This window comes from Hydra vulgaris, chromosome 07, assembly GCF_038396675.1.
Source record: "Hydra vulgaris chromosome 07, alternate assembly HydraT2T_AEP".
Classification (NCBI taxonomy): domain Eukaryota; kingdom Metazoa; phylum Cnidaria; class Hydrozoa; order Anthoathecata; family Hydridae; genus Hydra; species Hydra vulgaris.
In genome coordinates, this window is record NC_088926.1 from 23,748,093 (window position 1) to 23,892,271 (window position 144,179).

General features: G+C 27.6%; 2 protein-coding genes across 21 annotated transcripts; one reads left to right on the top strand and one right to left on the bottom strand.

Annotated features, from left to right (window-relative positions):
* Positions 1-19,756: 19,756 nt before the first annotated feature.
* Positions 19,757-115,182, bottom strand: LOC100208413 (microtubule-associated serine/threonine-protein kinase 3). 20 transcript variants are annotated; one of them, XM_065801395.1, is made up of 30 exons: positions 114,991-115,182; positions 110,141-110,210; positions 97,241-97,472; positions 74,790-75,005; positions 71,743-71,771; positions 69,755-69,840; positions 69,440-69,509; positions 66,712-66,787; positions 66,562-66,597; positions 66,336-66,370; positions 65,671-65,757; positions 63,230-63,293; positions 61,794-61,823; positions 59,581-59,658; positions 59,252-59,362; positions 53,249-53,506; positions 53,067-53,137; positions 49,732-49,819; positions 43,312-43,398; positions 38,087-38,259; positions 37,925-37,995; positions 29,217-29,321; positions 28,479-28,589; positions 26,146-26,370; positions 24,221-24,391; positions 23,816-24,134; positions 23,161-23,441; positions 21,694-21,938; positions 20,718-21,174; positions 19,757-20,349 (listed from the first exon to the last, which is right to left on the bottom strand). In XM_065801395.1, exons 3-30 carry the CDS (start codon positions 97,469-97,471, stop codon positions 19,970-19,972), a joined length of 4,191 nt encoding a protein of 1,396 aa, XP_065657467.1. In that variant the 5' UTR covers position 97,472; positions 110,141-110,210; positions 114,991-115,182; the 3' UTR covers positions 19,757-19,969. The 20 variants fall into 20 exon arrangements, with proteins under 20 accessions (XP_065657467.1, XP_065657465.1, XP_065657469.1 ...); XM_065801393.1 differs by having other exon boundaries at positions 65,671-65,775; positions 114,991-115,159; XM_065801397.1 differs by having other exon boundaries at positions 65,671-65,739; positions 114,991-115,144.
* Positions 115,183-130,027: 14,845 nt separating this feature from the next.
* Positions 130,028-131,466, top strand: LOC136082643 (uncharacterized). Its single transcript, XM_065802057.1, has 4 exons — positions 130,028-130,202; positions 130,543-130,616; positions 130,772-130,911; positions 131,013-131,466. Exons 1-4 carry the CDS (start codon positions 130,028-130,030, stop codon positions 131,464-131,466), a joined length of 843 nt encoding a protein of 280 aa, XP_065658129.1.
* Positions 131,467-144,179: the final 12,713 nt, after the last annotated feature.

Sequence of the window (144,179 nt, forward strand, 5' to 3'; positions counted from 1 at the left end):
ATTTTATGAAACCACTACACAATCCATATAAAAAAAAACCTTCTGCTTAAACCCTTTTAAGTATATGCTAATATAAAAATTTTGGTTTAAAATTATTTTTCATACAAAAACTCATATATTCTGATAATTCTAAAGCAGCTTTAGCTTTTAGCATCTTGGCGCAAACTAAAATAAGTTAAAAAGTATGGTTCAAATAAAAAAGATGCAACTAATGGCGCCAATCTTCTTTTCTTTGTTTTATTCCTTGAATTATCAAAATTCACCAGAGGTCTGCCAGACATTACGGTTGAATAAGAGCAGAGTTATCTTTAACAATGGGGGCAGTTAGAAGAATATTCTTATTATCAATTACAAGTTGAATCGATATCATTTCATTTTGTAGTCATTGTTTGTTATTCTCTTCGAAACGAATTTTAGAGCTTTTGCATGTTCCACCATTGTCAAAGATGTTTTATGAAATTAGACAAGTTATAATGTGCAGTTCGCGCCATTTACAACTGCATTCATCATATTATGATCAGCTAACTTCAAGTTTTCTTGTATTTTATATGAATAAATATCTATATTTTTTATGTTTTAAGTATATAAAAACATGAATTAAACTTACAAATCTTATGATATTTTAAAATGTATTAATATTAAAACAAGTTTGTTACACTTAATCTAGACTCACTGAAACCCAATTATTACATATCATGTTTTCGCCACATAAAATCAGATACACCAGTTAACTTGTAAAAATCAATAATATCGACCAGGCGGACATCTGCGGATTATAAACCAAATTTATATTGATAATATACATATTGAACAATGTATTTCAAGTCTAAAATTACTGGACCACCTCGGACCGTAAAAGTATTCGATTATATAAGTGAAATTTTAACTGAAAAAAGTACTTCAAATACGCTGTCAACTGAAACCATTTTATTTGACATAACTTACGAGCAAAATAGTGTTGCAATAGCTCGTTTGAAAGATAATACTTGATTTTATTAAATTATGCAATAAAAAGAGAGGTTTTAAAATTAACAAATATTTTATGCTTATTAGTAACACAAAAAACTTTTTCAAATTCAAAAAAAATATTCGAAATTTTTTTTTTTATTAAAAAAAGCTTTTTATTCTACAGCCTGAAAGTATAAGGTATGATATTTATAAGGTATGATATTTATAAGGTATGATATTTATAAGGTATGATATTTATAAGGTATGATATTTATAAGGTATGATATTTATAAGGTATGATATTTATAAGGTATGATATTTATAAGGTATGATATTTATAAGGTATGATATTTATAAGGTATGATATTTATAAGGTATGATATTTATACAAAAATATTTATATTTTATAAAAGCTGAATGTTTAAGCATTAAAATGGTACATAATAATGAAATTTTTGAGAATGTACTTTTTTTGCTTTTGTCCACCACCTGGCCCACTGTGCGCGTATGGCAAATAATAAAAGAAATCACAGAAAAAATAAAAAATAATGTTACCTCGCTGCCACCTACATTGAAAATTGGTAAAACTATATTAAGTGAATCAAATGATATTGCAATTGAATTGAACAAATATTTTTCAACTATTTGAACAAAATTATCTAATAGCATTCCATACATAAAAAATAAACATGTAAATGATGTACAAATTCTAAGTAATTCAAAAATAAATTTTACTGAATTGACAAATGACGAGTTTGATAGTGCTTTTAAATTATTAAAACAAAATCACAGGATCTGATGGCATTAATGGTAATACTATAATTGACTCTTACGATGCTATCAAAAAAAATTCTTTATTAAGAATTTAAAGCATCTATCATTCAAGAATCTTTTTTACATCATCTAAAAATAGCAAAGATAATTTCTGTTTTTAAGATCGGTGATCATACTAATATAAATAACTATCTTTAACTTATCAAACACAATCTTTGCAGATGACACAAACTTGTTTTTATCTCATGAAAATACAAATACAATTTTTATTAACATGACAAGCGAGCTTAAAAAAGTTTCTAATTGGTTCAAAATAATTAAGTTGTCTCTAAACATTGAAAAAACTAAATGGTCACTTTATCATCTACGCTCAAAAAAACAAAGATTTTAAACTCTGTTACCTGACCTTTTTATTGACAATATAATTATTAAAAGAGAAAAAGTTGTAAAATTTTTTGGAGTGTATATTGATAAAAATCTATCCTGAAAAAAACGCATTTACAGTACATCCTCAAAGGTTGCGAAATCTATTGGTATTATATAAAGAGCAAGAAACATATTAAACAAACAACAATTAACACAGTTATACTATTTCTTTGTTAATTGCCACATCAATTATACAAATACCGTATGGGGTAGCAATAATAAAACAAAACTTAAATCTCTTTATAACCATCAGAAACGCGCAATAAATTTTAAAAACTGTACACACTCTAAGCTTCTGAAAGAAATAAAAGTTTGAAATATTTACCAACTAAACGTATATAACATTTTATGCTTTGTGTTTAAATGTAAAAAAAATTATCTCCTTGGTTATTCCAAAATCTTAGTGTATTAAAACCCAAAAGTAAATATATTTATTAAATAAATTTACCTACTGATAATTATGCTCAATGCAAGCCGGCATTTGGTCTTAAAAAGACGCGATAATGTAATACAAAATCTTAATTGTGTAAAACCTAAGAGCAAATATAATCTTTGAATTAATAACAATTTTATTGCCCCTTTTTGCCATAAAAGCAAAGACCAGTTTTTTGTTTCTTACCGAGGTCCTTATCTCTGGAACAAAATAGTCTTACCAATGCACAGTGGGCCAGTAGGTGGACAAAATGGGAAAAATTTTAGTTGTCTAATCTTGAAAACCTATTTAATTTTAGTATCTACATATATTAGGAGAAATCTATTGATAATTTATTTATATTAAATCCCTTAGTTACCAAGACTCTAAGCATTTGAATATTGAGATAAAATAAAAAAATAAAAAAATTATAAATAAGTAATTAACGGTGACATCAACGTTGTGTTATATTTCAATTACATCTACGTTTTTGAAACAAAAAATTAGTACATGTTATTCTAGAGTATTTAGAGATAAGAAAAACCAATGTGTGAAATAAATTTGTCATAGCATGTTATCTCAGTTATACTTTGAAAATCACAGATTAAAAAAAAAAATTCTTAAGAAACTTATTTTTTGCCGCACAATAACTAATAATTACCACAATTTGCCATGTGTTGTCTTATATTTATTTGAGCTATATGATGCTTCAATCGAGTTTTAATTGATTGCTCGTCCCCTTAAATCCCCGTTCAGATTTTATGTATGTTTTAACTTGGTTGCTATGGTACTAAATTTTGCATAGCAACAACTCATTTTTACATTAACGTTGTTTTAACAGTATTTTACTTGCGCTAAATACACAATATTGGGGGTATGTATTAAAATGAGATTCAGAATTCTTATGAGGTTAACTTTTTTTGGTTACTATGGATACCTTACTTTGCATAACATAGCAACAACATATTTTCGGTAGTTGTTAGTAATTTAATTACTAACACTGACAGTAATTTAATTACTTTTAATTTTAATTACTAACACTTGTAGTAACTTAATTACTAACAAGTATTAGTAGTCCAGGCGGCATATATATTATAACATTTTACTTTTAAATACAAAATACTTGTTACAATAATTATTTAGATATGGTTTTGTTAAACTTAGACATTCGTAATTTTCTCCAAAAAAACAATCTTAGTATTTCAAAACAAAATATTACTGAAGATATATTAAAATTTATTCAGCCAAAATTTGCTGATTTTAAAGACGTTGATTTTAGACATGCTGTTCAACGATTTGTTTACTTGTATAAAAAAAAGTGGAAATCTGCAAACTATACTGTGAAAAATTTTGAAAAGAAGTTTGTGAACTGGCTTAATGAATATTTAATTGTCAGAAAAAAAGACAATGAACCAACTGCAAGTAGACGTGGTCGAAAACCAGTTGCATTTGATAATAGTTCTAATAAAACTAAAAAACGGCGTGTATCTTGTTTAATTAAATCTCATTCATCCAATGAATTATTTTTTGCTGCTAATAAAAAATTTAGAGATGAATCTGTTGTTATTGCTGCCAAGAATGTTTTAAATATATCAAATACAGATAAAGCAACTAAATATTCAGCAGACGAAGCACTGGCTTTAATAATTGATGCAAGTCTGACAAAAGCTTCCTATCAATTGATTAGAAGCGGAGCCTTGGAGAAAGAATATAACATCTACCCCGCTTACAATGATGTCAGAGATGCAAAATTGAAATGTTATCCTGCAAACATAACAGTGGAGGACTATTCAGCTTCAGTTCCTTTAAAAGATTTAATGACTCATACTTTGCAAAGAATCTGTGCAGTTCAGGAACCTGTGCTAAGGCACTTGATATTGAACGACAAAGCAATAAAAACAATGACACTAACGTGTAAGACTGGTTTTGATGGTGCTACTGGCCAAAGCATTTATAAACAAGTTTTATCAGAACCCGACATTAACAGAGATTTAAAGCGTGAAGAATCATTATTTATTACTTGTCTTGTCCCATTGGATTTGACTGGATTTAACAACAACAACGAAAAGGTGCCTATTTGGAGAAATCAAAAGTCGTCCTCCACAGCCTATTGTAGACCCATAAGATTTGCATACAAAATGGAATCCAAGGAATCTGTGATTGAAGAAGATCAGTACATTAAAAGTGAGATAGAATGCTTGGGTATGATTTTATTAGAGGTTTGCGGAACTTCTATTGAAGTGAATTGTATTATTGAACTTACAATGATTGATGCGAAGGTTCAAACAATATTATCTGAAAAAAATAACTCATACCAATGCTGTTCAGTGTGTGGTGTCTCTCCAAAAACTATGAATAGTCTTGATATCCTTAATATAGATTATACTAACAGAGAGTTCAAATATGGTCTTTCCAGTCTTCATGCATGGATTCGATTTTTTGAGATGTTATTGCACATTGCATATAAAAAAGAAACAAGAAAGTGGCAAGCAAGATCTAAAGAACACAAAGAAAAGGCATCTGTAGCTAAACAAAAGATTCAGACTGATTTTATGAACAAAATGGGACTTGTTGTTGATTTCCCTAAAAATGGTGGTTCTGGAACAAGTAATGATGGCAATACCTCAAGGCGTGCTTTTGCAGCATATGAACAAACAGCTGAAATTCTGGGTATTGACCAAAACCTTATATTCAGATTTTACATTATCTTGGTAACGCTCTCTTCAGGATATGAAATAGACTGCTTAAAGTTCAAGGATTATTGTTTTGACACTTTTAGACTATATGTGTCCCTTTATCCATGGTATTACATGGCTCAATCAGTTCACAAAGTATTGATACATGGACATGACATAGTTAAAAGCCTTACATTACCCATCGGACTTATGTCAGAGGAAGCTCAAGAGGCTAGAAATAAAGACTTTAAATCTTATCGCGAAAATTTCAGCCGAAAAACATCCAGATAAGCAACAAATACTGATCTTATCAATAGACTCCTAGTTTCCAGTGATCCTGTTATTTCATCATTGCGTAAATCAACATCACACCAAACAAATCATAAATCATTTCCTTCAGATGTTTTACAATTACTTAAACAATCTTCAAACGATATTATTGTTTTATAATTTTTTGATGTAATTTAAAATTGATAACGTTTTCTTGCACTATTTTTTGCTTTTATTATTCCTAAAACATTATTTACCTAAATACTCAATTTTTATTCAATATAGGTGGGTCAAAAATCCGATAAGATATTCAAATATCAATTTACCACTTTGTAACTAAGGAAAGTATCCGGTAACTAAGCAATATAAGTATCCATAACAACTAAATTTAAAAAATTATCACTTTTGTAAGAAGTGTGATCTCATATTGGTACTCATGCCAAATTTAGTGAATATAGCACTTATAAAATATCTGCAGATAACAAAAGTAGGTTGTTGCTAAGCAAAATAAAGGTATCCATAGCAACGAAATAAAAAAATATTACCTACATAAAAAGCGCAGACATCATATTAGTACTCATACTAATTTTAGTGAATATAGCTCTAATATTAAATTAGTTATGAATTTTGTCCAGTAAAAGTGCATTCTGGCCCACTGTGCAATGTTTGATTTTTCCACCCAACTGACTTTTGCTTCATTTAAACATAATCTTAAAAAAATAATATTTTTAATTGAAAATATCTTGATTTATTTTTAATTTTTTTTTTTCTTGTTTGTTTTTGTTTTGCATATTATTTGGTTTAACATTTTATCTTGGCTTCTTAACTTTTTATCTTGGTTTTTAAATAATTTTTATTTTTTTTAAGTCTATGCACTAAATTTTTAATTGTTAATAACAACATCAAAGTGGATTCCCAATGAACTGCTAAGAAATATAGAACAATCATTTAACTTAATGAGCCGTAAACCGCATGGGTAGATCATCCATTTTGTTTTCGCTCCATATTTACTGAAACAGCTCTAAAAAGTTCTATGGACTCCCTGAAAATTCATTAATGCCCATGTGGCCAGATAATTACATTCGCCTCATCAGAAATATCATTAACATTACGCACAGATTTAATTATATGGCGTTATTCTTCTTTACACCAAATAACTTCTCTCTATAAAAAAAATAAAAAATTTTATTCATTTATAATATCGATTTTGAAAAAGGCTTTAACTTAATATTATTTTCCAAACTTAAAATTTATTTATAGAAATTAAGTATAAAACTAGTTGTACAAAATTTTAAAACAATTGAAAAATTGGAAACATAATATAAACAAAAGTAGCGTAATTTAGGTCTATATGGATTTGTTCTAAAGGTATGTACAATCTGTATAATATCTTACATAAAAGTTAAGGGGAGAATTACCTTAATTGGAACAGCGCCTTAATTGAAACAATTGCATTTATTTATATAACAAAAATTAATTATGGCTATATTTTGCATTTTTATAGTAAAACGTCTTATTCTATACGTTTAAACAGGTTGTGAGAAAAAAGGTTCTCAAAAATTGCACGTACACCATTGATTAAAAGTTTAATTGCGTCATTTTTTTTCGGCGATCTAATTTTGTGTTCCCATTATATTGATTGCGCTGGGTAAACTATACTACTATAGATTATACGGTTTTTTGTATTTAATTTCTATTTGAAAGGCATAATTGGCGTAAATGTTAGTTCTTTTTTACAAAATTTTTGCGTAAATCTTTTTATTACATAAAAAACTAAGAAGGGAAAGCTATAACGCCAAGCCCCGGAAATTTAGGAGTGGCAGAGTTTTATGAGGATGCTTTTTTTTTGTATGGTTTTTTTGCCGCTTTGATACAAAAAATGCTGATTTACTTAAGAATTTCTCCAAACCCAAAAAGTCTCAATCTGGAACTGCTCAAAATAACTACGGTATTTTACTCAAAACAACTACAATATTCTAAACAACTACGGTATTTTACATGAGCATGAAAAATTTAGAACTATTTATGCAACCATCTTTATCTGCGTGTAGTATCAGTGGCCTTACTACCAAAAGGCTAGTCTAAGCAAAACATGTGGTCCCTCAAACAACTGTGCCCAGGGCCGCGAGGTTTAAAAGCCCTAATATATATTTAAAGAGTTATTTTTAAAAAAGTTAATATTCCAGAGAAACAGAAATTGGGCAACTTAGCAACGTATGCCTACTGGTCAAAAATATTTTGCTATGCCACTGTATAACATACGTATAACCCGAGCTGTAGCGTAGTACTAGTTTGTGGTTGGATAGGTCAGTTGATTAGAGCGCCAATCGAATTGTTTAAACCCAGACTGTTGTGCAACAACAAGTTCAAATCCTGTCACCGCCAACTTAGTGCTTGAGTAGTACTTTGGTACGCATAAATGTTTGTCAACAACGGATGCTATTTTGGATTAGCCTTAATGACTATTAGTGGCTGTTCCAGTACATATTTTTTGCCAACTAGAGACACCAAAAAGAAAAAGAAAAAAAAAAAAAATCCTTGGTGTTTGACATTTACCATCTATACTTCAAAAATTGCCAATTCAAATGCTAAATATCTCAACTCAAATGCATATATAACACCTCTAAGAGGGTGGGACACCCCCGACAAGGGACGGCCCTGACTGCATTTAAGAATATCTTTAATGAATAAAAAAATAATAATAATCAATGACTAAATTAATTTTGAAAAAAAAAAAAATTTGAAAACATCGTTTGAAAAATACAAATGATTTTATGGACTAAAATTACTTATAAAAACTTGAAAAATAATTTTTTTTCGTTATTTTTAGATAAATTTTAACGATGTCCGCGTCATTACTTATTCGCGAAAAAGTTTTAGATTAACTTTTGCTCCGAACATTCGAATAAGGAACAGAATTTGATTGTCAGACAAACTTATAATTTAATTAAAGATTTTTTAAATCCCATAAATAATGGGGAGGTTGTCCAAAATTTACATGGTCATAATTTTTGCACGCCAAGAGATTTTTGCATGACATTAGAGACCTATCAATGAACTTAAATTTAGTTTAAGGTGGTAAAAACAGGGAAAAAATTAAAATGTGAAATTTTGTATAAAATGCTTTTCTTTAATAAAAATTTGTTTCAACATAATATAAGTATTTTCATTTGAAAAGATATATTTAAAAACTTATTAAAAATCCATCATGGCGGAGAAAAGAACAAAAAAGCTGTATTTCAAAACATGATATCTTGATCTTGTAAAGATTTATGGATTGAAATTTTACACACTGATAAAACACCTTTTTATGCTCCGATTAACGCATGCATTTTTAAAATTTTTGAAAATTACTTATTTTATAACATATTTACTTAAAAAATTGAAAATTTTACATTTCTTTAGAAGATTTATAGCAATAACTTATTATAACCATAGGTTGCCCTAAGCATCAGTTGTAAACAAACATCTCCTGAAAATTTCAGGTAATAAACTTGAATTTTACTCAAGTCATCGTGTATTGAATTTGAAAAACGTTAAAAAATCAATTATGCAAATAAAATAAAAAAGAATAGATCATTTCGAAGTGTTAAAACTGCTAAAAGCCATGTTGAGTAAATAAGAAAAACCCATTCTGTGACTTCTGTGAACAATAACACTGACAGACTGCTTTTGAAATCAAAATTAAGTAATATAGAAAGGAATGTTAGAAATTAAAGCAAAACAATTATCAATCAGTTTATTATGACTATTTTTAACATTATAGATGACTTGCAAATGTTTACATTCTCGTTTTCAAAAAAACATGCGCGCGCATACTTGTAGGCAGAAAAAACAAATAATCGGAAATTTTCCAGCAAAAAACATTAAGATGTTTGTACGTTATTTACTAGTTGATTTTTTAACAAGAATTAAATTATTTCAACCAATTATTGTGTCATTAGTTACTCAAAAAGATGTGAAAACTAATGTGGATTTAAGATTATTAAGTTTCTTTTGGAAAATCAGCTTTTAAAAGAAGAAGGCGTAACAATTAAAGCAATCCATAACATTTCATAACATTGAAGTTGCTCTAGTTTGAAGAGAAAAGTATGATAAAGTATATAAACGAGGATCTATATCAATATTATCATCTACAATATAGAGCTTGATAACTAAACTGAGAAAATGAATTATGACACCAGACCACCTTATAATAAGTCTACTATTTCTAAATATCTTCAACACAAAATTCACAAAGCAGAATTTTAAACTTTTTACTTTCAATTAATACAATACTAAACTTAATTAAAGTATTAAATTTGAAGAATAAGCTTGACTTAAACAAAGTAAACATATTTCATACCAAAATCTAACATCAAATGAACTAAACAATTTTTTTCAGGCTTACTGTTTAAACTTACTTTACTCACGCTTGATGTTGGATGACCATCTTTATTTTATGCTTATAAAGCACAATATAATAAAAAATTTTAACTTCACGATAGCAAACTTGGTTTAGTTATAAACATTTACCATTATTAATTATCTAATTATCTATTAATAATCTAATTAATAATAAAAACTAGCTAGGGCAACTAGTTTTTTATCTTTTGACTGGGTGATTGTGCGTCAGACAGATTACGATATCAGAATAAACTTCCATCAGAAATTTGCTGACAGAGCGCTGATTCTTATCCCTTACTGCTGTTATTCGATAACTATTTTGTTTTTCTATGTAAAAAAATATGACTGAATCTTTAGGTTATATATTTATTAATAAATAAATAAAACTGAATAAAACTTGAGATCAGCTTGAGATTTAATTAACTATTATTAATTCATTGCACCGGCGCTCGATATTCACTACACCGGCGCTCGATATTCACTACACCGGCACTCGATATTAAAAATGCTATTGGAGCAATATTAAAACTCATAGCTTTTACAAGACTACAATTATCTGGACGCAAAATCTAGACAGCTTTCTAATTTTTCTACACATAATGTTCATGAATAGAGCGATTTGATGTATAAAATATTACTTATATGACTGCGAGAATCACTCAATTTGTTAGATAATACCATGTTGAATATGAATGTCTTTGATCATTTTAATATGAGTGTAATTCGTCGCCTTAGAGGGCAGAGGTTCTATCTCCATGTTGTGCTCAAATTCAACTATGACTTTAGGGACATCTATTTTAAGTGCTAGAATCAGATTAGGCAGCGGGTCTATCTCCACATAGTAGGAGAAGAGCAATAAATTTGTGCGAGTTTTGAGCTATCTACATTTGTGCGGAATCCCAAAAGGGCAAAGGTGTTATCTCCTTTGCCATCTGACTATACCGGAGATATCTTCTTTGCCCTATGACGTAATTCTTGAAAATGACAGACGATAACAAACGAAATATAATGAATAAACAACCTTTTATTAAAACAGAGGTAATTTTAAATAGTTTTTTTCGTAATTCTAAGAATTCACCATGAAATTAAACAATGGTTCAAAAAAGCGAACTTTCACTGAACCAAAAATTGGACGCAAACAAGGCATAAGACCAAATCTTTGGAAACGATTTGTTGAAAAAGACAAAAGAGAGAAAGGAATGGCATACAAGACACGAAAATGTAAAGCAGTACCGCCCAAAACACCTAGAACGGTGAACTGTTTAAAGTGCAAATTCAAGTGTGGAGAACATTTTGAGGAAACCAAACGACTAGAAATAAATAAACACTACTACCAACTAGAGGGTGAAAATAGAAAAAAGGATTTCATATGCCATTTAGTGAAAAGTAGCAATGTTTCACGTCGTCGTGACAATTCAGGAATAAGACCAAAAACAATATCCTGTGCATATCATCTGCCAGTGGAAGCGAATGAAAACAATGTCATTAGAGTGTGCCAAAAAATTTTTTGCATGACTATGGACATAAGCAAGAAAACTGTTCAGTTTGTTGTAAAAAATAAAAATGAGATTGGTCTTTTCATACCACCAAATTCAAAAAAAGGAAAAACTCCAGCCAATAAGACTTCAGAAATGCGAACCAATGCAGTTTGAGAGCACATCCTAAACTTTCCTCAGGTCGAATCTCACTACTGTCGGGCTTCATCAAAGGCAAAATACCTTAGTCCTGAACTAAGTATTGAGAAACTTTATAGACTATACAAAGATGATTATTGCACAACGAAAAATATCACAGATCCAGTTTCTATCGGTGTATATCGAAGAATATTTGTTACTGATTTTAATATAAAATTTTTTATTCCCAAAAAAGACCAATGCTCGATTTGCAATGCTTTTCAAAATGCCAGTGGTGATGATAAAGAAACGCTAGGACCAAATTATGACAGTCATAAATTTCGTGAAAAGGAAGCTATGGACGAAAAAAATTCTGGTAAGACTGCATCTGCTGCTGACAAGTCCATTCGTTCTATAACTTATGACCTCGAAGCAGTGTTACCACTTCCATTTGCAGGTGATGCACAAATTTTCTATATGCGGAAACTTGCAGTTTATAATTTTACTATTTATGAAACGTCGACCAAAAAAGGAATTTGTTACCTATGGGACGAAAGTAAAGGTAAACGAGGAGCCAATAAAAAAAATACAGCTCTGTTAGATTATATAAAGTCTCTTCCAGTTTCTGTGAAGAGGGTGACTTCTTTTAGTGATACGTGCTCTGGACATAATAGAAACCAATTTATTGTTGCGACAATGATGTACATTGTTCAAACAACTCACCTGGAATGCATCGGTATGAAGTATATGGAGTCGGGTCATTCTTATTAAGAAGTTGACTTTATGCACAATACTATTGAACGCAGTAAGAGCCATCAAAAAATTTACACTACACGAGAATACGAAGTTCTGATTGCTGCAGCGCGCAAGAATACGTGTCCATATCTTGTCAAACCACTGCAACACACCGATTTTTTTTGACTCAAAACAACTTTGCGGTAAAATTGTGAAAAATCGTACAAAAAATATTATAGGTGAAACCGTCAACTGGTTAAATATTAAGTGGGCAAGGTTTGAAAAGTCAGGACCGTTCATTATGCAGTACAAATATAGCATTACGTTGCCTACCTTTATGGAAATAAACGTACAGTCTGGAAGAGGAAGACGATCCAACATCGAAGGATTAGAGCCTCAGCCATTGTATCCTACTCGCCTGCCTATTTCGGATGCGAAAAAAAAGATCTCATGCGCATGGTGAAATCGCGTGTTATTCCACCAGATTATGCCCAACGGTGTAGCAACCTACCGTCTGCAGTAGCCATGAGAGACAGTTTACCAGAACCAACTGCTGATGAGTCAGAAATTGATGAATCCGACTATGAAGACAACTAGAATTAAGACTTAGTTTTCTGTCAGTAATTTTTTTCAGTATTACTATTATTATTCTGTTATATAATTTTGCTATTAAAACAACTTTTGTTCTTAACTCGGACTATGAAGATAACTAGAACTAAGACTTTGTTTTTTGTCAGTCATTTTTTTCAGTATTACTATAATAATTATTCTGTTATATAATTTTGCTATTATAACAATTTTCTGATTTTTCTGCTAATTAAGATTAAGGTTTCACTTAGAATTTAATAATATTGATTACAAAAACATTGTTTATAAATTTTTAAATTCTTTTCAATTCACAGTTAATTTGAGTAAAGGTTCTATCTCCATGGTAATTGTAAAATTTGTCCCAAAATGTTACTAATTTTAAAAAGTTTGAACCATGATTGTCATTATCTGATAGTTTACACAATCATAAAAAGCATTTTGTATTAATTAAAAAAGAATTTTAATTGGATTCATTATGTTTATAAATTTCAAAAATTCCATTCAACTCGCAATTAATTAAGGCAAAGGTTCTATCTCCATGATGACTTTTATAATTTGTGCCATACTCTCTTCAATGTTAATAATTTCAAAAAAGTTGAATTATTCCTATCATGTTTGATAGTTCTAATTGATCAAAAAACATTAACACTTACAAAAAATGAAATTGGTGATTTATGCTTAATGCTCAAACTTTGTTTTTGTTCTCCTGCAAAACTACCCAAAATGGAGATAGAACCTCTGCCCTCTAAGGCGACGAATTGATTAATGTAAATGCGTATAATCAGAACAGAAAATTTTCATATTCATTTTCGATAACTTTTCTCTAAAACTTCAACATACAAAGCAACAAAAAATTTTACATAGCCCTTTATTTTTACCCAAAAACATAAATTTACTTTTAAAGTGCTCTCTCATTGACTTTTAAATAATGATGTTATTATGAGACTTTAAAAATACATTTTTTGCAATCTTATTTTGATTGTCAATTCAAATAATAGCTTATAGTTTGCAACTAAATCAATCAAAATTCCCTGAGTTTTGCATAATTTACTTTATTTCCATAATTTTGCATAGTTTATTTAGTTTCCTGACTTTAGCAGGATGTCCAAGTTGTTGGCCACCCCTGATTATTTGTAAATAATTTATGTATATTTATAGAAAAGCGTTGTATTATCATTTACAGAAAAAAAAATCGAAATATATTCTAAAGGAGGTTATTAGTTTTAATTTGACTATTGTATGGTTTAAAAATCTTTTCTTCACGATTTTGTACTGTACTGAACTTGTTTTGTTCCAACACAAGTATAAAGTTTTTCAAATTACCTAATTTTTTTGCAATGCTATAACTTTTCTAAAACTAGGTCTTTATCACTTTCCTACCATTTTCAGCTAATTTGTTATTACTTCTTGTTACAATTGCAATATTAGGTGTCTCTAACAACTGCACCTCCAATGCTAAATTATAACTTCTTAAAAATGTTCAATGTTGTTATTTATTAAATTTTAAAAGATGTTTAAAAGCAATATGAATTGAAAAAGCTTATAAGCATTTATTTTTTGTTTTACGAGATCAATCTGATTACAAAATTTGCAGAAGAACATAAAATATATACATAAAACTTTTATTTTTACCATATAAAAACAAAATGTAACTAATTATTTATGTAATTAGTTATATTTTTTATGTAACTAATTATTATTATTATTATTATTGTTATTGTTATTATTATTATTTAGGTGCCACAAGAAGTCCTTACGGTTTTATCACAGAGCACCGCGGATAAGCATTTAATTTTCACGCCTTCTTCCTAACCGATGTTCGAACCAAAGTTCACGCCTTCTTACTAACCGATGTCGCAAAACTTGCCCAGAGGTGGGATTAGAACACGGATCCTTTTATTCTGAGGCAAGCGCGCCACCACTGCGCAGCGGCTGCTCATATATATTTCAATCATTTTTCAAAAAGGAAACTTATTTAAATGTAACTATTTATTTCAATTATTTAAAAAAAAAAAAGACAAAATTTTATTTAAAGATATAAAAGATATGCAAAAAAAACTTATGAAGTGTATTTACATTAAAAAATTACGAATGAATACAAATAAAGTGTCAATGTTTTCTGCCTACAAGTATGCATGCGCATGCTGTTTTCAAAAAGATGTGACGTTGCACGGAAAGTCATTTATTGACAGTAACTAGTTTCTTAGCACTGGAACCACCTGAGCAACTGATAAAGATAGAGAAGTTAATGGTTGAACAGAAAACAATTTTTATTTAAACGGCCTCTATTCAATTATTTTTTTTTTAATTGACTTAAAAAACAACGAAAAAAAGCAAAATTAAAAGAATAAACTCATAGGTTTTTCAAAAAAACCAGCTTAAATGATCAATCTTTTATAAAATTAAAATAATCAAAAATAACTTTTTTTATGTATAAAAAATAAAATACATTTCAATGTTAATTTTTTACATAACTATAAGCAAAGTTCCTTTTTAAAGTAAATTACTTTACACGACTTACCATTGCGCATGTAAATTACATTTGCAAGTAAAAGTAAACAGTATTTTAATGCAAATTAGTTTTACTTGTAAAAATAAATTACTTTTTTAAATAAGAGTTACACATTTAAAAAATAAACTTAAGTAATTAAGTTTTAGATGTTAGGGGAGAGTGACCTAAAACGGCGCCCTTTTTAAAAAAATGATAGAATCAACTAGCTGTAACCAACCAAAAATTACAAAGTTTTTTTAGTAATTTAGTTTCTGAATAAACCTGATCATTAATAAAAAACTGGCTATAACTGATTTGTAGATGAAACATATTCTTCTCTTCATTATTCACATTTAAAATTGACATTTTGAGTAAAGAAAAATTGACAATAACTTCAATTAGGTCAAACTATAGTCAAACTAAAAAAAACTTTAGCTAGTAGTATTTTCAAATATTCTTTTTGCCATAATTAACAATATATAATTTTATTCCCCCCCCCCCCTCACCTGTTTTTATGATTGATTATGATAGAATACATTATACTGATTCAGTATCAAATAAAAACATAGGTCTGAAAACTCGAGAAAAATACTCTGATTTGATGTTAAAGTATGAAAAACCACATTAAAAACGCTAATACTCGCCATATTTTTCATACTCGGTTATGATTAAATTCCTTTTCAATAATAATTGTAAAAAAGCCTGATTTCTTTCGACACTTTGAAGCAAAACTGTTTGAAAATGCAAAACGCATTTCTGATTGATCTCTGACTCTGACCCTAAACCCTGACCCAAACCATGGACGTTTAATTGCGCCAATCCCTATTTGTCAGTCGATGTATGTACATCTTAAAATGTGAATTAAGGTTAAGTAGATGGTGTAAAGGCCAAGTGGACTAACCCTTCAATTTTCGGCTTTTATTATTATTTTGTTTCTGCATTAATAAGACTATTTATAACCAAATGGAATAACCCATCAAAAACATAGATTTTTGTTATAAAAATTTTATTTTATTGTTTTTTTTTTTAATTTAATATAGTTTATATATCATTAAAAAACTGTCTCCTGAACAATTTTGAAAATTGAGGTTAGTTCACTTTGCATTAACACCATCCAAATATTTTTTTAAATTTTACGACAATAATTAAACCGTGTTGCGTAGTTGAAAAAATAATTAAAAAAAAGTGTTTAAACGTTTTTAAAAAAGATTGTGGAATATTAGGGTTTTTAGTGTAATTTTTTAATCTTTAACATCAAATTAAAAAAAAAAGTACTTTCAGGTTTTCAGACCTATGTTTTTATATGATTCTGAATAAGTATAATGTATTCTATCATCATCAATTATAAAAACAAGGGAGGGGAGAGAAAGGTGAGTAGCGCTAAAAATTGAATTACCTTTCCCGGTGGGAAATCGGCTAGCAAATAACTAGCTATATAATCGTAACAATAAAGCCAGCAATTTGGTCACGAGGATCGCTAGCTTTTTTAAGTTAGCGAAAAGCTATCGATATTTGTAAAGATACAGACATTTTCTTGAAACCAAATCAACGATTTGGCTTCGAGAACAGCTAGCATAATAAGCAAATTAACGGCTATTGTAGCTAGCGTCATATTGTAATAAAATCGCTGTCTAAAAAATTTCGATATGTAGCTATCAACCAGCTATAGATTTGTAGATATTTTGTAGTTAGCTACAAAGCTGCGATATGTAACTAGCGACACATTGCTACAAAATCGCAATGTTTAAAGTTCAATTATTTTCATAATTATAATAGACTTAACACTAAAAACCGAATTTTTAAAGATATTAAAGACATTAGGAAAAAATATGGTTCCTGTGATGTAATTTACGCTTAAAAGTAATTCGCGTTTTTACATCAAAATAATTAAAAGATCCATCCCTAGTATAGAATATGTATCATACTAGTTTAGTGCACAACTTAGTTATACAAATTTTCATAAAAGTTCATTTTTTTAATGTTTATTTAACATTTAATGAGGAGTTTCTCTATTTCCAACCTAAACGCCAACGTTTATGTGTTGGAGAAGGTTTTAAACTCGGAGCCCCTATAACTACCGTGCTACGGCTGCTAAAATGGCTGCATTATTATGTAAAACACAATACACAAATACATAAAAATGCATGTATTTATCCCAAATCACGCTAGTATAAAAAGCTATAGCTATATAAACTGCTCACCTTAACGCCAGGTTTACCCAGATGATACAACTCATCTTCAATTACAAAGAACTTTGTTTTTCTTCAAAAGTTTGATTTATCACCTTTACTAATAGCTGTCTTTGGATATATACAATTTTTTTTAAAATAATAAACGCCGTCAAATTCAGTATGCATCGTTAACTTTTTACCAATATATTTGCGACTGAATTAAAAGGTTCGCTTTTTTATTGCTTTTCAAGAAACCGCAGTAATTAAAACTTTTAAAAGTATTGACAAAATACAACGCGGTTTGGTTGCAAAAATTCGTTTTGCCGCAAAATATTTTATGAGAGTAAAAATCTAATAATGGAAGTAAAAATTTAATATGAGATTTTTATTGGAGAGTAAAAATTTGATAAACGATTTTAACTGAAAAATAAAAATTTAATGTGAGATTTTTACTGGGGTGTAAAAAAAACGCAGGAGTTATAGTCTCATACTACAATAAAAAAATATTTACAGGCATCGAGTTTACACTTTAGTTTGCGTAATTTGAATTTTTGACCTCGAGTGTAAATATAGTTGTTTATTAAAACTTGATATATTTAGACAAACTTGATTTAACTTTTAAAATTTTTTTTCTGGATAACTTTTATTCCAACTTTTTAAATGTGCTGGGTACCTGGACTCGGACCCGGTATTTTTTTCCGGGTACCCGTGCTCAGCATAAACCGGTTCCAGCATATTTCTACTCTTCAATCATGTAAAATGGCTATGGATGTTATGAGTGGCTATGATTCGGACTTGAACCTTGCGGAAGGTGCATTGGAGTTTTTGTAAGAGGAACTGTGAATGAAAGAAAGTTTTATTTGTGGTCGTTTGATTGAAGAAATTAAAATAGAGATTCTTAAAAAATGTTCTCCCATCTTTCTCCCATCAACTGATGATTTAAAATACAAAACCTTTTTTCTGTTTATTCCAAAAAGTAGAACCACCATAAAAACTTTCAAAAATATTTAGGTTATAAAATGACCCTAATATTTGAATCGAGTTATCTCTAAAAGTAAATATCTATTTGGTACTATTGTACCAAAATTATGTTTTAGAGATTTTTATTTTTAGAGATAACTCGATTCAAAATTAGGGTCATTTTATAATCTAAATATTTTTGAAAGTACTTAGTGTTTTTTTAATTTAAAAACAAAATCAATTAAAGCATTATATTAAACCAATTAAAGAATTAATAATGTATATGATTTGATTATATATCATAAGCGTTGACAGGACAAAAAATATGTCTCCCACCAAAAAGTTAACTTTTAAGAAAATTTTTTTTTTCTCTTTTAGCAATCGCCAATATTCCTATCAATTTTCAAGACGGAAATTTAATTTTTAAAATAAGTTTATTTTTTTGTAAAACCTTTTATGCATTACCATTAAATAAAATATTTTTTAAAAAGTGCTGTCACAGATATATTATGCCAAAGGTGGGTCATTAAAATTCCAAGAACTATAACTTTTTTAATTTATTAATTTCTTAGTTTTGAATAATAACGGTTTTGTTTATTGTTACTTTTTGTAAAAAAACGGACGTGATGGAGACGTTGATGCGATTCTTAAAAACGTTATAAGTCATTCAAAAAAAAAAAATCATAAATTTTGCGGTTTAAAAGTTGCTAAAGTTTTCAACTAATAATAATATGACGATAAGTTTTTTCAACTTTAATATTTAGCTTTAACTTATAGTATTTATTTTGTCTTTATTTTAAATTCAAAAAAAATGTTGAACTGCCTATCCAAGATCCTAATGATTTGATTGCTGAAGAATTCAACAGCTACTTTACGACTGGATTCAAATCAGATTGATCAAGTTATGCAAATTAGAACATGCATTGAAACTAATCAAGACAACATCGATTCGATGTGAGAAAATTTTTTTTACATTTTGTAAAAGAGGTACAAAACGACAGTTATCTTTTAGTATCGTGTTAAATCGAAATTCCGAGATGATACGAGAAATTTACTAATAAATTTTGAAAAACGGTTGCTTAATTTTTTCTTTTTTGATGACTACCGTAATATTTTATTTGAATATAGAATTTCCTTACAATTTAACTGTTTTAACATAAAATATACCAGTATATTTACATCACTACATATTAGACCATGTTTAGTTTAAATAAAGATATAATCTGAGCGTTACGTTAGATTTTGGAAAGTTCAGTTCAAAGTGAGAATTCGGACAATATAAATATATTTAAAAAAAATAAAAAAAATAAAATTGAAATTCAAATATATTCACACAAAAAAAATATTCTATATATTTACAAGAGTTAAATATAAATACAAATTAATATTAGTTTTCGAAGATTTGCACTTAAAAAAAATTTTTATTTTCAAATTTTATTAAAAAATTGTATCATTAAAATGCAACTTAATGTAACGAAATTATCGAAAATCAACTTGGTCATCCATCGTTAACCCCTCGGTCAATCTTTGAGTAAATAACCTTTTCTAACTTTTGATTCTTTCATTGATTGAGTGCGAGTAACTCGACGATCATCGTTGTCTACGTTTAAGTATGCTTGATTCAAAGCATCCTCAAGTTTTGTCGGAGCAAGAGAATCAGGAGATCGTGCTCGCCGCAGCACTGGCGAACTTAATCTAAGTGTAATTTTATTATGACCTGAGAAAGAATTTGTTGGAGAAATGAGAGTATGACTTGACATAGTTGTCAGAGGCGATGGACTGCGACCTGAAGATTGAGGTGCACGAGCCAGTGGTGAAACAGGTATACCAGATACAGAACGACGACGAGGAGAATGCATTACGGACCGAGCAAGTTTAGGAAATACACAATGGAGAAAAGCTAAAAAAAAGCGATCATTACTGTAAGGCAGAAAAACAACAACCATTTTAAATCCAGATACTAAATGTCACAAAGAAAGAGCGTCTTAAATGCACGTTACTAAGTAATGTTATAGAGAAAAAGCGTAAAAGTTATAAAGCATAATAAATTAGAAAAAAAAATTATAATAATAATATTATACTTAATTATAATCTTACAATTTTAGATAATATTTAATAACACATTTTAATATTGACGGAATATTTAGGCTTAAACAATATATTTAAAATTTTTTTAATGAAAAAATAAAAGGGAGACAATACTATTAATTATTAAGTAAATGACAACTTAATAGTTTGTTAAAAAATAGACATCTTAAAATTCATTACCTGGTCTGGAAGTCATTGAATTAGGAGATATACTTGAAGGCGTAGAGCTTGACGCTGAGTCGTTTTCTGATGTTTGGGCATTAACTCTAAATGAACCTTTTTTGTTAACTCGTTTTATAGAAGAGGTTTTACGAACAGGGTTTCGTCGAATACGTCGAAACAAAGGCGACCTTTTACTTGTTAAACGGTTAGTTTCATCTGTAAGATTTATGCGACTTCTCGATTGCGATCTAGGTCGCGTTATTACTCTATTACCGATAGATTTTCTTTTTCTTCCTGTGCGTATAGAAGTTTTGTCAAGTTCAGTAACACTTAAGCTAATAGTTTCACCGCCCTGAAGGATCAATCTGACAACTTCAACATGTTGCAACCCTTGAATGGATTCATTGTTAATATGTGTGACAAGATCATTGACTCTTAAACCTGCCTCGTATGCAGGACTGCCTTCTTCAACACTCTACAAAATTTAATAGATATCAATCATAAAATCTCACAAGAACTGTAACGCATATATGATTCACAACGTTGGAAATAATCAAATTGATAAGCAGTTTTAACTCATTAGATTTTTAGCTTCAACTTAGCTGCGCAAATATTTCAAAATGCAACATAAAATGTATACAAGTCAGAAGCAAACACGGATCCATCGGGGAGACGATGGGGACGATCGCCCTTAGACATTTTGGAAAGAATTTTTTTTGGATATTTATATATTTAACAGATCATGTTGTTTGAAAACGGAAGTAAATTATGGAGGTTGTTTAAAAGCGATAAGAAATTTTAATAAAAGCTTAATATCGCCCCGCCCCCTTACTAGATGGCGTGGATCCGCCCCTGATCAAAAGGCAACATAAAACCAAGAACAAAAATCATAAAATAGCTTCAAAGTTATAATGACTATTGTATGTTAAAAATTTTTATTGACCGTTGTATGTTAAAAAAAATACTTGAAAATGGTTGTAAAATATATTTTTACCTCTACTAAATGATGCATAGTATAGTTAGATGTGTTACCGATGTATACTCTTATAGCTTTAAGTGAAAAACCAAGAGCAAGGTTGCCTCGCTCAATTACAATTGATGGTCGAATAGAAGTAGGACTAACAATATTAAGTGATTCTGTTGGATTTTCTGGAGGTGGTGAACAAGCTTCAGATCTAAGTTTTTGAAAACTACCACGAGCGTTTCTTCTACGTGTTCTTTTCTTAATTAACTCTCTTTCTAAAAAAAAAGTAGAAACTGCTTAAAGATAAATTTGAAATTATATTCTTGTTAAGAACTTAGATTATTTATTTTTTGGCTTCTTAATAATAGAATTCTTATTTTAAAATACAAACTTACTAATAAAAGGAAAGAAAAAAAAAAAAACAGAAGGAAGGAGATGAAAAAGAAGCAAGTGAACAAAAATACATTTCAAAGTCTATAATTCGTGAAAAAATTAAAATTATCTGCAAACATTTCAAGGCATTGGTAAACATGGTTATACTTTGACTTAAAAACAAAAATTACCACATAATATAACCAATCAACAAAAACTTATTTTATTAAATGATGAGTAAACATTGTTTATTACTGTAATAAAAACAATAAAAACAACCAATATGAGTCCTGGATAGAGTTTACAATAAATTTAAAGTATAAAAAATAAAAATATTATTTGTTTACTTCTATTACTAGCATATTTTTGCACACTTAAATTTTACTTTCAGAAAATAACAGAAAGATTTTTATTTCAAATGTGTTTTAAGTGATTTTTGCACAGTAAAATAGTTTTTAGAATTACAAACCTTAATTCCATTAAAACATTTAAAAAGTAATAAAAAAGTTCAGTTTTTATTTTTTTCTATTTTGTAATGATCAACAAAAATACATTTAAATATATATATATATATATATATATATATATATATATATATATATATATACATATATATATGTATATATATATATATATATATATATATATATATATATATATATATATATATATATATACATATATATATATATATATATATATATATTTATATATATATATATATACATATATATATATATATATATACATATATATATATATATATATATATATATATATATATATATATATATATATATATATATATATATATATATATATATATATATATATATATATATAAAGCATGCGCTCTAACCACTGCACCATGACTGCTATAAAAAGTTGAGAGATAAAAACCTAGATTTTTTTATTTGTATGATTAAAAGAATAACAACAGTATTAAAATAATTTTTCATAATAATGTTTTGTATTTTGTTCTATCATTTAAAAAAACTGTAAACACCTTAACCACTAAGTTTTTATAGTTACATCTTTTTGACTTTTTTTTTAAGCCTTACACTAGCACTAAAAACAAATAACTTGTGGGTAAAAAGATTTGCAAATAAAAAAAATATTTCTCACCAGCCAGATCTAATTCAGGAACAGCACGGCTAAAATCAAGCATTGGTGGTGTTGATTTAGTACGATGAAGTTTGTTGTGACATACTAATTTTGAGGATTTACCTAAAGGAGTATTTGGCTCAGATAAAACTGAAGAAGTACCCTGCAATGTCAAATCATCTTCACGAGACGTATCAATTACTAAAGGAGACGGTTGTTTTGGACTAGGAACACGCTGCATTGTAAAAGTTGCAGTTGAAAGAAAGCGCCGTGGTGAAAGATCGCAACTACTGTTACTACCACTTAAAAGAAAAAATTTAGAGCAATGAGAAAATGCAAAACACAAAGTGTTGCTACAAAACACAACAAATTTTTAAAATTTTTAAAAGATTTAAAAAAAACGCTTTGGTATTTAATTTTTTATTTGAACTATAAATTTTATAAAATGTGTATAAAAAATTCTGCAATGTACAATACACATGTGATGTCACGATTCTGTGATGTGCAATACAATACCAACATTGATAAATCTTGATTTATTAAGATTTATCAATGCTATATGAAAATAGTGAAATAAATTTACATTCTTATATAACTGCTTGCATTTAAAAGCAAATAAAAATGATAACAAATACTTCTAAAGGTTTTAAATCTTTAAACACAAAAACAAACATACTCTGTTTCTCTATCAGAATCATCCAATCTTTTTTTTGTATCAAGAGATATTTGTCTCATAAAATTGCCACTACTTGTGCTATCAAGAGAACTGCTTGTCATTGCACCATTATCTGTCATTGCACCACTATCTGTTTCACTTTTATCTTTGTAGGGTGAAGAGACATTTCTTTGAAATTGTAGAAGTTTCATGTTGTGATCATTACCATCTTCTTCATCAGTTATCAAACATGTCTTTTCAGAAATGTTGATTGAACTTTGATGAGCTATTTTGTCAGTCTCTTCTGAGATTTCATCAAAATGTTCTTTTATGCTGTTTACTAGATAAAAAAGACATTAGTTCCGCAAAACTCAAACTCAAAAAATTTTTTTTTTGGTAAATTAAAAAATAAAATAAAAAGTACACCTTCTTTAGTAGATTGTTGCAAATCTCGAACTTCTCTACTCAATTCATTATCAACAGAACTTAGTATTCTAGAAAATCGCGGAGAACACGAGGAAAAGTTGCCAAGCTCAATATCACCTTCATCATTTTCTTCTTCATCACTGATAAAATGATTATAGCGATCTTCTCGTGCTAAAATAATATAAAATTAGCATTAAAAAAGTTTTGCTAATTTGATAATGGAACAATTTATTTATAATAATTATTTTTAAAATATATTCTCATGTATTTTTTTAAATTATATATAATAGTGCAATTTTTTCATGGTATATGCATTCTAGATGGTTGCCAAAGAAAAAAAAATTAAAAAAAGCATAAAAAAGCATAAAATCACAACAAGTAGCCCTCATAACATATAAAAGTAAAAATCACAACAATGAGCCATCATAAAAATCATACCATCACCATACCATCATAAAAATCACAACAAAGAGCCATCATACAATTTAAAAGTAAAAATTTAATAATAAGTACTGATTTTTTATTGCTAGTAAATCAGTTTTTGGAAAGAAAAATCATTCAAATGCATAAATGATGTGGAAAAATCTCACAGTTCATTTTATCAATTCTGATTGATTAAAACATAAATCTAAGAAAAGAAAAAGTAAACTTAGATGTAATTTGAACCCTGCGAACTATAAATTGAAATTTCTAGCTTTAGCAATAACGATACAATGCGATTCTACAATGGTACATCATATGATGCTTAAAAAAAAAAGTTACATCATATATTGATGCTTAAAAAGTAATTTACATGATATATGATGGTGATAAAAAAAAAAAAAGGTAAATCATATGATGATCGTTAAAAAAACAAGTTACATCATATGATGATGCCTAAAAAAAATAAAAGTTACATAAGATGATAAAAAAAAATGGTACATCACGATGATGCTTAAAAATAAAAGGTACATCACGATGATGCTTAAAAAAAAAGATACATCACGATGATGCTTAAAAAAAAAAGGTACATCATATGATGATGATGAAAACAAATTGAAAACTACCAATAAGTTTAACAAGAAAGAAAAAAACAACAGAAAAATCAACAGGTGTTTTATAACTATATATGTTTTATATTTCCTCAATGAGACTGTAGCTAGTTTGAATGATTAATAAGATGGTTGTGGAAATTTTGATAGTTAACAACTTTTAGGTTTCACTGTATAAATATGTTTAGCTTTAGTTACATTTAATTAAATATGCAAAATGCTTTTTATTTTTCTCCATTGGCCGCTAGGATTATTAAAAACTGGCAATTCATCATTGTCTTATAAGTTCACGTTGAATTCGTTATAGAAATCTTAAACTCGGAGAAAAGAAATATTCCTACAAACTTGCAAACCTCTGCATCATCAAAATGCTTCTATAGTAACATCAAAATGCTTCTATAGTAACATCAAACAAATTACTCAACTTGTTTATCTAAAAATGGCCATTATTAAACAACAAAGATTTCCTTGCATGACTAACCAACATCTTGTGTTCTACACTTTTAGTCTGATGCTGTTCCATAAAACATTTGAATACATTTGCCTAAGCTCTGATCTATTTTTGATGTCGTTTAGTTGTTTAAGTTTCATTTTTTAGAGATTTTTTTTTTCTTGATGCAAAAGACATAGCTGATAATTGCCATCAGTCATGAAACTTTAAGTTCTAACAAGAAACAGTATTATTTTATTCAACGTTATTAAATATTCAAAATATTACATATATAAATATATATATATATATATATATATATATATATATATATATATATATATACATATACATATGCACACACACACATATATACACACAAACACACAGACATATATACACACATATCTAAAATTAATATAATAATAATATTATATTAGCAATTAGCACAAAAAGATATATACTATCAAAATAACTTGTGTCTTCTTCATCTCCTAATACAGGTACAAACTCTGCTTTCACACGCAACAAATGATTCCAGTTCATATTTATAAAAAATTTATGTTCTTTTACTTCAAATGCTCCTCCTGTCCCAAGCCTGTCCATTGGATTATTTACTAAAAGCGCTTTTATTAGTTCGACAGCTTCAATGGGTAAAGCTTCTTCTCCTTCTGGCCATTCAATTTCACCTATTAAAAAGATATAATACAATTAGCTTTAAACTCATTTTGAAATTACTTATATGGTCCTTATATAATTTTTTTTTTAAGCGATATAACATTTTTGAGATTTTTTGAAAAAATTGTCATTTTTGAGTAAAAATATTGAGCTTGATTAAATTATAAATAAAACAATGTCTACAGATAAAGTTGAAACAATGAGGAAAAAAATGTCAAAAGTAAATTCAGAACAAAAAATCACAAATGAAAATTTCTAAAAAAAATGTGTACAAAAGTACATTACAAATGTACTTTTGTACGTTTGTAATGTACTTTTGTAATGTATGTTTTATGTAAAGTTTTTATATTACTTTATGTACTTTATAAACATAATTAATTCATATAAATGTTTCATAATTTTTAACAATACTATTAATCAATTAACAATAGTTTCAAAAGTATTCAACAGTATATTTAACAGACTAAGATAATTTAAGTTTTTAAAACAATTAAAACAAGGTTTATAAAAACAATAAAAGCGAGGCTTATAAAAACAAGGTTTCTAAATAGCATCATAGTGAAAAAAAATATATATATTAATTAAAAAATAGTATTAGGATCAAATTTTTTCTACTCATAACTTTCTCATAAAATGGTGAAACTCATTTCTTCTAATAAGTCTTTTTCCAGAACAAAAAGATTTTCTGAAAGTGTATAATTAAATGAAACTTTAAATATTTAAATTTATTTGTCTTGGCTCATATGCTCCTATATGATAACTATATTATTTTACTGTTTTCTTTTATCTTGAATACTCATTTGATTAATGCCACATTCTTTTATCTCATATAAAAAATTATTCATAGATTAAACAAAAATAAAAACAAAGAAAAGAAAAAAAGTAAAAAAATAATGTATTTAAAAACAAAAATACAAAAACTTAACAACAATTAAAAAAAAAAAATTAAATATAAATTTATCTATTTTTAGCATTTCATCGCATTGGTTTGACAAGGTTCTAACTTTTTTTTTATATTAGGAGAATAGAAAGTAAATCATTTTTTCTTTTTTTTTTATTGTCTAAATAAAAATATTTATATAATAGTTTTTATTTATTTATGTATTTTCATATATCAACCAAAAAAAGAGTACATAAACAAATAAAAATAAACAAATAATATAAATAATTTTAATTGAACATTAAAAAAAAGTTTAAAGATTTTTTCTAAATTCTCCTAATATAAAAAGATTTCAGTTAGAACCTTGTCATACCAACGCGACAACTTGTGTAGATATCTATTCTTGCTTTTTTTTAGTACTTAGAGATTAGAACCAAAATAATTAGTACTAAAATAACTAGAGCAAAAAGTCATTTACCAAAAGTCACTTACTAAAAGTCACTTACCAAAAGTCACTTTCTAAAAGTCACTTACTAAAACTTCGAGCAGTAACTCTTTTTATGAGTTCTTATTTGTTATTGTTTTCAACTAAAAGTTTTCAACGCCGCATTGAGAAGTAAAAAAAGTTTTAAAGTTTAATGTTATCAAAAGCAACTTTTCATGAACAAATATACATCAATTTGTACTTGAATGCTTTAAAAATTTCTTGGCATATATTAGAATTTAAAACAAAAAATCTCAAAAGGTAAAACATCTTTCATTCATGTTTTAAATAGCAAGCTGACAAAGTCCTGAAATAACCAGGTGTTTAGAGAAATAACTGGATATTACTGGATAGTTCTGCAAACCTTAAAACCATAACACTAATTATATACTAACCATAAAAATAACTTGAAGTAAATTGAAAAAAGAAATTGAAAAAATAATATATTTTACTTATAAAGATATAAATTTTATTTGTAAAATTTATGCAAGATAAACTAAATCAAACAATGAATTAAACATACAAGATTAAATTTATTATTACTATTTGAGTTTCTCATAACTTTAAATTTTTATGACAGTCTTTAGACTGCACGCCATTCAACTTGTAAACAGATAAATAAACAGAATATTAAAAAAAACTTTTTTTTTTAAACTTCTGCTATGTTTCATATTTTCAGTGAAAACAATTAATTTTTAAACAAATGTTTTAAAATTTTTTTGTAAATTTAAGTTCTCAATAAAAAATAAACCTACCAACAAGTACTGAGTCAAACACATCCTCAACAGTTTCACCATAAAATGGAGTAATGCCAACTAAAAACTCATACAAGATTACACCCAAAGACCAGTAATCAACTGGTTTGCCTGAAAAAAAAACTTGAAAAATTAGGAAAGTTGAATTTGTCAAAGATCTTTAATAAGGTTCATTAAAATAACAAATTAAATAATATTTGGCCACCAACAAGTTAAAGCAGCTAATACAAATAATTGTTAAAACTAGTTTCGAAAAAAATCTTTAAAAATTCAAGGTTGCACAATTAAGTTTTTATTTTTTATTTTTACGGTATTTATTTTCCAAAGGCCGAAAGATCACTACAGTTGACAGTTGAGGAGGTTACATTTTTTTAAAATTATTGTTACACTTTAAATTTAACACAAGCCTTGACAAACAAAGCTGCTGCACTGAGTAACAATAGGGATCAAACTTGGAGCCTCTAACTAACAAAGCACAGACCATTACACCATTACTACATTATTCCCTTTTCGGCAAAACTGAAAATATTTTACCCCACTACAATTCTAGTAGTACCACACTAAGCTTGTTCCTAAAGATTATTGAAGCTGCTTTGGAGTTATAGAATTGTAACATCAACATAAAGAAAATTACCCTCCTTGACTGTTGTGACCCCCTCAACCTTGAGGAGATAAAGTAAAAGCTAAAAAATAAAACAGTAATTAAACCACTGATATATCAATAAACTAACTACTTACCATATCCCTTTCTTAAAATGACTTCAGGAGCAATATAGTCTGGTGTACCAAACACAGTGAAATCATTAAACTGGTTTGTTGTCTGTTCACAAATGTTTGTTGTCACTGAAAAGGACAGATAAAGGTACATAAATGTTGCTTAAAATATAACGCTCAACCTTAAAAATAAAATGCTTGAGATCTGTTTACTATTAGTAGTACTGTAATCAAATAGTGTTGCATTAGCCTGTATAACCCTGTATGTGCATGTGCACATACAGGGTTATACAGGCTAATGCATATATATATATATATATATATATATATATATATATATATATATAAATTATGTTAGTGTATTCTACATATATATATATATATATATATATATATATATATATATATATATATATATATATATATATATATATATAAATTATGTTAGTGTATTCTACATATATATATATATATATATATATATACATATATATATATATATATATATATATATATATATATATATATATATATATATATATATATAATATATATATATATATATATATAAATTATGTTAGTGTATTCTACATATATATATATATATATATATATATATATATATATATATATATATATATATATATATATATATATATATCACACTTGAAATTAATTCACAAGATAAAAAATTATGGCTTCTCAAAAAAAATAGTTAAATAGCTTCACAGTTTCTTATGTAATAGAAGATAAAGAGTTATTTTGGGTCAGCATAAATCCGAGTGGAGAGGAGTCTTAAGCGGTGTCCCTCAAGGATCAGTTTTGGGGCCTATTCTATTTGTTATATATATTAATGACTTACAGGACACAAATTTCCATTAAAACTATATGCCAATGATAGTAAACTGATTGCTTCAATAAACAACGATTCTGAAAGATCAAAGCTTCAAGATGATATTATACCTATGCAACAATGGGCAGACCTATGGTGTATGTGTTTTAATGAAAAAAAATGTAAAGTTATCCACTTTAGAAAAAAAAAAAAAAAAAATTCGAATATTTCGTGATAAATATGACTAATAATAATGAACATTTAGTATTACAAGAAACCGAAATAGAAAGTGATCTGAGCATTATTATTACAAATAAACTAAAATGGTGCCATCAAGTCATAAAAGCAGCAAATAATGCAAACAAAATTTTGGGAATGGTTAATGGAGCTTTTAGAAATTTGGATATCTGCACCATGAAACTATTATACACATCACTTGTAAGATCACATTTAGACTATGCTATCTCAGTTAGGAATCCTCACCAAAAACAAGATATAGACCATTTGGAAAAAGTTCAAAAAAGAGTGACAAAAATGGTCCCATCTTTAAAAAAAATGAAATATGAAAATAGACTTCAAGTTTTTAACCTGGAACTGTTAGAGAAAAGAAGAACTCACGGAGACCTTATACAAATGTATAGAATAGGATATACAAAGTTAAAAGTAAATTTCAACTGTTATAAAGTAATCTCTTATGTGATTACTTTCCATGTAATTTATACACTTCGGTTTTCAATTTAATAATAATAATAATCAGGGGCTAGTCTAAACCGCTTTTGACAGCATCGAACATATTTGGGCTCCAAAATATATATTAGGGGATACTCTAAACCAATTTTGACAGCATCTACTGTATTTGGGCACCACCCAAATTAAAAATTGAGGACATTTTTTACGGCAAATATTGGTTTTTACACACACAAAAAAAGCTGATATTTGGCTAAAGGGAGGAAGGGGGGAGTGGGAGGAAGGGGTCGGTGGCTGTGGGTTACTGCTGCCCATATATTTTTCCTCAAATAGCCCCTGTATATATATATATATATATATATATATATATATATATATATATATATATATATATATATATATATATATATACATAATATGTAAGATAAATATGCATATAATACATGTACAGGGACGAACCCAGGCATGTTTTGACACTGTTATATGTATATATATATATATATATATATATATATATATATATATATATATATATATATATATATATATATATATATATATATATATACACATATATATAACTGTAGCTAACTTTAATTGTATTTCGATTAAAAATTTTATGTAATTTATTAGAGGGAGGGAAATACTTATTGACCAACTTTAAAAACACTTTTCCTATGTTAATTGAAATAGGGATTTGTTTTAGAATTTGGGGTGGATGATTTGAGTTAATATTAATATACAATAATTCATCGTTTGGTTTTTTGAAAGGCTTATATGAATTTTCAGAGAGGTTAAATGTGACGTCAAGAAAGTTCATAATTTTAAAATTTATGTTTATTTCGATTTGAAAGCCAATATTTGAAAAAAAATTTTATAATATCTTTTCTAATTTTATCTAGCTGTGGACCAGATTTTTTACGTATTAATATTAAACCATAGTCACGATAAAGGCCTAAATCATTTATATTAACTATTTTACTTAACAAATCTAAAATGTATAGTCCAACAAATTTAAAAATCTCTGCTCCATCATAACTGCCCATTATTACATCAAAGCAGTCATGTATATTTTTCTTTTTCTAAGTTTCCTTATTAAAATAAAGTAAGAGTTTTCTACAATGTTTTATTATACGGATTGTTTCTTCAGGAATAACTGTGTGGCTTTTGCAAATTCAATTGTGTGGCAATTTGCAAATTCAAAAATCTAAAATATCTGCAGTTATTGAAGGGTAAAAATCATTAATATCAAATTGAATAAATGTACAGTCATTTTTATTTTCAATTATAGAGAACCAATTTATAACATCAGTGGTATTTTTCCGATGTTCCATATTTAATTTATTTCAAAGAATATTATTAATTTTGTCCAATTTAATTTTGCTTACATGTCCAATCTCACTTTTTAAGGGAACCAATAACCTACAAGGAAGTTTGTTTTGAAAGTTTGGTTTATGGTCTTTTAGTGTTACGAAGGCTTGGGCAGGGGCAGTTGATTTGATTCTGTTATCAAGGTTTATTTTTTTAGCAATACTTTGTGCTTCTAAATTAATTGCATTTTCCAAATTTTTAGGGGCTTTCTCATAAGAACTAGTAATATTGTCATGTAAAATTTTTTCATAGTTTTCTGTTGTGAGTTGGTAAATATTATTTGTTTTATCAGCAAAAACCAAAATATTAGGGTTTGATTTAATTTTTTTATAATCTTACTTTAATTCTGTTTGAAATTCGTTTTTTATAGGGCGAAACTTTATTGTTTTAATTAAATGTAACAGGTCATTTTCAAAAATTTCCAAATCTGGCATAAAAGGTAGGGTATTTTTTGTTTTAAATCCATAATTATCATTATCTTGGTTATTATTAAATACATCATCTGTGTTTGTATATGGTTTTAAGAAAAAATGGGCTTTCCAACGAATTCTTTTAATAAAATGCTCAATTTTTTCAATCAAAGAAATAGTATAACTTTTTTCATCTAGTATATGTATATTTTTCAACGAGTAAGTGAAATTATTAGTTTCCATATTTACACAGAATGTTAAAATACAATTAAGAGTGCTCAACAAATGTTAATAAGGAGCCTAATATATATTTAAACAATTTTAAAATGTATTCTACAAAATAGAGTGCTTAATGTTATATATATATATAAATATATATATATATATATATATATATATATACATACATACATACATACATACATACATACATACATACATACATACATACATACATATATATATAGATGTTTTTTAAAACAATCTGAATATTTTTAACAATGTAAACAATGTTTTTATTTTTATTTTTTTTATTAAAATGTTTTTATTTTTGTTTTTTTTGCTGTTAATCATGCACGGAGTGCTGCTACATCGACTATCTTATAACCTGACTCGCTAAGGAGTGCTGCTATATCAACTGACAAATAGCCTGACTCGCAACGGAGTGCTGCTACATCTACTATCTTTTAGCCTGACTCGCAAGGGAGTGCTGCTACATCGACTGAGGGTTTGGTTGGGGCAGGCAGTCTATCAATTAATAAAAAAAAAATCCGGTCTTGCAGTTTAACTTTTACTTTTTGTCAACAAAATAAAAAGAAGAAAACTTTCAGACAACATATAAGTGTATATATATATATATATATATATATATATATATATATATATATATATATATGTATATATATATATATATATATATATATATATATATATATATATATATATATATATATATATATATTTATATAAAATGAATAAAAACAACTTTTGATGGTTTTTATTCATTTTATATAAATAAATAAATATTGCTCTATTATATAATAATATTGAGCACTCTTAAACGGACAAGAGTATTTGTATTATTATAATTATACCATAATAATACATTATCTATTTTGTGTGTATATATATATATATATATATATATATATATATATAATATATATATATATAAATATATATATATATATATATATATATATATATATATATATATATATATATATATATATATATATATATATATATATATATATATATATATATATAGATCTATAGTTTGTTGGCTTTAGGAAGAGCGGAAGGAAAAATGTGATTCTTACGCCAACACATATGTCACTTTTAATTACTTTTGACTTTCGTCCAACATTTCGGTGTTGGACGAAAGTCAAAACCATTAATTTAATTACAAATTAATCGTTATATAAAAAAACCACAAAAACGCAAATTTAATTGACCAGAATGTTTTTAAAAACATTCTGAATGTTTTTAAAACATTCTGAATGTTTTTAAAAATATAAACAATGTTTTTATTTTTATTTTTTTTAATAAAATGTTTTTATTTTTATTTTTTTTAATAAAAGGTTTTTATTTTTATTTTTTTTACTGTAAATCATGCGCGGAGTGTTGCTACATCGACTATCTTATAGCCTGACTCGCAAGGGAGTGTTGCTACATCGACTATCTTATAGCCTGACTCGCAAGGGAGTGCTGCTACATCGACTGACAAATAGCCTGACTCGCAAGGGAGTGCTGCTACATCGACTGACAAATAGCCTGACCCGCAAGGGAGTGCTGCTACATCGACTGAGGGTTTGGTTGGGGCAGGCAGTCTATCATTATTAAAAAAAAAAAATTCCGGTCTTGCATTTTAATTTTTACTTTTTGTCAACAAAATATGGAAAAAACTTTCGGACAACATCTAAGGGTTCTATATATATATATATATATATATATATATATATATATATATATATATATATATATATATATATATATATATATATATATATATATATATATATATATATATATATATATATATATATATATATATATATATATATATATATAATGTTAGCGCATTCTACAAATAGAGTGCTCTATCTTAAATCTAATTCTTAAAGAACAAAGCAATAATAATTTAGTAAAAACAGCAATCTAATTTTTGTATTCAACAAATTGTTCTACTATCAGTAGGTTCATCAGGAAGCTTCCTGATATATATATTAGGGTGATGACTTTTTAACTTTTATTCTTAAAATTAATTTCCTGTAGCACGAATGGATGAACTTTTGCCTATTAATGACTAAAATGAACATTATTTCAATGAAATATTAAAAAAGGTCATGCACAAACCAAATTGAAATGTAATGTAGGGCATTGTTGTTAGGTGCAATGGACGCCCCTTTTTGTACCAAGTGGTCTTTGCTTCATGCAAATTTTGTTATAAAAATCATGCAAAATATTTATTTTTTACTCTAAACTTATTCGTTTTACAAAAACAAACCCCCTAAAACATTTCAAGGTACTGCCCTGAGAGAATTGTTTGGAAGTTTCAACAATATCGTAGAATGTTATGCGTTCGAGAAGCTTGTGTAGAGTTTTTTTTAACAGTTTTGCAATGTGGTATAAACTGATATATAAGTGAAGTGTTCAAAGCAGATAGTTAAGTTTAAATTACCTTAATTTTGTTTCAACACTATTATTGCCTAATTAAAAGAGACCTTTTATTATTTAGTGAGCTACATTGATATTTGTGCTTTATATAGAAACATATAACTGGGATATAATATTTCATTCGTGTCTTTTGAATTGCTTGTTTTTAAATAAAATGTACGAAAACTTAGTAACAGTTCCTTTAATTTGTTACGTGTTTAATTTTTACATTTAGGCTTTTTCAATTTAAGTTGCTGAGTAAGATATAACATGTCTTTTAAAAAGAGCACTTTTAACACAGAGAAGAACAAGGGAATTTCGACAAAGAACTTAATCCAGTTTCAAGCCCCATCAAGAAAGTAGCAATTTACGAAACACCAATGACTGAAAGGAGTCGCATACCCCAGAAAAATCAAGGCATTGGACGCTTCAAATTTCTTAAATCCACCACCAAAGAACAGAGAGAGAATCAGTGTAATTGTTGTTGAGCTTTTTTTTATTTTTATTTACCTCCACAAGGTGGCTGAGAAGGCCACTACAGTCGAGGAGGCTATTTTTGTGGTTACAAACCTCTCTCAACTCTATAACTCTGAAACACGAACCTCAACGAACAAGACCGCTGCACGGAGAAACAAGTGAGCACGGTCCTACCAGGGACATGGTGGGGATCGAACTCGCAACTTCTTGCTTGTGAGGCGAGCGCTCTACCACTACACCACTACTGCATTTTAAGAGCATAAAGCCCTATGGAGCAAAACATTGAACTTTCTAACTGTATCTGATCAATTGATTGTATCTGATCAAATGCATTGAATGAACTGTTTAACATTACCAAGGTTAAAGACAAATGGTTGGGCAAAGAAGATGAGAACCTGTATAAAAGCAAATTGAGAGCAAAAGTCACATTGGTGGTTTCCACTGACAAACCTGCTTGTGCCAAGACTACCTATGCATTTTTCGCGTTGTCATAGATGATAAGTTCAATGGATTAACTAAATCAACAAACATTGTGAAGGATTCGGTGAGCAATTATGATAAATTGAGCAGCCGTCAGCAATGGTACAAATGAGATTAAGGAAACAGGCGGCTGGAGAGACAACAAAGTTTCTTTACCAGCTAACTCGTGTCTTTCAAAACAAGTCAAAAGCTGCGTAAAATCTGTTAATTTGTTTCCTCCTCATGGGCCAACCATTGGTTTAGCAGTCAATTGTCCTGCATGAAGATTTTGATAAACTATCTGCTGTGCTAAATGACAATCCTAAAGGTTTCAGATGCTTGCAAAAACACTAGAAAACATACAAATCAACATTGCCGAAAGTTTTGCAATCAAAGTTTGCAAGACCTGAATGACTTCTGCCTCAGCAAGGACAACCTCCACAAGATTCATCCTGTCATTATCGATGACATTATTGTAAATAATTGGCTTCTTTGTGTGTTTGATGACTCTATAAAATGTTGCATATACAGGACTCTGAAACTTGTGTTCAATTTTGTAACTGCTCAAAGGCACTTCAAAAATTAGGCAAAATGCTTATAAATAAAAAATTTTAAATCTTTTTGTGTGTGACATTTTTTTATCAAATCACCTTGAAAGAAAAATTTTATCTAATCTTTAAAGAAAGTTCATCAAAGAATGATACAGGGAAACGAGGTTGTAAAAAAGTCATCACTCTAATATATATATATATATAATATATATATATATATATATATATATATATATATATATATTTAGTTCTATAGATTGTTGCATTTGGGAGTACGGAAGGAAAAAAATGATTCTTATGCCAACAAATACGCCACTTTTAACTACTTTTGACATTCGTCCAACATTTGTGTGTTGTCAGAAAGTTAAAACCATTAATTTAATTACAAATTAATCGCTTTTTAAAAAAACCGCAAAAACGCAAATTTAATTGACCAAAATGTTTTTAAAAACATTCTGAATGTTTTTAAAACATCCTGAATGTTTTTAATAATACAAACAATATTTTAATTTTTTTTACTGTAAATCATGCACGGAGTGTTGCTACATCGACTATCTTATAGCCTGACTCGCAATGGAGTGCTGCTACATCGACTGACAAATAGCTTGACTCGCAACGGAGTGTTGCTACATCGACTATCTTATAGCCTGACTCGCAAGGGAGTGCTGCTACATCGACTGAGGGTTTGGTTAGGGCAGGCAGTCTATCAAGTAACAAAAAAAAAATTCGGGTCTTGCATTTTAATTTTTCTTTTTTGTTAACAAAACTTTCTGTCAACCAGTTAGGAGTTATATATATATATATATATATATATATATATATATATATATATATATATATATATATATATATATATATATATATATATATATATATATATATATATATATATATATGCCATGACTAGTGGATTAGAGGCCCCTTCAAAAAGCATGTCATTAGGGCCCAAAAATCTTAAACTAGGTATTACTAAAAATTTATTTTGCAAAAAGACCCCTAAATTTGCTGCCTCTCTCTCCTCCCCCCCCCCCCATGGGTTGTGAATAGCCTAGTCAAGGCCCTGATATATACATGGGCCTTTACATCTAGCATATATGGTAAAATTCTGTATATATAAGCCTTTTCAATAAAATCCCGCATGGACTTTTTAGACCACGCCCCTGGGTACTACTTGTAATTTGAGGTACCATTAAAAGTTCTGTGTACTGTTTATACTTCTGTGTACTGTTAATACTTCTGTGTAAATTTGTATACTTTCAAAAATATCTATTTAAAAAAATTATTTACCATTCATGAGTCCTATCTTGGAAAGGCCAAAATCTGTTAATTTTATATGCCCCAAAGCAGTGATGAGCAAACTATAAAAAAATAAAAAATAAAAAACTCCTTAAAAAAAAAACATCTTGATTATATCAACCTATTTTAAAAACAATAATTGTCATATCATACTTATCTGGTTTCAGATCTCTATGAATAATGCCATACTCATGAATATATTCCACTGCTAGAACAGTTTCCGCAAAATATTGTCTCGCAAGATCTATAGTCATAACTCCAATATTTTTTAACAGTGATGCACAATCGCCTCCTTCAACATATTCCATGACCATGCACAAACTTTTCTAAAATATTTTTTGTTCAAATTCATTATCTATAACTAAAATAAAACAAAAATCCTGAAAAAAAAAACACAACTAAAAATCGAAAATCATTAATAAAATTAGAATAAAATCAAAAACAAAAGCAAGAACCAAACAGAAAATCACATCAAATCAAAACAAAAAACTAAATTCTAACAGAAAACTTATTTTATATTTTGAAATAGTGCTGAATAGCTTCTGAGTGGTTAATCAATTTTTAATTAAAATATAATTAACTATAAATCAGGTATGAATTGAAATCAACTGAGTCAAAAAATGATCTGGTCTCAAAAGAATTACAGTAAATGTTGTAAGTAAGTTATAAAAATAACAAACAATTATAATAAAAACTTCCACGGCTATCTAAAACACAAGCCTATTAATTGTGCAAATCATAAAAATAACTGGAGGCCGATTAACTCAGAAAAATTTGCTGAAAGTTAATATAGTTGCTTAAAATTAGAAGAAAAAATATTTCTTGAGACTTATTATGCCTTTAAAGTGTTGTGTTGCAAAATGCTTTACTAATTATTTAACAGATAAAAAAAAAATTGCTGTTTACAGATTACCAAAAGATCCAGAAGAATGTAGGAAGGGGCTTTCAGCTATTCCAAGAAGCAACATTCCTGATAGCAAATACACTGTTGTATGTTCTGAACACTGGCCTATAAATTTTTCAAAAATTATTGTTTATGGTAAGAAAAGACCCTCTTCTCCGCCTTCTACTTTTCAATGTGTTAAGTCCAGCCTTGTACCATCTGCACCTCCAAAATCAAGGGTTACAACTTCATCAATTGGTGCAAGAAATGTACAAGCTGATCAATTTGAGACTTTCAAAGCCATGGACTCTTTGAATTTTAATGATTTGATTATTCATTACAAAAAAAAAAAAACAACCTTAAGATTTATTAAAGCTAGTTGTCTACAAATAAAACCTAGTTGTCTACAAATGTAATGAAAAGATTTGTTTTTAATCTGAATTTTACTGTGGTTTACCTAAGTAAGATAAGCTTTCTTTAAATTGTTAGGTATATAAAAAAAATTAATTGCTACAGATTTTTGTTATCTGAATATTATAGGCTCATACTAAATCTTTTATCTAATTTAAAATATGAGACATACCATTGTGGATGCTTATGCTATGTAACAAGTTTGTCTAAAAATCATGTTTTTTTATTTTTTTATTTTAGACAAATGGTCAAACTTGGCTGAAGCTATAAGATATTTGACTAATATTGAGTTATAGATAAAAAAACAAGTTGTTATAGAAAGTTTATCTTCTATGAAAATTTTAAGTATTGGTGATACACTATATTTTTCAAACACTATTGTTCGAAGCTTTTTAATATTTTTCTGTTTCAAGAGCACTTTATAAGCGAATTCGAAATGATTATCAACTTCTCAGTGTTCCTACTCAACAAAAATTGACATCATAAGCTTCAAAATTAAACAATGATGAGTTTATTTTGCATGTTTTTTGCAAACTTACTAACCGACAACGACAATGCATCTTAATAGTTGATGAAGTATATGTTAAAGCTTCATTAACTTATCACGGTGGGGAACCTTTTGGGAAATCTGTTTATCAACCAGACAAATTAACAAAAACAATATTAGCTGTTATGATTAAATGTATTTTTGTTGGACCCACTTTTATATTATGCATGATTCCAGTATGTTGTCTTGATTCAGATTTTCAGTATGAAGTAGTTGATTTTATACTTGGATCAATTTCAAACACAAATGAAAGCTGTGTGACGATTATAAGTGACAATAGTAAAGTGACAATAGTAAAGTCAATGTAAAGTTTTTCTCACTTTTTGAAACCTTTGAAGACTAAAATGGTCATGGCTGACTAAAATAACAATTTTTTAGTTTACGATTATGTTCATATATGGAAAAACATAAGAAATAATTGGATTAGTGAAAAAACTCAAGAAATTCAGTTCAAGGACAATGATGATAATTTAATTGCAAGGTGGGATGATCTTAAGAACCTTTACAACTTAGAAAGTAAGAACTTGTGACTCTTTCACATTTAAATACAGCTTCAATCTTTTCAAAACCTGTTGAGCAAAAAAATGTTTCTTTATGTTTGTGAGTGTTTTGTGATGAAACACTTTCTGATTTATCAACACATCCTAAAATAGACCAAACCATTCTTAAAGGAACTGTTGTATTTCTAAAAATGTTTATAGATGCATGGAAAATTGTTCACAAACTGGGTGATGATAAAAGGTTAAGAGACCTATTGCGCTCTGTCATTGAATCACCAGATGATCTTTGTCTGCAACAGATACTTTCATTATCACAAATCTGTGAATATATGGATGTGAAGATATGGATGTGAAGATATGGATGTGAAGATATGGATGTAAAGATATGGATGTGAGGATATGGATGTGAAGATATGGATGTGAAGATATGGATGTGAAGATATGGATGTGAGGATATGGATGTAAAGATATGGATGTGAGGATATGGATGTGAGGATATGGATGTGAGGATACGGATGTGAAGATATGGATGTAAGGATATGGATGTGAAGATATGGATGTGTGGATATGGATTGCCATAATGGAAAAAAAAGAATTAAAATACTGACTATTGCATCTAAAGCAATAGTTCATACCTTAAAAGGAATAGTTGAGTTAACAAAATATTTGTTAAAAACATCTCACAAATTTGTAAAACTTGGGGACTTTACATCTTACCCTATTGAAAAAGCATTTAGTAAGTTGCGCCAAGGTGTTGGTGGTGATTATTTTATTTCGGTTCAACAAGTTTTAGAAAAAACAAAAATTGAGCACTCAAAACTACTTTTACAATATGATTCAGACTTTAGTGAGCTTTATGTTGGTCATACTTGCATGAACTGTCAGAGGCAACTAACAAAAAAAGGAAAGTGAAATATTTGATTCTTTGAAAAATATTAGAGTTTAGTTTAACTTCTAGTTTAACTGATGCTGTTAAAATGGCTTTAGTATACATTGCTGATTACCTTCAATTTAAGATTGGTTATGAAGATCTTGACACTGATACATATTCATATTGTAACGAGTATGATGCTTATCTCAAAGATAATCACCATACTCAAGCCACCTCTATCTTTAGATAGAGGTGGCTTGACAAAGCCAACTGACATTTTAAGTTAATTTACTTTCTTTTGTTATGTACTTTTTATTGCCCTGGATCTGACTTTGCCAGTTTGTTTGCATTCCTTATCTTACTACTTTGAATCAATTGATAATTTATATTTTTTGGGTTATTTTAAGAATAATATATGTATGAGAAGTTTTAAAATTTTGTCAAACATTTTATTTAAACAACTATTCAAAGCTAAACACTCCACGCTTTTACAGCCAGCTCAAAAAATTTTAAAACTGAGTGATTAAATTAAAACTTTTGTTATTTATGTTGTTTGACTTATATAAAAATCTTTTAAATGAATTATGTTTCATTGAAATTTTGTAATATTTTCTCTTCAATAAATATAAAACAAGTATGCCTTTAGTTAGCAAGTTAGATAACAATTATGCTTTGTTTAAATATTTTTATAAATCAAAATTAAGCCTAAATTAAATTTTTACTAATCGGCCTCCAGTTTTCAATTTTAACTATTTAAATTCTTGTTAAAGAATGATACAAACTAAATTTGTAACATTTTTTTGATTATCAATCAAAAATAATAATCATACAAATTTTAGTTAGTATCATTTTTTTTTTAATTTTTATTATAAAAATTAGATTGATTTTTATAATAGATAATTTAAAAAATAATAATAACAAAAAAAAGAATATATAAGAACTTCTTTTTAACTTTTTTATTAGAGGTAAATAAAAACTTGCAATCAAAGCAGCAGAGAAACAGGTTGGTGTTATTTTATAACCCTAAACTCCAATAAATAAACCAGTTTTGTTTAAATTGTTAAAAACTGGTTTGGATTGACAGAGTTGAGGATTGAGATCGAGTTAAAATAATAAAAATGACTCCATGACTGTAGTGACCTTCCGGAGTCTTGGAGAGGTGAACTACATTAAAAAAAGTCAGAACTAATAACAATATTTCAACTTTACACAGCTTTGCATAAAACATCATTAATAACATCATATTAAAATAGATATCAGAGAGGGCTTCAGTGCATACATTGAGGGTTTGGGCAAGTGAGATTTAGTGTTTGGGTAAGTACAACATAATATAAAAGACTTTAGTTATGATTAAAAAAACTGTTTTTTTCATTATTCATGATTTATAATGTTAATATGTTAGTATTATGACTTATTTCGGTCAGGGTTTTAGTTATGACTAAAGTCATAAAACTATCCATGGTTGTGCAAGTAGACTGCAGAAGAACTTATATTATCAGTTAATTTAACAGATCTTGAGAAAATTCAACATTAAAATTCTAACAAGTTCTTTGAATTCAAACATGACTAACATTAAAGTAAGAAAACTAAACCATCAATACTCATGATTTAACAAAAGTAAGTGTATTCAAACAAGTTTGCAAATTGCACAACAAAGTCATTTTTGTATAAATTTTGGCTAAGCCACATTCAGCGGCTGATCATGGTTAAGTGGCTGAGAATTGCCTTTTTTTATTTTATTGGATATAGCAGGGTCAGGGTTAAATACATATTTGTATTTTGTAAAATTAGGCTAATTTGGTGTATTTGTATTTTTATTTGATTGAAATGTATTTGTAATTACATAAACTAGGTTAACCAGAATTTTTTTGGAAAATACCAAGAAGTTCCTTGATTTTTTGATTGTAGACCATTATATTGGTCTTGTCTTGAATAAATCTTTATATTTTTTCTTAACCTGAAGAACAAATATGTGTATTTGTATTTGGAAAATGTTGACTGCATATATTTGTATATGAATTTGTTATTCAAATCTAGAATTAATGTATTTGTATTTGTATTTTTATTCAATAAAATATATTTGACTCCAATCCTGATATGAGGCATATTTAAACAACTTATCAGAGAAGACAGGAATCTCTTTAGATAATAAATAATCTTTATTACCTTTGTTTCAAATGTGCACACCAGGGTGACTACAAATGGATTTTGTGCAAATGTCATTATATCTCTTTCATTGAAAATTTGTTGAACCTATAATTGTAAACTTATTATTAAAAAATATTCCATAATACAATAAAAAGTATATTTAAAAAAACTTTAATAAAAATTAGATAAATGTTTTTATTATTGCTGTTTTTTAAGAACATTGAGCACTCTATTTGTAGAATACACAAGCATAATATATATATATATATATATATATATATATATATATATATATATATTTTAATTCTTAACTATTTTTCTTGTATTAATAGTTGTATTAATACCTTAAAAGTTTGAATATAGCTTCATCTTAAAAAACAATTGCGTCCGATTCCCACAAAGGAATTTTAAAATACTTTCCATCGCCTACTAAATTATAAAAACAAATCTCTGCCTGTAGGCTGATTTTGCAGGATTTTGTGATTGTCTTATGTGTGATACTTAGATCAAGCCTTCTCAGGAAGCATGTGTGGCTGTACGCCTTATTTGCCCACGTTTAAAGTAGTTTTTTTAGACAAACTAACCATGGCAGTTCGCATCTTTTAACTTATAAAACATTTTAATAGTTTGCGGCAAAAGGCTTAACAAAGAAAACTACTAAAAAAAAAAAAAAAACCTAATAAAAGGAAACAAAATTGTAACGCAATAAAAAGTTTAACTAAATATAATAGAAAATTTAATAATTAAAAAAATTATTAATATTTTTTTTTTAAATAAAACTTTTATGCAACTTTTGTATTATTTTTTTTAGAGTCGTTGTTTAAAAAAAAAATATTTTATAACGTTTAACAACATTTGAAAGTTTTGATATGCAATTTATTCATGATTTTTATCAGCCCATATAATACAGATACTAATTTGCTATGTACGCAAGAACTATAAGGAATTTTGTTAATTTTTTTTTCTTACGTTTATTCGTTTATAATGTTTATTCGTTCTTACATCTTTTCGCTTTTTAAAATATACTTTTGCTATATATTAGACGTTTTTTCTCATTACTTATATAATAGGAAAATAAGAAAATAAATTGCTATTTATTTGTAAAAAATATTATTTGATTAATAAATTTTGTAATAATAGAATAAGTTAAATAAAAGAATAACATTTCTTTAATAAATGTGTTTACTGCTTTTGATGCATGTCTGAAAATGTTTCTTTTATATTGCCCAATTTCCAACATCAATACAAATTACTAGAGATAATAAACATAAGACTGCTCTTTTTTTTAAGTTTTTAAATATATTTAAAAACTTAAAAAAAAGCTATAAATAGGCTCTTAAAAATTTTGTTAAAAAAGTTCAGTAAATTAACAATGCACTAGCCCACAAGGTTTCAGAGCATTTTTCATTTTTATACATGAAAAACTTGTAAAAAAATTTTTTTTTTACGAATAATTAGCAATCAGTTTTCTTGCTTTCCTGTGCATTGATAAAAACATTAAAGTTTAGCAAAGACATTTGAAAAACAAATTTAAAAATTGTCTGTGTTTCTAGCCCAAATTATGAAGTATTTCCTTAATATACTGACTTAAAAAAGTTGCGAAAAAATATTTTTATTTTTGTTATATTCTCGTCTGCTTTTTTCCTCGACTTGTATTAATTTTTGTAGTGGAAAATAACAAATGCTCTAAAAAAAAGAAAACAAAACCAGTAAAATATTTAGATATATTATCTTTTTACAACATTTTTTTTTTTTAATAATCAATTTTTTTTCACTCATTATAATTAGATTTTCTATTTCGTTTAGTCTTTGTTTCCTTTCTTCAAGTATTGCTGTTTTATTCTCTCTAGTATCTTATAGCTTTATTTTGCTGCAAATTCTTCTTATAAATATGTGGTCAAGTTGTCTAAAATTTAAGCATGAACAAGGTGTGCGACCGCACGCACTTCCCGGGAAGGCTTGTTAGATTGCTCTTTATTTTAAAAAAAAAGAAAAGCGATTTACATTTACATTTTATTTTTAGATGGACTTTTCAATATCTTTATATTTATTTGATAATAATATCAGTAGTTGTCTGTTTTTAAAAATGACCCATATTATTATATTTTAAAATAATTCCAAAATGAATAATTCTAAAATATGATGACAGCAAGCAAGCCAGAGAAGATTTTTTTCATTGCAAACATTTTCATAGATTTTGAATATCAGATTCTTAATTGAAACCGAATTTTAACAAATCATCTTCCTCCCTATTTCTTTATTTTACCTCCACTTTCAAGAGCTGCAAACAATAGACATATTATTCTGCTTCAGTCTGGTTTTAACATAAAATTTCCAATTTGGAGAATTAGTATGAAAACTATTATTCATTTTTCGTTTGAAGCCTTGTACAAGTAAATTTTTATTTTTTTCAACTGTTTTTTGTTTATTCGTTATATCTTCAATGCTGTATAAAAGATTCCATTATTAAAACAATTTGAATTTATATAAATAATAACATGACTACCAGAAGCGGCGTAGTTGGATCTCATCTTGCTTTGTAAGCAAGATGAGCTCCAACTACTCTGTCTTATTTTGAGTACTGTTTGTGAATATATAGTAACAATTATTGTTTTCTGAAAAAAACTGCACAAAAAGCATAAAGAACATACAGCACCGTAAAAAAACAAAATACAGTAAAAACTATACAGTAGAAGCATTTATATTCTAATTCTCTAGTGTAAACAGGATATAGAAGTGTAATCTATCATCACAATTACAACAAAGGAATCTATGAATTTTTATTAGTGTATTTATTCCATCAAACTTTTTAACCTACAATTAGGTAGATGAGAGTAGGTTAAATATTTGTTAAAAAGAAGCATACGATAAGCATAATATTTGGTCTTACTCAGCATTTTAAGTATGTTTTTGAGAAAAATTCATTACATAGGAATGTCTTTGCATTGGAAAGTCATTGCAAAATAAATTTCTTTATATATGGTAAAATTTCATATGCATTAGTAAAACTATAAATGCATGTTTAGATTGACACGGTGACATATGTATGTATGTATGTATGTGTGTATATATACATATATATATATATATATATATATATATATATATATATATATATATATATATATATATATATATATATATATATATATTAACATCTTCGCTTCTAACAAGGCTGCAAGCAACCACTATAAGAGTTGGAAGTTACTGGAAGAGAAAAGACCAAGTTTGTAGAGCAAGATAATGATTGACAGATGACTTAAAGGATTACAAATTATTTGAATCAGGAAACCAAGATGAAGGAAGTGAATTCCAAAGAACTCATGTTCGAGGGAAAAAACTAGAGAAATAAGAGTTTTTGGAGCATTTAGGAACAGTCACAGAAAAAGGATGAGACCTCATTGAATGACAAGTAACATGAGAATGAATTTTAGTAGATGGCACAAGAGACGCTAGCTCTTTAGAGCAGTGCCTATTATAGTATTTGTAGAAAAGAGAAAGAGAAGCAACATTAAGACGATGTCATAATGGTTGGAGGTTGGCTGCAAGAGCAGGTCCAACTATGTTTACAATGCGTTTTTACACCTTGTCTAAAAGAGAAAGGTCTTAATTAGAAGATCCGCCCCAGATATGGCAACAGTATTCCATACAAGGCTGGATTTGAGATTTACAGAGATAAAGAATAGAATCCAGAATAAGAAAGTGTCAAGCTCGATAAAGAGATGAAACCTTAGTAGATATATATAGATATATATAAATATATATATATATATATATATATATATATATATATATATATATATATATATATATATATATATATATATATATATGTATATATATATGTATATATATATATACAGTGCTGGAAGTGAGGCGGGATGTGGTAGGATGCTATCCTACCACCTTTTTATAAAGTATAAACCATCCCACCACCTTTTTATAAATCTCTATATATAACAATGATTAGGTGGGATGGTATTTTAATTTACAGCATACCAACCCGTTGGTTTTTTTCCTCCACTTCAAGCACTGTATATATATATAATGTTATAAATATACATATATATACAATGTTATATATATAAAAAAGGATTTTTATATAGACAAAACATATTTCTTAATAAAAACATAGATGTTTCTTACTTTTGTTACATTAATTTCAAACAGAAAAATTGTATGATTGTTATTTATATATTATATATTGTCCATGACTATATATATATAGTGAAATCCCAATATCTTAAACTCCAGATAACTCAAACTTCTGGTAATTCAAAGTACTTTTGAGTTCCCTATGAACCCTCACTATTACTTTCTCATAAAAACCACTCAAACCCCCATTAGCCGGAACATTTGCTAGGTTGCACCATTTTATTTGTTCCTATGGCTAACATACTACCAATAATTTAAACTTTAGAAGAAAAAAAAAAAAAATCTTAGTAAAAGTTACTATTTTTCTTTCATTAAGTTAAACTTTTGATTAATATCAAAGGATTTCAAATGTCTGATTGTTGGCTTGATCATTGGAAAAACAGGTATAACGTTTCTTTCAAGACAATATGTGGAGAGGGTAATTATTGTACAGCTGAAATGACCACACTATGGAAGGAAACAACTCTCCCTACAATTTTATCTACTCATAAACTTGATGAAATTTATAATCTAGATGAATTTGGATTGTTTTTTCACATGCAACCTAATAAGTCACTAAATCTTTGATCTGAGGCTTATAGAGGTGGAAGGCACAGTAAAATTCATCTTAATTTGGCAATGCAAAGACTGATTGTAGCTATCAATAAAAGAAAAGATCTTCCTGTTTTACAAATTATAGATGCAATGAAAATGATTTATCTTGTAGGCCAAAAAGTGAAAACCTTCACCATCGTTAATTGTTTTGCAATAGCAGGAATTTTGGAAGATCAACAGAAACCTGCCCATTAAGATGAAGACAACAACGCCTTTGAAGAACTTCAAAATCAGATAAAAAAACTTGATAGTTTTTAGCCTCCAGGTACAACAGCTGAAAAGGTCATTTTTGCAGATGAAAATTAAATGAGCACCTTTACTAACTGATGAAGAGTTAATAGAAGAAGTAAAAAATACAGCGAATGAACATAATGCTGACAACGAAGAAGATAAAGATGAAATGCAAGTGATTTTGGGAGGCACTGCAAGTGTTGTTTGACTATACGCCCTTCAGTTTTAATGGTGACTATTTTCATCAAAAGCTTAATGCAGTCTCATTTATATTAGATAGAGACGCTTCTTCTAAACCAAGACAAGAAAAAATTTTCTAATTTATAATGCAATTGAGAATTAAATGAAAATAAGATCAAAACTTTTGATAACACAAAATTTTTCACTTATCGTTAAAAAGTTATATTATAGAATGGTCCTGATAACTCTAACATTTGATAACTCTAACTATTTTCTCAGTCCCTTAAAGTGATGAGATATCAGGAGTTCACTGCATATATATATATATATATATATATATATATATATATATATATATATATATATATATATATATATAAACTATTATTATTATTTATATTAGATTATATTATTATAAAAATATATTATTATAAAAAAAAAAAATTTCTCTTGTTTTTCTTAAAAAAAGTTAGACTAAAAGTTAATTTGATTAGAAATCATTATAGTCATAATCTATTAAAAACAAAACTATTTAAAGACCAAAACAAAACTATTCAAAGACCAAAGTAAAATTATTCAAAGACCAAAACAAAACTATTCAAAGACCAAAACAAAACTATTCAAAGACAAAAACTATTCAAAGACCAAAACAAAACTATTCAAAGACCAAATCAAAACTATTCAAAGACCAAATATAAAACCAATAAGAACCTTGAGATTCTTATTTTGAAATTAACATGAAATACATCTTGTTGCTTCATTACAATAATCAAACTCATGATATTTATTTTATAAAATATCATTAAATATGATTATGACAGAACTAATTATTTTAAATAAAGCAGAAAACCAATATGAATAACTTGCAAAAATATCAATAGACTTTGAGTGAAGTCAGTTATAAAATTTTTCAGAAGAATGATATTGCCTAAAGACTTGATAATTACCAAATTTATTAATAAACCAACTTTTTTAAACATGTAACTAAAACAGGATAAATTATTCTACAAAAGTGAAATTCAGATAAATGTCCCCATTAACATCTCATCATGTTAATGGATGAGATGTTAATGGGAACCATTATCATCATGTTAATGGGAACATTTATCTGAACTCTTTCCTATTTTGTCAGTTTGTAACTAATTTTATGTGTTTTTATGTTTCATTGATCAGAAAATATGCACATTTTTTACTAAATTATTTAAATTATAAAATTAAAATTTCGCACATTTTTTTAACACACTGTCAAATCACACCATTTATTGAATTAACTAATACCTGGTTTTTATGCATGAGATGATGTTTACTCATTTTTTTCATAGCAAAGCGCTGCTTTGTTGCTTTATGACGGACCAAATGAACCGAACTTTAAAAAAAATAATTATATACAAGTTTATCTTTCAAAAATAACTATAAACAAACTGAAGACTTTTTAAAAATGAGATTATTCGTATAAAATATATATGGTATATATAAATATATATGGTATATACAAATATATATGGTATATATAAATATTATGGTATATATATATATATATATATATATATATATATATATATATATATATATATATATATATATACATATATATATATGTATATATATATCAAGCGTTCCTGGGAAGTGCGTGCGGTCGCACGCCTTGTTCATCCACGCTTAAAGTATTTTTTTTAAACAACTCGACTACGTTTTATATAGTAAGCGTTTAAAGAATTTGCGGCAAAATAAAGCTATAAGAAACTAGAGAGAATAAAACAGCAATACTTGAAGAAAAGAAACGAAGACTAAATGAAATAGAAAATCTAAATATAATTAATAAAATATAAAAATAAGTTTGAAAAAATTGAATATTAAAAAAAAAATGTCAAAAAAATAATTTTTTCAGTGCGTGTATTAAGGAAATACTTTATTATTTACGCTAGAAACATTGACAATTTTTAAATTTGTTTTTCAAATATTTTTGCTGAACTTAACTGTTTTTATCAATGCACAGGAAAGAGAAAAAACTAATTCCTAATTATTTGTAAAAAAAAAAAAAATTTTAACGAATTTTTCATTAAAAAAAAATTCATTAATAATAATATTTAATTATAAAATATTTGTTTATTTTCACTACCCCCATTGAAATAGTCTGCACTTTTTTTAGATTATCTAAATTGTACATTTAAACCCAATATCTTATTTCTTGAGGAACTATTGTTATTACAAATATTGGAAATTGGGCAATATAAAAGAAACAATTTCAGACATGCATCAAATGTGGTAAATACATTTATAAAAGAAACCATGTTATTCTTTTATTTAATTTATTACATCATTGCAAAATTTACTAATCAAATAATATATTTTACAAATAAATAGCAATTTATTTTCTTATTTTCCTATTATATAAGTATCGAGAAAAAACAACAAATATAGCAAAAACATTTTTAAAAGCGAAAAGGTGTCAAAACGAATAAACATAAGAAAACAAAAACCTAATAAAATTTATCATAGGTCTAATGTCTTAGCAAATTAGTTTATTAATTATACAAACTGATAAAAATGTGATTAAATTGTATATAAAAACTTTCAATTGTTGTTAAATTTTTATAAAAGATAATGTATTTTTTCATCAACTTATATCGAATTCGGTAGCTAAAAAATAGCAACCACTCTAAAAGAAAGAATACAAAAGCTGTATGAAAATTTTATAAAAAAAATAATTTTTTAAAATTTTCTTTTTTTAATTATTAAATTTTTTAGTTTATTTACTTAAAACTTGATATTTCATTACAATTTTGTTTCCTTTTTTTAAGATTTTGTTTTTTTCCCTCAGTAGATAAGTTTAGCTTTTCGCTGCGAATTTATAACACTTTATAAGTTAAAAGACGCTAACTGTCATGGTCAGTGTGTCTAAAAATTACTTTAAATGTGGACAAACAAGCTGTGCAACCGCATGCACTTCCCGGGAAGACTTGTATATATAAAATATACATCCTAAAAATATATTTGTATAAAATATATAAAATATATATATTATAGCTAAAAAGATCTGACCAGAGTTGATATAGATAACTACTTATAAATGCAAAATATGCATGCTGGCATATTTTGAAAGATACCTCCCAATTAGTTAATAAATATGCATGACCAATAGATTGCGTGGGCAATTGCATAGCTATCAACCAATAGAAAAACACCTTTATGCTCTATGTACATTAAAACCATGTGTAATTTAATCATTTTAGCATAAAGTATGGCTACAACATCATGGTCACATGCAACATCACATGCTAAATGTACAAAAGTAGAACTTTTAATAGAAAAAGGCAAAAATGATTGCTGCACATTTGAAAATGCCTGAGACAATTGAGTCATGATACCTCTCAGCACATAAAGCCAAAAGATAGCATTGATTCAGGAAAATCCTCTAGAAGACCAAGAATTAACAGTCCAAAAACCGATGACATGATATTTAGCTGTGAATTCTACAGATTCTTCTGATTTTTACTCAACTGCCTCCTAATACAAATGTTAGTGCCCCCATAGTTTAAAGACATCTTGCCAACAACTTTAACATTTTATGCTAACATGCTGATCTAAAACCAACCCTTTCTAAAAAAATATTTGTGATTGCACCTTTGCAAGGAACACAAGGATAAGACTATAAAAATGTGGCAACGTGTCATGTTCTCAGGTAAAGCGGAAATTAGGCAGTTTGCACTGCCAAAAATCAAGTTTGCCAGCCACCAAACTCATGCTTCAATACCCAATTCATTGCACCTTTTGTTAAGCAATGTTCAGTTATTATGATTTGGGGTGCAACCAACACTAATGGTCAGACTGAACACCTTTTATAACAAGGTGAGACTGCCAATTCTAAAATTTATTTTAAAATTTAAAGAAAAATTGGTTTTGAATTAAAAAACTTGATATTTTCTGGCTCTACGGAGCACTAACTTAACATCAAGCAAAAATTATCAAGACACGGCTCCATGAAAATACAATAACCTTGCTAAATGGCCAGGCGATTCTCCCGATTTAAAAACTGTTAGACAAAATTAAAAGTAAAAGTTTCTTTTTCAACAGCGTAAAAGTTTCAAGCACAAGTTTTTTTTCAACAAAACCTAAACACACCAGTATATCTGAGAAAAACTACGATGAAAGCGTGGTGTCATAAAATAATGCCAAAAAATTGTGTCTCTTGTCACCTCAATGCTGTAAAAATATACAAGCTGTTCTAAAAGTTTGAGGAGCTTGTACAGAGCACTAAAACATGTTTTATACTGTGAGGTCTTTCTTCTTTTATGATCATGTATTTAGTTTTTTGAATTAAAATGTTTTCTAGTAATAAATGCAAGTGCTATATGGTACAAAAACAGTTTTTTTTTTTAAATAATGGATGGTCGAATCTTTTTGACCATATTTATATATATATATATATATATATATATATATATATATATATATATATATATATATATATATATATATATATATATATATATATATATATATATATATATATATATATATATGGGTGTGTGTGTGTATATATATATATGCGTCTGCATGCATGTGTGTTATTAAAATAAAGTTTAAAACTTTTAAAATAAATGTTTGCTAACCCATATGCGCCATTGCTAATTACTTTAATAAGCGTGAAGTCTTCTTCTTTAGGTTCAGCAATTATAGAATGCTAAATTACATTCGTAAAATGGAATGCTAAGTTGTAAAAAAGTAAAAAAATTTGCAATCTATTTTTTTTTTTAATTTCTTATTTAAAAATAAAATGAAATCAAATCCTAACCTTACGAACAGTAGTTTTTTCAGTTTCCTCAGGTTTCACTTCAACAATACCAAGCTTATTTCGTATGTACTGAGTCATGTCTATGTCTACATGTTGCTCTGAAATAGCTACTTGCTCTAGTTCAAGTTGTGTATAAAAACTACTTGGATCAAACTCTAAACATTCGAGAAGTCGTGCTGGACGTGAAAAAATCATTAAGAGACTAGGTACCATTTTGTTAATATGCTCAATATCTGCACTATTTGTTTTGTATTTAACCTAAAACAACAATAAGTAAAAAATAAATAGTTTAAAATATATATCTACACCTTTTAAAGATGTAATTGAGAACTTGAAAGTTGCAATTAAGAAAAGTAAGATGTAATTGAGAAGCTGAAAGTCGTAATTAAGAAATGTTACATGTAATTGAGAAGATAAATGTTGTAATTAAGAAAAGTAAGATGTAATTGAGAAGATTTAAGTTGTAATTAAGAAACGTCAGATGTAATTGAGAAAATGAAAACTGTTAATAAGAAATCATAAAATGTAATTGACAACATAATAGTTGTAATTAAGGAAAGTATAAAGAATACAAAGTTCTTTGTATTTTGAATTTTGTAGTCCTAATATACTTTGTAATTTAAGGCTGGAAATAATATTATCAACAAAATATAAAAAAACATAAAAAAGCCATTTGAGATTTAGGCGGTAACTGGAAAATCCAATTGGGTGTCAACTAAAACTTTCTTTTATTTTTGTTTGTTAAAAATTTAATTGAGATTTCAGATAAATAATAAATAAAACACAAATAATTTATTTACATAAAAATTTAAAATTTGAATTTAAACAATGTCATTAAAAATCATTGCAATATTCAGTTAAGCACCAAATTGGACATCTTCCATACTTAAAATCGTTGCGTAATGTGTGGTCGTATGTTGTACAGCATGTGTACAACCACCTCCCATTATTGTATTTTTTGCCACAGTAACAATTCTTTCTAAATACTGCAGTCGTTATTCCATAATTCCAGCACCAAATGCAGGTGGAATGCGAATCACATTTTTTAAGCTAATTTTTATTTTGAATCAGATAGTTTCCACTGGGTTTAAGATTAGACTGTAGGGTCCTAATCGTAACAACTGAGCCAGTGAATTTTCAAACACCCTTTCCAAATGAGCGTGACATGGAGCATTGTCTGATACAACGACCAAATCCTCTAAACGATTCCCGGATGTAACTCACTGGTTAAACAAAGCCAACATCCACTTGTTACAAGAATCTGCTTTAAATGATCCTCTGCGAGTTTCCATCGTGACCACATAAGTTTGTTGATATAGCTACAATAAAATGTATGTTTGCACTTTTTGAAGAAACTCGCCCTTGTGTTATGTTGTCTACAAAAAAAGGTTAAAATCTGTTTCATCCAACCAAACTATCTGATGATCATTTGTGATGTGTTCATTAATGTTCCTAACACATTCAGCTCTTTTGTTTGTTCTCATTACTATTCATTGTAGTAGGCTCCTTGTGCACTTTTTTAAATGAAAATAGTCTGCCTTCGAGGTAATTGGCAATTGTAGTTGTGCTGACGCTAATATTAAATTGTCTTAATACCCTTATTTTAATGGCCACCAATGTCAACTGACAGTCACTTTTAATCCATGTTGGTGTTTCATTGATTTGATCATCGGTTAATTCTTTTGGTTTAAAACCACCTCTTCGAATGAAATTTAAATTTCCGCTGCAGACCCAATTGTATGCTGTCTTATATTTGACACCTAAAGTTTGCGCCAGAGTCACCCAATCCAGGGGCGTGGTGGCTCTAAAAAGCTCATGCGGGATTTTTATTAAAAGGCCTATATATGCGGTATGTTACCATATATGCTTGATGTAAAGACCCATACGAAAAAAAAGATGTATACATATATATATATATATATATATATATATATATATATATATATATATATATATATATATATATATATATATATATATATATATATATATATATATATAACTGACCCAATTCTAATAAATCATCAATACAAACTAGCAAGTTGAGATAACACTTGTAATTATTAATATTGTTTGTAATAATTTGTAATTATTAATATTGTAATTATTAATATTGTTTGTAATACTTCAAAATAAATACCACAAAATAATAAATGTAATACCACAAAATCAAAAATCAAAGATTTCAATTTTTCTATTACTATATAATGATATATATTTTATTGTATAATAATATAAATTTTATTAAAATTATATATAATTTTTTTTCTAAAATAAATATTGAAAATCTTCATAAACTAGAAATTCTTTTTATAGATAGTTTATCCTTTTGTTTATTCGGTGTTTTAACTTTTTTTAACATTTTCGCATAAACTCACAACAGCAAAAATGCCGCTCTAAAAATGGTGCCGTTATTGACATAATTTAAATATAAAAGTTTTTATAATGTAGTTTCATTTAGCAGTTACTTAATTGAAAGTATTTCATATTTTTTCCAAAAATGCTATTTTATTGTTTTTTCATTTCAAAAATAAAACAAAATTAAAATAATGAAAATAAAAAAATTTAAAGCTATGGAATCTTTATAATTTATTTTAAACTTTCCTAAAATTAATAGTAATAAAAATGTGTCAGAAATAAGTAAATTGTTAAGGTGTAATATGAAATTGTATTTGAAAATATTTGCGGTATTCCCACACCTTAATTAAAATAAATTCGTTAAATATTATGGTTTTATGCTATTTTTAAAAGGTTTTATTTGTGTATTTATATAGTTCATAATTTAAAGTTTGCAAAAAACATATCTTCTTTAAATGTACTTTTTGCACAGCCATCATCCTTTTTTTAATCTGTCTGAGGACAGGATATTACGGAGTGGTTTGTTTATTTATATACAATAATATAAACTGTATAAAAATAAAAAACTTTATTTATTATAAAACAAGTTTATATCTGTTTCGAAACGCTACAAAAATGCAAAACATGAGTTCGATACTTATTTGTATAAAACTTAATTTAAAATTTAACACCAAAACATTTTTCTTAAATGAATTAAAACGCAATACAATTACTTTAAGTCCAACAATAATAGTATGGGTCTGTGAACTTTTTTAAATTTATTTTGTCAAAATTGCGATCATTAAAAACCGTTTATGGGTTCATAATTTTTCTTATGAAAAAAATATCATAATACGTCTTAAAATATCTATTTTGTTTTCAGAGCAATATTATTATTATGCAAAATACTAATATAATTGCGCTCAAAGTTGAAGACTTAAAATCTAGGGATTAATAAAATTTAATTTGTGCAAACATAAATATTGTAAATAATTGTGGAATTTCTTTAAAATGTAGAAAAAATTAAAATTTGCCGAAAGGCCCATATTTAGATAAAAAAGTGAAAAGCCCATGCGGGAATCCCGCATAACCTCTAGGGCCACCACGCCTCTGACCCAATCATCATTTCACTCAGCACACTCAATAACTCTTCTTCTATCATTTGATGAAGATAAAACATGTTTTCTTTCAACTTGTTCAGTTGTATGCATTTCATATCTACAAAATGGACAAGGTGGTTCTGGTTGTTCCAGAAGTGGATGTAAAATAAAGGCTTGCACGGATTTAATTTAATAACAGACTTTCTGTTCATAGTGTATTGACAAATAACACAATGATCTTTCAATTCCTTTACTGTATTACTGTATTGCTGGTGCATACAAATGCTAAATTTGATATTATTAACTTATTAAAATGCATGTCCCAGAAGACCTTTTATAATGACCTATAAGCTTACATTGTGAATTCGCAAATACAAATAATGTATTCTCATTTACATATTTTAATTTCTTAATTACAACTTTTGTTTTTCTAATTACATATTGCAATTTCTTATTTACATGCTGGGTTTCTCAACTACATTTTAAAATTCCCTAATTACAACTTTCAAGTTCTCAATTACATCTTGAAAAGGTGTAGTTATTATTTTAATTCTAAAATAAACAAAAATGCTGCATTAAAAAAAATCTATGACATATGATCATGATTATGATCAATGAATTATAAAAAACACTAAAAAACATTATAATACATGTTGTAATACAAATAATAATATAAAAGCATTATAATACATAATTGTGCAACATTAAAAATCAGTCAACATTATGTCAATAAATCTCTATACAAGTTATGACCACTTTATTGAGTCAGCAAGACTACATAAAGAATGCAACTCGTTTACTCTCACTTGCAAAATAAACCAGGAGGGGAGGGGTTTATAAACAAGAGGAGGAGGTTGTTATAAATAAGAGGGTTAAACTTTTTCAACATCTCGCTGACCTCAGCACATAATTACCAGGAACTAAAAGTAATCAAGAATGCTTTAGAACCATAACTCACAAAAGAATTCCATTTAAACATTTAAAACTCATTAAATAAAAACACTTCTCTTTCTTTAAAAAGAAGTGTTTTCGTTTAAAAAATACTTTTCTTTAAAATTATCTTTCTTTTTAAAACAAAAAATAAAGATTTCTAGTTGGTTTCATTAATATTTATTTATGATGGAAAAAATGTTTTAACCTTTTTACATAATGAATTAATTTTTTGTTAAATACTTTTGAGGAAAAAAAATTAATTCTTACAGTAAAATTATTTCTTATAGTATTATTTCTTACAGCGTTATTTCTTACAGAAAAATTGCAAAATCATTTAAAAAATTTTCAAAACTTATAAATGGGAGGAAGGGGAGGGCCCAGTAGGCTGGGGAAGGGGTTAGAAAAACTCAAAAAATATCATCTACATTCTTTCTTTGGCTGGCGAGAGTAGGTTTGTTAGAAGTAATATAATAGAGAATAGAATAATAAGAATCCTCTGTAAAAGCTGGATGTCTAACAACACTAGGTGAGAGTGTTGCAACATTTTTTAATGTTGCTATTACTATTATTAAGAATTATTATATAAAATCAGTATTCAAGTAATATAAAAAAACGTTAAAAAACTTTTTAATCTAATCAAAAAAACAACAACAATAACATCAATAAACTAGAACCAAATTATATTTCTCTACCATGGGTACCAAAATTAAGTAATCAATTAAAAAAGATATTGAAAAGTGTAGGCTATACTCCAGTTTTTAAATCACCAAAAAACCTTCAACAATTAATAACTCAAAAAAACAAGCCTCGACTTCCCAACAACTCTTACCCAAGAGTCTACAAACTGGAGTGTTCGTGTGGAAAGCTCTATGTAGGTGAAACAAAACTCGAGGTTTCAACTCGCATTTGCCAACATCAAAAACATACTTTTGAGGGAAAATAGAAAAATTCGGCCGTAGCGGGGCATTCCAGAAATTGCCATAGTGCCTTTGGCTGGAATAATAACAACACTGTTAAAGTAGAGGAAGACTACTTTAAGAGAAAAGTGAGAGAGTCCTTGGAAATACAGTTTCACCAGTGTTCTCCGGGTGAAGGCGGTTTGAATGAAGACCACGGTGAATACGTCACATCGTCGTTTTGGAAACCTTATTTTTCTTTTTTAAGACGCAAGAACACATTACATTGAAGTTTTATTATTTGTTTTTTTAACGGTTTTTTATATTACTTGAATAACGAGGGTATATATAACCCCTAGAAATATTGTAAATTATTATAAGAAAGAGGATAAGTTTACATACTATACCAGATGTTTCATTTTAATTAAATTTTATAAAGCTTATCTAAGATGTTAACTTTTAAAAAAATAAAATCAGTATAAAATATGTAAAAAAACAAACACAGAAATTATAACAGTTTGTGATTTATTGATTATAGGTGTTTTATGAATATATATATATAAAAAAAAAGAGATAAATTTAAAAAAAAAAAAATGTAATTTATTCTAAGAAATTAGGATTTAAATGCTTTTAGGCTAAAAACAAATAGTTTATGCTTAAAGTCTGGATCTAAAAATACAACAGCATAATCTAACATAACTGGCACAATTAAAAATATCATATTAATCAAGACTAACCTCTTGGAGTAACTTATCAAGAGACTCGGATATTCCATAAAAGAAACCACTAGTGATATTTTTTTCAGGATCTTCTGAGATATTTAAAACTGTCTTTGCAATTTCAACAATCTAAAATTTAATAGCATGAGAAGCAAAAAAATAATTTAGACATTAAAATAGCATTTATTTAATTTTGTTAACATAATGTTAAATATAAAATATTTTTATTATTTCAACAAATATTTGTGATAATTTAAAATTTATGTACTGAACTAAAAACAATAGCTAATTAGATAAGAAATAACTAAAAGGTCAAACAATAAGATACTAAATAATTAGAAACCTACTTGATGAGATACAAAGCTTATGGCTGCATCAGAAAAGTTACTTTCAACAGTGTCATTGGAATTCATAGCAATGAATTGCTAAAATCACATTTATCAAATATATAAAACACATTTATCAAATATATGCAAAAATTAAAATTAGCATATTATATGTACATAAGATCTAAAAGATCTTATGTGTATATATTATGCTAATATATGCAAATAAGATCTAAAAGATCTTATTTGCATATATTATGCTAATTTTAATCTAAAGAGTTAAATAAGTTAAATACAGAATAGCAAGTAGTTATATATTATTTTTTTAATGAGAATATATTTTTGGTGGTTATATTTATCATTACTTTTGGTTCCCATATAATCAAAACACTATGGTATCAATATAAAAGCTCAAAATGTCAGCAACAATAAAAAAAAACAAGCCATTTATAATGATTAACAACAACTTTAAAAATGCATTTCACTTCCCTAAGCCCAAGCACGAGGACCATTAATTTGTTTTTTTTTAAATATTTTGAGAACAAAACTAGACATTTTGCAAAGCAAAGATTATTGCTTCAGTTAAAACAGATTCATTTTTGAGCATGACTTTAATATCAAATTTCAAAGATCAAAAGTCTACTACAATCAATGATGTACTGAGTATATCATTGATTGTAGTAGATTGTACAGTGTACTCTTTTTTTTTTTAACTTTTGTTACAATCCTTTTTTAATTATTTAATATTTGTGTGTGTAATCTAACATCATACTGATTTAGGGAGCTGTGAGGGCTTTAGTACATATATCACCTGATATAGGAAGAGCATGCAAGAGTGTTACTGCTACATTGACAGAGGGTTTGGTTTGGGGCAGCAATAAGGTTTTTCATTATTCTTTATTTACTTTTTTTTTTATCTTTAAATGCTATATGTATGTATATATATATATATATATATATATATATATATATATATATATATATATATATATATATAATATATATAGCATTTAAAGATAAAAAAAAGTTTTTAACCTAATTTTTAACCAATTTTAACCTAAATGGAAAAATAGAAAACAAAGAAATAATTTTAAATATAAATATTATGCAAGTTAAAACTTTCAATAAATAAAATTATAAGAAACAAATAAAAACAACATATTAAATTTAAATGAAAAAAAGAATTAAATTAATGAAATAGGTTATATATATTATAGGTTATAAATATATATTATATAGTCATAATGCTGAGGTGCAGGCTTTCACTTTTAATCTTGGAGGTGAAAATTTACATAAATATAATTCTTGCTCCAGTCGGAATTTTATTAACAATATCGGCAAATCCAGTTCCGGCCGAAATTCAAAATTTCCATTCCGATACACTTCTAGAAAAAAGTGAACTTAGCAAAAATTCCATTAGTTATATGGCTAAAGTCATTGGATGCAGCCAAACTACAATTAGAAACTACATTGATTGTTTAAATAGCTGCGAAAGTAGATTTAACTGCTTATTTATGTACTTCAGTGAAAATACTTCAGTGAAAATACTTCAGTGAAAACAACTATTGACAACAGAACACATAAATTGATCTATCAAATTTTGCAAGCAACCACATAAGATGAAAAAAAGAGAACTAGTAGTATTTTCTGATGAAAAAAAGAATTTGTCTTCATAGCTAAATAGATTGAATTATATTTATAATTTGTGTAAAGAACCAGTAGCAAAGCAATGGTGCCAAATGGAAAGTCGTAGTGATTGATGATTTGGATTACAGTAAATTAAAAATTCAATTTGTTAATGAAAAAAAATGGCTAAAGACCATCTTTTACTCTCTAGCTCTAGTGTTCATATAGCTACAATAGTAAACAATTTCAACAGAAAACTGTATAGATTTATTACTGACTTGAAATCACACATTGCATCTGCATGGGATCTCATAAAAAAGAAAGTTGTATGATTCTTTAACTTCCAGGAAAGTAATTCAAAAAAATGGTAAAATGCAGTTGGTTTTTTCATAAGACATTTTATAAAAAAGACATTTTATATAATTTTTTTTTTCCAAAAGTGTCTTTCAATTTTGTCACATTGAAAAACAGTTGTTTTAATAAAAAGTAAATTATTTAGAATAAATTTTGTTAAATGTTGTTTAATGGTGTAAATCTTATGCTTTTATTTGCTTTAAAAAAAACACCAATATAAATAAATAATAAAATAAAAAATTAGTAAAACTCACTCGTAAATTCTCCTCCATTTGTTGTTTAGCCTAAATACAAATATCTTTTTATTAATATAATTTCGAATTATTATTAAAAAAAAAATCAAAAATTTAAAACAAACAGCATGCTTTTTGATTTTTATTTTACTTGAAAAGATAAGTTAATAAAAGTTTCCCAAAATTTTTTACTTAATATTAATTAAAATACATAACTAAAATGCATTTTTTATATATACAAAGAAAAAAATTGTAAGCTAGATTGCTTGGATTCAATGCATTAATCCATGCTTGTGTCTCTTTGTGAACCCAAATCATTTTATTATCTTCTAGTTTATAATTTAAAAAGTTGATAGTTTTGTTAGTTTACTCTGTTATCGCAATGCCGACTTAAGTATGAGCTGTAAAATATGAGGATATAAACATTAGCAAATGATGCACAGAGAGTGCAAACTTTGGTGAATTAGTAGATATAATAATTTCTTTCTGTTGTAACCTTTTATAGATTTATTAATTAGGCTTATTAAAAGTCTATATAGCACTTTTTATCATTTAAAATATCAATTAACTGTAACAATTAACTCAAGCAACTTTTGTCTTTTCTATTTCACACTACCTGAGGTGTCCAGAGGTCAAAAATGATGTCCTTAGATGCGTCTTGAGATGTAAAGATCTATTTGGTGCAAACCAACATCATTGCAATGTATTTTACAGTGTTTTGAGGTGTATAAGTTAACTGTAATACACTCAAAGGACTAATTCCCTTTATTTTAAAAAATCTTATTCTTTTTAATTCATATTGACATGCATTTTTAAATTGCGTATTTAGCAACAAAAAAATGTTTGTTTAAAAGAAAACTTTTCAGCATTAAGTGTTTCAAATAGATTTATCCTTAAAAATTCAAGTGCTTTCTCATTATTTCATGCTTAAGATTATCGAATTCCTTTTGTTAATTTGGAGTTTAATATAAGTATTTTAAGTCCCTTTTTTCACCTAATACAAAAACCTAAAAATACTTGTCATACCACTTGTGTATTCCGCCCTGTTACACTTAAGTAAAAATACTTGTCATATCAATTGTGTATTTCGCCTATTTGTGTTACACCTAAGTAGCACTCAAAAGTTTTTAATTTTCTTTTAATAATTATTTTGTTTTAAAACTTGTCATATTACCTTTGTATTACTCATTTTTTGAAAACAAAAAGGTTATTAAAATAGAAAAAGGAAGAGGAGTAACTTAAAACTGTTAAGTCCAAAAGAAGATTGAAAATTTGTTGGCTGCTTACACCTTTTTTGGAGAAAATTAGAAAACGATTCTTGTGCAATAAGGTGCCCTGAATGCACTTTAGTACCAAAGTACAAAAAAAAAAAGTTGATTAAACAGATACAAAGTACATAAAGTTTATCTGTTATGTTTATAAAATACTATATTTTTGTACTATAAAAAGTTGATTACCTTGGGAAATCTTTCTATGTACAGTTTATTTAGTATGAACAATTCATTTTCATTTCTTGTTGGGCTGATAAAAAAACAATTAAAAATAACTAATTAAATCTATTAATTCATAATAGGGTAAACGATCTATCAATTTGTCTTGGAAGTTTTTTCAACCAAAAATCTTTTCATAACTTTTTAATTACTTACTAATACACTTTCAAAGTTTTACAGATGATAAAACACAGTATACAAATGCAGTATAAAACTACTTTCTACAGATGATAAAACACAGTATAACTTATTGTTTACAGATGATAAAACACAGAATAACCTGCTGTTTACAAATGATAAAACACAAAATAATCTATTGTTTACAGATGATAAAACACAGTATAACTTATTGTTTGCAGATGATAAAACACAGAATAACCTGCTGTTTACAAATGATAAAACACAGAATAACCTATCATTTATATATTTTTATTCACTTCTTTTAATGTTGAAATTTTAAAAAATATTTCATTTTATGAGATTTAATTTTTAGATGCAAAAATAATTTTTTTAGTTGTAACAAACATATTGGCCATAAGCAAATAGTATAGAATAGTGGTAGAACACTAGAGATGTACGGGGTGCCTGGCGTGTCTTTGTTTTCTGGCTTTTTTTTGCGAGTCCAACAGGAACAACAACAGTCGGGCAACAGGCACATCTATATATTCTGAGTATTCAGGAAAACTGCCAGAATATTCAGAAGTAGGTCCCTGGCGCATATACATTCCAAAAAACCCAGGCCAAGTCGGGTATGTGGCACATCTCTATAGAATACTTAACTTACAATTCTTCACACAGCAATCTTGTTAAACAAGATTTGTATTTCAGAGCATGTGTTGAGGCCAGTTGCAAATAAAAAAAAAAAAACTTGTATGCTCCACCCATTGCAGTGGACCCTTCTAGAACCTTGGTGAACATACATTAAAAAAACTAACTAAGCGAACGTACACTAAAAAAACTAACTTTTAAAATTTTAATCTACTTAAAGTCAAAAATATAACAAAAACTTTCACTTTATCTAGACATTTATCTTATGTGAACATACACTGAATCCTTCGAAAATATGTTTATAAAGTGAATGTAAAATGAAGCTTTCAAAAATAAAATTACAAAGCGAATGTACACTGAAACTTTCGAAAATATGTTTATTAAGTGAATGTACACTGAAGCTTTCAAAAATATAATTATAAAGTGAATGTACACTGAAGCTTTCAAAAATATAATTATAAAGTGAATGTACACTGGAGCTTTCGAAAATATGACTTAGTGAAAAAATGAATAAGTCAAAGTACAATGAAGCTTTCGAAAATATGATTAAGTGAAAATATGAATAAGTCAAAGTACAATGAAGCTTTCAAAAATATGATTATAAAATAACATTGAACACAAGTACAATAAAAAATTTTTATACTGGCTAAAAATAGAGCTAAAACCTATTTGCTTAGTAGTAATTAGTTTATAAAACCTAACTCTATCTGTAAAATCAATAGTGAGTTTTAAAATCAAAGATTAGTTGAATGAAGTTGATTAAATGTTAATAATTGATAAAAATAGGAGTCATTTGTCCTATTAAAAACACAGTAAAAAAAAATTAAAAAAAAAAAAAAATTAAAGCTCAAACAAATTTAAACTATGAAAGTTATAAATATGGCCATTTCATAGATACAGCCAAACTATAGATTGTTTACCCTACATATAATTTTTACATATTTTTACTAATATTATTAATGTAAATATAATATTATTATTCCTATTATTATTATTTCAATGTAATTATTATTATTATTAACAACCATCCCAGTACATATTAGTCTACATTAATTCTTAAGTTATATAGTTAGAGAATAAAACTACTATCTGACCATATTATTCTGGTGTCATATTTCTCCAATAACACTGATTCAATTTTATTATATATTGTAATAACTAAAATTAAAAACCAGTAGTAAATTTCTCAAGCATCAGTGTTAATGTTTTTTTGCAAAGCAAATAATTTTTTTCAAATTTTTCACAATAACCTAGTTTGATGTTAATAATTGTTTGGTGGATTGTTTTTAAGTTATATTAGGTATTTAAAAAAGTAGATAAAAGATAAAAAATTATTTTCACTTTGGTAGCACCTTTTATAAGTTTTGTATTATTTTTTAAATACCTAACAAAAACAATCTAACAAATATTTAAAGTAATAATTCTGATATATACACATATAAATTTTGATATATGCACATATAAATTTTGATGTTCATATATGAAACGAGTTTTAGGACACAAATAAAAGTATGCAGACTAAAATAGTAGTATACTTTACTTTACTACTTTAAACTTTTATTAATTAAATATTAATAATATATACTTAACACTACTAATTTTTATAACTGCTAAACATTAATAATAAATAATAATACTACCTTAAGCTTCTAGATCTTCCTCGAAATGGCTTTGGTGAACGAGCACTTGAAATTTCATCATCAACATCACTAAATGTACTATCATGACTAGCAAGGAAATATAAGCTATATAAAAACATAAAAAAAAATTTAAACATTTTAAAATATTATATTAAATATTAAATACTGCATTGGAAAGAATAATTTAATAAAAATTAATAATCAATTTGAAAATAAGTTCACAATTAAATATTTGTTGAAAAAACTGATAATAATATCAGTATTTATTTAAAATGAAGTTGTACTAAAATAGTAAAACTTTTAAAAAAAAAATCACAAAAACAATTTGACTCTTATTTTATCTTTTGATTTACTCTTTTATGATCAGCAAAGCAGCGTACATTTATAAACCTGAAATTTTTAGGGATATGCTCAGAGAGCATACATAAATTAGATTTTGAGAAATTATCACAGAAGAGTTGATTAACATAGATTAGGTAAATTGAGTATTACAGTAAATATGCATATAAGATTCCTGTACATGCTTGTTATAAATATTATATATATATTTTTTTCATTTAATTAAGTTTAAAAGAAATGCAGAAGATGGTATGTATTTACTGAATTGAATTTTATGACAAGGGTTCTTTTTTTTCCCTTAGTAAAAATCTAAAAAAAAATCTTACCTTTGTTGCCGAGCATAAGCATTATCATCAAACATCTAATGAGAAAAAAAAAATTATAAGTTATGCTTTTGTAATAACTTCACTTTTAATTATTAAATCAAAGACACAACTTTAAGTTCTCAAATATATAATAAAATTTTATATCTTATGTGATTTTCAAATATGCAATACTAGAATTTCAAATTTTATCAAGAAAAAAAAATTTTTTAATTAAAATTCAACATACCAATAAGTTGAGTTTTTCTTGTGAAGAAGTTTGAGACTAAAAAATATATATAGAAAAAAGTTTTTATTTTTTCAAAATTTTTTTTTTCAGTTTTAAAATGAATTGAAAAATTGTTAGACAAAAAATAAAACATATCAATAATAAACTTACAGAAAACTCAGATGAACACTGGGTATTTGTACTGTAACCTGATGAAGCAACTGACCACCTTCGCCCACTTTGAAAACTAAATTTTATTAACTTAACTAAAACAAGTTTTAAACTGATTTTCTTTTTATGCTACTGGTTTTTTATATTTCAATTTTATTTATTTTATTAAGTTTGGATCATAACATACATCAAATAGGAGTTTATCAGCCCTCTTAATTGGGAAAAATAAGGTCGGCAGAAAAAATGTGAAATAGAGGTTTGACCATGAAACATAGAAACAAGGTTGGCCATTTTTTGCCAGCCTCAAACATTTCTAGGTTGGTAGAATGGCGACCCTAATTCCGAGGGCTGATATATATATATATATATATATATATATATATATATATATATATATATATATATATATATATATATATATATATATATATATATATATATATATATAAATACATACATACATACATATATATATATATATATACATATATATATATATATATATATTTATATACATATATATATATATACATATACACATATATATATATATACGTATATATATATATATATATATATATATATATATATATATATATATATATATATATATATATATATATATATATACATCAAGCCTTCCCGGGAAGTGCATGCGATCACACACCTTGTTCTTCCACATTTAAAGTAATTTTTATAGACTACCTGACCACGGCAGTTCGTATCTTTTAACTTATAAAGCGTTTCAATATTTCGCGACAAAAAGCTAAACTTATTTACTAAGGTAAAAAAAAACAATTCTTAAATAAGGAAACAAAATTGTAATGAAATATCAAGTTTAATTAAATAAACTAGGAAATTTATTAATTAAAAAAAGAAAATTTTTTATAAAATTTTTATACAACTTTTTTATTCTTTTTTTTTAGAATTGTTGTTGAAAAAAACATCTTTTAAAACGATTTAACAATATTTGAAAGTTTTGATATGCAATTTATTCACGATTTTTATCAGTCAAGAAATGAATTTGCTATATATGCTAGAACTATAATAAATTTTGTTAATTTTTTTTCATACGTTTATATACGTTTAATACATTTATTATGCTTATTCTTTTACGTCTTTTCGCTTTAAAAAAAGTTTTTGCTACATTTGACGTTTTTTCTCTATACTTATATAATAGCAAAATAAGAAAATAAATTGTTATTTATTTGTAAAAAATATTATTGGATTAATAAATTTTGTTAATGACGGAAAAAGTGAAATACAAGAATAACATAGTTTCTTTAATAAATGCATTTACTGCACTTAGTGCATGTATGAAATTGTTGCCCAACTTCCAATGTTAATACAAACTATTAGAGATAATGAACATAAGGATTGCTCTGTTCAAAAAAATGCATCTAAAAACTTAAACTTAAAAGTTTTAAATAGTCTTCTAAAAATTTAATTAAGAAATTTCAGTTAATTAACAATCCACATACCCAAAAATTTTTGTAGCATAGTTTCATTTTTTTATATAAAACACTTAGTTAAAAAAAAAAAAAATTTCAGAAATAAATAGCGATTAGTTTTCTTGCTTTCCTGTCCATTGATAAAAACAGTAAAGATTAGAGAAAGACAGTTTTTAAATTTGTTTTTCAAAGACATTTGAAAAACAACTTTAAAAACTGTCTGTGTTTCTAACGCAATTTATAAAGTATTTCCTTTATATACAGACTAAAAAAGTTGCAAAAATATTGTATATCAAAAAGTATTTTTATTTTTGTTATATTCTTATCTACTTTTTTTCTCGACTTGTATCAATTTTGGTAGTGGAAAATAACAAACACTCTAAAAATAAGAAAACAAAAACAGTAAATATTTAGGTACATTATTTTTTTGACAACAATTTTATTTTATTTTATTAATAAATTTTTTTCACCATTATTTTATTTTCTATTTCGTACAGTCTATGGTTCTTTTCTTTGAGTATTGCTGATTATTCTCTTGTTTCTTATAGCTTTATTTTACTGCTAACTCTTAAAACGCTTACTATATAAAAACGTGGTCAACTTGTCTAAAAAAATTACTTTAGGCGTGGACGTACAAGGCGTGCGACCGCACGCGCTTTCCGGGAAGGCTTAATATATATATTTGTATAGATATTGATATATAGAATACATTTGAGATTAAGTATTTTGATGTAATAATACGAAGTCTCTTGTACGTGTTACAGTACTCAATATTACTGAATAATAGAGCTATATATAATTATATTTTATTTAGATGAATAAAAACAACTGTTTAGCGGGACTTAAAGTTTCGGTATTAACAGCTGATGATTGCCTTCGGGCATGAAACTTTAAGTCCCACTAATCAGTTGTTTTTATTCATCTAAATAAAACATAATTATATATATATATATATATATATATATATATATATATATATATATATATATATATATTTATATATATATATATATATTTATATGTAGCTATATATTAATTATATGGTAGAAAAAAGTTCTACTATGTGCGAAAACATTTTTTTTTAAATGAGCAAAACTGGATAACATTTAGGGATTACACAAGTCTGGTTTTTGTATCACCTCCTCCTCAATGGTTTCCAGTAACAGCACATTCATAGAAACTTTAAAATACTTGGATTTTTAGGGGAAGGGGTACATAAAATAAACTTGAGAAATGAAGAAAAAATAACAAAAATTAAATCAATATAAACATTGCACCTTCTATTATTTGCATGTAAAATTGGTATTGGTGCATGCAAAGTGCTAGAAGATAAATTCTTTGAATAGTCTAAAACAAACAAAAACATTTTCTGAAAATACGGAACAACCAGCAATATTTTTAATTAAAATATTTAAAATTGAAAGTTGCATGCATACTTGCAAATTACTTTTAGATAAGAAAAAACTTTCTTTTCTTTTTCCCTATGGTCTTTAATCAACAAGTTGCAGTTGCAGACTTTTAATTTTATATTGCGTAATCATAGAAATAAGATTTTTTAACAATTATCAAAATCTATTACCAAAAATGCTTACCATTTCCAACAGGCGATAATGCACGAGGAGGAGAAGGGGAATGTGGTAAAAGAGTGCGAGGACGACGTGGACTAATGTTACATATACTATAAAAAAAAAAACAGTAGACATAACAATAAAAAAAGCAATCAAAAATGTATTTTATTTGTAACATATTTGTTATACAGTTGTTTTACTTATACTTATACTAAAAAATACAAAATCTTTTATAAATCCTAATAAATCTTATTAAATACAAATGATACCAAATCACAACTTTTGGAGCTTTTTAAGCTACTATTTTTTTAGAGCTTTCCAGCAACTACACTGATAATAAGATATCATTTATGATATGGTATTATAATAAGTAAATAAATAACAAGGTGTGTATTAGTGTAGTTGACAATTATGACAAATATATCATTAAGCTGTTATTTTTATATGTATTTTTTAATACTATTTGCAAAATTAAATTTGATTCAAACATATTAAATATTAAAAGTTTTTGAACTTTTAAATATATATTTTTTATGTCTTTTTTTTATGTCCACGTGTTAAAATCAAATATTCAAAATAAATTCAATTTTATAAAATAAAGTTTTATAAGTATTACTGGGAGTAAAAAAACCTGCAAGATATTATGAATAAAAAATTACTCTCAAGACCACAAATATTTTAAAAAAAGTACATACACAAATATTTATACTTTTAATTAAAAACTTTTTAAAAATCTAATATAATTTTAAATATACAATATTATTATTTTTGCATTTTCAACTTAATATCTAAAATACAACTTAAGGTGAAAATTTTATATACATGCTTATTTAAAATCTTTTTTAATAAACAGTTATAAAAATTTGCTCTTTTAAATTTTAATTATGTGACACAAAAACAGTTTTAAGTTATATGAACTTATTTATTCAAGTTTTAATTACTAAAATCTTTTTTTTAATTACTTTCTCGCTTGGAGGTATTTCAGTGCAATTTTTAAACTTTTCAAATTAGAAAAATTGTTGATTTTGTTGATGTTTCACAAAGAAGAAAAATTATTTGAGAATAAACCTTCCTTATATGACATATATCTCTTAAATAAGACATTCGCCATTAAAAAAAGATACAAACATCAATTTTCATTTTAAAAAAACCCAATTTGTTGCGCCCTAGGCTTGTTGCAAGTATAAAACCAAAATTTTGTATTTAATAGGCAATTTTTTTAAATGAATAAACAGATAGATCGCGCAAAAAACAAAAGCTTTCGTAAGAAGCTTTAGACAAGCAGCTTGCATGGTCCATTAGTTGACAAAAAAACCACTAAATGTTTGCAGCTCACGAACAAACATCTTGGCCCATAAAAAAGTGGCGCAACATATTATGAACAGTTGAATTGAAAATTGTTCATTATGGAGTTATAGGCAACAAAGGAACATTTTAGATATAAAAATAAGAATAAATGCAACACAAAATATTATTTATAAAATAATAAATCATTTTATTAAAAACTTGCTTGAAACTATTTCAGTGCAATTTTTATACTTTTTGAATTAGAAAAAATGGTTCACAAATAAGAAAAGTAACAAAGGAAGGTGTGCAAAGTTTAGGTGGTAAAAATTTTTTTTGTGTACTCTTTATTGTCCTAAACAAGTAACAATGTAATACAAGTTTATATTTATCCCTGCCTACTAAATAAATAATGGTACATGTTTAGTCAACAGAAAATATCTGCTTCTCCTAAAAGTTGTTTCAAAAAATGCCTGGGTACAAGAAATGATGTGTAACTGCAGCTCAGGTTATACCCAAAATGAGTATTTTGGGTATGAAATGTAGTTAGCTACAACTAGAAAAAATGAACCAAAACTTTAATTGTAGTATTAAAAGTAATACTTATTCAGTTTGTATTAATTTATTTAGTTTAGTAATTTTAATTAGATCTTTAATCTAATTAAAATTAAATCCCTATTCTTTTTTAATTTTATCTAAAAATATCAAATTAAAAAAATAAAACATACCTAAAACGTCTTGATAAAAGTTGCTCTCCCTAAAATTTAAAACAATAGTATATCAGTTACTGCTGGTTTAAGTTGGCACAAAAATGTATTTGTGAAAACATATTGAAACATATATTTCTAGAGGGAGACAGTTATGGCCAAAAATATCAGACCACCCATTATTTACAGCAAAAAACTATTTTTGTAACTTTTTCATGTTCAAAACTATCGTAATGTTATTACTAGTTTATTAACATTTATTACTAGAAAATATTTTAATTCAACATACATGAGCATAAAGGAATAAAGAAGTCGCAGTTACATTATCTTTTTATAAAATTAATTACTTAAGATGTTTTAGAACAGCCTTTACTCTTCATGTCGTTGAGACAACAGGAGGTTCACAATATTCAGGCTATATTTTACCTTATTTTAATTATGGTCTTTTTAAGAACTAGATTGGGTTCTGATAAAAACTTCTGCTTTCAACTTTACTCAAGTTTTTATTGGAGTTTAAATTGGATAAATTGCACTGCCACACAGCAAGAACACTAATCGGTTTATCTTAGAGTCATGTCTTAGAAAATTTTCAATTCGGAATCAATTGTTCTTTTAAATTTGCAAACAGTCTTTAAAGTTGATAGTCTCATCTTGTTGTAAAAGAGTTAAACTAACAAGACAGTCAACAGTGATTGCATTCCAAATCATTATTGCTAAAAATTAGACACTTTTGACATGTCTGAAGACTTGATGTGGTGAACGATATCATGAAGACTTGATGTGGTGAACAATGTCATGAAGACTTGATGTGGTTAATGATATCATGAAGACTTGATGTGGTGAACAATGCCATAACCAGTTGTCTTATTCAATATATGCAGCAATTATATTGTTTAGATTTGCCTTCTTCTAATAAAAGTTCTACTTGTGTACATTTAGCGGGTGGTGTTGTAGTCATACTCTAAGATTATAATTATTGAATTACATATTGTTTTAATGTATATAGAGCATAAAAGACTTTTTTCTATTTGTATACAACACAATCACCTAAGCAACATGTGATTGTTTAGTGAGTTGCCAGGATAGATACTTTGTATTTTAATTACTATGAGCGGTCAGATCTTTTTGGCCATAACTAGATATATAAATATATATACATATATATATGCATATATATAAATATATATATATATGTATATATATATATATGTATGCATATATATAAATATATATATATATGTATATATATATATATGTATGCATATATATAAATATATATATATATGTATATATATATATATATGTATGCATATATATAAATATATATATATGTATATATATATATATGTATATATATATATGTATATATATATATATATATATATATATATTATATATATATATATATATATATATATATATATATATATATATATATATATATATATATATATATATATATATATACAGTAGGAATTGAGTAAATAAGTGCTAAACATCAGCGCCCCTTATATCTTCTTTGAAATCAGTTTGAAGTGGGTAACCAAGCTATATTATTTTTTCTAAAAAAATGAACAGTGATTGGTTGCCCTTTTTGAGGAAATTATGAGAATAACCAGAAGGGTGCCGATAACCGACACCTATTTTGACTCCTGCATATTGTAGTGTATAAAGTATAGCAATCTTAAAAGATGCAACTATAAAAATAAAACTTGTATAACATATATGTTTTCCAAACAAGTACTTTACATTTTATGAACACTTAAGTACTTAAATTATTTTTATAAAAAATAATCCTTATATAAAATAAAAATATTAACAAGTATAACATACAAATTAGTGTTATTTATATATCATTTCTATGATTAGTATTGTTATTATTATTTATTGTTATTATTATGTGATATTAATTTTAATAATAAGCATTTTAATGAAATTTAGTGATATTAATTTTAATAATAAGCATTTTAATAATCCTTAATGATATTAATTTTAGTAATAATACTTTTAATTGTTATGTGATGACAACAATTATACACTAAAGCCATTGCATTTAAAGTAATTAAGTTTAACCGGTTTTTAAAAAACTGCTAATCTATTTATAAAGCAAAAAGTGTTTGTTTACATTTATTCCATTTTACTTTATTATTTTTTTTCTTTGTTTTTGTTTTATTTTTTGTACATATATTGTCTGATTTAAATAGGGACAACATAAAAGGAGTGTGCATACCATGACTGAAATAAATAGAGAGAACATGCAGGCAGTTGTACATATATAAACTGCCAAATAGGGAGGACACGGGAGGAGTGTACATTTATCAACTCAGGGTTAATGCCAACCCTTACCACGATGTACACACTCCCTGCATGCTCTCCCTAATTAGCTCAGTCGATGCATGTGCTCATTCAGTCCATTGCAAAAATATTAATTAAGTATATTCCCTGTTGTAAAACACCATTTGCATTTAAAATGACAAAGTTCAAGTGGTAAAATATCAAAATTCACGAGGTAAAATGATAAGATAAATTTTAATGTGGTAAAATCCAGTGAAAAGTGCCAATTACATTTGGAAATGACAATTTCATGATGGAAAATACCATGATTATTGTATTGTAAATAGTGAAATATCATGGTATTGAAAAATACCATCATACTTTTTTTACAGATTGCATGAGTTATGAGTGTATTTACTAAACCAGAGAAAATTATAAGATTAGCACAAATTTAATATTTATATAATTAAGCAGCAAAAAGATAAATAATTATTTATTACTATACTTTTAATGTTATTTTAATTAGTGTTAATAATTATTACTATTATTTTTGTTGTTATTGTAGTTATTGTTGTTATTATTGTTATTACTATTTTTATCTTCATCATTATTATTATTGACTGTAACTTATTATTTTTTTAAAAAAATTATATAATCCTTAGGGTTGATTAAAAGTCACAAAACTCATATAAATATAAGTATAAACAAAAAATTTGAAAAACATTGCTCCACAAGCAACAAAAACATTGCTCCATAGCAAGCAACAAAAAGAGCAACTAAAATATTATTCTCACAGCACTAAGTGATAATGATGGGTCTGAATTTCCAAGAGAACTATTATTGCGCATGCGTAACAAATTCGATATAGGTTCATCATTTTGTATAGGCTGAAAAACATCAGAGCTAGTTGAACGACCGAATGATGGTTTGATTTCTTCAGGTTCCAATGTATATAAGTTGGGATGTTCTGATGAGTTTGCAGGTAAAGAGTTTTGTGAATCATATCGAAGCTAGTTGGAAACAAAACTTTACAAAATAAATAATGCAAAAACAAAACAAACTTAAATAAACATGAAAAATGGGAAACAAGTTTAATAAACTCTATTTAAGCTATATAAATTACCCAATATATATATATATATATATATATATATATATATATATATATATATATATATATATATATATATATATATATATATATATATATATATATATATATATATATATATATATATATACATATATATCTTGAACATCGTAATAAAATAAGTAATTATTTTTAAAAATAACACATTGTTTTCTAATCTTGACATGTTTTGTAAAACTTATTTACATTTTCAAAAGATTATTTTACAATAAAAAAATACTCTGAAATAAATATTAAAAAAATAGAAGTCTTTACAGAGAAATTACTGTCATTTTTGTCCATTAATACTTCTCTCTAAAGACTTCTACCTTTAATATTTATTTCAGGTTTTTTTTATTGTAAAATTATCTTTTGAAATGTAAATAAATTTTATGAAACATGCCAAGAATAAAAAACATTGTGTTATTTTTAAAAATAATCATATATATATATATATATATATATATATATATATATATATATATATATATATACACACAAAGAATTGGGGTGATTAGACCTTGGGAACAAAAAAAACCCTAATTTTTGGGCGCACCCAGCCCTTAACATGGGAGCAACAAGTTTATAAAATATTTTCTTTACTATTTTTATCTAAATTTATATTCATCAAAAAATTTCAAATTTCATGCAATAATCTCTTATTTTAAGAGTATTCCAGCTGAACCTTTTATGCTCTGATTAAGCCTGACTATTTTTTAGAGGTGAGGTTCATAATAAATAGTAAGAATTTGAAATTTTAAGAAAATTGGACAATTTTTAGTGGTAGCAGATTTCAATTGAAGCTTCAAGATTGACACAATTTTTCAAATTTGTCTATAATCAGAAGAAACTTGTAACTACCAGGTATTATATTAATGTAACTACCAGGTATTATATTAATGTCCTTCTTCCCTTATATATTATTTATTATACAGAAAAGCTGGAAAAAAATTTCTGTTAATTAAACAGTTTTATCCAAAATTGGCTTCTTTTTTTTTTTTTTTTTGTGCTGTTGTTTGTGGCCATTTTACAGGCAAATTAATAACTTATTTGAAACTTTTTTTAGATTGTATATAAAAATTTAAAAATTGACAAGTTAGATAAAAATGGCTTATTCAAAAGTTTAAAATATTTCATACTAGAAACTATTACTATTGCGTTTGACAAAGATATACAAGGATCTAGGCTGACAGCTGCTAGTCAGGATCTAGCCTGACAACTGTTCCTCAGCTTTTATGTTTTCTTGCACAATTTACCAAAAAAACTAAAAGAGAGGGTGCAAATGAAACATTAAAATTAACACTACCATTATATAATCAAGCAAAATTAAAACAATTGAACCATATAAAATGGCAGAAGAAATCATGACATAATTTAATGGGACGACTGAATAAGCACAAATTTCGTAAGTGCAAATGGTGCTAGTGTGAACTGGCATAAATGCGAACTGGCATAAGTACAAAGCAGTTACAGAAACTGGCATAAGTGCAAACTGCCAAAAGTGCGATTTGACATAAGTGCGCTGAATAAATTTACAAACATTGGCATAAGTAAGAACTGTCATAAGTGCGAGCTGGCATAAATGCAAAGCAGTTGCAAAAACTGGCTCAAATGCAAACTGGTATAATTGCGAATTGGCATTAGTGCACCGAACAAATTTGCAAACATTAGCATAAGTGCGAATTTGCATAAGTGCAAACTGGCATAAGTGCAAAGCAGTTGCAAAAACTGGCATAAGTGCGAATCAGCCTAAATGCGAACTGGCATAAGTGCGCCGAATAAATTTCCAAACTTTGGCATAAAGTGTGAATTGGCATAAGTACGAACTTATGCCAGTTTTTTAAACTGCTTCGCACTTATGCCAATTCACACTTATGCCAAATCAGACTTATTCCAATTAGCACTTATGCCAAATCAGACTTATTCCAATTAGCACTTATGCCATTGTTTGCAAAATCTTTTGGCGCACTTAAGCCAGTTCGCACATATGCCAATTCAAGCTTATTCAGCCTCCCATATTTAATGAGTATCCATTGAAACTCTGACAAGAATATCTAAAAAATTAAGAACAAGTTTACAAATACAATGAGTTTCTGCCCATAAGATAGATTAGCTGATGCAGAGGATAAACAGTTTCCGGTCAGCAAGATGACTGATAGGAAGGTATCCATAGATTCAGTTGATCTTAAACTTAGCCGGGAAAAAAAGACATGAATCATGACAGAAAGGTTGCTGGAAAAGAAAGAATCAATAAAGAAAAAAAACAATCAAATATCTTGAGATGTTCTAACAACAATTTAATGGAAACAGATGAAGTTTGTCTTCATCATGATGTAAATGAACTTGGAAATAGTTATGAAACAAAGCAGTATTGTCAGAAAGAAACTTTGACTAAAAACGTCCATATCTTCAGCAGCTCCTACTAGTGATTTATATCTTATCAATTCATTATTAGAATTTAAAGCTATTGATTTAACTATTACTAATGGTGCTATAAAAGCTTTTAGCAATCAGATGTGGTACCTCACTGAGAAATTGGTTCTGGTATCTCTCTTTTATAACAATTTAGAGGAAAAATAAAGGTAAAAGATTGTTAATAAAATACTATCGCTAAAAAATTATGTAAAAACAAATGAATCTATATTAAATTCTGCTGGGATTGTTTATTTCTTCTAGTTTTAATTTAACTATTTATATTTTACACACATTTGATCTTGTTATGCTGTACATATATTTAAATATTGTGTACAGGATAAGAAAATCTAATGTTAATATAACAATAGCTTCTTTGTTGAAATGCTTTATACTTACTTTATATTTTTATAATATAATGTTAAAATATTTGACTTAACATGTTCAATGTATAATATATGCTTGAATTTAAATTTATCAAAATTAGTCTTTAGAACGGTTACAACATATTTCAAATCAGTCCAAAAAAAATGCTAAATAGACTCTGACTGATTCTTTTGGTGGATTTACCAATTATTTTAATGAATAGACAGGGGTGTACCCTCATGGTCGCCCAGTAGCACGGGACAACTTGTTTTGTCCAAGGGCAACTGAAATTTAAAAAAAAATACTTGTTAGTAGCCCAGCAGGACGACCAGACAGTTTAAAAAAGAAACAACATGAAACAGTTATTGACTACGACAAAAACGACAATCTTTAAAAGTTGTATTTATAGTTATCTTTTTAATAATATCTCTTTGAAACAAAAGTTATTTAACAATGTTTTTTAACAGGTTATAATGTTTCACTTTTTTTTATTAATTAACTTACTTTTAATTAAACTGTTTCTTATTAAACGTTTTTTAGTAGTCAGACATTTATTTTTTTTTTCTTCCATATTTTTACCTGAGAAAAAATACAAAAAAAAACTATTATAGCAGACTACTGATTAACATAGCGGACAACTCAAATGAGAAAAAAAAACTATTTAGTCGCCCGCAGGACAACTGGGAAAAATCAGAGGGTACACCACTGATTGACCAAACAAGTTTCATTGTAGTAGTTCTTAACTGGGATACCATTTCACCAAAAATGAAAGACCTAACTGAAAAAATAATAATCTTAAGTTGTGTGAAAAAGGTGACCGCACCCCATCTTCTAATGGCCTTCGCCAAATAGCATATATGATTTTTAAACTTATTTATCTTACTCTCGTTATACCAAAAGTTTCTTTAAATCAGAATTAAGTAAAAAATGTATCTTAGGTTATCCCTAGATTCGTCTTAGATTTATATACTAAAAATAGGAAAACTTCAATTTTGTTCCTAAATGGTTACTTTAATTTAAATCTGCTACCACTAAACATAGTCTAATTAAGCTCAAATTTTGCTTGATTTTTAGTTTGAAGTAACCTCCTCACCAAAAAAAGTCAGGCTCCTCTACTCTAAAATTTGAAAATTATGGGGCAGCAGGATTAACCTAATATATATATATATATATATATATACATATATATATATATATATATATATATATATATATATATATATATATATATATATATATATATATATATATATATATATATATATATATATATATATATATATGATGAAATCAGGATTTCTGATGAGTCTTTATTGATGAAACACAGTTAAATGAAAAAAAAATTTTTTTAAGCAATTTTCTACTAATTTATATATATATATATATATATATATATATATATATATATATATATATATATATATATATATATATATATATATATATATATGATGAAATCAGGATTTCTGATGAGTCTTTATTGATGAAACACAGTTAAATGAAAAAAAAATTTTTTTAAGCAATTTTCTACTAATTTATATATATATATATATATATATATATATATATATATATATATATATATGTATATATAAATATATAAAATATCCAGGACTTAGTGTCAAACAATGTGAAAAACTATGAAATTACACATTTTTCAAAATGAAAAAGAAAATTTAAATCCTTCCTTTATTTCTAAACAATTAGCAGTAAGTTAAAAAAAAATATCTTACTTATTTTTATTCTGAGATTTAAAGATCTTTGACACATTTGTTTGTTCTCAGTAATTTATTGACACTAAGCCTTTGATATATTAACTATAAATATATTATTATACGTATGTGCATTTTTTAAATACATTTTCTTCCTAAAATAAATGACTAAACAGGGAATACACACCTACTAAAAGTTTAAATGTGCTTGAATTTTTCCCATGCACATCAAGAGATAATTTGAAATCTACATACACAAACACAACTTACACTAACACAAATTAGTAATTAAAATGATAACATTAGCAGTAATTGTAAGCAGATAAAGTGTATATATATATATACATATGCATACATACATATATACATACATACATACATACATACATACATACATACATACATACATACATACATACATACATACATACATACATACATACATACTTACATACTTACATACATACATACATACATACATACATAAATTCATTCATACATACATACATACATACATACATACATACATACATACATACATACATACATACATACATACATACATACATACATACATACATATATAAATATATACATATATATATATATATATATACATATATATATATTTATATATATATATATATATATATATATATATATATATATATATATACATATATATATATATATATATATATATATATATATATATATATATATATATATATATATATATATATATATATATATATATATATAAATATATATATATATATATAATCATTAATTTATTTGTAATATTTTTGTTTATTAGTGTTTTGTATTATGTTATAACATTCAATCAAAGATGTATTTGATATAGAACGGTATTTTCCTAAAAAAAATAAACAAAAAGGAGACACAAAGAAGGGATAAATGGCTAAATAATTAATAGGAATTTACAAACTGATAAAAAATTTTTACCTATGAATCCAAGGTGTTTTTGTAAATTTTAAATTCATTTTTATTTAGTTAAACCCATTGAGAAATAAGTTAGTAACTAGCTAGGCTCATGGTAACTAATGATCAATTTTCTATTTATTTTTATTATTGTTATTAACAAAATGCTATTTTTTTCATAGTTTTTCATTATTGATTGGTTTTAAGTATAAACTTGTATGCTAAACTTTTGAAGCCTAATTACTATTAATTTATTTTTATGATACAGCGGAGAAAATAGAATTAGCCTCACCATGTGCTGATCCAATATTTTGTAAATCTGTAAACAAGTTTGTGCGGTACAACTTTTGTATCCACACACATATAATTACTGTTACAAACAACAACTTTTTAGATTATAATATAGCATAATTAAATTGCGGAACATTTGATAAAACCATAAAATGTATAATACTTGATATTTGCGGTAACAAATAGAATTAGCCTCATCAATAATTATTTTCAGTTTACTTGTATATTTTGATCTGGTGATACGCATTTGTGAGTTAGTTTTTTATTATTATTTGTAAGTTAAACAAAGACTGTGAAATCAGTGCTCATAAAGTTTTTAACATTTGGTTTTTGATACCTTTATTTGAAATGGGACGTGGTAAGCGTTTAACGAATGAAGAATTAGCAGCAATCAAAGCATACAAAGATACAGGCTTATCTAATCGGGAAATTGCAAAGAAAATTAAAAGATCTCCAAAAGTGGTTAACAATTACTTCAAGATTGGCGTTAATTATGGAGCCTATAAGGGAAGTGGTGGCAAACGTAAAATTGATAATCGTACTAAACGAGTTATTGTACGTCGTGCTGCTGCTCAGCACATGACTGCATCTCAAATTCGTGCTGATTTACAATTACCTGTATCTGTTCAACGTGTGAGACAAATCTTACATGAAGATCCAAACACAGTTTGGAAAAAGCGTAAACCAAAACCAAAACTTACTGCTCGTCATAAAAAAGTTAGATTACAATTTGCGAAAGAACACATGTCTTGGCAAGAAGAGTGGCATCAAGTTCTCTTCAGTGATGAAAAAAAGTTCAATCTAGATGGTCCTGATGGCTATCAATATTACTGGCACGATCTTCGAAAAGAGAAAGAAACTCGGATGAGTCGTAACTTTGGGGGTGGAAATGTTATGGTTTGGGGGGCTTTTTCCTTTGCTGGAAAACTTCCACTGGCATGGATTTCAACAAAAATGAATTCACAGGACTACATTGACTTATTAGAAATAAGTTTACTTGAACATGGTGAGGAATTGATGGGTGAAACTTTCACTTTCCAACAAGATAATGCTACTATCCATAATTCAAAGCTTACAAAAGCTTGGTTTAGAGAAAAAAATATTCACGTAATGGAATGGCCCGCACGTAGTCCAGACCTTAACCCAATTGAAAATCTATGGGGAATACTTTCTAGAAAGGTTTATGAAAATGGTAAGCAATTTGAATGCACTTTGGAGCTGAAAACTCGTATCAGAGAAGCTTGGAATGAAATATCTATAGAAACTATCCAAAATCTTGTGACTAGTATGTCAAACCGCATATTTGAAGTCATTAAAAATTCAGGAAGCTATACTAAATACTAAATGAGCAAAAAAACAAAATATTTTCTTTATTTTTTGTATATAACGCTAATGAGGCTAATTCTATTTTCTCCACAAATTGAATATTTTTAATTTTTTTTTCCATTTGGAATTAATTAAGCATACCAATTTATAAACTTTTTAGTTGTAGTAGAAGTAACAAGAAATAAAGTAGATTTCATAATTGTTTACCTGCAATTTTTGTTAAATTAGAACAAAAAATAAAGGTGAGGCTAATTCTATTTTCTCCGCTGTATAAGTTGTTGATTTCTTACCAGATAAATTTAGACTATTTATAATAAACTACATTGAATTTTTCTAAAATAAGTTATCCTTTATTTATATCATGACATGTTTAGCTCTGAACCTCATTAAATAACCTTAAAAGTCAAAAATCACTAATTGCTACTTAAAAAATGCCACACTTATTTACTATTTATTTTTTAAAACACTATATATTTAATAATCTTTGTTTGGTGTGCTTAAGTCAGCAAATTACTGATTTAGTGAACTTTCTTTATGACAATTATAAGCAATTTATAGATTAATTTTTTTATTGCTGTTGTAATTGATTTATAGTGGCACCCATTGCCTACATTTGCTTGTTTGCACCCATTGCTTACACTTGCTTGTTTGCACTCTTACAACCTTGCAACCATTTGCATCTCGTTTATACATGAGGTAAATTAGACAATGTCTATGTGCCATAATAGTTGAAACTATATACTAATAACAAAAAATGTTGAATATAAGATGATAATAAATAGTAACTTTAAATTAAACAAAATTTTATTAAATTTCATGAAAAGATAAAAAACTAAAGCACAATTACAAAATTTTAAATTTAGTTTTAAATATTCATGTTGAAAAAAAATTAATATAAAATAATCTATTTTAAAAAAGCTAAAAGTACATAAAAATAATAGATTTTATTCAAAATTAAATCTCATTTTACAGTTGCAATTAAAAAGCTTTTTTCAATAGTTAATTAAAACCAAGGATGCTTAGTCACAAAAAGACTCAAGCTTTAAATCTTTATTTTTTCCTGGTCTCTATTGTTCAGGAGCTCTGAAAATGATGAGTGACTTATAATCTACAAAAAGAAAAAAAATATTGAATGACTTGGAACAAAAAAGAAATAATCATTTTGTGAAATTTAAATTTGGACTCCTTTTTAAGACTCTCTGATTAAAAAATAATGCTTTCAAAATGTTGCATAAAAATATCAAAATAAAATCAAAGTAAACATTATATAACAAGAGAATACAGATTTAGTGTAATGAAAGTCCCGTTATGCATACGTAAATAACTGTAAATACTTTTGTAAGTAAAATGTGTACACTGTAACAGTTCTTAATATATATATATATATATATATATATATATAATATATATATATATATATATATATATATATATATATATATATACATATATATATATATATATATATATATATATATATATATATATATATATATATATATATATATATATATATATATATACATATGAATAACAAATTTTTTAATAAAATAAAATTTTTAGGGGTCACTCAAGACCCATAAATATCAGACGGGTCCCTAATATTTTGAAAAAAAAAGTTCTTTGAAAGCATTCATGTTGGGTTTCAAAAGAAGTCAAATTTTATAAAACATCTAAAAACAATAATATACATTTTATATAAAGATTACTAATTTAATCGATAAAACAATAGTTTTTAAGCCATTCAATTTAATGGCTTAAAAACTATTGATTTTTAACAAAAAATTAAAAAAGTACATATTTTCATAGTTTTCAACTTTTTTAATTTGTGTTTTCATAAATTCTTTTTATTATTTTTGAAATTTTATATTAGGGTGCATCCATTTAAATGGAACTTATATTATGGTGCATCCATTGCCCCATTCTTTCAAAAAAAGATATATACCTTTTCTTAAAACATTTTATTTGTTCTCACAAGCAACAATACAAAATATATTTACAATATATATATACAAGCAACAATATAAAATATATTTACAATATATATATATATATATATATATATATATATATATATATTTATATATATATATATATATATATATATATATATATATATATAAATATATTGTATTGTTAGAAGTTATATTGTGTCACTAGCATATTTTCAAGTACCGAATTGTAATTAAAGATATTTTATTAACACATTAAAAATCATACAGACAGTTTTTTTTTCTCACTATAACAAAAGTTACAAATAAAATCTTAGTTAAAATGATAAAGTTATTTGAAAAATAACTTTATCATTTTTTTCAAATATGAACAAAATTTTATTTTGAAAAAAATATGATTTTTTTAAAACGTATACATAAAACGTAACATAGTATTTGTTTATTTTCTTATAATTTTACAGTTGACTTTTGGTTATTTTATTAACTGTTAATAAATTTTTTCTTATTTATTTTGTGAACTCTTTTTAATAGTGTTTTTAAACAATAAAGATTTTATCAGTTACCGATAACATATTTGTGATCATAGTTTATTTTCATAAATTAAACGAACGTCATTAAAATATATATACATATATATAAATATATATATATATATATATATATATATATATATATATATATATATATATATATATACATATATATATATATATATATATATATATATATATATATTTATATATATATATATATATATATACATATATATATATATATATATATATATATATATATATATATATATATATATATATACTATATATATATATATTATATATATATATATATATATATATATATATATATATATATATATATATATATATATATATATATATATATATATATATATATATATATATATATATATTAGGGTTATGACTTTTTTCAACCCTATGCTCCTGTACTGTAGTTTGATGAACTTTTACCTAAAAAGCACGAAATGAACTATTATTTGCATATCTTTGGAAAAAAGTTCACCCCATCATTGAAAAACTGATTTTGACACAAGTACTACTATGTAACTCAGTGGGCACAAGACGCATTTTAAATGTCTAAAATATGTATTAATGTGTTTTAATAGGTATTTTAAACGTTATAAACATGTTTTGTGCCCACTTGGAATACATAGTAGTACCTATGTCAAAATTGATTTTTCAATGGCGGGGTGAACTTTTTTCAAAAGATATGCAAATAATAGTTCATTTCATGCTTTTAAGGTAAAAGTTCATCAATCTACAGTACAAGAGCATGGGGCGGAAAAAAAGTCCTAACCCTAATATATATATATATATATATATATATATATATATATATATATATATATATATATATATATATATATATATATATATATATATATGTATATATATATATATTATATATATATATATATATATATATATATATATATGTATATATATATATATATATATATATATATGTATATATATATATGTGTATATATATATATATTTATATATATATATATGTATATATATATATATATATATATATGTATATATATATATGTGTATATATATATATATTTATATATATATATATATATATATGTATATATATATTTATATATATATATATATGTATATATATATATATATATATATATATATATATATATATATGTATATATATATAAATATATATATATATATAATATATATATATATATGTATAAATATATATACATATATATATATATATATATATATATATATATATATATATATATATATATATATATATATATATAATATATATATATATATATATCACTGCCCCAGACCTGTCACAAGACCCAACAAGAGGCAATCAACCATCACAAATGTTAAACAATGACAACTATTTCAAGCCTAATTTACAAAGAATTTTATGCTGATAAAAAATCATTCAAAACATAGATTTCAAACAAAAAAAATTTAAATGTTTAATTTAAAGTAAAAACTTAACATATTTCAATAAAGCACAAATACTTGCTTACAGAAAATTAAAAATACAGAATACAAAACTAGAATCAACTTACTTTATAACTTTATAACATTAACTTGCTTTTATAAACTTTTTTTAAATAGGTTAAAAAAATTTTATTTGTAACATAAATGAAACAATGTAAAGAAACTTTTAAATGCTCAATGTTTTAAACAACATTAACTCTTCTTTGTTAATACTACACAAAACTTAAAATGGTTCCAAAGATTAAGAGATTGTAGTAGAAGCTGAGGCCAAAACCAAAACTTAAAAACTGGTAAAAATATGAAGAAAAAAATCCAGACAATAGCAATTGTGTGCTAAAATTTCTTTTATAGTCAAAACTTTGAGACATTTTTTTGAGTGATGGCTAAGATACATCAGCAACATTCTGGAGTTTAAAAATCTGAATTGGACCCGTTTTTAATTCAAAACCACATTTTCATTATTTTATGCTAAATATATTTATATAGAGAGATATAAAATATATTGTAAAATATGGTGAGAAAATGTAAACTAGAAAAAATGCTACAAAATATTAAGTGATAATTTGTGATTCATAATTTAGTCTCAGAAATGTTGTTATCCAAAAGTATTTTTTATCAAAAAAATGTCTTCCACAAGCACTAATGAGCAGAATAAAAATGAAAATAATCAAAATATATAGTTCAATAAACATAAATTAAATTATTTGTCATTTATGAAAAAAAGAACAACAACAAAATACAATTCAAGGATTTTCAGAACAATGACACAAATATTTTATATTTGCTAGAATTTTTAAAGAATGATGCACAAGTTTGCAAAAAAAGGAATAACCATTAGAGACACCCAGATCAAGACTAGTTCAAGACCAAGACATTTATATCTATAACCAAGGCCAAGATATTAGTTTGTTATATGAATAACTGTAAAGAAATCAATACTTGGCAAAAAATCTGAATACTGAAAAGATGTTTTATAGCAATATTTTATTTTTCCCCAATATTTTAAGAGCATTTTATAAGTGTTCCGCATACATAACATTTGGTTGTTGCAGTCATCGTTAAAAGTGAATCTTGTTATATTTTATGATTTATATTGATAGAACATTTTATATCCAACTTTTCATGTTTAGAGTACATTCTAGTGTATTATCCAGATCATTATTTTTTCTTAGATCTTTGTGTTGTTAACCTTATTTTTGTTTATTTCAGTTATTATTTCATTGTTAATTATGTATACTATATACTAGCTCTATCCACTATTCTATTATATTCACTAGCAAAATGTTAAGGAATACCAGTTGATCACAAACAAAAAACATATATTCAACCCTTTCAGAATGAAAGATATTTTACCAGGACATGAGCATCGCACAAATAGTGAGTATAGTAGGCATATCAATTAGGAGCTATCTTTTAGCCACTCCTTTACAATAAAATCATCACAAACCTTATTAATCATTTACTCACAGAAAATGAAACACAAGTTCTAACCATGTGGCTTGTTTACAGCCTGGCTGGACAATATATGCCAAATAAAATCTATTTAGACGCCAACAAGAAATTTGAAAGAATAATGAAGTTAAGGTTCTTTTTTAATGATAAACTAAGCTTTACAACCTAACTAAACAACAGAGAAAAGCTTTAAAAAATTTGGAATCAAATAAACTTATCACCCTAAAAAAAGCTGATAAAGGAGGAAGTATCACTATTCTTAACACAAGTGATTATAAAACAAAATTAAAGATTTGCTATTTGATGACAAAACCTACAGGCCACTTCTATATGACCCAACTTTGCATACAATAAACAATATCATATCACTTATTGACTTTTTGCTAAGTAAAAACACCAATGATAAAACCAATATACCTTGTTGCAAACAACTTTTTTATGGTCTACCGAAAATACGCATAATATATAATAAATAAACAACTGTTTCTGCTTGTGACAGTCCAAACTTTTTATCGCGTTTTATCACTGAACTTATACATTCTCTTGTAAAATCACTTCCAGCATATTTTACGTACACTAACAATTTCCGTTTTATTTTTGAACAATACAAATTTATCTCACATTAGTTCATGTTCATCAAAGCAGATATCAACACATACTAAAGGCATTTGAGCAAAGGTATTGAAGCGGTAAAGTTTATATGGAAAGGACACCTAAGGAGAAACTACCTCATAAATGTCCATCTTCCTATCTATTATACTTGATATCATTCTTACCAACACTATTTTGAAATCCAATGAACAACATTATTGAAAAATCTATGGTACTAGCATGGAAGCACATATGGCCTACCTTACACTAACTATTTTATGGGCTGCTTTATACTATTGTTACCAAACAACTCCTACACACTATTACATTTTACAAACATTTAATTGATGACATTTTTTTGACTTTTACAGGCTCCAGAGAAGAACTCTTATTGATTTAGACATTTATGAACAACCTTCGCTTTACCATCAAATTTGCTTTTAAATTATACTTGAACTATTTGGTAAATTAAGCAATGTCCTAATTAATAGATTTATTCATTCAAAATGAAAAATTGTTCTGTGTTTGAAATCAACTCTTAATTGCTTTTATCAATATCATTGTGATGATTAAAGTTTAAAAATTTTGGAAATTTTTGAATAAAAACATTTTATAACTTTAAAATTATTTTAAAAATTAATAAAAATGATAATAAAAAAAAGTTAATAAAAAAAATTATGTTATATACATGAAATAAAAATAAAAATTAAAGAGTATCTTAATGCCAGACGTTTCATATACAGAATAAACTCAAAGATGCCTTGTGTGACTGGAACAAACAGATGCTCCATATACGGAACATTCTAAATTTACCCTGAAACATGAAAATTTTTCAGAAATTTTATTTCTATTTCTATTTAAATTTAGTGCTTATTTCAAATTTGTCTTTTTTTAAAAAAAAATCTTTACTTAAAAATACAAAAGCAGGTTGGTACAGATTATACTTGTTTTATGACATTTTTAATCAGCATAAAAAGCCTTTATAACATTTATTCAAAAATAAATGGAATTTATAAGCAAACTAAAGCCATAGATTTAGGTCTGGATTGCACAAAAAGCATACTCAAACTTATATAAAATACTTTTAGTAGAGATGTATTTTACAGAAAATTTAATTGTAATAAAAATTTATTTGAAACAAAGCCCAGCTTTTCGTTTGTAAAAAATCTCCATAACTAAATAAATGTGCTATTCATTACGTGCTCTTTATCAACTGAAACATTAATTTATATGAAAAAGTTACCTCATCCTGATCTTCTTCTGAAACTGCTTTTTCAACAGCATTAATTAAAACTTTCATATCATTTTCGTTAGAAACTCCATACTCATTAAAATCGTCTTCACTCATAGTTTTAAAATAGGCAAAGTTTACAGTCTTCGGAAAAATCTCTAGATATTTTGATATGTTATTTCTTTCAAAAAAACTCACAAGATCTTGTCGACCTGGTATTTGATCCATATTTCGATTGATTTTTTCAAAATTATATACTGAGTCCTCCATTTTTATTAATGTACAATTAGAATACCAAATTTTAAACAAAATTGCATATAACTAATATTCTGTTTCTACAATTTTTGATTGCTATGTTGTTGTTCTTGTAAACTTTAACATGCTGAACAGCTTTCTAACTTTAAAGACCTATATTCCCATATTTACATTTAATATAAAACAGATTCACTTTGGTTTACAGTAAATTTAGGATGTTACACACAGTATTTCACCTTAAAAATGGGAAAACTATGACTCGGAAAGAATTTCCACATAAAGAAACAATTCTAACATAATATATGTTTATACTTAAAACTGGCAAAATTTCTCGCGTTTCTGAAATTTGGCGATTCTTTTCAAACTACATATTATTATCTAAGCACGGTTATTAATATAAAATCTTATTATTTAGTGTTACTTAAAATACGCCTAAATATTGTTCTGTGTTTTACAAACTTAAAAATAATAAATATTTCGCGTTGTAAAAATTAACTTATATGTATAGTAATATTAATGAACAAACGTAAAGAATAGAAACCATTAAATAGATTATAAGACCATATATATTATAAGACCATATCCTTATGTGACAGATTATAAGACCATATCCTTATGTGACTATAATATGGTAAATATGATTATATTAGTTTCAAAAATATTGAGTTTATTGATCTAAATGATTTTTACCCCTGCTGCAAATAGACGACAAAGTATGTTTTAGTTTTTAACAAAATGGGAATCCAATTAAAAACTAACAAATATCTTATTAGTATCAACCGAAAGTAAATTTTTGGCAAGACAAAAAAAAATTTTCTTTGACCTTTCTATTAATTAGAACTAATTACTTTGCTATTGCGAAGTCTTAATACTACTTTTAACATTTAAATGCTAACGAGGTTGATTCTTTTTTGTCCTTCAGGTTTTTTAAGTACAATGTATGATAATTTTTAGTGATACTTAAGTTATTTAGAACAAAACAACCGTTAACATAGTTCTCGTACACATTCTTGTTCTCGCAACACAGTTCTCGTAAACATAGTTTTCGCGCACATTCTCGTTTTTCGTAACATTCTTAGCGTTCTCGCCTAATTTTCGGCCAGAACTTACATTGTTTCAAATGATATTTTTACAAAAAAAAATTAAAACTTGTTATAAAAATCTGCATACAAAACTGTATTTTTATTTATTTTGTTTATTAAGAAAAATGTAAGTGTTTTACTATTGAATGAATGGCTGAATTGACCGTCCTACAATATTGTGATACATTATAAATTAATTTATGAAATTATAGTACAAAGTTTTTATTAAGTAGAATACTACTTTATTTTACAGTTTTAGCATTTATTTATATTAACTTTTTATTTTAATTTACATTAATTTATAAGTTAATATAAATAAATAATAAAATTACAAAATAAAGTCGCATTTTGTTTATTAAAAAGATTACAAGAAAAAATTTTTTGTGAAAAAATTATAAAAAACGCATAGACTCATAAGATCTCAAAAAACGCATAGACTCATAAGATCTCAAAAAACGCAAAGACTCTAAGATCACGATTTTATTATCAGGCTCTTTACAATATGGTCAATTTTAATAAAAAATGTCTGTAGTGAAATTATAAATATAATGTCTGTAGTGAAATTATAAATATAATGTCTGCAGTGAAATTATAAATATAATGTCTGTAGTGAAATTATAAATATAATGTCTGTAATGAAATTATAAAGCATTTTTATGTATTAAATTAAGAAACTTAATAAGATAAATTGTTAAACGAAACAATATGCAAAAACGATTAAAAATAAATTAATATATTTTTAATTAAAAAGTATGGCTTTTTCAAATTTCTGTGAAAGAATTATCATTTTTTATATTTTCGATAACTAAAGCATAAAAGTATGTCTTCAAAAGATAAAATGGTTTTCTTTAGCTTTTCGAAAATGAGAGATTATTCCCGCAAAGGTAAAAGCCTAAATGTTTCAAAATAAAATGACGTTTGAGAAAATGGCTGTTAAATGAAAATATCAAGTTAAATAATGAAAATATTTAAGTTAGTATAAATAAAATAAGTTAAATAAATAAGTTGTATTTATTTTTTATCTTTTAAGGTAAACAAGTCATTATAATCAATAAAACAAAAAACAACAACAAAACAAAAAAACAGAAGATAAGTAAATTTTACATTTAAACACAGATTTCGAATTTAATTCGGTATAAAATGAACTAATGTAGGATTGAATGTCTGTTGATAAAACAGGTTTAATCAGTGCACCAAAAATTCCTAAAGTATCAAAATTTTCAAACTTTATAAATAAATATAATATTAAATGATACGTCAATTCGACGTTAATACAACCTAAATATGCCGATTGGGAAGTCTATTGAAAACATTGAGCCAATACAAATCAGAAACTTTTGTTTCAAATAGACTCAACTAGATCAAATCTGTCTTAAAAATAAAATAAATTTTTTTAACATTCAGTGTTAACTATAAGCCAGTAATAGATTTTCGATGTTCAATTTTTAATGTTTTTGATTTCAATTTCGAATTCGATGTTCATATTCTTAAAGCAAGTTCTTAAAGAGTAACGAATGCCGTCTTCAAAACTGTCCTCAAAACTACTAGCCTACTATATTCCTAAAACCAACTATGATTTGGAAATTGTTTTCTTTGATGGGTGAGGGAGAAGTGTTTGTGGCGAATAAATTTCAGCTACATAAAGAGCATAGCAACGTAAACAAATTGGAAAACGACGTAAGGACCAATTTAACAAAAAAAACTTGAACTTTCTTGGAACAAGGAAACAGATCGACTGTAAATCGATTTTTCTGCTGGCAACTATAAAGAAAAAAATGAAAGTTTTGCTGGCATCAATAATGGAAATAAAGAACATAATGAAAAAAAGAACATGTTTTTCGCTATTAACAATATTTTTGACGTATTGGGATCCAATACGTTAAAAATATTGTTAATGGCGAAAAAATATTGTTAAAAGCGAACAACAACAAACAACAAAAAAAAGTGAAAGTTTTTTATGTTGTTCGTTGCTAAAACTTCGATGGTGTTTAATTAAAATGATGGAATGACAAAGCGCTCCTCTATATTGGACGAGCTGAAAACAAAATTAAAGGAAAAGACAAAGTTATACGTGATTTCAAAATTTGACTGGGAAGCGGTTACGTGATTAAACCACCAATTAAATTGGTGTGTCATCTAAAAATTGATTGTGAAGCAGAAGAAGAAAATGAACTTGAAGAGACTATTGGAATCCGAGCAAAAGTGGATATCATAAAAAGAGAAACAAGACAAAAAAAATACGAAACATATGAAATGTTTTTATAAGGGTATTAAGCATTGAAGTAAAATTGAACTATCTCATGATAATTGTACATGAAATGGCTAATTCTGTAAAGCGACTTGGAGTTTAATATAAGGTAAGTATGGGTATTAAGGCCCGGCGGGTAATAAGGCTCACTAATCCAAACTTAGGGAAAAAATAAATTGTGAAACTTTTTTTCGACATGAAAATATTAGAGTTATCTGGTTTTATCACTGGCAGCAAAAAAAAATCAGTATTTCTTTACCGCGTGTTCGACAAAGCAAGAATACTTTGTTAGTTTCGTCAAAAATTGCTTAAGTCTAGTTTTTAAGATACGTGTTTTTACATTTTAAAATATTTTTTAAAGCTTTTATTTTTTTCAATTGCATTTATTTGCATTTAGTACTTATTTGTTATCATTACTCATCATGTAATTTTTATGCAAGTGTTGAAACAAAAGGATACATTATCGATAAACGTAACAGGTTTAAAGCGGGTAATAAGGCCCACTAAAAATCAGCCCACTGAATCTGGTCCTTCACCAGCTTCAGTCACCTAACCCAGTCCCTCAACAGTTTCAGTCGATCAACCTGAAATTAATCTTAATGCAAGTTTCAATGATTTAATGCCGAGTCCTGCTAAAAAGAAAAATATGGCTATGGTCGGTCGCAAAAAAAGTTTTAACTATGTTGCTAAAGCCCTAACGAAAGAAGATTTTCAATCTTCTACTTCTAAAGCTGTTAATAATAAGAATATGGGCAAAGGAAAAGCAAATGTTTCTAAAGACCTGAAAAAAGATTATTCTCAATCTTCCACTTCTAAAGCTGTTAATAAAAAGAATAAAGGCAAAGGAAAACCAAGTGCAAAGAAAAGTAAGTCTGTAAGTGTGGGTGTGAATGATTGGTTTTGTTTGTTATGCCAGCAAAAGTCTGTAGAAAGTATGCGACAATGTTGTAAATGTAAAGTATGGTACCACGAGGCGTGCATGGGGTATGATTCTGAAGATGAGGAAGAATTAGTATGTCCATTCTGCGAAGAATAATGTTTTTCTTTGTAACATTTCTTTATTGAATATTTTAATTTTCTGTTGTTATTCACTGTTGTATAAAAAATTGATTCTTTTAAAGTATATAAATATGCAAGATTACTTATTATTTTATAAATGTGAGATAAACTATGCATTAAAAGAATGTTTCCAAACTTTTTTCTGGTTTTTCTTTATTTATTTTTTGTATTTTTTACATGGGCCTTATTACCCCATAAGGGGGTAATAAGGCCCAATTAAGGTATGGGCCTTAATACCCATACTTACCTTATTTGTCAATTAAATCTACACACATTAATGATTTTTGTTTTGCTTGTCGTTTGATTTTTTAATTTTTACGAATGATTTTATTTAAGATATATAATTTTGCACTCGCAACGTTGGGTTGTATACATTTATTAGCCTTGATTCATATATATTGAATCAATGTTGAGTTATATAGATTGGGTTAACCTTAATCCATATACATTAAATCAACGTTGGATTATTTACATTGGATCAACATTGGGTTTCGATTTAAAAACAATCAAGCTTCGCGATGGTTTTACATACATTGACCTAATGTATCTGTACAAACTGTTTTTAGTTGCGTACTAAGACATTAATCTAAATTGTTGTTAAAAACATGACATTGGATCAACGTTGACATTGGATGACGATGACATTAAATCAACGTTGGATTTGCATCGGAAAAACCGGCCGACGTTCGCAATATAATCTTACATACGTTAGATTTAGATTTGCAAACTGTTTGGTACCAATCAATTTGTAATAAGTTTCAATCAGGATTTAATGACTGAAGAAATGCAACTTTCAGAATATCAACTCATGAAATGTCAGGGGAACATCTTAGTGCTTTACCATCTAGGATCCATTATTGAAACGAATGCTGTAATTAAATTTCTTGCTGAGAGAGGTTTGTCTTTTCGTAGTAACACTCAAATGCACAACTGTGATAATAAAGAAAATTTTCTTTTGTATTGATCTTTTAGCCGAATTCAATCCATTTATAAAAAAACATATTTGAAAATAGGGAAATCAAGGGAAATCATATCTGTCTGCTAGAATATGTAAAGAATTTATTGATATATTAGGATCAGAAGTTATGAATCATACAACATCAAAAATGAAAGCTGCTAAATATTATGGGCTCAGTTATTCAATTTTGTACAAATTTTCTGGAGAGTCGCGAAGTTGAAATAACAAGCTGTCAGTCACAATCTTATGAAAACACCATCAAAATAAATTGACTATATTTTGGAGTGCAAGCTAGATTTAAAGAATTCAATCTCCTAATTAAATAAGTTCTTTTAGAAAATACTTTGAGGTATGTAATTTGGAAGGATTTGCTGTATAAAATTTGCAATAAAGCATTACAGGAATCTGAAATCGAATTGTGTGTCATTGTAAAATTATACGATAGCATGATAGCACATTTTCTAGGAACTTGAAACAAATTTAATGAGTTTGAAATTATGGCAAGAAAACTTACAGCCTCTGACTATAAACCATGTACAAAACGTAAAAGAAAGCGCACTCATTTTTCAGATAAAGTTTTAGATAGCACAGACTGAAGCTTTCTCCCAGAGACAAATTCCGTACAGAACCGTTTTATCCAATAATTGACAGGCTGGTAGTGAAAATGACAAAACTACGACAAGCATACGAATGTCTTTACGAGACATACAACTTTTTTACAGACTAACAAGTAGAAATGAAGTAGTTTGTACAGCAGATAATCTGGTCTCAATAATATCTTTCTGATCTTGAAAATGGCTCCATTGAAGATTTTTTATTACTTGCTAACATATACAAGGACACAAAATTAGTAGAAGAGATAATTCGTGCGCAAATTAGTGACAACCTTGTTACAAGTTTCCCAAATGTGAACATAGCATTCCAAATTTATCTATTGCTGGTACAAATGTAGATGAGAAAAGGAGTTTTTCAAAAGTTGAAACAAATAAAAAACTACATCAAAACAACTGTTGGACAGCAAAGATTGTCATCACTTTCGCTGCTCTCAAGTGAAAATGATAATCTGCGTAAATTCGAAGTTTACAACATTACTTCACAAAAAATGACATTATTTCTCATAAAAATATATTATTCCAATATAAAAATCAAACTTTTGTGCTGTGTTTGCTTTTTTCCTTTAAAATCGTCGTAGATTCTAAAAGTTTCGTAGACCTAAGCTCGCAGCCTAATCAGCCTTTAGAAAAAGCGATCATGAGCAAGTATAAACAACCCTGAGAAGTGTAACTGTAGAGATTGGAAACTAATTATTTTATTTTAAAAGAAGTTTATTCTTTATTTGATGAAATTTGAAAAATCATAGTCATTTGACCTAAAACAACTCTTTTTTTTGAAACGTTTAAAATTTTATATTTTTCAAATAGCATATCAAATGCAATTAAATGCCTTCACGATATCGTTACAATAGAACTAGTATTGAGCTCAGTATTTTATGTTCTCTACTTTTTGATTAAAATTGTTTTTAGATTAAAAAAAAGTTAGATCATACTAAGTATTTTCTACTTTTTAATATGTTTTAATACCGAATTAACTTAATTTATTCTCAGTGTTCTAATCCGTAATGAGTTTTCATAAAAAATAAAATCTGCATTTTAAGATAGTTAAATATAGTACAGTATATTTTTGAGATCTTCAATAGATAAATGTTTAAATTTTTTAGTTGATGGTTGTTTTTTTTCTTTTCTTATTTTCTCTTCTACACTCTTGTCCATAGAAAAAGCGGTAAGGAAATTTTAGGAAAGTAATTTCTTATTTTAGTGTTTTAATTTAGATTCAATTAGGTTTGAAGTTATAATTTGTTGGATCATCCAATGGATAATTTATTTCAAAAACTAATTTAATGGTTCTCTTTAAGGTACGGTGTGTTATACAGTTATCCACCAAATCTGTTTTACGTTTTTCCGAATTTCAAAAAAAAAAAAATTAACTTAACGGATATCGAGAAAATCAATTCACGGTTCTCCAACAAGTCCTAATAAATTAATCAAAATCAACTTTTTTTTATACTTTATTCACTTGCAAGTAATACATAAGAAATTGAAATTTTTATTCATAACTCTTTCTTATAAGTACGGGGTTAAAAATAATTGGAAAGAGAAAAAATTTATGACAAATTAATATCATGAAAGGGAAAAGAATGACTTACAAGAAAATCTTTTTTTTTCCAGAAACAGCAACTTTCATCTGTGTCATACATGTCTTCAGTCCCTTCTCTTTTAACAGCATTTTTGTCATATTTTCTTAATTGATCGTTAGATAATGCTCTATAAAGTACTTTCTGTTTATAGTTGATTAAGGAAAGGTTCAAAGTGTTAGGACGATTTTTGGATAGCTCTGGTTTCTCTTCGTTGGAGTTTATGAGGCTTTGACAAATCATCCTTAAAAAAAGTGTACTTAATTTTATATTTCTAAAACATAAACGTTAAAGTAATAACAAAAATATTTGAATGAAACTAATTATGCTGTAACGGAAAGATTTCAAAATATTTACAAATCGCTTAAACTTTTATTCTATAGTTACTTAGCAACAAGTTGATTAATTAACTCATGATTTGATTGCAAAATGCATAATGAGCAAAATCAATATTTAATTATATATATATATATATATATATTTATATATATATACATATACATATATATATATATATATTTATATATACAAATACATATATATATATATATATATATATATATATATATATATATATACATATATATATATATATATATACATATACATATATATATATATATATATACATATATATACATATACATATATATATATATATATTTATATATATATACATATATATATATATATATATATATATATATATATATATATATATATATATATATATATATATATATATATATATATATATCATTCTGTCATATTATTAAGGTTGCTAAACGTCAACATGCTTACACAAGGAGCGTTGAATCGAAAAGTATTTACCACACAATGTTAATTATTTCTTTGTAGACCCATTGTCTAGGTAATGACATGCATTTTAAAGAAATATTAAAAAAAGTGATTTGTTTACAATAGTCGTATAAATTTCATACAACAAATGAACGATTCTGTTGTACAACAATTGTTGCTGAAATTGATTTTATCTATTTTTGAAAAAAACTATTTCGCAAAGTAAGTTTTCTTGTAAAAAGCTAACGTCTTAACAGACGTTAAGTGGTGCAAATTACGCAAGCAATTGTTTTCATATTAAAAACCTAATTATTACACAAGTATTGTACAACTATTGGAAACGAACTTTTAGATTTGAGTTGTGTTTATATGGCTCGTTCATTCAAATTAAATTTGTATACATTTTTAAAATTTTATAAAAAAATGTTTTGTTTCTATTTGAATGGATTTATAATCAGCTTTTTACAATGTTTTAATACAATGCAAATAGTTCAAGCAATGGTAAATGCTTAAGAAGCAAAAGTTATAAAATCTCCTTAACTAAATGGGCAAATCTTATAAGGTTTGCTTAAGTTATTTTGGAAATTCTAAATTGATTTTTATATTTATTTTCTTGTCTTGTCTCAATGTCTTATCGGTTAAGTATAAGCAAAAATACTGCAAGTAAACATGTTAGTGGCTTAGTTAATGTTTTTAGGTTTTTATACTGTTTTAAGAATATATATAAAGTTATAAACAGTTTAACATGTTTTATCTTTATTTAATAAATTTTTTTACCATATTTTGGTATTGCTAATTTTATACAAAATGTTTCATATGCTTTACCATATTTTGGTATTGCTAATTCTATACAAAATATTTCTTATTGGTATTGCTAATTTTATACAAAATATGCTTTATCAAATTAATCAACCAACTTGGTGTTAGTTACCATTAAGTAATTAGCAGTGATGGATTGGCTTCTTCATCAAACGTTTTTCTCGACTGTGTCCTTCACATCCGCAAACGCAAAACAGCTAGATTTCGGCCTTTGCAAACTCAATCCTCCTTTTCAAACTCCTTTTTTGCTTCAATCCTCTTTTCCAAACTCCTCTTTCCAATATCCTTTCCAAAATTCTCAGTCCTTCTCTCCAAACTCAATCCTCCTTTCTAAACTCAATCCTTAATCAATATATGTATGATGCGTGCCTACGGCTAAATAAATTAGTTGATATATGTACAACAAAATTTGCTTATATTATATTAAGCTATTAAAACCCGTTCGCTTATCCCTATTAATCCAGGTTGATGTATTTTAAGGAAATGTTAAGTCGGAATCGGCGTTTGAAAAAAAGAGCCTGCCGAGAAAGTACCGATGCCACTTTGTTATTATAAACTTTAAATGTATAAGCAACCAAAACCACTACCGAGAATAGTGATTTTGGTTGCTTATGCATTTAAAGTTTATAACAACAATCCATTTTCTGAAATCACAGGATATTAAAACTTTTTGTGATCTATTTTTAAATTGTGTTGGCTGGTGGTTTTAATGGTGAATGTTTTTTGAAATTTTATAAAAGGCGTTTGACGTTTAAATGACGTTTTTATCTATGTAACGGTAATCCGCAGGATATATCAAATTTGTAATCAAAATAAAAATCAAACCAGCAATTAAACACTAAATAAATTTTATCAAAAAAAATTAATGGGTTTAATGAGTTTGACTAAAACTGGTTTACTTCGTTGCAACGGTACCGTAATTATATTTTTTCATCTTAAGCAGCGGTAGTATGTAGTTTGTTTATTCTGTTTTTTTTTTGTTTTTTTTGAATTTTTAAAGTTTAAGCCGTAAACAATTTTTAAACTTTAAATTTTCTAATTTTAAAGTATATAAAGCAGCAAAACAACAACAAAAAAACAGTTTTCTTCTTGTCATGAAGCTCCAACTTCAACCGTATCACACCCTGAAAAATTCACTAGACCATCTGAAAATAGCTAAAAAAAAATTATGGAAGTATTATAAAGTTTAAGAATTGTGAAGTGCTTTTTTATTTATTCTTTCAATTTTAAAAAACACCTCTAAATTTTATACAACTCCATTCTCAGGGGGATTTCTTCCCATTAAACTTCTTTTTTTCCCAACTTCTAAAGTGAACGGACACGCTTTTGAAGTGGGGAATTTGTCTTGAATTTGCAAGAAATGATAATAAAATAATCAAACTTTAGTACTAGATAAATGAAATTACAATAGGGATATACAGAGTATTGAAAAACTTTTTGCTAATTTACTAGAGAAACAAAGAAATGCAAACTTAGAGAAGAGATAAAACTTTTAAAAATACAAGAATAAAACTTTGCGTCTTTAACTTAAAGATTTTCACCGAGTAACTTGGAAAATAATTAAAAATATCCATAGCTTTAAAGAAATTAATGAAATTGAAAACAACTTAGAACTTAGATCTAACAACTAAAAAAGTCCACTTCTCTGGAAGCTGACTTTTTTGAAACAAAGAAGTTTATACAGACTAATAAAAATATTGATAAAAATTTGAATTAAAGATATTAAAAACAAAGGAGGTAAGCATGAAACAAAAAAATAACTGTGAGTTAAGCAAAGTAAAATGTAAACTACTTAAAGTAAAAATATTGTTTGAAGAAAGACTTGCATTTCAAATATATTAAAATTGATCTGGCTCATAGAACTTGAATTAAAGACGATATGAAAAACGTTATTGCTGACTTAACGATATCAAAACGTTAACTGCAATGAGGACGTAAAAGTTATGATTTTTTAAGACGTCGATGTCGTTGGCGTATTTAGTAAATAGTCATTACGAAAATTATGAAAACGTCACGGATTGAAAAGTTTTTGTATATTTTTCTAAATAATATTTTTTAATTATGTATACAGTTCAAAGGATTTTGTTTAATTCTGTATATTACTATTAATATTATATATATATATATATATATATATATATATATATATATATATATATATATATATATATATATATATATATATATATATATATATATATATATGCTACACGTATCTATTCCAATTATTAAAGAAGCCCTAAATACAAACACTCCTACCGCCATCTTGCAACCTTGGTGCAACGAAGCAGTTAATATACTTTTCCGATTTAAAAATTTTAAAAAGAACTTTTATTACTTTTAACAAGAACTTCTACAAGAAATTTTTTTCATTGCAACCGTGGTGCAGTGGGTTTGAGTTGTGGCTCTGAAACAAGAGGTTCGCCGCCGGCTCTAGCCCATTAAATGACATTGGTAAGGAAGGAGGCGTGAACTTCCTAGTTAAATGCTCTTCTGCGGTGCACACACACACACATACACACACACACACAAATTTCTAACATGAACATTTCTTTGAAGTTACTTTCATCACTAAAAATCACTTGTTTCTACTTCTTCAAACACCACTCAATTCTCTCCTTACACCACCTTAATCTTTTGAGCCGATCTCTAGCCGTCAGCAAAGATTTTCTAACAGCTGCATAAACACAAGTTTTTTCCTAAATAAAATGTTTCTAACCGTATTTAAAGAAATACGTTTTCCACGGTTTTCGTTGAATGTGATGGTAAGTTTACAATAATTCAACCTCGAATCGGCTTTTACTTGACGAAGTTTAAGATTATTTTTACGCTGAGTAGTTTTTTTTAACTTTCCTGAACATGCATGACTTTGGATGCCACCTGTTGTTTTAAATGTCTTTAAAATATTTCTAACGCGATTTTCTGAAATTTTCAATTTCTTGCTATTTCCTTATTACTGACCATATAGTCACCCTTCAAACCTATTACTTGCAACTTTGTTGCTTTGCTTACTGCTTTTTGATCCATTTCGATGTACCTTAACTTTTAGGTCTTTTATACGAAATTGTTAAATTAAAATATAAATATATAGATTAATCATAAATAACAGTTGGGTTGAGACGAAAGTAGAACGGAAATCAATGAAAAAGTTTGAGCGCCTTTTTTTTTTTTTTTTGCAACCTTTTCCGGTATGTTTTCCGTATTCGTATAATAAAAGTAAATTATTTAATAAGTGAATTTTTTATTGTTAGTTGTAGAGAAATATTTTTCCTGTATACATATTTTTATATAAATATTTTATAAAGTTGTTAACACAGATTTAAAATATAAACAGTAATATTCACAAAAAACAAAACAACACAAAGGATTACGCGAAAAAATGTGCATTACAGATATATTACTCGTGAAACTCCTCACTGTTCTGCACAGTGAGGAGTTTCACGAGTGCTAAGGTGCACGTTTGAAGCGTAGAATGATGCTTTCGCGTGTCCATGAATTTAACTAATTTAGAAACTAAATTTTTAAACAAAAAAGTGATTTTATTATTGGACTAGAGCCGGCGTCGAACCTTATACCTCTGGGCTCTGAGCCAGTACTCTATCCACTGCGCTACGGCTGCTCAATTTAACGAAGCACCACGGCTGCTATTTAACGAGGTATGTTATAAAATAGAGTAATTCATTAGTAACTAACTTTCATTAAATGTAGAGAAAAATAAATTTATCCTCTCTCCTTACCTAACCCCCCCCCCCCCCATCCTTCTCCCTAAATTAGGAACGTTGAAAAGCCTAGCCACGGCACTGGCTAATGCATTTTGATAAAGTTTTGTGTGTATTTGCTATTTTATTTATTATTTGTTTGATCTTTTAAAAGTTTTTTAAAAGCTTACCAGAGTAACTAGGACTTGGTGATTAGGCAACTTGGCTTTTTCTTGCTCCAGCCAGTATTGTAATTTCAATGATGTAATTTTAACAAACGGCGAGTTAATTAATATAACAGTAAAAAATAGAAAGAGTTGTATATTTTACATAGTCGTTGCTTTAAAATGCCGAAACGTTTTTTGGTGAAACTTAAGCTTCATCGATAAACTTTAGTTTCAGTAAGTAATTTGAGTAGAATATTCTTTTTTGTTTGAAATTTACATTTCATTCCTATAACAGCTTAAAAGTAACGTTTAATTAAAATAAAGACTCAGATATATCGCTATTGCTACAAGCTTAGCAGACGTATCGCTATGCTACAAGCTTAAAATAATTACTTACTACAGTTTGGTATTAGTATTTTTAATTTAAAAAAAAAAAAAAAAATACAACAACAGAAAGCTGGAAAAAAAAATTATCATAAAAAAACAAAACCAACCTGTGAGGTTTCAAAACAATAAAAAAAACATGGTAATACACGAGAAACAAAAAAACATGATGCGATTGTGCTATTTACGGTTATTTATATTATAGATAGATTAGAAAACTAAAAAATAACAATTGAAACGAAAGTTTAAGTTCAAGTGCCTAATAAAACAATGTTAATTGTGCATACACAGATTGATAACAAAAATAGTTCCAGATTGATAATTAAAAAAAGTAGTGATAAGCAAAACAAATAATTAAAGTTGAATTAAAAGTAAATTTTTTAATATGTTTCAAAACATTTTATAAACGTTGCACATTCTGATACCAGTGCAACGTCAGTTTGCTTTCTTTATCCTAACTTTCTAACTCGATTATTTCTAACTTTCACTCTTATTTACTTCGTTCTTCCTAAAACTAACTTACTCTTGGTCCGTCGAAGCGGGCTAAGATGCTTTTTAGTGAGCTAAACTTGTCTCTGCAGACCTTGGTATGTAGCCTCTATATTGCAGTTAGGCGGAGGAGGATAAAACGCAATATCGATAATTAAAGTCTCAAAAGGTATTTACGATTTTAGAACATTTAATTTGTATGCATTTTTGCAACGTTCCAAAGCGTAGGTTCTTTGGGGTTGGAATCTACAATTTTTCAGTACGCATACAAATTTTAGGTAGTAACCGTGCGAATCTTGTGTCATTAAACAAAACAATACGATACTAGAAACTAAAGTTCAGCCTCTTTTAGAAGAAAAAAAAAATCCTCTTTATCAAAAATAAACTTTAAAAAATATAAAACCTCCGCCAAATTAAAATGAATGACAAAAATATAAAATTTTGTTCATACTTAGGGCGGTCAGTGGCAATTTAACTAAATTAAGCAAGTATTTATTGTAAATTTAATCCATGTTGCTTGGGCAATTTTAATACAATTTAAACTACTTAAAAATTTTAATTAAAGATTAAAAATAATTTTTAATAAGAAAATATTTATTATATATAAACACGTTTTAAAGTTTTATTTTATACAATAAATCTTTATCGAAATTCTGAGGTAGGGGAAAGGCGCCTATGATGGCATAGCGCCTATGATGGCATACCGGTCATATTTCCATTAAAATTTGGTAAAAAAATGTTTAGACCTACATGACTATGCTGACTTTACATTAGTTTTAGTGAAAAAACGTCCTTTGTGCACAAGTATTGTTTTTATAATCAACAAAAATCGATTTTGGGATGTGCTGTTGTAGTTTTATTTCCTTTATATATTTAAGATTGTGATTTTACTATTAACTATGCAGAAATGAAATTTTCAATAAAGCAAGCGCATGATACCACAGATCGAGAAATTTTGGGTTTCATTCTTATTAACGATGGAAGAAGAGAAAACAGACCAGGAATTAAACAATCTGCCTCCTGAAAATCAAAAATTGTTAGATATTGCAGGTGCAATAAAGTTCTTTAAAAAATGGTATCTTTTTGACAACAGTGGTGATAAAATCAGACAATCAGTGAGCTTCATATTAAAGAGATTTGACAAAGACTCTTTATAAACAAAAGAGCAACAAAAATTGCACAATTTTTTAAAAAGGTTTTGCTTAAGTTTACTGCTTAAGTAATTTTTATTTGTATATTTTTCAATAATTAAGTTGAATAGTATGCGTATATAGTACGGTTTGTGTAAATACGTGCAATTTGATTTATTATTATTTTTTTTTTGTTTTTCTTTTTTTCTTTTCTGTCGAGTTTTCTTGTTTTCTTTCTCAAGAACATTATTATTGTTCTTGAAGTATTTCTTAAACTAATTGTTATTTATTTTTACATTTATAATTTTCAATAAATAATTTGTAAAGTATAAATATTTTATACGGTTATTGTATATACGTACGATTGGGCTCGGTGACAAAACAAAATAATGGCTTCTACTTGCCCCGCCAGTGTTCTTATTTATAAGCTTTTAAATTGTAAAAGTTATTAAACGGTGAAATAAACAAACAAACCGAAACCTAATTTACTGTAAAATAACAAGATTTGACTGTTAATTTCGAATAACTGAAAGTTCATAAATACCGAGTAGGCACAGGGCCTAAATTGATACATTCAAAAGACGTTCAAGAGAAGTTTAAAACGTGAAATTTAGTTATTTTAAAAGTAAAACACTTATGCAGGATTTCAGGAACGTCAAATGGATATGCACTACAATTTTGTAAGCACTACCATTTGACGTTCATATGCTTTTTAACATATCAAAAAATTTTTGATTCATGCGCGTTGCTTCAACAGTTCATCTTCCCTTTAATGACAACCACAGCTCTAATTTTGATGCATAAAGTTTTTATTTTTTGCTAAGAAAATGGTAACCTTTAAATTCTTTCCATGGTAATCATTTCCATGGTAACCATTCCAAATGGTAATAAAACCTTTTTATTCTTTCCAGTACAAATAAAATAAAATAAGAATACCCAAGTTTAACAAAAACAAAAGACAATAAAAAAATAAAATAAATTTCTGTCAAAAGTGTCGAACCAGGGAACTTAAAAATAAGCACGATTCTTACCCCTTGACCTGTAAAAAAAATAAGCACGATTCTTACCCCTTGACCTGTAAAAAAAAACTAAACAAAAATAGACGTAAAAAAATGAGTATGACTATTAAAAATTGTTGTGAATTCTCTTTTAAACAGCCAGGTGCTGAGTGGATAAACTAGTTGACCATTTCATCTTTCACTGTAGTATTGTAAGGATTTGCGTATGTGCATAAAAGATATTGTAATTTATGTGTTTTTTCCACATTTTTGTAACTTTTACAACTTCTTTATTTTTTCGATTTTTTAAAGCAATTGTATCAAGTGCATGTAAACTTGATTAAAGTTATGTCTTGCATGGTTTAGTGAAATATGTCCAATCATCCATTTTTTATTATTTACCTTTTTCAGGGATCGGTAGGGGAGTTTGTGACCAAATAGCTCTCGGGTTAGTTGGCAAAATATTGGCGGGGCAAGTTGGCCGTATAAATCAACTAAATCTAATTGCGATCGGACGTAAATTTCAAGAGTTTTCTATTTTTAATTTTTTTAAATATTATATTAAAATCGATTAGATAGATAGATCACATTGATCACATGCGAAACTATAAACGAAAAACAGAGAGGGCTATAGTTCTTCAAAACGTTATAAAAAATGCTGTTGATGCTGTTTTATTAGAAGGAAAATCTATACGAAAAACAGTCGAAGACTTTAATATCCCTGAAAAAAGTTTGTCCCGATACTGCAAAAACAACAACATCATGGTCAGCAAATATCAGGTTACATAAAATCTAGACAGGTATATATATATATATATATATATATATATATATATATATATATATATATATATATATATATATATATATATATATATATATATATATATATATATATATATATATATATATATATATATATATATATATATATATATATATATATAAATTATGTTAGTGTTTTAATTTACATATATATTGCTCAATGGTCTTGAAGAACATATCAGTTATATTTTATAAATGTGTGTTAGTGTGTGTTAATCTATGTGTGTGTTAAAGAACATAGCAGTTATATTTCATAACTGTGTTTTGTGTGTGTGCATATATATAGTGTTATTTATTTTAATATTGGTATTGTTCATTTAAGTCTTTACTGATTTTCAAGAAGATTTGTTGGAACAATATGTGTCTAAAGCCTCTGATATTTATTATGGACTTTTTCCAAAGGAAGTGAGGAAACTACCTTATCAGTATTGTAAAGCGAATAGTATAAAAATGTCTCATAATTGGAGTGCAAATGAAGCAGCTGGAGAGGACTGGTTCAGTACTTCCCTCAAAAAGGCACAAAAAACTGTCAATAAGAAAACCTGAGGCAACAAGTCAAGCACGTGTTTCCAGTTTTAATCCAACAAATGTTCAAAAGTTTTACAACAATTTACAAATTGTTCTTAATCGTTTAAAGTTAGAAAGTGGAGATATTTGGATATTTGGATGAAACTGGTATTACCACAGTTCAAACTCCAGATCATATTGTAGAAAGAAAAGGTTTTTAAAAAATTGGACGTGCTACTTCCGCTGAGAGAGGCAATTTAGGAACTGTGGCAGCTGCTGTTTCTGCGAGTGGAAATTCAAATCCTTCATTTTTCATATTTCCTCGTGTGAAATTTGAAAGCTAATTTTTAAATGGTGCTCAGAATGGAAGTGCAGGCGCGGCAAACCCATCTGGTTGGATAAATGAAGTGCAATTTTTGCAGTTTTCCCATCATTTTGTCAAATATGCCAGAAGTACGAAAGAACGACTCGTTTTGTTGCTATTAGACAATTATGGCTCTCATCTTTCAGTAGAGGCTTTAGATTACTTTAAAAAAAATGGGGTATCGGTTTATTCATTTCCTTCTCATTGCAGCAATAAACTTCAACCTCTAGATTGAAGTGTATTTGGACCTTTTAAAAAATAAACTAACACAGCTTGCGATGCATGGATGACTATGCACTCTGGTTCCTCAATGTCTATATACAGTATACCAGGTATTGTGGGTAACTCATTTACATTAGCATGTACCCCTAATAATATCAAGATTGGTTTTGAAAAAACAGGAATTTTCCCACTAAATGTTAACATTTTTAGTGAACACGATTTTATGCCAGTCTATATCATATATATATATATATATATATATATATATATATAGACCATCTCCGAAAGATAGACCATCTCCGAAACAAGACTGCGCTGTGGAAAGTACAGCGCTGAATATAAGTAATGTAACTGATGTTGACTTTACAATCAACTCACGAGTCATGCATAATCGGAAACTCTTTGTTTTTCATTTGCAATAATTGCTGCTAGCCGATTTGAAACTCAATTAGTTGAAAATATTCATATAATAAAACAATATACGACTTAATTCTTATTGTATAACCATAAATTGAGAACACTGTTTTGTTTTCACTTTTTAATTATATTATACTTTTTAATTATATACTTTTTAATTATAATTACTCTTTTGATTATAATGTTATAATGACTTGACCCAAAAGTTTGATGATATTGATAAAAGTATATTTCATCTATGATTTCTTTTAAAATAATAGGGGTGGGGGGTTAAAGTATTATTGGAATACATATAAATAGGACCTTAAACTTTAATTTTTATTATTGTGAGTCAACTTACCCCTTGAGTATAAGCAACTTACCCCGTGGTGGGTAATTTGGCGCAATTTTTTTTTTGAAGGTCCGGCAAGACCCCAAGGATTTTTTTTTGTAAATGAATGCTACTTTTAAAAGTTACCCAAATTCATACGACTACGCTTTAATATTTTCAAAAAAATGTGCGTTAGGGCTTCAGAGCTTTTAGAGCAAAAACCGAGTCAACTAGCCCCGGTTTCCCCTATATCCATATATATATTTTTTTTGTGTGTGTGTGTTTTTTTTAATTTTTAATTTTTTTGTATTTTTAATTTTATATTTTTTTGTATTTTTTTGTTTAATATATTTTTGAGCCGTTGAGCGAAGTCGAGAATTTGGAAAAGGTTTTAAATGAAGATGATTACGACTACTTGAATATTATTATTAAAGAAAGATTTTATTAAGTAAAAATAAAAAAATACAGGACTTTTACACAAACACCACGTTACGAAAGCTACAGAAAACATGCAAATAATAAACTATATATCATAAACTAAGGGCTGGCAGTGATTGTCTAATCATAAATAACAATATTTTTGTTGTAAAAAAGGAAATATATTTGCAGGGAACAGGAACACTTAACCAAACATTTTGTTCTTGCTATGAGCCAGTGTATTATTTAGCTCATATGTTTAGTTTCAGATTCCCATTCTCTATTTGGCAAAAATACCGTTTTTTAGTTTGCTAATCTTTAATTAAGAGTTCAACTTTTTGTCTATGTACCTCAATTTCCAATAGGGAACAATTTAATTTCTAGTTTTCTAGTTTTACTAAAATTGACGGTTGTTGACATGAACTCGTAGTCGGAAAAAGGGTTGGTGAAAATTTTGGTGTACGTAATTTTTTTGGCAACCTTATCAGGGCAGTAGATCCCGTCGAGTCTACATTTAACCGTCTGATTGCGCTATGTGAATTCTCTTTCATTGGGAAACTTATAACAAAAAACATCAACTAGGTTATACTTACCTTGGAAGACCCCGAGTTCTGCAATGCAGTAGGTGTGGTATTTAATACTGTTTAAGCGTTCTGTGTTAAGAGGCAGGCTTTCGACCATGTTGAAACCCCCGGCCATCAGGACGGGTAATCCTGGCTCCTGCAAGAAATCTCCAAGGTTGCCAAAAAAATAGCACTTTTCTCTTGTCACGTTAGGCGCGTAAATATTCAGCACCTGCATTTCGTGTTCATCAATTTTTATCATGGTGTTTAATATTCTACCGTTAGTATCCCTTTTTAGTTCGGTTAACAAAATGTTGAACTTAGAGAAAATCGCCACCCCACAACAACTGGGACTCGGACCAGAGTTTCAAATAGACTCGCCAGTCCATTCTTCACCCCACTGATCAACAGCGGACGGTCCAGATTTTATTTCATGAAAGAGGATAAGATCGAAGGAGGACTTTTTAAGAAAACCAAAAAATTTGTCACGTTTGGTTTCACGGTGTAAATTAACACCAAAAAGGTGTGCAGCATGAAGTACACCAAAACGGTGTAAATTAACACTATTTCAGTGTTTTTCATGCTGTACACCTTTTTAGTGTAATTTTACACCTTTTAATTAAGAGTATAGCTACACTTAAAACTTAGCGCATTTTATAATCAAATAATTCAAAAAGCTTTAAAACTAAATACAAAGTTAAAGAAAAAAAATTTTCAAAGAAAAAAACAAAAAAAATTTGATTTAAACAAAAAATTTTAAAAAGTTTTGAAAAACTACAAAACAAAAAAAAATTCAAAGATTACCTTGAAACCTTTCTCTGTACTTATTCTATTAACTTTTTTTCTTCACATTTTTGATAGTTATTTAAACTTTCTAAAATAGTAAAAAGAAACAAAAGAAAATCAAAAAAAACAAAACATATCATAATAGAGGCAGTGTCTGCGATAAAAATAAAATTTTATAAAGTTTCACTTTTATTGTAACATGGCTATTGCAATAAAGTTTTACATTCAAAATATTCGTATAAAATGATAAAATCCATGTCATCTACGCTAAAAACAAACTTCTCCATATGTTCTTTTACGTAAGTGTTCAAAATCTTGTGGGTGTTACACCTATAGAAACTTTTATTTGACCTAACCATGAAGTTGATTAACACATCATTATCATCAGCTATTGAGCTTTGTCCTAAATTGAGATTTGATTGATTTTCAAAATTTTTTGGTAAAAGAACAAACTGCCCAACTTTAACGTTGTTTAATTTATAAACATTCGCTAAAATCGCGTACACTAAATTTTCAGCCTCGTTTGTAATAACACCCTGAACTGAACAACACCCTAAATGAAAAAAGTTAATAATTGAAGATCTTGTAGTGGATAGAAAAGCAAACTCTATTACTCTCACCTACCTATTTGTAGGAAGGGAGGTCTTATACTCAGTGAAAGTAGACACTTATTAGTAATTATTAGGGTAGATGGATTAACCTATGGATCGGTTATTAGTGATTCTTTTTTAGAATCGTTATAAGGTAATTTCAAAAGGAATGTATGAAATACTACATATTCATTTTTAAATACTAACTAATTTTTCCAATTTTTGAAGTACTAATCAATTTTCCCATAATCGGAGATTTACCCCTTCCTCCCACACGTACAGTTAGGTATTGGAGAGTATCAAATATATAATCAAACAATAAAACCTTCAATTTTTATTAACTATTGTAATAATAATAATTACATTCTTACCAGCATGATAACTTTTATTGTGACCTGTTTCACACTTGGAACATCTTTAGGAAAGTGGTCAACTACATAGTTTGCCGCACATAAAGTGCTTCTCGCATCCTGATCACATTTTTGTATTACTGTTTGGTATACTTTTTTCTTTAATTCACCAGCATCATTTTTGTAAAATGAGCAATTGATATGCATTGAGAAGTTTTTTTTTTAGAAAAGTAAGTTTTCAGCACTCAACAGAAAATATTTTTTGAGACTCGATCACCTAACCATAACCGGTTACGGTTTGGTGAAAAGCATACTAATTAACTTTACTTTGTTGCACATATCGAAGAATACCTAGATTCAATACCTATGACAGCATCAAATTTAAATTTTTTTTTCATTTTCAGGTAGATTCTCAACTAAGTTTTCAATTATCTCATTTTGCGAGTAAAGTATAGTCATTACATTTTCCGGATAATAAGAGCAACTGTTTGATTTGAAGTTGTTATCAGTAAAATTATAAAAAACACAGCTGATGTAGTGTGAAGCAATTTTTGTGTTTTCTATGCAATGTCTTTCTATGCTATGCACAATCTTTTAGTATTGGTTTGCCATCTTTAAGTATCTTTCTATTTTGATTATTGTGAATTCATCTGAGGAGACTTTAGTAACACATTTCATTACAGAAATAAAATTGTTTATACCTTCGTATCATCAAGGCCTGACAGTGAGTTTAGTTGGCTAGGTTTCTTTAATATATGGTATTATAAAAATATTATTTTATTGTGAATGTACAATGTTGAATTATATATATTAGTACAGTTATTCGTTAAAAAAAATGATTGGCAGTTCCTACTGTAACGCACGGTTCGGAGCTCTGTGAAAATAAAAAGTTAATATAAAAAAACTTGGTAAACTTGGAAAAATACAGTAACATTGTCTTAATTTTTCTTATTTTGCTTTTTTTTGCTAATTTTTATTATTATGCTTCATATATTAAACATTTAACATGCTGTTGAATGTTGAAACGTGAAGTAACAGATAAGAATTTTCAAGAAATCTTTTGAAAAAGACAATGCAAAACAAATTTTTTTCACACACACACACACACACACACACACACACACACACACACACACACATATACACACACACACACACACACACACACACACACACACACACACACACACACACACACACACACACACACGCACGCACGCACACACACGCACGCACACATATATATATAAATATAAAGTGAGAGAGAGAGGTTCTTAAAATAGATTATTCCTAATTTACAAAATAATAACCCTAATGTTTTAATAAAAAAATATTCTTTCATTTTTCTTTTACTAGGACTGGTTTAAATTATTTGCTGTTTCAACCGCCAAATGATCCGTATCATTAGGCGTCGTTAGACTGTAGTTTTATATTTAGCACAAATAAATGAGTTTTTGAATTTTATTTTTTAGTTGTTAAAAAAAGAAAATATTTATAAAATATTTCTATTGTATAAATTTCAAATATTAAAAATATCAATGATATTTAATCATATAACCAATTAAAATTATTATATTTACTAATAAATATTTTCAGACATTTTTTGGTAGTGTAAAAATATAGAAAATATCATAGACGTACACTTGTCAAATCTGCCATGGCCATAACCAATCCTTTGTGATTAGAGCTTTAAGAAACGAACGCTTTAACGAATCCGTTAGTTATGACTTAGAAAAGTTTAAAACCTATTGCATCGAAGCATTGTAGTAGATTGTAATTCTACAAGATATTCAGACTTAAATTAATTTACAATCTCAGAAACATCTTTAAAAAAATCTCAGAAGTTCTTTAAAAGTTTGTTGACTATTTTATATGTATGTGAGCGCATTACTACATCTCCTCTTGATAAAATGCTTTCCACAAACGCTGATATTACCAAAGCAAAGAGTAATCTTATAATTAATGATTTAATTAATAAGAAATTCTCTGATAAGAAAACTGCATCGAGACTTGCTGTATAAACGTCTTTGAGCACAAGGTTAGTTGCTTTTCTGTCGTAACTTCCAGCAATGACGGTTGAATGCTAATTTTACTGCCAATAGTTTAATTTTTTTTGGGCTGAGTGCACCAATCTCTCAGCAACATCCTGCTGTTAACAAGTCCAACCTGAATCTAAGAGTTTTTTTTTTTTTGATAAAGAACACCTATTCATTTTTGGCTTTGGTACCTGTCATTTTAGGCTCCATTTGTTTCTGTAATGTGGCAACATGTATACAAATAAAGTATTTAAAAATACTCTACAAATTTGAAAATTTGATAGCTGGAAATATATATTGTAAAGCATAGAGTAATTAATTAATTAAGCAACTAAAGTAAACAACAACAAATACAATCAAAATACTCCTTAAAAAATACAATCGAAATACTTCTCAAAAAGTTTCAGAACAGTCAAAAAAAAGTTTCAAACAAAAAAAGGAGTTTTAAAAATTTGATCATAAGAAAAGAGTTTCTTTTTTCTTTTTTAATTAATTTATTTTTGTCTTGCCTATTTAACTTAGTTATTATTATTATTTTTATACAAGCTTTTTACCATTATGATTCATTATATAAACTTGTAGAAAGAGGTTTATGAAAAGATTGTGATAACGTAAATTACGTTAACATTACGATAACATTACGTCGTAATGTTATCCTTATCTTCTTTGAGCCTCTTTCTGATTTAACTTTATTTTGTTGTATTTTCAGCATATACGTTTATATTTTATTTTATGTTAAGCATACAAAAATCGTGAAAAAAATATTTTTACAATGTTAAACAAACAAAAAAAAAAATCCAACAAACATATGCAATTTTTTTTTTTTAATGCTGTGAGAGTTTACCCGACAGAATGAATAGAGTAAAGGATTCTATGTTTAAGACAACAAGGCCAAGACATCAAGTCAAGACATTCAAAACACTGTCTTGAGATTACTCATCGCTGGTGATAATGTTGTAAAATTAAAAAGCAAATTAGAAAATAAAAAATGTTTTTGAATTTTAGATGTGACTTTTTCACGTTTTCAAGTAAATAATTTTTTTTTTTTTAATTTAAAATAATCAGTACAAACTTTAGCAAAAAAGTTACTTTCTAGCAAAAAATTTATCTATATTGTATCGACTCCCACCAGGCTAGTATTTAATATCCAAAAAGTAATTTTTGGATACGTAGGAAACTTACTTGTAATTTCAAGTAAGTTTCCTACGTAATTGTAACGTAATAAGTTATCTACGTAACTGACCCTTTTTTTATTTAAAAAATAACATTTAATTGTATCAATATAAATGCACAAAATATGCTGTTTGCAAATATGCTTATCTTGAACAGTTAAAAATTATTTTTTGGTGTCTTTTTAATACTTAAATTTACACCGCCTAATTTTGCCTTTGAAATATATCCATATTCAACGTTGCTCATATGCCCCAAATTTGGTTTTGGAACTGTTCTACAATACTCTTAAAGTGCGTTCAAGAGAGTGAGATAATATAAAGTGTAAACCTTAAGTAGTCTAATAATCTAAACCATAAAATTATTGAACCATCGATCTATTTTGGGAGGCTACGTAGTTTAGAAGCATTAAAATTTAAAAAAGTAACAAAAATTAGGAATAAAAATTATTTTTTATAACTATTTATTGCTTTAAAAATCGGTAGTTCCGGCCTGCGTTTGAGTGTTTCTTTTGTAAATATTTGAAATGTTCCTTGTATTTTAAAATATCTAGTTTTTAGTTATTAAACAGAATTGTATTATGACTCCCGAGTAGCAAAAATATTAGATATATATCATCATGAATATATAGCATAAACATTGTTCGCTAATCGGGCTGTTACGTTAAAATTTAAAATATATTCTCCACAACCTCACGTGGTTTTAAAGAGTTCTTTACTTACATTTCATTTTAAAACGCTTTGTCTTTAGTATGTTCGACTAAGTTTTGATTCTTCCTCAAATTAAATAATAAACTGATTTATTAAAGTAAACAAAAACTATTTGATTTAATTAAATTTTATTACTACTAATATTCAACATAACTTATTTGAAAAAACTTATTTTAGATATGTTTTCGCAGTGAGAGAAACTATAAATTATTCTATACTATTGATATTTCTATAGTATAACTGAATCGTCTTAGAAAAAAGATGAATGAGTACAAATTTTTGCCAAGTTAAAAACTAATCAATATAAATATATCAGCATTATTTTGTATTATTATTAAAAAACACAAACGCTGTACACACCGCATTTATTAGTTACAAAAATAAAACAAAATAGTTTAAAAGAGGAGAAACTCTACTCACATTGATACTATATATATATATCAATGTTTGTATAAATAAATGATATAGTTATTAAATTCCGCAGATGTTTTAATATTTTAGTTTTACGTAATAGTGGAATTATGAATATATATATATATATATATATATATATATATATATATATATATATATATATATATATATATATATATATATATATATATCGCTGGCTTACTATCAAAACCTCTTACTCAACGCCGTTAATGCACGTTCTCAAACTTTTTTGCCTTGTTTGTTATCGGTGATAACAAACATATTTTTTTTCCGGTCTGCAACATTTGTTTTTAAACAATATGATATGTTAAGTTTTAAAAGATATGTTAAGTTTAAACAATATCTATATATATTGTTTAAAACTTAACATATCTTTTGCGATGGAGTATGAAAATATGTATATATATTTTCTACAAAAAAAATAAAAATTATATATATTCAAATAAAATATATATATAAATCTATGATAATTTAAAGACCGGAATTTTAGTTAAATAATTTTATGGCATTATAAAATAGGGATGGCTCACATCACAGTAATGTTTGAATTTTGAGCTTAGACTTTTAAATAAACCTTAAGAGGTTTAACTTTAAAAGTCTAACTAGTCGTATGTCAATTTGTGTGTTCTTCACACTCATATTAATAAAAACTTTCATATAAAATGGAAAAAACAGATTTTAAACTTGAAATAACTAATTTTTTTCGACCTTTAATATGTTTGCAGACATATGACTGGTTAGAAATTAAACATATAACTTAAAACTTGTTTGAAAAAGTTGTTTTCTCAGTTTAATGTTTTATCTTCATTGAGAGCAGCACTATTTTATACCAAAATATGGTGCATCAACTATAAAGCCAAATTTTATATCTAAACTTGAGTAATTAAAAAAAATTTAACTTTGTTTGATTTTAGACAAACTAAAGCGCTAGGAGAAAAAAAAATTTTTTTTCTAAAAATTATTCGGGTTAAAAAAATGCAGCGAAACATAACCTTTTTATAAAAACGCAAAATTCGTGTATTTTCCAGTACATGCATTAACCGCGTTGAGTAAGCCCGATTTTTTCATTTTCAAGGTTTTGACATAAATTGGTTAGTTTTCTTAATGCGCAGCTCTATGCAAAACCACATAAATCTAATTGCCTCGGAAATTTTCTCCGAATCCAAATATTCCGAATATATTCCGAATTCCAAATTCCGAGGAAGAACTTTAGCAGTTTGTCAAATAAGAATTTGAACGTTTTGATTAAAACAAAAGAATATCATAATAAAAAAAAAAAAAAAAAAGAATATTTTAATAAAGAATTTAATTTATTAGCGCAACAAATTTTTATTTAATTAGTTAATTTATTTCCGCCTAAAAGTGGGAAATAAAATGGTATGCAGACAGCATGATTTTAGAAATGAAATGGTATGCAGACAATATTGTTGTACATAAATGTAAGTAGCAACTATCAAATTTTATTCAAACAAATTGGAATCAAAAATATTTAAGCGTAATTGAAGTTAAAATGTTGGTACGGCGGATAAACTCAACAACTTAAATATAAGGTTTTATTAAAACCTTTATGAGTTGCTTTTGTGAGTTAAGGATTTGCAAATTAAATTTTTTACAGAAAAACAAAAAAATTAAAAAATATCTTTGAATTAAAGAGTATCACAAATAAAAGTTAGAAAAACTCTGATGCAGAAAAATTAACTTGAGTACTTTTAAAAATTAATTTTAGTAAAATTTTAATAAAAAGTTACAACTTTATAATAGAACATAAAGCATGTTTTTCGGCAATCATCAGTCATATTTTTCAAAAATATAAAATAAAAGCCGTTATAAAAAATGCAAGTTTAGCGTTGCAACGACATTTGACATCAAATGCACGTGATCCAATATTGCTAATCGCCAAAATCAAAGTGGGATTGTAAAAAAAATTTTCTACGCCTACAAGCATAAACCATACTTTTCATTCTTAAAAAGGTAACGCTTTTTTGTGGATGGATTGTAAGATTGGCATCTTTAATTATGCTCCCCTATATTAAAGGCTTCTATTTATAAAGTCGCATAATAAAAATCAAAATTTTACACCAATCTCCAATATTATTTAAATCAATATATATAGATATACTTCCTGCTTAAATACATATATTTTCCTATTTGAATTTTCCATTTAAAGTAACTCTTGATACGTTCGGCTTTTTGAAAACCTCCGACTTATTGAGATTATGTAAAAAGAAAATTCACCAAAACGTTCTCAGCATAATGCTTCTAATAATATTGCTGAATATATTTCAAAACGTCTGAAATTTATTTATTTTTCAGTTACTATTATTCTAGTTATAATTTAATGTGTATATCAACATGTTATCTAAAAGTATCTTGATTCACTAATCCTTTTTTTTTTCCTTCCAGTTTTGAAAAGCTCTTCTCACACAAAGCCACAGACACACAGATCGTTAGACATAGTTGTAGGCTTGGTGAGAGTATTGGGAAAGACTCAAGGAAGTCCCATTCAACTATAAACTTTAAAATACCAAATACTGACTAGTCTTCGGCTTTGTGGGATCAAAGTTCACACGTCTTCTCAACCTTGGTATTACTTTTAAAATCTCATTTTTGGATAGCTCGTTGTAGAAAGTGGTCAATTTCGGAACTGACACCAGTAACTCTTTTTTACTTCCTGATAGAAGACTACTCGTTTAAACAGCTTCAAACAAATTGCTACTTTCTTGATTGCTGTTGACCTGGTCTGGAGCTCAGAATCAAAACGATCAACACATTCCAACAAGGCCCTATTGTTTTCTTCTTTCAAAGAGAGCTCATTATCTCTTAGTTGTTCCCCTGCCATTCTTTTCTTGAACTTTAATCGTCCCTTAAATAGAATTTCATATTGATCTGATTTTAAAAGTGCCTGTTTAATTGTATGCCCCACTAAGTGACTGCTCTTCTAACCACTTTGTCAAGAGCTAAGCCTTTAGTCTGAAGATACTGTTGTGTAAGATTAACTTCTTCTAAGTACAGCAGCCCAAAAGTACAGGTAGCAAAAAAATGTAAAATCACAAGCTGCAGATAAAAAAACTTTGTGCTGTACATCTTGTGTTCACTTTTCACAAGGATTGCATAGAGCTTCATTTATCACGTAAATCGCATAAAGCCACATACTCATCAAAGTTATCTTTCACCGGTTTAACAGCAGAATGGTATGCATTCCTGCGTGTTACATATAGCTTTTTGACCAACATTGCAGTGTGTTCAATTAAAATATCTCATTGATGGGTTGAAGCAGCTATGAAGGAATATATTCTTTCAAGTGTTTCAAAAAATGTTAACATTGAGTATTTTTAGCAAAAAAGGCGTTGACCGCACAAGTTAAGCGAATAGTCCACACATTTATTAAAAATAGCTTTATTACTCTTCCTTTTCAGAATGGCCTGAACAACTCCATAGATTCCATGGATTCCAGAAACTGTGACAGCATTATCATAACCTTGAACTCTGCACATCATTATGTCAATTTACTTTCTAGATTTTTTTAAATGTCAGAACTAAGATTTTTTTCTCTTTAAAGTCAAAAATCCAAGAATTACTTCTCTCACTTTAACTTTCTTAAAGTAGATTTTTACACATGTGATTATCTCAGACAGTTGGTCAGTTTGTGTTATGTCAGGTGTGCTGTTAAATATATTTCTAAAATACCTCGCAGCCTTTATTTTGATGACAAGAATCTCCTTCACATAATTTGCCATAAGGTTGTAAAATTCATTTTGATTTTTTGGTGAAAGATGCTTTTGCTATGCCTTTCAGCTCACGGTCGTATTTAGAAAACATCTCAAATACCACAATAAACTTCCTTTATTAAATGAATATTCATCTTTTTTACGGGGCACGAAATAGTAACTTTTGTTTGGCAAGAAAAAATATGATATCTAGTAACTTGTGTTTATGTTGTATTCTTATACAACATAAAACAGCTTCCTTTTTTTAAAAAATTTCAACCCCAAAATGATCTGAAACTGGTATATTCCAGAAAGAAGTGTCCGATAAAATATTTTCAAATATTTTTCAATAAATTCGTATATCAATAGGTTCAGCGTCACATTTACAATATTATGGCAAAATTATCATTATAGTATCATTTTCAACATTAACTTCTGTTTCATATTTATATACTGACATTTCCTGTGTTTCTGAATCAAACTCATTTCAGGCTCAATTTGCTTTATTGAAAAATGCAAACTACTAGGATTGACAGAACCAATTGCAGCCTAAGTAAGAAAATTGAGCCTAAGGAACAAACTTTTTGATGAGTCTTGGTCATCACTTGGTCTCTTGACAAATTGAAGCATGGATCGTGATAGTGATTTTAGTGATTCACATCTTTTATTTTTTGCTTTTTGTTTCTCGCATCTACTAGGCCTCCATGTAGCATGATAGAATATTCTTAAATAATAAATTGTAAATTATAAGAATAGTTCAAAAATCATAATTATAATCATAGTATAGTTCTCTCATTTCAGTTCATAATCCGAATTATGTTATCAAAAGTGTGACTAAATTATTAATAAGAAAAACCTTAAGTTATCTTAAAAATAATATATGATTGTGGAATAAGTATAATCAAAAGTCTATTATAAATATTAGCCTTTGTGGTGAATTTATTATAAGTTTCCTGGAGATACTATTGAATCACTAATTTTCACTAAGGCGTTATATTTCTATCTGAATGCCAATCAGTGAAGGATCCAGCATTTTTTGGTGTTTGAGTTTTTCAGACATGGAGCAAACTCCAAACATTTGTATGTTTATACTTATGTCATATAATGATGCTTTACAAAAAATTGCAATGATTGGAGGCTGGGAACAAAAAAGCTTTTTAACTTCATCCCTAAGTAAGTAGTTTTATGTTAAACAAACCCAAGATAATAAAATTTAAAAACATTATGCCTAATCAAAAAATCAACAAAACGCTCTTCAACGTATCTTCAATTTTTTTGAAAAGCATCTAAAGAACAATCTTTTGTAAAAGACATACAAATTACAATCTTTAGTGAAAAGCATACGAAATCTTTTGATCTTACTTAAAAGACGAAAAATTTTTGATGAGAAAATGAAGAAATAACAGAGTTATTAATAAAGAATAACGAGAAATCAAAATCTGAAAACTGTTGGTTTGAGCAGTTCTATCAAATATGAATTTTTTTCATTTTGGTGTTACATCTCTTTGTCGGGTCGTGATAGTGCCACGCGGTGCAACCCGCATCTATCGGAATTTTAGTCTTCTTGGCAACAAAAAAATGACTTTTATGTTGCCGAAAAAGGCTCAGAAGATTTATCTATAAACGATGTAGAGTCAATGACATATTGTTTTAATATATTATATAGTACTTTATTTACTTATGTAAACTATTATTATTTGAGTCAATGTTTTACAAATTTGTGCTATAGAAAATATTATCTCAATTAGGCCCTGCTGTTGAACACTCTTTTTTTCTCAGTAAAATAAAATACTGCGGTGTTAGAGGTACACCATTTCACTAATTTTTATCTTATCTTTGTATAAGATTTCAATTTATTTCAATCAATGGTAGAAACAAATTCTATTAGTGTACCTAAAAACTGTGTGTTTCAGCCGAGCTACTTTTTCTAATTTTTATCAGTGATCTCATTACATTAACTTTTTAACTGCTTAGCATTTTGCTAACGTCACTTTCTGCTGTGCTTAACAAACTTTTTTTGCTAAAAATTAAAATACATATAAAAAAAAACATTAAAGAAAAATTAAAAAATACATAAAAAATTAAAAAACACATAAACCACAATTTGTTCATCTTGTTAGTTGGCTTTGCGCTAATAAATTTCTAAAAATTAACAAAATTGAAATTATTTTCTTTAAGCCAAGTCAGATTAAAATTTATGAACAATTTAGTTTTAGATTTAGTGATCAAAAGACATTAAGATTGACTCAAAAGTTTCTAAAATCTTGAAAAAATTAAGTTGCATGTTCGCTAAAGAGTGCCAATTTTTTACAAAAAAACGCATAAGTATCTAATTCTATCTACTTGGATCTCACCTCAGGTATGTTTGTCAAATACAATGAAAATCCAGCCCATTGGATTTTTGGTATTTAAAACATCCAAAAAAAAAAGTCTTATAAATGTTTTACATCCAACGCTATAATTCTAACCAAACATTCTCTACTAGTTCATCATACCCAAAATGCTTAAATAAAACGAACTTGTTTAGCTCTTAAATTATTTTTATGACCTTAAATCATCTACACCAAAACATACCATTTACATTCAGCAATATTTGTAAAAATAGTGGAATATTCTAGTTATCTTTGATCCGTAACATATGGTCTAAAATCTATAAAATATTAAACCATATAATCATGGGCTCAGCCTTTTTTTTCAACTTAAATTAATTAACAATGGCTAACTTTAAAACCTTTTTAACTATTTATTCGATAGATACTCCTTTTCATATTGTTAAATCTTAAGAAAATTTATTTTACAAATTTTTGTTAGTTCTGTTAGGTACTATTATAGTGAATTGTTACATAAATGATATTTATTAAGCTTTGTATCATTACTATACTAATAAATGATATTTATTTTAACAATCATTCTTATTACTGTTTTTTTATATCATTACTATTTTTCTTCTTTTTTTTCTTTCTTCTTTTTCTCTTTTTTTTCATTTAATTATTGTTAATACTATTGTTATTGTTATTTTTGTTCATAATATTTTTATTTGATTAAATGCGAATTTTATAAGTGGTAATTAGCACGTCGAGAAAATATGCAAACCTTGGCGTAAAACCAAACTTACATAAGTGCGAAGTTATCCAAGTTTCATATTTTCTATTTATAAACTTTCATACTTTTCAATATTTTTGGTGTTTGTGTGACGAATTTCTCAGCCAGTTTTTGTTGTGAATTTGTCAAATAAAGTAAATTATTTGAGTTGTTTAAAATTCAAATAACTGGAGCAGTTTGTTCTTTGTAAGAGCAATTTGTAGTAGCATCAACTGTTATTGAAATATATTTTCTTTTCAAAATTCAGTTAATAACGGAGGATTGATATTTGCACATGTGAACCACAAGTATTAACAAATTTCTTCTAAATTACTGTTAAAAGTTAATGAGCTTACATTAGGCTTACACTGTTTAACATGCTTTGCTAAAAGTCATATTTGCAAAGAAGCTAATAATATTATATGGAATTTTAAAGCAAATAACTTTAATAAAAAAGTTCAATAAAAAGTAACTGTTTTTTGTTGATTAAATTTGGGTAAATAGGAATTGAATTATCCAACCGAGTCTAACCTAATGCTTTTAGGTTCACTTTCGCCTTTTTGAAATAAGATTCTGAGTTCTTTTTGTTCCTGATCTACAACATTCAAGTTAAGCACTGGTTGTTGTTCTGGTTGTTCTAGTTAAGCACTGGTTGTTGTTCTGGTTGCTTCTGAAATCGGAACAGCTTCGTTTTAATAATTACCATTAATTTTTTTAGTTTAGCTTATTTTAGATTGCCGTTTAAGAACTTATAAAATGTACAAGTATATAACAAATTATTATCTGAAGCAAAAAGGCATCAATTAGCTTTATCGCGATGAACTTTATTCGAAATGATTCCATTTCAAATACATTACAAATCCGTAGCGTATAAAAAAATATACAAAATTGACAACTGTAAGAAGTTAAAAACAAAAAATTTATATTAAAAAAAAAATGCAATAAAAGATAAAAATGAAGAAGCTTTGTATTCTAAAATGTTTAAGAACTATGTAATTTTGAATAAATTAACAAAAAATAACTTAGATTTAAGTTAATCACTAAATTTACTTGAAATGTTTTGAGTGTATTATTTTGAAAAATATTTTGATGTTTTATTTTTATTTTATCTAGTTTTTGCTCTTTCATAAATAATAAATTGCATAAATTTTCTTTTACGTCATTATCAAAGATATAATGTAAAATGGAGTCAAATGAAATGTTGTATACAGTGAAAGAGTCATGACAATATTTATTCTTTCAACCTTAATTAATTATTAAATAAACATTGTGCAAATATTTTTGAAATAAGTTGTAGAATATTTTTATATAATATGATAAATTTTTTATATAGTTGTTAAATTTTTGGCCGCGCAACAATTTCTTTATTACTTTATTTTTTTTTGAAAAATCGGCTTAAAACTTTCGAAAGTGAAACTTGCTAACTGTAAATTTAAAACGTATTCCGTAGATTTCCCTAGTTCCGAGTTAAATTCGAACGGTTCCACTTTTTTTCAACTTTTTCCTCTTTTTTCCTTTTTTTTTTAAATTTTTTTATTATTTTTATTTTTTACTTTTTTGAATTTCAAACTGATTTTTAAAACAAATAGCTTAACCCTTTGAGCACGGGGAGTCACGATCGTGGCTTTACCGTCAAAGCACCTAGAGCCACGAAGAAAACTTTCAAAGCCACGATCGTGGCTTTGAAAGTTTTCTTCAGAACTGACTTTTTCTGCAAAAATACCGCTGTTCAAAAATTTAAAATGGTACCTTTGAATAGAGCACATTTTTTTCTATTTTTTGGTATATTGTTTGTCTATGTTGACTTATTTTAAAATGAAGTTAAAATTCAAAATAGTTGTTTTTTGATTTTTTTTGTTTAAGTTTAGTTTTTCCGAATAAAACTGAAAAACTCATAAAAATTCCCGAAAATTAGAAAATCGTAAACAACAACAACAACAACAGCAACAGCAACAACAACAACAACAACAACAACAACAACAACGACAACAAAGATATTTATTTTCCTGAAAATTTACAATCTCTAATTACAACAATATTTTGATAATAATATTATTAATTATAATGATAAAGATTACAATAATAACATTAACAATAATAATAAGAATAAGAATATCTTTAATATTATAAACAATAAAACCAAAATATCATTATTAAGAATAAATATAAACAAATTATTGACAAGGAAGGAGTCACTCATGCAGAAACCTGATGAAAGGAGTGACACCAAATAATTATATTCATAATATTAATTTAAAAAATAATAATAGTAACAATAACAACATTATTTATTAATAGAGCAAAAATAACAGCAAAAATAATAGTATTTATTACAATTATAATAATATTAGTAATAATAAAGATAGTAGTAATGAAAAAAAAAAATAATAATGACAAAAAAAATAAATAATAATGACAAAAAAAAAAAATAATAATGACAAAAAAAATAAATAATAATGACAAAAAAATAAATAATAATGACAAAAAAAATAAATAATAATGACAAAAAAAATAAATAATAATGACAAAAACAATAAAGTTTCTATAAAAATAGTAAGAAGAAAAAGTAAAATAAGTAAGCTAAAAGAAGTTAATAATGATAAAGATAATAAAATAAAAATTTTTTTAGAATTTGTTTAGATTTTATTTGTTTTAAATAAAGAAATGCAGATAAATTTTTAAGTTTTAATTTTTCAAACTCATTCACAATGCACACAAGATTCCATTCTATTTTTATAGGGAGTTACATTTAGTTTTCCATTATTGATATTTCTAGTTAAATGTGAATATATAAATCGAGTTTCAGTGAAGAAGGTTGTAATAGAGGAAAGTAAATTTGAAAAAATATTGCTATATTGCAAATTAAATCAGATGAATCAAATTTATACAATTAAAATTATAAAATTATAATCTTTTTAATCAAAACAGAAAGAGACTTTTATTAAACAAAGTTGATGTGTACTGCGTTACTAAATCTATTAAATACGCTAAAAAATAAATTGCCTCTACAAATATTCTTTTGTAAAAAAATTTGCTCAATTAAAATTAAGTATGCAAATATATGCAATTAGCAGTAAAATATGCATAGTTATGCCATAACAAGTAGGTCTCAAAATGCGTATTTTTCATTGCAATGGACAAATATCTTACTCGCATTTAATGAATGTTACTATAAAAAAATTGCATATTTTGGTTGCCCTTGTCATAATAATAACTAAATTAATATTATTTCGTAAGAGAGAGAGAGAGAGAGAGAGAGAGAGAGAGAGAGAGTTATTATAAATTCACTTTTTTTTTTACCCAATCTATTTATGATATTATGTATTAAACGATATTTTACTTTATTTTTTATATATTTTTTGTAAACATTTATTCAATTTTTCTTATATACTAAATATTCTTGAAACAACATTGTAAAAACTATAAATTGTAACACCGCGCTCAGTGATAAGGCAAATCAATGTCTTCTTCTTACTCCAGCCATTAATTTAGTTGTAAATTTATGTAAACTGTTATATTTATTAAACGAAAATATATAATGTTAAATAAAATAAAAGATAAAAAAAAGGAATTTCATCTCTCCTTCCTTTCCGATGTTATAAAACTTGCCAAGAGGTTGCGTTGAACCACGGATCTCTATCTTTATTGACGAAACGCAGTGTTAAATTTTTGTTAAGTGATTTTCTACTAACTTATAATTGCTTTGTTCTTTTAAGAACATTGAGCTTTCTATTTTGTAGAATACATTTTAAAATTGTTTAAATGTATATATATATATATATATAAATATATATATATATTTATATATATATATATATATATATATATATATATATATATATATATATATATATATATATATATATATATATATATATATATATATATATATATATATATATATATATATATATATATATACTAGCTGGATTACCCGGCGCTTCGCGCGGGTTTCTCAGGGTTAGGGTTAGGGTTAGGAGGGGCCGCTGGTGTCCCAAACCTGGCTAAAACCACCGCTCAGGCCTACTTAGTGCCTGTGCCAAGTTTGGTATTGATTGGTTCAGAGGTGTTGACGCCTATAGCTAACATCAAACATACAAACATTGCCTTTTATATATATAGAGATGTATGTATGTATGTATGTATGTATGTATGTATGTATGTATGTATGTATGTATGTATGTATGTATGTATGTATGTATGTATGTATGTATGTATGTATGTATGTATGTATGTATGTATGTATGTATGTATGTATGTATGTATGTATGTATGTATGTATGTATGTATGTATGTGTGTATGTATGTTAAGGTGGTTCTAAAAACAACTTTTTCTAAAAATGACTGCTGGCACCCCCTGAATATGTTGTATATATTTAAAAAAATGCTAGATTTAAGAAATTTTTGAATAAAAAATATTTTAAGGGGTTGCTACCGACCCTCGAACATTATATAAGTCCCTAATATTATTAAAAAAAAAGTGTTTCAAAATTATCTTATGTTGGGTCTCAAATGAAGGGAAATTATATAAAAATTTTAAAAATATTAATCATTTTATAATTAAATTTTTATTTTAGATTTTAGTAAACAAAAAGTTACGTTTTTTAACTAAAAATGAAAAATAGGGAATTTAACAAGATTTTTTGATTATAATTTTTTTTATCTATGTTTTTTTATAAAATGAATATTATTTTTGAAATTTGTACATGATTTTGCTTCGTTTGAGACCTAACATGACATAATTTTGAAAAACTTTTTTTTTAATAATATTAGGGACCGTTATGTTCGAGGGTCGGTAGCAACCCCTTAAAATATTTTTTTTTCAAAAATTTCTTAAATCTAGCATTTTTTTAATTATATACAGCATATTCAGGGGGTGCCAGCAGTCATTTTCATGTATGTATGTTTGTATGTATGTTATAATTTCATTCTTTTTATGCGGATAATGTTTTTCATATGTCAATAAATGTTGCTTGATTACTCCTCCGAGAATGAAGGGACTAGATGCACAGCCAAACGGGAATCGAGTAAATCTTAGAGTTATTACTTTTTTACTTTTCAAGTCCAATATCCAATAGAAACGGAAAACATCACGATCTTTATTATCAACTCTTATTTGTAGAAAGGCTTGTTTAATGTCTCCAGTAAGACAAACAGGTTGCAATCTGTTTTGTAAAATAACATTGAGTAGTAAGGGTTGCAATGGAGGACCAATATGTAAACAGTCGTTAAGTCAGGGTGATCCGTACTCTTTGCTGACGCGTCAAAAACAATCCTTAGCTTGGTTGTTTCGGAGTTTTATCACTCTTTTATCACTGATCGATGTGGCATGAAGAATATTCGCTTGCCAGTTGGTTTGTTTGGTGCATACTCAATTATCCCATCCTTGAGTTGTTCTTGAATAATAGCGTTATATTTTATGAGATCATTTGGTTTCTTTTCCAGTTTCCTTAGTAAACTATGCAACCTTGAGATGCTTCTATCTGAATACGATGCCAGTTTTGAACATTCCTCTTTCCATGGTAATCCAGTGTGATAAAAACCAGTTGAGTCTTGTTGTAGCTGTTCTTTAAATTCTTCATATACTTCATTTTGATTCCCTTCGCCTTGATCTTCTAGACCAAGAACATCCAAGATTTATAGTTCTTTATAACAGTCGTTGGTTGACTTTGTAAAATATAAACAGTCCGAGGTGCTTTGTCCTGGTCCCATAACCATCCATCCAAATATGGTTGCTTCTGCAATAGCTTCTCCATCATTTCCAGTCCTGAAACCATTCAACTTTTTTCTTGCAAAATTACCAGCACCAATTACAAGATGAATTTTATGGTCATCGTAGTCATCCTTATTATGAAAATGCAATCTCTCAAAGTGTTTGAATTAATTTTTTAGGACGGATATCCTCTGCTTTTGTAGTATTGTAAGCACTTTCCTTTCTAACTTGTAGAGTTTAATATCAAGGCTGTTGTGTCCGTTTATTGAATAAAGAGTTGTGTAGAACAACGGAAGGTTTTGTTGCACAGATCCAGTTATTGTTTCAATGTTTTTCGATTCCCAATTATTTGGCTCTAACTTTAGGTACTTGATTAGTGTAGATAAAGCATTCGAACTACCAGCTCCCGTATCCAAGAGTGCTCTCACTTTATATTTGCCAACGTTCTCAACAACTGTGGGATGAATAGTTTGCCCTTCGTTTCCAGTCATAAGGATACCCTTTTTTGATTCGTCTTTATTAACCCCATGCATATAGATGAATGATGCCTTCCTTGACAATGGTAGCAAGAACGTTTTCTACGACAGTTAGATACTGTGTGGTTTGTTGACGCGCAGTTGAAGCAGCGATGGTTTTCTTTAAGATATTGTTTCCTTTGCTGTGTTGAATGAAGTTTCGTACATTCTTGACTGCGATGATTTTGCGAACTGCACTAGATACAGCTAATGTTCTAGTTTCGTTATGTTGGAAGTGTTTTTCCATTTGATTTTTGTGCTCCCAATTATTGTGGGGTTTTGAATTTTCTTATCTGATATTATTTCTTGGTCGTCCAATAGATGATTCTGGGTTTCGTAATGTATATTCACGTAGAGCTTTAATTAGCTGTTCAAAGCCCAATTCCTGCCATTTTGGATCTGTTCGAATAATATTAGTTTTAACAGAGCCAAGTTTGTTGAGAGTTTCGTGTACCAGTATTTCTGCTGTCTCCAATTTGTTTAAAGTTTTCAACGAGTTTATGCTTACATTTAATTTTCTGTAAAAATTATGTATTTGATCAACGTCGGTATTTTTTATGTAGGGAAGATCCATGATATCACGACCATGCTGGCGTATAATTTCAGAAGTGATTCCATATTTTTGATTTAGAATAATTTTCGCTTTTTCATAACCATTTGCATTAAAAGGGAGTCCAGAAATTTCCTGTTTTGGCGTGTTTGATAATAGTTCACGTAACTATGATAACTTAGTTACTGGAGGTTAGCTTGTGCTGTTAATTTCTGTGCTGAATTGTTCCCAGAACCGCACCCAATCCAGAATAGTCCCATCAAATTTTGAAATTTGTAGTCTGGGAAGTTTTGCTTTACAATCATTTGTGTGTGCACTGTGCATGCTTTTAGTTATTACTTGCTTTCGTTCATTTAATTCTTCTTTTACACGAGCAATTTCTTCGTGCATCTTCTTCTTTTTTGTAATTTCTCTTTCTATACGGTATTCTTGCAGTGAGGTCAGAAGTTCGCTTCGCTGTTTAATTAAGTCGTTCTGTTGTTCGTACCAGTTGTTGATTTTTTCATTGTCGGCGTTTTCTTTGTCTCTTTTTAATTCTTCTATGTTTTGGATTAAGTTAAAAGTCTCCGACAGTTTTGCTTTGATAGTTGGTTTTAAACTACCTAGTGTGTGTATATCGTTATTGTTCAATGGTATGCGTACTTCCAGACCAAATCGCTCAACTTTTGTTTATGTTAGTTCCAATTTTCTTGATAGTGTAGCGATTAGATCTTTGCGTTGCTTAGGAGGCATTTTAAATTCTATTGTAATGTTTGATTCCTTACGTGAGTTGATAGCTTGTAGAGTGTTGAGTAGATTCCAGTGTCCTGGTAGGGTCGCCACTTTGTGTTGTAAATATTTCTTTGTTTTTAACTGACTAAGGAAAATCAACTCAACGCATTTTTAGTAACTTATTTTTTATATATTCTAATTAAGAAAACAGCGTTATTTTTACTAAATCTGACATAGTTGGCAATTATCAGTAACTAAAATTAGGATAATAATTACCAACTTCCTACCATATATTAATTACTGTAAAAATACTAGACGTTATCGCGTGGTTTAACAAATGTTTATGACAAGAAAAAGAAAAGGAAGAGAAGAAAAAGAAAAAGAAGAAGAAGAAGAAGAAGAAGAAGAAGAAGAAGAAGAAGAAGAAGAAGAAGAAGAAAAAGAAGTAGACGAAGAAAAAGAAGACGAAGAAAGAAGAAGAAGGAGAAGAAGTAGTAAAAGAAAAAGAAGAAGTACAATGACAGAAGACACTAGTCGAATGTAGTAGGTTTAGGTTGAAAATTTGATTACTTAAAAATTTTAGTTTCATGATATTAAAGAATGGTAAACTGACTGATCTATGAAGAGAACGAATTGTTAGACGCACATCCTGACTAGAAAATCAACTTTTAGGGAATTGGGGCAAATTTCCCCCCTCCCTACGAAAAATTGTGACATACATTTTTTTTTTTTTTTTTTGACTTTTTTAAACAATAAGAAAATTAATTAATAGAATTTGTAGAAAAATTATTTTGGTGCTTACGAAAATATTTTTGATAAAGTTTAAATAATTATATATATATATATTTCTAGGTGATGCAGAGTCAACCTGTGATTGTCCACTTTGTGTTATGTCCAGAGATAAATCCAGAGAGGTAAACCTTAAGGTAATGTATAACTTTTAATGTAAACATTAAATTTTAATGTAAAAGTTTGAAAATCAATTTGCATAAAATATAAGTTGTAATTTACTTTATCGATTTGAAAACTGATTGAAATACTATTAAAAATAACTTATAAAGTATAAAAAATTATTTCTTAGGATGTTTTAAGTATTTATTTAAATGAACCTGAGATATCAAATAAAGTTATTAAAAAAATTTGCTTTAATTTTTATCAAAGAATTGGAGTTGGAACTCGACATTCTTGCAGTAAGAAAGATACTGTGGAAAACTTAAAAATGTTGGTAATCTCGAAAGGTAATAGAATAAATAAATTGTAGTCTGTATAAAAGTTAACTTTCTTATTAAATCTTATGACAAATTTTAAATGTTTAATTTTAGGTTTAAAACAGTAGAACAAGTCCTCTCCAAATCTCTAAAAGAAATCCAGCAAGTTCAAAACATTCAATTGGGGGAAACTATAAAATTGTCGACAGGCGGGACTCCGTTGATTTTACAGATAGGAAAGAAGAGGACAATGAAAACAATATCAAGTCAAACTTTCTATAATATAAAAAGAAAGCACGATCTATCAGATTCTACAATAAATTCAATTGCAATAGATTGCAGAAAAGATTTGGGTAGATTGGGGGTGGAAGCTAACACTTCAAAGAAAATAAAGATATGGTCGTGTAGTCTTGATGATTGTTACACAGTAGAAAAAGTGGAGTTTACAGCTAAGAAAAAAGTTGGAAATAAAAAAATCCTACATACTGTAATTAGAGATTTAGTGTATGTAAAAGGTTCCTCCACCAGAACTTCATTTGCTGATGAAGATTGTTACAGAGACTTCTAATGTTTTATGTAAAGAACCTGAAATTGCTGTATGGCTAAGTAACTATGGAATAATTTGGCATGGATATAATGGAGGTGGGTAGCGGGTAGAATTGTTAAAAAAATTCGGAAGCTTCTGCCTGATTTGGAACAACATATTTTTAACCATTATCCTTCTTATAATCCAGTTATGGAACTGATAAAATCATTTTCTATAAATAATATATATATTCACACACACACAAACACCATTTAAATTATACGATTAAACTACAACATTAACCATGACATTTTAGTTGTCGATAAGTGCTTTGGTATGAAACTTCATGAGGGTTATGCAGATGTCATTGCAATGTATGATAAGAAGTTAAAGGTAAATTAAAATTTGAAAATAATTTTCAAGAAAAGTTTGAAAAAAAGGAATTTTAGGAAAGTAATTATTGAATATGATGTAGAAATAAACATGAAAGCAATTCTTATTTATACATATTATGTCATTAGCTTACTAGCTATTTTTTTTTTACTTTTGATTTAGGAAACTGAAATTTATGTTAAAATTAACAATAACCACAATCTCTCAATAGGGTGGAAAAGTCATATTATTGAACACCAACTCGTTATTTTCTTAAACAATATCAGAATCCCATTAGGTGTACTTGCTGAGCAATGTTCCGAATCTGTTCATCACAACGTGCTGAAAACACTGAGTAGATTCGCAACATCTGAATCCAGATCAAATCATGGAGAACTACTGAGAAGTGCGGTAGTTGAATACTCATGCAATAGAGTTTAGATGATTCCATATAAATCAATCATTGGAAAGTCTGTGAAAGCTTGATCCATAAGTTTATTGCATTCTCTTATTATAATTCGATTACTTATCTTTTATGTAATATCGTATATGTCTTGTAAATTATACATTTTGCATTATATTTTGTATAATATTTGTAATTATAATACTCTATAAATTTATTTATAAATTATGTTGCTTTATCCATAAGTTTATCCATAAGCTTAATTTTGTTTATGAGCTTTATCCTCAATTTTCATGGACTTTCTTATTTTAATATATTCTAATTATGTTTTTTGTATTGGACATTATAATTGTATTATGTTATTTGCTATTTTAATACTTTATAAATCCATTTAAAAATCATTTAGATTTGCAATTCAAGACTTTTTAATATATTATTAAATTAATTACAATTGATAAATTTCAAATTAAACTCGATAATTGAGACTATTGCAAAAATTGAACTCAACCTAACTAGTGTTACTTTGCGTCGACAAAGGGGTGACCTCATTCAACAATATAAAATATTAAAAAGAAATCGACAAAGTGAAATGGTGTATACCAACAAACACAAGAGAGCCAAAAGCTCATCGAACAGGACAACTTCGAGTTTATTTATTAATTTTTTAAATTTCTTAGTCGAGGACCATTTTTTCCTGCAAATTTGTGGGTGCCTATCAATTTCGTTTAAAACCGTGTTAAAATCTCCCGCCAAGACTACTAAATTTATATGTTAAATTTTGTTTTCGATTAATTCAAATAATTTTTTTCTGTGTTTAGAAAACTCATGTCCCGAGGGGGCGTATACGTTTAACATAAGAATTTTTTGTTTGTTTAATTTTGTTAATACGTAATTAAAAATTCCATTTTCGTCATCGAATTTTTCTTATGGTTTTAGCACGTGTTTGCATATTATTATAGCTGTGCCTAAAAACTGGAAAGGCAGCCTTTTACCTCTGCGGGGAAGACCCGCAGAGGTAAAAGGCTTATTTTTTGCTTATTTATTAGACCAGCAACGTTGACTGAAAAAATGCTTATTATGTTCTTTTATCAGCGCAAAGGCGTTTTCCATCCCTACGTAGAAAGTCCGTAATTAAGAATATGCAAATAAACACATACTTATTTGGAATGCCAACTTCAGGTGGTTTAGAGTTAATTTCGTGTTAAAATATTCGTTTGATTGTAAATTTGTTTTAAAAAAACCGTTAATAAAAATTAAGGAAAAAATAAAAATAAGAAAACCATTTTCCAACGCGTTGCTTTGATCGCTCGTTCCCATTCTTGATTTTCCATCATTTTTGTGTGGATTCGGTGGTGGTGCACTGCGTTTTTTTGGCCACGTGTTGTCCTCCATTCTTTCTCGACCTTTTTTGCTTGCTTCTTCCGCTCGTTTGCTTTCTTCGGTGTCTCTCAAGTGATTCTCCTCTTCTTCTTCTGCTTCTCTATTCGTCAGTTTTTCGAAGTAGTAATCTTTTCTTCTTGTTTTGAGTGTCTTCCATTGTTCTTCTTTGATCTTGTCGTGTTGAGTATCGTTCTTCTGTTTCGTTGCTTGTTTCTTCTCTTCTTCTTCATTAGTTTTTTTTTTTTTGTTTTCAAATACAATGTTTATCTTCTTTTTGGTAACGGTTAGTTTATTCATGCTTTCTTCGTTTGTTATAATAGATGGATTTTCTTCGGGTTTTGAATTGTTTGTTTCTGGTTCACATGTTGATTGTTGATGTGTTAATGAGGGTAAAGTTTCGTTATTTGCAGCGCGAGGTTGTCTTCTTTCTGTGTGGTTGAGTATTTTCTGGCCGTTGCGCCAAGTTCGTATTTTATAGCCTACGATGTTTAGGGAGGTTGGAATTGGTTTTGGCATGTCTTCCATGACAGCAACCAGGATACCGGAGTAGTAAGGTGTGTCTTTTCCTGGCGTTGTTCTCATAACTGGTCTTGTGTAGACATGTCTACCATATCCCATTTCTTCAAAAAAGCTTCCAATCTTAAATTGTTTTGTCTCAATTGGAAGGCCAAACACTGATACGTGTGTTTGGTTTAAGCGTTTTCTTTTATTCTTGGCCTTCGATTTATATTAGATATTTTGAAGTAATTGTTTGATTTTTGGTAAAAATTTTTGGTAATTGTTGATTTTTAAACCATTTTCTAATAATTTTAATCAGGCTTCGTTGGCTTTCATAACGATTTCGATAGCTGTGTTTCGTCGTAGAAATTGCACGCCTTCAAGTTCTTCGTCTAAGTTTTCTTTTTCTAACGCTTTTAAGTGTCATTTAATGTGAAGTGTTTATTTTTTTTTTTTGATTTTTTGTTGATTTTCGCATTCATCATCCGATGGTTCATCGCTAATTCATTTCTACTTGTTCGTTCGATTCACCAGTAAAAGCTTTCGCCATTTTGTCGAGTAGAATTAATGATATTTCTTCGGTTTGTTGATTTTCCATAAAGGTTAATTGAGTATCATCATTGGTTTTGAAAAAAACTGTTTCTTGTTGCTTTATAAAGCTCGCCATTTAAAAGAAATACAGGACTTTTACACAAAAAATCACGTTACGAAATCTACAGAAACATGCAAATAATAAATTATATATTATAAACTATGGGTGATTGTCTAATCATAAGTAATAATATTTTTGTTGTAAAAAGAAAAATACGTTTGCAGGGAACAGGAACACTTAACTAAACATTTAGTTCTTTCTATGAGCCAGTGTATTAGTTTAGCTCATATGTTTAGTTTCAGGTTCCCATTCTCAATTTCACAAAAAAAGTTTTTAATACAAAAGAATTGACAGAAAATGTCCGTGGTATTTCTACAGACATGATAATTATATTTTAAAATAATAATGTTCCTAATATTTCTGATAATTATCCTGATCACTGCCATTGGGTCGATTTTCGAATTCTTATACATATGGTGGCATTTGCTGTTCCATATTTAACTCATAATGGTTTGAGTGACTGTCAACAGCAGCTGCGAGGTAGGGTTTCTCTCCAATAAACTCGCTGTTTCAATCGAATTTATCGGAGAAAAATTGTTTTGGGATGTCAAGGAGTTAATACATTCTAAAATACTGCCATATTTCAACAGAAGGAGGACAGTAGGCAAAGATATGTAGGTTGTCCTCGATTTTACCACAAGTTTGCATTTGTTATTTTTAACAATCTGTTGCCTTGTGCATTTGGCTACCAAGGCCGCAGAAGGTAGAATAATGTGTAGAAAACGAAAGAGGATATTTTGTGTCGGTCCGCATGCGTGGGAAGTGAAGCTTTTTTTCCAAATTTGGGTCCATGGCATTGTTGTTTTTGTTGAACTGTTCCAGAAAAGTTCTGCTGGCACAACTGTCTTTTTGTTTTTTGCCACTTTTAAGTAAAAATTTTTTGTAGATTTTAGGGGGATGTTAAACAGGGACCCTTTTTTGCCTAATATTTCAATTGTTGTTTTGTAGTACTGAGACGCTTTGTTGTCCCAGTGTTTTGCAAAAGTGTTTTGCTTTAAAAAACTCCATCTTTAGTTTTGGTTCGTAAATTTTATAAGTGAAATTGCCAATCAATACTTTGAAAAGTAGTAACAATCGTGAAATTTATCCTCTCCGCATTTCTTCAGTTGAAAGAGTGTTTTGAGGCGAAGTGCAAAACTTTGCTCCTTCGGTGATAAAATTTCGAGACCTCCGCTTTTGACGGGTAAAAAAAGTATCTCTCTCTAGACCGGATTGAAATTGGTCTTTTGCCACAGATTTTCGAAAATAGCTCTGTGCAGACGTTTTATTAACCATTCGGGAATGGGCAGCACGTTTGCAAAAAACCACACTTTTGACATTGCTAACGTATTTATTAACATAGTCGTTCCCTATAAGTGACAAAGTACGTAGTTCCAGAAACTTGAGTTTTTGCTCTACTTTGTTTAGAGTTACTAGCCAGTTGAAATCGGTAGTATTACTCAGTCTGGTGTAAAAGTAACACCCAATATTTTGAAACCGGTGTTATTGTTCCACTCTATCTTCTCCAATTCTGGATACATTTTTGGATCAAAACTCCCAAGAGAGACCTTTGGTTTTTGAGGCGTTGATCACTGAACCACTTGCTTTTTCAAACAGTTTTACTTTTTCAAAAAAATGGCGGACAGATTTTACGTCCCTGGCATAAAAGTTCGAATCGTCTGCGTACTGCTGCATTTTGAGGGGTTTCGGTGTTTCTGGTAGTGGGAAACCCTCTATTCTGCTATCCGCTCTGACCACCAAAGCAAGAGCTTCGGCAACAAAAACGTACAGAAGAAGAGAGAGGGTCACCTTGTCTGACCCCTCTTTCCGCAGGAAAGAAGACCGACAAAAAACCGCAGTTCAAAACAGATGCCGAAACTTCTGAATACAGAGTTTTAACAAAAGATACAAAATTTTCTCCGAGATTGATTTTTTGGAGAATTTGCAGTAGAAACGCACAATCGACTTTGTCAAACGCCTTTTCTTGGTCTAGATAAAATGAAACTAGGTAAATTTTTAAATTCTGCGTAAACTAAATGTAAATTTGAAAATATTGTTCTACCTGGGATTCCCAGGTAGAACAATATTCTCAAATTTACATTTAGTTTGATTTGGCTCTATAATTTTCCCAATTACTTTTGTAAGTCTTAGGGCCAGCGCTTTTGTGATTATTTTGTAATCAGCGCCGATTATGGATATGGGCCTTCAGTTTTTGCATTTGGTAAGATCTCCTTGTTTTGGAATTAGTGAAATTACTGATTTTTTCATAAAGTGGCTGGTTTGTTTCTCTATTTACAAAAATATTTTGTAAAATTCATTTGGAAATCAGTCGTAGCCCGGAGATTTTCCGTTTTCAAATTTAAAAAGGGCTTCTTTTAATTCCGCGCCGGTCAGGCGGGTGTTTAAAATTCGGTTTTCATCATCACTTAAACGTTTAGTTATGTGTGACAAAACATTTTTGGCTGTCTTTGCATAAATTAGTTTTGGTGTAAATGTTTTTATAATATGAAACCAGGGAGTTCAGTATTTCACCAGTTTCACTCTGACGATGTGCCGTCATTCTTGCGAATTTCGGTAATTGACTTGTTCTCCTTTTGAGTTTTTTCCAAATTTTACAAAAGTTTTGAAGATTTTTCTCCTTCTTCGATTAGTTTTTGTTTCGTGCAAATAAACGCTCCTGGAAACTGGAGCAAGAATAGAGCATCGCGTTTTTCTTTGATGCTATCTAAATTCGGGTTAGCGTTTTGTCGCTCCCGTTGGATTTCGTATTCAATCCTTTTGATATGTTTTTTGTTTTTCGCACTTTCCTGTATCGATATGTGTTGTAATTCAGCCCAAACAAATAGTTTGCAGTCGTCCCACCATTTTAAAATTGACTTATACGACTGTTTTTTAGTTTGCTAATCTTAAATTAAGAGTTTAATTTTTTGCCAATGCACCTCTATTTCCAATAGGGAACAATTTAATTTCCAGTATCCGGGTCCTCTTCTAGTTTTACTAAAATTGACGGTTGTTGACACGAACTCGTGTTCGGAAAAAGGGTTGGTGAGAATTTTGGTGTATGTTGTTTTTTTGGCGACTTTATCAGGGCAGTAGATTCTGTCGAGTCTACATTTAACCGTCTGATTGCGCCATGTGAATTCTCTTTTGTTGGGAAACTTGTAACGAAAAACATCTACTAGGTTATACTTACCTTGGAAGACCCTAAGTTCAGCAATGCCGTAGGTGTGATATTTAGAGTTGTTTGTGCCTTCTGGTCAAGAGGTAGGCTTTTGACCATGTTGAAATCTCCGGCCAACAGGACGGGTAGTCCTGTGTCATACGAGATGTCTCCAAGGCTGCCGAAAAAAAGGCGCCTTTCTCTCGGCACATAAAGAGCATAAACATTCAGCACCTGCATTTCGCGTTTATTAATTTTTATCATGACGTTTAATATTCTCCCGTTATTGTCCTTATTTAGTTCGTTTAAAGAAACGTTGGATTTAGAGAGAACCGCCACCCCACAACAGTTATGACTCGGACCGGACTTCTAAATAGACTCGCCAGTCCATTCGTCACTCCACTGTTTAACGGTGGACGGCGATGATCAGCTTTCCTATTTTGAAAATTTGTGGAGCTTAAACATAAATATAATAATTTTACAACCTGACATAATAACACTAACATATAAACCTTAACTTAAACGCATGAGTTTTCAAATAAAATTTTTCAATACAAACAGCTGGACTCACTAAAGCATATCATTATACACAATGAGCGCGTTCTACAACAGAACGAATTAAAACAACTTACGCGCCTTTTTACAAATAGAACATGGATTATATAAGAAAAGTACGTCAAAGAATCGAAAATTATAGCAGATTGAGAGCAGATAAAAAAAGAAAGAATTATAGCAGATTGAGAGCAGATAAAAAAAGAATTTTATATAAAGAGAAAAAGTGAATATATAAAAAGGAAAACCCTTACGATTTTGTTACCACACGTTTTAAAATGTTGTACTCTTCGTAGTCGAAATTAGGCTCCTCGTTTTGTTCACCTAAATAATATTGCCTTTCCATTTCAACGTCGTTAAATTCTTCCAATTGATTTCCTTATTTTGATGGTGTTCCACCTTCTCTAAGTTCGTTTTGACTTCTTTTTGGTTTCGTCGTTTCTCTTAAGTCGCAAACAATCTGAGTTACTTCTTCGCCTTGACTTTTCCTTTCCTCTTTATTTAATCTCAATACCTCCGGGTTTTTTTGCTTTGGTTGTTCAGGTGATACTTTAACGGGTAAAATCTCTTCTGTTTCACTTTTCAAAACCTCTGATTTTTTATTTGGAATTGCTTCAGCAACAATAGGTTTTTCTGAAGCCCTTGTTTTACTTTCAGGTTGACCATTATGCTTGTATCTCAGCGTGAGACCATCGACATTTTCAAAACGCGGTAATAGGTTGATGCAAGGATTTGTTCAATTTTTGATGATAATGACAACATTACTTGTAAAAATTTCCTCTCCGTAAACTTTCACGCTTTGGCTGTAGAAAGATTCAAGTTGTCAACGTCCTAGAGCTAAATGGTTGCCGAGTTTGTTGATGGCTTCCTTGCATCCATTTCAAAGAAAACCAATGGGTATGTTTTGAACCAACACATGGATCTTTTTAGCATATTTTTGTTCAATTTTCAACACACAACCTTTTACCACAATCTCAGTTTTTAAGAACAATGGAATTAATGAGCAATTATGAATAGCAAACTCAAATTACTTATGGGCATAATATCTGGTAAAACCCCATAAATTCGCAAGTAAATCTTTCTCAGATAAAGCAGTCAAAAAATCATTAACACTGATATTAAGATCTCCATATTTGCAGCATAGCGCATAGCTGTTTTCATCCACCTGTTTAGAGTTAGACAAAATTCACTTTGATAGAAAGACAAGATTTGATAGAAAGACAAGATTCTTTGATAGAAATACAAGATTCAGTTTGATAGAATGATTGAAAATTGCAGTAAAATTTCTCTAAAAAGTTTGAATGAGTTTTATGCTGAGTGTTTTGGCAAAATAGTAATCAACAGTAAGCAAATTTTTAATTGTTGTGTTGAATATGAAGATACTGCTACATTATTATTAAGCAAACTTGTTTAATAATAATGTAGCAGCATCTTCAATTGTGCTTTTCACAAGCAAAGACTTTTCCAGATTTGATCTGCTCATTAAACTGCTGATCAATAACACGTCCTTTAGTTATTAAATTTAAACATTCAGATCGAACTTTGATGAGCAGGATCTGCAGAATTTGAATAAGGAAGCTTGAACATTCCTACACCCTTTGTTCTTCTTGATATTCCACAGTTCGTTATACTTGCAACTATCTCCTGGCATATTATCTTTATAAACATTGATCAATGTTTTGAAATACAAAAAAATTCACTTATAAACAATCAGTACAGATAATCTGTGAAATAAATGATTGATCTGTTTACAATATTGTTTAGCAATTAACACCGTTAAAAAGTTTGTGTGCACGTTCAAGCTTCATCTACGCTCTATTTTTGTACCAAAGGTTAAACAATAGTTTCCAAACCAGCTAAGTCTATAAATTATGGTTTTTTAATCTTTGGGCGTGTGGTTATCAAGAACGAACTTGTTTTCGTGAAGGCACTTAGATATTATTTCTGTTTTTTTCTTTAATAATTCTTGCGTACCTTTGTATGATATTATGCAAAGTTTTTCATGAAGGCAAAGCAAGAATTTTTTTGTTACGTTGCTGTAGGCGGGGACTTGTTTAATTATTGGCCAGGTTAATTTAGGTGTTATTTTTAAGTTTTTTTTTATCTACCAAATATACTTTGAAAGGGTGGTTGAATTTGTCATCTTTTTGTTTGTGAATGAGTGTTTGTGTTTAGCCCATCTTTTCTTCTATTCACCTTCTGCTAGGCCAATGTATACTTTTTCTGGAGTGATTGGGGGGGGGGGGGATATTACACATACATAAATAACATTCAAGGCTCTACATTTTCCTAATATAGGGCAGTTTTCTTTATTTATGCGATTGCAGGTTGGGTATTCTTTTGGTCTTTCTGAACTGATTTTTTTGTTGTGGCTTTTTATTATTCTTTCGATATTTTTGGTGCAGCTGTAACTCTCTTTGGTGGTGTTTCAACTGAATAGTTTACTTAGGGAGTGGAATGTTGGAAAATGTTTTTCGATTAAGTTTAGGAAGATATGTCCGACATTGGAAGTAACGCTTTTACTATGCGGGGGTATAATATATTTCTATTTTTTTTTTTTTCTCTCTTTTTTGGGGGTTATACTTTTAATTAAAACCAGTGAAGCCATTTGTTCTTAATTCATCTTCGTATTCTGGTATATATTACTTAAATGTTTTTTTCATTTGAGGAATTTTGAGATAATCAAAATTGGGTTTGCTTTATTATTTGCGGAGGATGGTCGGAATCAGCCTCGATGTAGCAAAGATATTCATTTGGTTTTTTGAAAGCTTGGTAGGAGTTTTTTTCTAAGTTAAAAGATACATCAAAGAAGTTGAGTGCGGGTAGGTTTGTTTGGATCTCTATTTTAAAATTGATCATTTTTATAACTCTAATTATGTTTATTCTTATGCTATCAAATTGTGGTTCAGTTTTTTTACGAAGTACCATCAGACCATCGTCACGATATAGTCCAACGTCTTCTTTATTTATTATTTTAGATAGTGAGTTTATTATATATAGGCTCACCAGTTAAACAAACTTCTGCACCGTCAAAATTACCATTGTGACATCAAAGCAGTCAAGTGCAAAGTTTTTCTTTCATGTTTCGTTGTTAAAAAATAGCAAGGACTTTCTGCAATGTTTAATGACTCTGATCTTCTCATTGTTAATGCGTGTGTTTTTTTTTAAAAACAGAAACTGAATTAATTAGTATTTTTTATGTCAAGTTTAATAAAAACGCAATATTGTTTTATGGTATAATTTCAAACCATTTGATTGCATCTGTGGTATTTTTCCATTGGTTTAAGTTTAATACAGCTCTTAATTTTTTATTTATAGTGTCAAGGTATTTTTTGCTTATGTGACCAAGTTCACTTTTGGCGGTGTTCAATAGACGGCAGAGTTTATTGTTTTGGAATCAGTCTTTGTGGTCCTTTGGTGTTATAAAAACTTCAGATTTTGCGATTACTTTTATTCGTTTGCTTGAGTTGAATGTGTTTGCTATATTTTTGGAGGCTAATTGAGTTTTCGAGTTTCTGCGGGGCTTTTTTATACACTTTTGTTATATTTTCGTTAAGAAGTTTAGTGTGTTCCTGATTGGAAATTTAATAATTATTATTTGTTTTGTTGGTCAATAATAATACGTTAGGATTGCTTTTTATATTTAATATGTCTATTTTTAATTTACTTTGAAATTTGCTGAGTATCTTTTTATAAGGTTTATATATATATATATATATATACATATATATATATATATATACATTACTCTTCTCTTAGTATCCTGAATGACATATAAAAATTCCAAAGCAATCCTTGTGGGGGAAAAAGAAAAAAAACTCATACTCTCCACAAAAGTTAAGTTTGGACCACCAGTTCCTTTAAATCCCCTGGATTGTATCATATCTTTAGTAGTTTGACTTTCATAACCATCAAACACAACAATAGCTTTTCCATACTTCTTTTAAACATATTCAGTGCATTGATCGCAGACATCCTTGTAAGTGGCTTGAGAAGACCATGGAATACGTTGGATAAGTGCCCCACCATCTAAAACATACATAGTCAATGGTATCTCTGAAGTACTGGCAGGTGTCAAAAGCTCCCATATAGCATCAGCCAAAGCTGGTTTGTGTGGTTCTCTAAGCATCTAATGAGAATCAAAGAGTGATGATGGGTAGTTGCTGAGCTCATCTTAAATGCTGATTCTAATTCACCAGCAGCATTTGCCACACTGATGAGTCGTTGAAAAAGAAGCTGAGGGTCAATGTTGACTTGATGGTTATCAGTGTTCAGGGGCATAGCATTAAACACCACAACTTGAGCTTTCCTTGTAAAAGTATATTCCGTGACAGTTTTACCATCCATGGAGCTCATAATCGTGTTTCCGACTATCTTTGCAGCATCACTGTTGACAGTGGGGTTTACATGAGCACCTATGGAAATATTACGTAGTCCTGGGTCGGAATAAAAAGGTTTTCTCTCATTGAGAAAGTCAAGAAGTGTTAAGGTGTTATTCCAATCACAAATTTTCCTAGCTTTCATCATGTCCTTGTTTTGTTCGCCAGTGTTATAATTCACAAAAGTGAGCTCCTGCATTGCATGGTTGATTTCTGCGCATGCAGGCATTGAAAAAGCCAAGTAAGTTGCTCTGTCATTCCTCGTCCTCTTGTAAGTCCACCACTTGTTTTCATACTTCTCAATAGAACTTGTTCGGTTATGAGATTTGAGAATAAACTAGCCCAAAGACGATCAATACTTCTAACCACGTGCGTTCTCTTTTCAAATTGCATTTGAATTTCAGGATGTTCTTCTAGTAATTTTGACATTCTTTGCACATATATTCGCGCACATTTGGTGTACAGATTATATCCTGATGCTGCCAGATAAGGTAGTATTTCTGATATCGCATTAAGATGCAAAGTCCAATTGCCTGTTCGCTCTGCCTTGATGAATTTTCGAAAAATGTCTACTATATCCATGTATTGTACCCAGAGAGCTGGAGTTTTAGAAGATATCATCATGGTCTCAGCTTGCTTTGCAAGACATTTAGCTACTTTCTTTAGAATGTCAGTTTGGCAGACTTCATTGCAGTCATTGACCCAGTCACAAGCTTCTCATTCCAGAAACTTCCCCTTCATATGTTTTCGACAACGAATTTGCAGCTCTGATGTTAGTTTCAGGTGTTGCTACTTGATCGGAATCCATTCTATTATTTACCATAGCATGTGGTAGAGGAATATTAAATGCTTGGGACAAGAGCATAGCATTCAGTGTAGGATTGACAAAATGACCTCGAACTGCACAAGCAATAGTTTTTTCAGACAACATGTGGACTACTGCATTCGGTGCATATATCAACTCAAGAACTTCTTGTAGCCCTGATGAAGCCATCAAGTGTCCCATGCATCCAAGAAAACTCATTTTGGTGTAAAAGCTGCTTAAACGCAACACGATGTTAAATTACTTTCTGGAGGTACCGCCTAATTACCATCAAAGCTTTCCACCAGAGTGGTCAAATGTATTTGACCAGCCACTTTGGTGGAAATTTATTAATGAAAATTTATTATTGAAGTTTATTAATGAACATGCGTCTTGCATGTTCATTAATAAACTTCAGAGTAGAGCATATGCATGTTGTGTCACTTGGTTTCATGTCTATCTATGGCAGAAACATAATTGATGACTTTCCTGGGTGAGCGCCTTGATGAATAAGCTGCATCATCCCGGACCATTCTGGCTGTGCTGATCCAAACATAATCGAAGTCTTCTACAGGATA

Coding starts and splice junctions, on each gene's coding strand:
- LOC100208413 (XM_065801387.1), bottom strand. CDS start 98,109: ATGTCATTACCTAGACAATGGGTCTACAAAGAAATAATTAACATTGTG. Junction 66,371..66,561: donor AAGAAAAACTCAACTTATTG/GTATGTTGAATT, acceptor TTTTCTCATTAG/ATGTTTGATGATAATGCTTA. Junction 59,363..59,580: donor TAAGCTTTGTATCTCATCAA/GTAGGTTTCTAA, acceptor ATTAAATTTTAG/ATTGTTGAAATTGCAAAGAC.
- LOC136082643 (XM_065802057.1), top strand. CDS start 130,028: ATGTTTATGACAAGAAAAAGAAAAGGAAGAGAAGAAAAAGAAAAAGAA. Junction 130,203..130,542: donor TAGTAAAAGAAAAAGAAGAA/GTACAATGACAG, acceptor ATATATTTCTAG/GTGATGCAGAGTCAACCTGT. Junction 130,617..130,771: donor CCAGAGAGGTAAACCTTAAG/GTAATGTATAAC, acceptor ATTATTTCTTAG/GATGTTTTAAGTATTTATTT.